General features: G+C 43.4%; 2 protein-coding genes across 3 annotated transcripts; one reads left to right on the top strand and one right to left on the bottom strand.

Annotated features, from left to right (window-relative positions):
- The first annotated feature begins 1,437 nt into the window (after positions 1 to 1,437).
- rpe (ribulose-5-phosphate-3-epimerase) lies at positions 1,438 to 4,936 on the top strand. 2 transcript variants are annotated; one of them, XM_058652151.1, is made up of 7 exons: positions 1,438 to 1,590; positions 1,756 to 1,893; positions 2,541 to 2,620; positions 2,745 to 2,884; positions 3,230 to 3,364; positions 4,143 to 4,229; positions 4,332 to 4,936. In XM_058652151.1, the coding sequence occupies exons 1-7, from the start codon at positions 1,493 to 1,495 to the stop codon at positions 4,452 to 4,454; spliced, it is 801 nt and encodes a 266-aa protein (XP_058508134.1). In that variant the 5' UTR covers positions 1,438 to 1,492; the 3' UTR covers positions 4,455 to 4,936. The 2 variants fall into 2 exon arrangements, with proteins under 2 accessions (XP_058508134.1, XP_058508142.1); XM_058652159.1 differs by lacking the exon at positions 1,438 to 1,590 and having other exon boundaries at positions 1,783 to 1,912.
- Positions 4,937 to 12,083: 7,147 nt separating this feature from the next.
- igsf3 (immunoglobulin superfamily, member 3) lies at positions 12,084 to 87,458 on the bottom strand. Its single transcript, XM_058616417.1, has 9 exons — positions 85,660 to 87,458; positions 68,550 to 68,930; positions 44,124 to 44,543; positions 40,915 to 41,301; positions 37,146 to 37,553; positions 34,228 to 34,653; positions 20,361 to 20,771; positions 16,538 to 16,984; positions 12,084 to 16,089 (listed from the first exon to the last, which is right to left on the bottom strand). Exons 1-9 carry the CDS (start codon positions 85,697 to 85,699, stop codon positions 15,839 to 15,841), a joined length of 3,171 nt encoding a protein of 1,056 aa, XP_058472400.1. The 5' UTR covers positions 85,700 to 87,458; the 3' UTR covers positions 12,084 to 15,838.
- Positions 87,459 to 106,773: the final 19,315 nt, after the last annotated feature.

Here is a 106,773-nt window from a genome sequence, read left to right as displayed (position 1 = left end):
AGTAATGCAAAACTCATAAATGCCAGATTGTGTTTGGTCAGTCAGGGTGCATGAGTAGGCCTCCTTGTGGGCCGAGCCTCCGCAGAGTGCTGCAGAGAGGCCTTTTAAATCCCTTTTCCTTTGCTCATTATAAATCACAACAACTAACACAGTTATAAGGAGAAGAAGGGAAAAAAAACTGTTATCCAATTTCAATGGACTGTCTCCAAGGTGAACAAAGATATCAGGGAGGAAGAATTACTGTAAAAATGTTTGGTGAATACACTGCAAATGTTCTCTCGCTTATGAGTAATGATGACAATAACCCGCTGGAATTAAAGTACCATAAATACAAATTGTGCAGACAGCCAGATACATCTGCAGCAGATTATAACTTACATATTTTCTATCCCATTCACAGCGAAGGATTAAAGCGCTTTTTGGAAATAACTATTTTATACAATTACGTAAACATTTCTTGTATGCTTGTTTCATTGTGAGTTTGTTTTCCCGTTGATTTTCAGGTAACAATTGGGACCTTAAGGTTGCTGCTCATGTTTTGTAACATCTCTCTCTTTTCTTTGGGAAAAGCTTCATGTCAAGTCAAACAGTAATAAGCCCACAGGGCAACCTGTTCTCTGTCCAAATCAAGCAAACTGCTTGAATCAATAAATCAAAGTTTTCTAAAACCCACATATCATCCCAGCCTGCGTCATCAAACACATCAGTGAACAGGGTTTCCTCTGAGGCCATTACCATAAAACATACAAGTTATTACATCAAAGAGTGGTAAAGATACAGTTGACGGAGAGACGTGACTCACAAGAATAAGCCGGTGAAGCATTAAAACATGAAATCAGTGGCCACATAAAGAGAGAAAATAGAGGCAGAAAACATCTGGGATACAAAAGTAAACTGTGCCCCACATTATTTCTCAATGTATCCAATATGCTGCTGATTAGAAAACTGTGTCCTACATGACCCAACACAATTCTCTATTTCACACAATGTCACAATGTCTTCTGTGATTTTAGAGAAAGGGGCATTTGCCTTTACTCTTTTCTAGTAGAGTTTGAGTAAATTTGCTGCAAACTAACACGCGTTAAATGTTATAATATGAGTCAACATTGCGTTTTTGTACCACACAGAGAGGAGCATACAGGCAAAAAGACATGACTGTTAGCGTCTCCTAAATCCACTTCCATCTACAATTCAAGGCCTGAGAAACACTGACGAACTGTGAATAAAAGTTCAATGTGAGCCATGCGCCATCTAGTGTTCAAACGTGAGCAATGTCTTATTTTGAAAGCGGAAGTAAGACTCCGGAACATGGAGCGACAGCTTTATTTTCCCCCTCATGACAGCTATGGTTTTACCGGAGAAAAAAAAAATTAAATTAATTAATTATTTCATTTAGTTGCCTTCGACATTAAACTCATTGCGTCTCACACACACACACTGTGTAACTACGGTTGTCGCTGTTGATATCGTTAAGCAAGAGACACGTTACAAAATGCAGCGATACAACTTAATTAGAAACGGCAGCATTTACGCAGTCAAGAATTTTAAATTATTTTCTTACACTTATGCTTTCAATGTCTGCAGCAACAGGTAACAACCTCTTAAATTTTAAGACGTATGGACTTACATTATTTTATATTGAAGGTTGCCAGCGGAACTCGTACTTTATGTTGTGGCTAACTTGACTTAGAGTTAACCTCCCCTTGCTTCTTCTTCTTCCTCCTCCTCCTGCTCCTGCTGCTCCTGCTGTTGCAGGAAGACTGTAAACAACATGTCTTATAGTGCGAAGATCGGTCCGTCCATCCTGAGCAGCGACCTGTCCTGTCTGGGCAGCGAGTGTGTGCGGATGATGGAGTGCGGGGCAGATTACCTGCACCTCGACGTGATGGACGGGTCAGTGAACTAGCAGCTGGTTAGTTAGAAGCTAAAACTAGCATGCTAACGGCTAGCTTGGAAGTTCAGTGTGTGGGAGCTAAAGTTGGCTACAACCGACAAGCTAAGTTAGCCCGTGAGAGGTAAACCGGGAAACCATGTGTGTGAGAATGGTTTCTTCTGGCTTAAGTGCAGCAAACGACATTAAAGGGATTGAAACCGTTCAGAAGTCGATTTGTGAATATATATATATATATATATATAAATGTGAATACACATATTGGGATAATTGTGACTGGAGAAAGGCAATAGTTCACGTGGGTCACTTGAATGTGCTGAGAGGTTCCTAAACAGTTCATGATTTATTATCATAGTATTCCTTTTGTATTCTTTTCTTAAACTTCTTTTCAACTATGCAACATTTTATGAAACATTTGGCAATGCAAGTTATAAAAAAAATTGTAATTTGTAACATTAGTGACATTGGTTTCCTCTGTAGTCGGATGCATATGGACAAATGTCTGTATTTCTGTGCTCCAAGTACAAACCAACTGCTTTCTTCTATCTCCAAGTGTTGACACTTTAGTTGTCCTCTACACAAATGCAAAGTTTTGCTCTGCATATGTTTCAGCTGCCAGTTTAATGTCTGGTTTCTTACCTTTTTAAAGACATTTTGTTCCCAATATCACATTTGGCCATCCCATGGTAGAGTGCCTGAGGAAGACAGTAGGCCAAGACCCTTTTTTTGGTGAGGAAAAAAACACACACCACACATGTAATACACTTCAGAAACCCAAGTTACCCCTCTGAATTGGATCATGAATGTCTCTGCTGTGTGGCTGAGTGCAGTATTGTGTCTGTCAATGTTGCAGACATGCACATGATGGTGTCACGGCCGGAGCAATGGGTGAAGCCCATGGCAGCAGCAGGAGCCAGCCAGTACACATTCCACCTCGAAACCACCACCAACCCTGGAAACCTCATCAAAGAGATCAGAGAGAGTGGCATGAAGGTTAGCCAGCGGACAGACCTCCAGCATTTCAGAGCAAAAATGTTGTTCAGTTTTACCTGATTTGAAACATTGTGAAAAAAATGGCAAGGTAGTTGGTAACAAATTTCCTGTGTGGTGACAGTTAATAGAGGTATTTTTCATTAATTTACATGTCTCTATCAGAATACTGTTATTAGTAAATACTCAAGGTCGTGATATCATTATTGGACACACACAAGAGAAATCCAGCCATTGATATGAACTAATAGTTACTTATAAAGAGAGTAACTGTACAATGGATCTATAAATATTTGTGACAAACCATATTTTGGGTAGGATATCATTTGAAAAACTGGTATTTTGTAGGTGGGTTTGGCTATAAAACCTGGAACAACGGTTGAAGAGCTGGCACCTTGGGCTAACCATATCGACATGGCTCTGGTCATGACCGTGGAACCTGGTTTTGGAGGTCAGAAGTTCATGGAGGACATGATGCCTAAGGTAAGGACGAGCTGCAAAGGTTATATAGGTGAAACAATACAGAACATCTGCACCTAGTTTATGCAACTTCTTCAAACACTGGACATAGCAAAACTACTCATTGCATCATCCATCCTTTTTTTTTTTTTTAAACCGCACCGCTTTATCCTCCATGAGAGTTGCAGGGGGGTGCTGGACATGGGGCGAAAGGCAGGGTACATCCTGGTCAATTTGCCAGTCCGTCACAGGGCCAACATACAGGGACAAACAACCATTCACTCTCACACATGCGGGCAGTTTAGTGCCCGCAAGATATATAAGACAGATATGTGCACGTTTTTGGACTCCGTAAAGAAGCCAGAATACCCAGAGAGAATGTTTGCACACATGGGGAGATCATGCAAACTCCATGTTGACATTTGAGAGCAGGCAAAGTTCAAACTGTTTCTGTTAAAGGAGCATGAGGAGTTTAGACACCTAATTTTTCTGCAGCCAATATAAGGGCAAAGAGCACATATCCATTCAAAGTAGGTGGGACAGTTCAAAGTGCAAAAACATTCAATAAATCAATTGGATGTATTATCATGTACTGTGTGTATTATGAAAGAACGGTTGTTACTGTGTGTTAATTACACACTTCTGTTTCAGCCTGTGTTGTGTAAAGTTCTGCTTTCGCAATGATGTGAGTGAGTCTCACTCACATCATTTGAGCTCTGTGTTTCTCTCTAGGCCTTTGTAGCATCAGGAAATTATGTTGTAAAAATTGTGTCGGACAGGTTTTTGTTTATCTTGCGACCAGGTGACCTGGCTGCGGAATCAGTTCCCTTCATTAGACATTGAAGTAGACGGAGGGGTTGGACCTGATTCCATTCACAAATGTGCCGAGGTAATGAAAACAAACACTAAAGCCTGTTGAAATCATCTCAAGCACATTGAATGACTTTTTTGAGGTCGTCTTATCTAATGTGTGTTGTCATACGCCCTACAGGCAGGAGCCAACATGATAGTGTCAGGCAGCGCCGTGATAGGCAGCGATGACCCTCGCTCCGTCATCGCTCTGCTACGCACCGTGGTGGCTGAAGCGATACAGAAACGCTCCCTGGACCGCTGAGGTATCCTCTGTGTGGAGATCCCTGTGGCCCTCGCACTCTACCTTCCTGTCTAATCAAATCACCGCATCAGCCAGTGGAACAGACTCAACACAGACATTTTCTGGGTGCCTCTACAAAACAGTAAAGTTTTAAAGTTGGCTTAACTAAGTTAAGACAAGATGAGTCTCTTCATTTCCAGACTGGAGCAGATGTCACTCACATCTGTAAACATTCCTCATTGTTTTGACTCGTAATGTATGTTGTATCATGTATAAATTACAGTAATGACATTGGCTTAGGAAAGCTGGGCTTCATGCAGGTAATCTGGGTTTACAGGTAATCCTTTGAACGTCATCTGAAGTTTCATATGTTATGAAACTAGTTTAGCTTTAGTTTTGTTGAAAAAAATTCACAAATGTCTTGCTGTACTAAAGAGCAGAAATAAAAATGTACGACTAAAATCCGCCAGGTTTGGTTTTGCAGATTAAAAAGACTCAAGTGATTTTGCAGTTTGACCTGTGACCAGTTGAAGGATATATGTTTGACAAGAAGGTATAAGACACACAAACACCCCTGCCCTTGTTTAACTCAAGTTAAAATTACTTCAAAGATAAATTAAAAATATCACCATATTCTGTCAGATATCACTGACCTAATGTTTTATTAGTGACATGTTCTCAGGCCTTACCCACACTTACGCAGAACTTCCCCATGACAAAATTTTCCTTTTTTTTTGTTTTCAATAAACACAGCATTGTTTTAAGAAATGTCTTTTTACGAAACCACAAAAGGAGTCTAAACGCTGTATTCTATATGCCACAGAGATACACTGAAATAAAGGAGAACACATAGCTTGCACGCCGTGTACAAATTCCCAACACAAGAAGATGACGATGGTGAGAGCGAATGCTAGAGCAACAGAGAGGCCGAGCTATGACATCATTTTCCCAAAGTTGCATATTGGTTGTATACATGAAAACTCAAGGGTGGCATTCGAGATTTCTTGGAACCTGTTTTCCAAAAATAGCATTGTAGGGCTCCCAAAACACCAGTTCTGTGTGGATATAAAGTCGATACAATGCAAAACCTTAGCGGATTCTCATAAACCCGTTATTGTGTGTACGGGCCCTCAGTCTCGGGGCTCTGACAGTAAATCACGGAGAAACGTTTTGAGTGTCCCACAACAACTTCTCAGTCATGAACCAGAACTCCCCGATGAAGTGGTTTTCTCTGCTTGTTAAGTTGAGGCTGTTTGACAGTGAATAAATGCCACCTCTTACCACTCATTTGGGACAGGAGCGGAGGGGAATACTAAAAGTGGCAGCAGACAGGAAGTCAGCCAAGAGACGACAACACTGACGGGTGGCCAGCATCCAACAAGCTGTTGAGAACTGTCTTTTGAGATTGTGCCGCGATGACACGATTGCATCGCGTCCTTTTTTTTATTGCAGCTTTATTCATGATGCAATAAACCTCTTATACCGCATACATTGGATTCAAAGATAGAAGCACTTGGCATAATCATGGTATGCAGACCATGTGTCTGAATGCACAGAAGTGCAACCCCTGCCACACTTTATTATGTGTCTTCTGTGAAGTGGTTGGAGAGTGTATGTTGGCACCGACTGACCATGAATGCACTTCACAGCTTGTGAGCCCAGCCGCTGGCATCATCTGCAGCATTCACTCCACGATGGATCGGCGTTGGTAAGACAACGTCACTACCAGGCCAGACATTTGACACAGCGATCCGAGGGTTCATGTTGTTGACTCACTGTCTCCACTGAAATCAGGAAGTTATGCTGTTCTAGACTTCCACTGTCCAGTTTTATTGAGCCTGTGTCACTGCAGCCTCACATTTCTTGGTGTTGGTTACAACATTGGAGGTAGATCTTGTACTTTCCACTTTGTTAAATAAATGTGCAGTCCATGTATTAATAACATAATTCCTTCAATGAATTACTAGTGTTTTATATGGAGAACATGCAATGCTCCTTTAAAATGTGACGCACGGTTTAAATGCAGTATAATGTGTGCCGTGTAATAACTAGTAAATGCATAAGGAGAGCAAAAGGTTAATTCAATCATTTATGAGCACGTCACCATCACAACACTGACGAATCATGAACTGAACCAAGCGTCTGATGACCTGCAACAGTTTCCTTTTCCATGCACTAGGTGGCGGATTTGGACAAAAGCCCCCCCCCCCCCCAAAGTAGGGATGTCGGAGTGAGAAATCATGTAAGGAAATTGTAAACATATATTATTAATCTGTAAGGATGAACACGCATTCTACACAGGTCTAGATTTGGGAAACAGTGTGGTTTAATCTATAATGCATTCTTCTTCCATGGGGTGAACAGCTCGACTACGGGCGCAGCAGAGAACTGCCTGAAGAAGAACAACTGAGGAGGAGCAGGTTTTGTTAAACTAATTAAAACTGAGCCAATCATGTTAGTATATGTGCGTAAGTATTCATTCTTATATTTCTTACTAATGCCAGCTTTATTGTATATGGAAAAGTCCATAAAGTTGCTTTGGTATTAGGCAAATGAATCAGGAGTGACACCACTGAGCATAAAGAGCTGGCTCTGCAAGTTAGAGAGCGCGCTACGTTTTTGAGCTACAGTACAGTAATGTTGCATTTACTTACGAGGACATGGATTCTTCTTCTTCTCCGAGGACTTACAGGAAGACCAAAGACACGTCTACAGTATCGCTCATGTCTTTGTCTGCTGAATCCACAATCCCTCGTGTCAATGAGAATCACCAATGACACACTTCAAACTGCAAAAGCAGCTCACTCTCAATAATGCAGCATGTCTTGCAGGCAATTCACAGACTGTTGAAATATTGATACTTAAAATCTGTATTAGTGTTAGTGCATCAGTGTGACATAACCGCAGATAATCATTTGTGCTCATCGGTTCATTGTACTATCATCATGTGGGTTCATACAGGGCATGTGAGTGTTACAGGAGTAGTTGCATGTGATCCGTGCATTTGTCTGTCACGGGGAAATCTCTCGTGACCAATGTCAGTCTTAATGGATGACGACAGGCGTTTTGTCTGACAGTGTCACTGCCGCTTCGCAGTGACACTGTCAGGAGACCAACAGTTGCTTCGCTCTACGGTTAATTCACCGTTTGATTTATTTAAAGCTGCAGTGTGTAAGATTTGAGGCCCCGGTATACCCTCCCACGCACATGCAGCGCGCGACAGATATCGTCGAAACATTTCCAAAACCTGGGCTGCACGCACAGCGTGTTGGTTTTGTAACCAGCCTTTTGTATGTACACCAACTTTACCCACACGCTGATGCATAAACAAATGAAGAAGGAGGAGAGAGTTTTTACATCCTTTCTGGATTGTGAAGGCCACCGTAGTTCCCTGACATACTTGGGAAAGGAAGGGTTGAGTGGAGATGTCCTCCGTGTGTCAAGACTCGGCAGTCTCACTGTTAGATGTCGTAAATTCCTACACAACTGGACCTTGAACATATAATGTATAATACAAAAGGAAATGCAAATTCAGCAGCAGCAGCAATCCATCCATCCATTTTCCACCACTTTATCCTCCACATGAGGGTCACAGGGCTGCTGGTGCCAATATCCCACCAGCAACCATGACAATGAAAGGCAGGTAGGCTTCTGCCCCCTCACACACACACACACACACACCTACCTCATATGCCGGCCTCTAACTTATACATCAAAGTCACTCACAAGAGAGTGTGATGCCATGACAACCACATCAAGCTATTGTCTACTGTGCTCAAAAACAAGAAGTAGAAGTAAAGGCTGGGGGGGGGCCAGTGACACAGAGTACAATAGTCAGAGATCCATCAGTGATTCACCTCGTCTCACTGATCACGTGTGTGAACAGCCCACATCTTTCACAGCATGGACGTTGTCATAGGGCATGTTCATTAGAAAACAGGGCACACACTCTCTCTCTCTCTCACACACACACACACACACACACACACACACACACACACACAGAGAGGAGAAATTGAAAGTCCAGAAAAGATTTTACACCAAAATTGAGTTAGACAGCCATCATGTTGAGTTTTAAAGCGCTGCCTTGAGGGAATGTCTCAGTGCTAGGCAGAGGTGTGTGCACACTTCAACAGAGAGCCACATCGTGTACAACCACCACACTGGTAAAGCGGATAGATCACCAAACAGCAGGTCCCTCCGGAGGGTGGCCCACTAGACAGGCCGCAAGTGATACTTCACCCACAGGAACACACACACACAGCCACCACAGGGAGCAACTACACCCGCTCTGAATAGGTGTAAAAAATCTACATCTGCAAACTTTACACCAGGGTCTCGCTGAGCGTTATGATACCCGTGCAGATAATATTCATGTTCATGGGAGATGAATCGCTGAACGAGGACCCACGCTGTCAAATATTCATTGGTCTCGTCCAAAGACACCGTTTGAAGTAGCTCTCCCAGAAGGATGTGCTTTTTTGTTTTCTCGTATTGTTTGTTTTGTTCCGTACAACTCGTCTTTCTTGTGTGTCTCTCTCGCTGCTCTGCTCGGCTGCCATTTTATTTCGTTCCATCTATTCCCTCGCTGCAGTTACTGTCTCTTTCATGATTCACCCTTCCCCATCCCTGGTGTCTCTGCTATCATTGTGTGGTAGAAGGATGTCTTTTTGCATCTCTCCTCATCCTCAGCACTAAAAAGCACGTCAGTGAACTCGCTGCTCCTGCTCAAACTCATTCATAATTACTTGGCATCCCACAGGAGGGCAACATGCGCAGCGCTGATTAGCTCACTGTGGTTACCACCTTTACTTATGCATAAAGGCCTCGTTTGATTGAGTCTCAATAGGGTTCTCAACAATTAAGAACAACTTGTTTAGAAGCGCTTTACAAAATATCTCTTTGCTCTGAGGGCTTGCACCAGAGTGCTAGATTGACACAGACAGACAGACAGATAGATAAATGATACATGTTGTATGTTAGTGCATGTTAATGTACTGTATTATGTTTCCATTAGCAGGGATATTTCTGTCTACTTCATCACTGCTCTGCGTACTTCAGTGTTGCATAGTTCTGTAAATTCAATTTTATGTTCTGTTTTTTTTAGGTGGACACTGTTGCTATGGATGAAAAATAGCCTCTTGGCCAAATGTAGCACATAAAAAAAAACAACAACGATTTAACAACATGCACCACCTGTTTAACTAAACCAACACATAATTAGATAAATCAGCATGTAGACATCCAGATATAATAGCTTACAGGCTGCTCCTGTTCTTACAACATGGCTGCAGACTCGGCTTGTTTGGAAAAGGCCTCCGGTGTCTTTCTTCCATTCACAGAGACTGTATCTTAAACTGCGAGCTCCATTCCCTGAGATCGTTCAGTTATCTTAAGATTTACCGTAGCAGGAACGTTGGGACCCAAATGGCATCGGCTGAAATTTACAGACGAATACATCTTCCAAGGTCAGTTCACCAATAAGGCGCAGTACATAAATGTCCATTTATATTCTCTATAAAACAAATACAACAACAAAAGCCTACAACAATTAATTAGCTCCTCATGTGATTCTCCAGGCTTCTCCGGGCGGCAAAGACGAGCGAGGATAAATCCATAGGTCTCAGGGGACGAATGCTATCGTAGTGGCAACGATAGCGTCGCTTCAGTGTGTCTTAGACAGAGTTACAATTATACACACAATTTTAGTGCCTATCCATTATGGATGAGATGAGAATTTTTTTATTTATTTTTTTTTTTCCAGTGCACGTGTTTGTAAATCTGTGCATGTTTTAATTCATAATGAATGTTGTGGGACCATTAGGGTTTTTGCATTTCAGTATGCTTCTTTCTGTTTTGTGCTGCATATGAATTATTTGTTTTTCTTTCACTGATAATCATCAGACAGAGCACGCCCCCCACCCCCCCAATAAACAGCTTTATCTAACACACTCTTTAATACAAGTATTGATTCTCATTTTTTTTTGTTTTATACTCCCCCCCCCCCCCCAGCAGAATTTATACAATCACACCGTCCTCCAGATTACTCACTGCTGCCGATACATCAAGAGCAATTTGTGGTGCAATTTTCCGCAGCACAGGAGGTACATCTGTTCTTCCACCGTTATTGCTCGCCCCTGTATTTCACCCTTCAGGAGGAAAAACCAGCACTTCTTTGAAAATGTGAATGCTATTTTTTTTTTTTTTTCTTTTTTTGCTGCTCTAACTGATTCACACTTACATCATCACTAAGTGCTCGGCACAGGTGAATGCAACACGCTGTGCACACCGCTCACACTACACCCAGAACATTTAGTATCACTTCCTTCCACCTCCAAGAACAGAACAACCTCCAGCTTATACATGCCGAGGATTGCGTTACATGATTTATTGATTCCACGCTGTGTACTTTGTGTTAAGTTTGCACATCTAAGAACCTTCTTGTAATGAACTATTTTCAGATTCTAATCCATGCAGAAGTGTGTATGGATCTCCATGGACACTCCTCTGTCCTATATGTGCGATGATGCGCCACAGTGGAGTAAGCGGAAGACTTAATTCTCTGCGATGCTTCCCATTTCTCAGTTAATTCATAATTTATTTGCCTGATTGCTGCTCTGGATCATACTACACTACGCAAGTAGACCTAATGTCTGCCCAGGTGGGCCCTCGAGTGAGTGCATCTTCAGCGGCGACTATGGATTTGTGAGTGTTATTTAATTGTATGCAAGACATTTCTTTCCTCCTAAGGTGTGCACTTGACAAAATGGAAATCAGAGTGAAAGTGGGACAGGGAGATGGTGCTCAAAGAGGATTTGATGGTTTTTTTTTTTTTTTGCATCCTGTGAAGTTGTGATGGAGCTTGCTGACAATAACACCACTAGTATTTGTTTCCCTCGCAGCATCAATAGATCTGCGAGTCCGGAGGCTGTTTTTCCAGTCGAGATGAATTATTTTGTCGAGACTTGACCAAAAGCTCATGCAGGGGAAACTGTGCGTGCGTCGCAGAATGCAGAAAAGGATCTTGAATCCCCACAAGCAAACACCTTAACTCTGTCTCTTCTTGCGGGCGAACGCCATTTACCAATGCGTGTCACCGTGATTTATGGAATGGGTGGCGGCATTTGTTCTTGGCTTCACTGAGTATGTGTTAATCAATGTGAGTTCATGTGGATTTGTGGGGAGAGGAGTTGGAGAGCAGTCTATGAACAACGTGGAGTTGACAGAGAGGGAGGGAAAGTAAGCTGGTCAGTCTGCGTTGGTTATGAGTTATGACTGATGCGATTTGCTGATGCTGGTAAAAAAAGAAAGAAAAGAAAGGGCCCACTTAACCTGCAGGAGATCCTTATAAGTATCGTTTATCTTCTGGATGTGCTGACCCAATCCTTCTCTCTCCTCCACTCAAGAGATGCACTTATACAACGAGAGAGAGACAGAACATGCAGAGTAAATAAACCATCGTGTTGTCGCAGAGGTTAAAATCCCCACAGCATCTCAACGAGACCCTCCTGACTGCAGGACATTATGATTAAAGGAAGGGGAGATGATTTGGAAGGGAGCTGAGAGAGCCCGAGTACATTATGTAACAAATCTGGACCAAGAAATTGTTTTTAACCTATTCCCAAATACAGAAAAAAAAAAACAGAAAGATGCACTGAATGTATTTTATTGCAGTAAACGGACAATAGCAAAGTGCCTTTGTAATGTTCACGATGGCAACTATTAGAATAACAAAAGGGGGGGAAAAAAATAAAATAAAAACAAGCCGTGGTCATATAAAAATACATCACTGAAAATAAAGCATCACTGGCTAAAATGAAGAAAAAAAAAAAAAATCACCACAAACTATTTTACACCTAAATCTGGAGCCAGCACACAGCCAAAACATGCAGCTACAACTTCCTGTCCGAACATCTGGAGGCGGCGCGACCCTTCACAGTTTCCTGGATAAGGTCCGCAAAGATGACATGAGTTGAATTTTGAATCAATTGGATCCCGGACCATGTGACCAATTCAGTAGCACCAAGGGACTCTCGAACCTGCAGCTCGATGATCATCCACTACTTTCAAAACAAACCGACCACGTCGTTCCCGTTTTTGATGGAATCAGCTTCATGACTGCATTTACTGACAAAGCAAATGCATAAGACACACATAATGTATGCAACCGTGACAGTCACAAGACCCTTCCACTCCAGTAACAGCTCCACCATGTCTTCCTGGTAAAACCGGGGCCCCTAAAATGCACGGAATGGTTTATGACAAGCTGAATTTTATTCAGTCAATGAGGCAACTTTTCAACCGTCATGGTCTTATTTTATACACTATTTACAAACAGGGAATTAGGATCAGATTCACAAATCACTGTACACAGCAATTCTATCATTTTATTTATTTATTTTTTTAGAAATCCACACACCCCTTTAAGGAATATAGTTGATAACGTCTTTGCTCAGAGAATTTCTTTTTTGCATCATGTGTCCTCCTAATTTCTAATTTTTTTTTTTTTTACCCTCATGTGACTAAGACTTTAAGTCAAACTGTTGCCTCATCAACTACGTCGGAGCTTAAAATATTCAGCGAGGACTACTTTCATCCCATACTTTATAGCTGACAATCCCATCGTGCAACAGATGGAATGAAAGCAACATCATTTTGGCAGGAAGTGGCACCATCAGGCAACATCCAGACATCCGGCGCTCTATACCTCACTGATGATGACTAAAGAAAGTGGCCAAAGTCTCTGCTGAACGTGATTCTTTTACATCAGTTTAAAAAAAATAAAAAAATAAAAATGTAACTGCAAACGCTTGGTTAATAATGAGCACACAGGGGGAGGGAGGGGATGGTGGGGGGGAGGGGGGGTGGTCTTCTTCTTTGACATTAATAAGCTGTAGCTGTATTCACCGTGCATGCATGACATTTCTGACTCACATGACTAAATAGCACCAGCTCGTCTCCATTTGCGACGGTTTACTTGAAATGGAACTGGTGAACGAATAAATTAAAAAATAAAAAATAAAATAGCAAAGCAAGTTGAAATATCAGAACTCTCAGTACCAGCTGTGCCCTTTTGGTTTTTAATGACATACGATCTATAAATCTATTTAATGAGGTGCCGCGTGAAAGCAAAGCATTAAAAGAACAAATATGACCAATATATCAAACACGATCTCCACAACACCCACTCTTGAGAGAGATTAATTGATAGGTTTTCGATGAGCACTATTGGCAGTCAAATATAGTAAATAATGGGGCTAGGCTTTGTGTTGGCTCAGGAATCAGTAAATGGGATGGGGGAGGCTGGGGGGGCGGGGGGGAGGCGGCGGAGGAGGTGTTTGGGCACTGCTCTGTCACACAAACATAATGCTCAAAGAGTTTAAAGTTTACAAAACATCAAAATTCCTCCTGCAATACTCATGCAATATACACAATATTGACACGATTGAGACAACATTATCAAGTTTTTCAAGAGTTTTCTTGTCCAGTCTGGCAGTGAAAGGGTTCGGCCCAGGGTCAGGTAGAGGATTTTTACTCTCTACTCCCGGCTGCTGCATTCCAAGGAAAGTGACAGATTTTCCACCCTTCTGCCTTTTTTCTGTCGGGTGGGGGGAACTGAAGAGACACAGCTGCAGCTGGAATCCACGATTAGAAGACGACAGTTCCACAGTTCAGTCGCAGCCGACTTTGATCAAACGTCCTACCTCGGTGTTACATCACATTTCACGAAATAAACGCGACTCAAGCAGAAGATCGGTAAGTGAAATGCACTGTTGTGACTTGTCTGTTGGACTACTGTACACGCAAAGCCACACTGACGTCCTTTATAGATATACAGTAGATATACAGTGTTCTGACACTGACCAAACTTGACAATCTGGTATGAAATGCTACACACTGCAATGCGCAGGACGAATCTAGCATTTCTACATCTACCACATTGCCAACACACAGAATATTGACATAATCTGCTTGGTGCAGTTGCCTGGCAACACAAGCAGCACAGTTTTTTTTTTAGTTTTCTTTTTAGAGAATTTCAAAACCAAAAAGGAAAAATCTTACAAAGCTATGCAAAGTAGTATAAAACAATAAATAGAAAAGTCTCTAAAATAAACACAAGAGTCGATTTGTTGACAGATTTAGAGTGTTTCACCACACGCGCACATTAGCAATCTGAAGTGTGGCTCTGGACAGATCAAGTGTTGTCTTTAAACTACGGCGCATCTTTTGGGCTTCCGAAATCTGCAGGGCGACAGAGTGGTCATACTCGAAGAGATGTGCAAGAATTCAATTTCAGGTGCTGACCCCCACTGTGCAATGTTTAAGGGACAATTCAACTGATTTTACATGGGTGTAAAACTGCCCATAAGGCTCATAAACCCACAGCAGGAGGTAAACAGACATACTTTCACAATCCGCTTCATCTCCACTCTGTACAAACTTCAATTACTGCCGACCGCGTGGAAATCAGGAGGAATTGGCACTGAAAAAAAAATAAAAATAATTATAAAAAAAAATCCCATGTGTTGAAGTATGTATATCCCCAGCAGGAGAGAGGTGTTTATTCATTCTCCATCATTTCTGACCCTCCACTCTATTTCTCTCGCTGTCTTTTTTTTGGGGAGAGGAAGAGGACAGGGAAGAAGAGCAGAGCGGTCTCTCACTAAGGCCAGAGAGTCTGGCAGTGTTTAAGTGGCACACCGGGACCTGCTTCTGTCTGCCAAGTCAAATTCATTGTGGAGGCAGGTGGGCCAACACTCACACACACACACACACATCCTCACTTAGGACACAGACTTGTGTGTCCTTGCCTTTGTCTCTATGCAGCCTGGAAACCAAGTCATCAGCTATGAAGTCAGTGGGCACAGAGCATCACTATGGCAACCAACATAGTGGGCCAGGCTGTGGCTGCTCTTGGATCAGTGCGGAGACTTTTTTTTTTGGCATCCGCTCAGTGCCAAAGTCCATTATAGAGTTTCCCTCTCTTAAATCATCTTCCCAGAACAGCCAATGATCTCATCGGTGCAATTTTTCTTCCCTTTCAAAAATATAGACACATATTCAGAGTAATAGAAATCAAAACGCAGATTTTGAGATTAGGTTTCACGGAAAACAATGAGAGAGAGAGAGAGAGAGAGAGAGAGTGTGTGAAGCTTGTGATACTCTCGTCCTTCAACTTTGCACTCACACATTTTAGTCCACACACACACACACACAGTTGTTAACATAAAAACAGGCAGCAATCAGGGTAGGAATTTTGAAACGGATCAACTGATTGACTAATTCAACACAGCAGTGAATGACAGTAAGGTCTGAAGGTGGAGTCCACACGTGCTCCCTGGCATTGTGTTAGCTGGATCTGCAATGTGTGTGAGGGAGGAAGGAAGGCAGGAGCATCCCCCCCCTTAGTCAACAGAGCCAGGATGCAGGCTGAGTGCAGGGGGGTCCAAACAGGTGGGAGAATAACTGAGGTGAGGCTCTTTAATCCACAGGAGAGGGGCCCCGTTTTTGCCCTCTTGGCTCTTGCTGTTGTTGCGGCTCTTGAAGCGAACCATCAGCAAGGCGATGACGAGGATTCCGAAAATGGGAAAGGGGTAAAAGAAGACAAAGTAGAAGAGGGAGTCGTTGGCGCACACCACAGACTTGACGGTCGACTCTGTTGAGAATGAACAAACAAATAGAGGTTTTTTTTTTTTTTTTTTTTCACACAGGTGCTTTTTGAAACTATGCATGGCACATTCCTGAGGAAAAATGCATTTAATGACTCTCGGAGCACGTTAAAAGGCTGTTTTTGCCGCACTTAGCGATCCTCATCGAGTTGTTGACACTGGAGAAAATGAATTCTTCAGATCCCAACACTGCCTTAGAAGCCATTAATTACGGTGGGTGGACAACTCTTCAAACTGTGGTTGAACCCAGTGCAAAATAAATGTTGTGACTGGAGAAACCGGCTCTTTTGAGGTGTGTGGGGGGGGGGGGCGATACAGACTATCTGAAAAGTTGACTTTTATTATTCTCTTGATAAATGTATTATAAGGAAAGCATATTACAGCAAAAAAATCTATATCCTCTTTACTGAAACTGCCAGAATAATAATACTTTACCTTGTTGCAGTACATTGACGATGGTGAACCCAGAGTCGTTGGTGGCCAGGCGGTACCATGCATTGCGGGGATTGAGCAGCCACTCCTCCACGTGGCAGTAGTATCGCCCCGCGTCGGTCGGCCGGGCTCCTTGAATGGTCAGGGTATACTGGTCCGATGCCATTCTCGCAAACTGCAGGCGGGAATTGGGCCCCGCCTCCTCTCTGGGGCTGCAGTTCCCATTTCCAAAGACGGAGTCATGGCCAATGGAGAACACGCAGTCCTTCTCCTCGTCTTCCTCCCCCAGCCGGTCCTCGGCGTCCTGGTCTTCAGAGTGCTCCACGTACCAGGACACAGAGAAGCGGGAGTCTCGGGACGACTGGGAGGGAATGGTGCAGCCCAGCCGGATTGAACCAGACTCCTCTACCGTCACATTCGACTCTATCTCCTCTACCTGCAGTCGAACCTCTAATGAAGGAGGAACAAGAAAAGAAAGATGGAAAGTATAAGAGCCTTGCGAAAGTCACACAAAAAACACAAAGTGACATTAGTATTCTGATTCTGATACCAACTGCTTTTATGGTAATATGTCAATAATTGATATCCATGAGGGTTGCAGAGGCAGCTGAAGCCTAACCCGGCTGACATAGGATGAAAAGGTACAACCTGGAGAGATCGCAGAGCCAACATACAGACACAATCAACCATTCACTCTCACACCTAAGGGCAATTAAGAGCAGGGGTGTCAAACATACGGCCCACCAGAGGGTCCAATCCAGCACGCAGGATAAATTCATGATTTTCAATACTATATTTTTCAGTTCCAGACACCTGTGACAAAATGTTTTGTGCCTTTTTAAATCCACTGTGATCTGTAAATGTGCAAATAGTAAATTAAGCATAATATTCTTGAAATTGCACTTAGGAGTTCTTGTTGTTTATGGGTTATTATGCTATTATTTTACTGCTCCGGCCCACTTCACGATCAAATGTGGCCCCTGAACTAAAATGAGTGTGACACCCTTGATTAAGAGTATTCAGTTTACCTAATCCCCAATCTGCATGTTTTTGTATCGTTTTTGGAGAACCCATGCACGCAAACTTCACACAGAAATGTCAAAGATAAACCAAGTCCATCTTTTCCTTCTTCTTTTGTGCCACTTGTGCCCACTGTTTGTTACTGTGGAGAGTTTTCCTGGCTTTACCACAACTTATTTATAGCAAAACATCTCAACACTGTGAACCTCGTTTGACATCGAGTCACACAAGGAATACGACGATGATGACATACATACATAACGTGACTAAAATCCTACAAAAAGACCGCCAAAAAAGAAATAATAAAAAAAATATTAGTCAAAATATCTGCCTTGATCGTCAAGCCACTCTCTATTGTGCAAGATGAAGGATTCACATGACTGATGTTGCACTTGGATCCATGCTGCACCCTGCCAGGGGAGTGAATATTTCATGGACACACGCCTGCTGCAGTTATAAGAAAAAGTGTTTACACATGTTGACAGCCTTATGAGGGCCAACATCTGAGCTTTAACTCGTCTGCTTAATGCAACATCTGTAACACGACCCAGTTTTCCACTGGAGATCAATAAAGTATTTATCAGCCAGACGCTGTTCAAATTTGAAGGTGTTAGTTTGGAAAGAGATTTTACAGTTTTCTTCTTGATTTAAGGGAAGATTTTGACTGATTTATTGAGCAGTGATGGTAGAGTTTTGGGGCTTTTACACCAAACTTATTCTGCAGACAGGTAACTGTTTTAGCTATGCTGCAAAGAAACCTAAAAAAAAAGGAAAGAGTCTAAAAGAGTTGGACAATAAATGCAGCAAAATGCACGTGGATATTGGAGAGTCTCGGAGATGGAGAGACTGCCTCATCTGTCATGAGGAAAATGACTGTCTGTGCCATGTGATCCCCAAACATGAGCACTTTAATAACCTGTGAATGAAACTCAACAGTCTAACCAGGCTAAGAACTCACGAACCAGGAAAAACAGACAACGACACAAAACTTTTACACAGTGCAAACAAAAAAATAAATACATCCCACCGGTGCTGCACGAAGCTGTAACTTCTCAGCAAGGTTAGGTCCTTCCCCAAAGGTAGTATGTCTGTCTGTCTGTCTGTCTGTAGAAGTGTGTGACAGTGCTTCAGGGGTGACCCAGTTCCATTGCAGTAAAAACAATGGCAGTGAAGACCTGGCTTACATGGGCTTGGAACGGTCTTCTTTAAAAGCAAAATGAGAAACAGAGAGGACAGCAGGCAGGAGCTGGCACACAGCTCCCCCTCATCTCTCCCCTCTACAGGCAGATTTCTGGATGACGTCCGAGGTGAGTGCATTTTCAAGCCCCTTAATGAATATCCATGATGTTTATAATGCAATTTCTATTTGTCTTATGGACAAGTTCAAACCTATATGGTTAAGAAAATACATTTAAAATACATTTAACCTCTCTAATTGCTTAAAGGAATACTTCACCAATTTGCATTTAGGTAGTATTTTTGAAAAAGTGTGCTTCCCAACCTCAGTTTCCCTCAGTTTGAAAAATGTCCACCAGTGACACTTGGTCCGAGGCTTGGAACTGCAACGCTAATTCTGCCCTCATTCGGACCTCATTCCCAGAATGTAAACAGTGGCCATCTTTGCTAACAGTTACTCTAATATTATATTTTTCAACTCAGGGGAAACTGAGGTTAGGAAGCACACTTTAAAAAAAAACAAAAAACTACCCCTATTGTAGTAATACAAAGCTAAATGCAAATCGGTGAAGTATTCCTTTAATACTAAGCTCCCACAGATAAACATGTGTTACAGGCCTTCTTTCTGTTGCTGCCCCTCAGCTGTGGAATAGTCTCTCAACCCACATTAGGTCTTACATTTCCCACTACAAGGTGTCTTGCCATTGATCATTTAAAATCCAATTTGAGGTTTTCTTTTTAATCCTGATGCACAGTACGCAGGCGCCAACGCGAGTGGCAGCCTCTTCCAGTAGCTCTGGCGGCTTTTGCCTTTTTGTTCTTTTTTTCCTCGGACTTTCTCTGACTTTCTTTTTTTTACTCTTATCTACATACGCATTGGTTTCTGAAAGCCGGAGTGAGAACCAGTAAGAAAGCAGTGAGAACCTTGTGTATACAAGGGATCAGCTGTTTCAACTACGGACAATAGTGCATGCCGGCGCAGCTCACGGTGGATATACAAGCTGCCAATTCCATCGTGGATGATGGGGAATGTTAATGCATGAAAAAACGAGACGAAGAAGCTGGCCTTAATGAAAAATGTGAAGCTGTACAGGGTTTCTATCTATCTATCTATCTATCTATCTATCTATCTATCTATCTATCTATGAATGTGACTTGACTAGGTTGACATTTGCGGGCTGTAGCTTCATTAACTGTGGGGACAGTGTCAGCTTCAGTGTACATATAAACTACAGGCATTCACTTTTGTCTTAGTTGCATGTGACAACAACATTTTGAATCCCTGTGTTCCAGTTGGAGAGATGCCATGTTCTCATTCTGAAATAATAATAAAAAAACAAAAACATGACACCTGGCAAAGGAACAGTGCTCTGGGAGACGACGGAAAAAGGTCACCTTCGGCTGCCGCGTGGAATAAAACCATTAAAAGACGGGGACTGTCGAGGATGAATGAAATGGATAATGATTTGAATGTCATAACTCGGGATGGAAATCGGTATCAGTCCGTATCGGTATCGGGACATCCCTAGTCATAACTGTGTGTATGGTCATTGTGTGAGATGGCTTTGAGGAGCACAGCCTGCTTATGTGAACGCAAACAAATAAATGAGCATGTTGACAGCTGGCTTACCTGGCTGCCTCACCACGACCTGTGTCAACCCCGAGGATTCCCGGGAGAGACGATACCAGGCTCCATCTGGGTCACTCAGCCACTCCTCCACCAGGCAGTAGTAGGTCCCAGAATCGCTGCTCTCAGCTCTGTTCAGCGTCAGCACGTAGGAACGCGGCGAGAGCCTCTCGGCCTGCACGCGGCGCCGCAGTCTCTCCTCGTCTGCGTACGCCCCGTACTCGAACGCCCCCGAGCGTTCGATTCTCAGCAGGAGCTCGTCGGCCTCTGAGCCTGTAGCACGCCTCACGTACCACAACACAGCATGCTGGGAGTCCTGGCTGCTCTGAGAGGTGATGGTGCAGTTGATCCTGACGCGACTGTCCTCTGGATACACCTGAGACTGATTGGTCTTCTGCACTCGCAGCTTACTTTCTGCAAGGGAACGAGAAGGAGAGTGAGATGAGCTGATGAGGTAAACACATGTTTCTTTCTGTCATCAACAGTGGAGACTGGGCGGTACAGCAGGTGACAAAAACAAAGGAATATGAGGTGAAGGAGGTGGAAATGTCAGGGGAATCAAAGTTGAGAGGGTTCTAGGGGTTTGCTGGTATAAAAAGGAGCAATGCAAGATAAGCTGGGGAGCAGACAAGGGTGAAGATGGAGGAATATGTTATTAGGAAAGATACAAGACAAAGGAAGGGCAGCGGGTCTGTCAGTCTGCCTGGAAGAGAGGGGAGCAGATAAAAAAAGACACGCATTTGTCAAGAACAGACAGGAGGAGAGGAGATAGGGACGAGAGGAGATGGTAGAAGGGTGTGACTGAGATGTCAGGAGGAGAATGAGGCTGCGCCGAGTGTCTGTGGTTACGGTGACAGTGGGAGTGGGTAGAATGAGCTGCAGGTACATCGGGTGCAACTATGACCAGAGCTCTGCTGTCATGTATTTGGGAGGAGGAGGATTATTACCACATAGCGCACACACAAACACACACAGAGATACACGAGAGAATCACAAAATCAAACCCTATAGCAATGTATTTTCAACGTAGTAAAACCTGCTGTAAATATGTACAGTATATGACAAATTGGATCAGCTACTGTCATGAGAAAATATTGTTATTATTATTAGTAGTATTAGGTGAAACAAACTGAGTTCAGTGTTCGTATTAATTTCCAAAGTGTCTTTTGGATTAATTGCAGGATCATCTCTATCACCAGCTCCAAACTCCTAAACCATGACAATTGGATTTGTAGCCCTCTCGAGTCGGCACACATGTGGCAATCCGAGAGTTTTAGTGTTTTTGGAGCAAAATTTGGGGAGACCAATTCCCTTAACTGATCTCAGCAGCAGATATGCAAGTGCACAATATGAACTATTTCCAGCTCTTTCCCCCACAATGAGAAAGTACCAGCAAATACAGGAGCTGTTCGGGGACCAATGTCTGCCAGCAATATCTAAATAGAAAATGTCACACTTGTTCAGGCCGGCAGACCATTTTTTATAGTTTTATATTATAGTAAAAACCCACATATTCAATTTATTGGGATTAGTAACACAAACTCAGAGTCAAATGGGGAAAAAAAAAAATCAGTTTGACTCTTGTTCAAATAATACCAAACACAAATACTGAACTAAAATAATGTATCACTGGTGCTGTAACTCACTGGTATCATAGCAACACAACAATAACAACACACAGTGTTAATTGTTTCACATTTACAGACACAAATCTGACCCCGACTCGATCTTCTACACGTCTCATTCAGTCTTAAACAATTCTCAGCATCTTTAACCAACCACCCCCCCCCACCACCACCACCACCCCCCACTCAAGCTTATCTCAGCTGTGACTGAACGAACGTGATCAACTGCCTGAGGTCACAGCCATCTGCCCAGAACATCGCGCCCTTGTTCACAGATTGGCGAGAATGCTCAAATTATCACTTCTTGCACATTCACGGAGTGCTTTTAGTACTAAGTGTACTTACAAGTATTAAGTCCTGAAAGTATGTACGTATCTGACTGAATTCCAAAGACTTTAGTCACCATCATACAGTAGCTTCTGGTAGGAACGCCGGCCCACAATTTCCTCAACCAGAATTACTGCCGAGCCCCACAGATTCCTGGCAATCTTTTTTTTTTTTTTTCAGAATTACCTCCGAACCTCCTGAAGTGGAACTATGCAGGATTGGATTGGCACAGGACAAAGCAATTCTGTGCCGCTCCCATTTGAAGTAGAAATCTGCAGCCAGGAGGAAAACCGGGGGCTGGAAGCCTGTTGCTTTACACGAGTGTTTCCAGAAATGTTTTCTCAAATCTAAAATAGGCCAATTATGCAAGCCTTATTAGGCCGCCTCACGAGCAAATGCAAGTTTATTTATTTATCAATAAATAGAGATGCAGGAATATTATCAGCAAAATATCAGTATTGGCTGGTATTGGCTTTAAAATGTATTATCGGGTATCGGCAAATATAACAACATCCCCCGATATTACTAATGACTAAGAGACTAAAACAGTCCTGCTACCTCCTCGACTCGTATCATGGCTTCATTTCATTGTCATTTATTGGCCCAATCACTCCCAATATATCTGCATATTGGATATCATCAAAAAAAAGTCAAATATCGTGCATCCCTCTTACTAAATATCCTTAAAATTGATTATCAGGTGAGCTGACCTATGATGGAACCTCTGGAGTCAGCGATGAGATCAGTTGGACGGAGGAGATTCTCGCGAGCAGCGCGCCAGGTACAGTAGTTAGTAAGACTTGAGATGGAGTATCAGGTCCAGATGCCTGGCACCTTGATATAGGGAGGGAACCTTGAAAGGTGCCTTTCAAGTTTGTGTCTTATCTTATCTTCTTAAGTTATGGCTGTTTATATTGAACGCCAGGTCTGGTGATAAGAAATATGTGAGCAATTAAACTTAAAGTTAGCTGAAGATTAGAATTTTCTCTCACTGATATGAGAATAATATAAACCAAAATTGAAAAGACAGAAATGCTGTCCTTCAACTTCACACACCAGCACGACACATCCTGGCACGTGTCCACTCCCACAGAGAGCAAGCTTCCTCAACAAGGGTAAATATCTACAAAGACAAATCCATAAGCGGAAGCGTGGCTTTCCACTGCTCTGCATTACTTCATATGTCACTCACACCTGGTTTCACTAAGTGCACGCTCTCCATTAGCCCTGTGACTGGGGATTTGTCCACCTCCGGGCCATATACGACCCACAGGACAGTTTAATCTGGCCCATGAGACACTTCATAAATACAGTAAAGCAACTTGTGAAATCTCATGACAGTGAATCATTTCTTCCGTGATAAAGGAGAACATAAAATAGTGGAATAAAATGTCCTTCAGGGTGGTTGCTTCACAGCGTAATCCTTTCAGGTCATGTCTGGATGAATGAAGCGCACACAACGCCATTATGTGCTGTAGGTGACGAGCGTCATGGTCACTGTCAAGATACAGAATGTTCCACACTCTCTAAGGAGGAACGGGGGAAAAAAAATGACTAAATGACAATCTCAAGCATCGTTACTGCTACAAACATGAAGTGCACTTGAATGAACTTCACTGTCATTGGAGAGTTCGGAGAGTTTGGGTGCAGGCAGGTTTCATGTTGATAAGGCAACTTGATGGCACGTGGCTTAACCCCTTAACACCGAGTGCGTCGCCGACGACACGTTTGCACAAGCACACTTTGCGTCACCGTAGTTACGCGACGGTTTGTGCTATCGGGAAAAATTCCAAATGGTTTCTGAAAGCTGAGATGTTGTCGGTCAAAGCCGACGTGCGGTTATTACGGTCATTTCACTCAGAAAGCCAGAGAATCAGCGTCTCAGAGACAAAGACGGATGAAATGTTATTGTAAACATGTTTCATACTGTTCCAATTTGAAATTTAGCACGCAAAATCTGTTGTTCTTGTACAACTGCAGTGTTTTTCTTCATTTTCAATTGTTCAAACACTATTTTAACATGCAGTATGTTGTAAACAACTGCCAGATATAGGAAGTTATTCTGGAAAAGCACTTAGTTACAGGACAAAAAAAAAAGTCCAGACGGACATTTTGAGTGTTAGGTGTCAAAGGTGTTAAAGCATATTTGACCAAACCTATGAATTATTTAATTGGGGCTGTTTTTAAGGCCCCTTATAACTAGGTAAGGGCAATCTTAAGACATTTTGGTCACAATACTATGCTTCCAAATTTGTGACAACAGTTTGGGCATGGCCCTTTTCTATTCCGACAAGACTGTGCTCCAGTGCACACATCAAGGACTATAAAGACATTATTTGACAAGTTTTTGGTTCGGAAGAACTTGAGTGTCCCGCACAGGGCCCTGACCTCAACCCCATTGAGCACCTTTGGGATGAACTGGAACAGAGATTGAGAGCCGGGCCTTCTTGTCTAACATCATTTCTTGACCTCATAAATGCTCTACACAAATCCCCATAGAAACACTTCAAAATCTGGTGGAAAGCCTTCCAAGGAGAGTGAAAGCTGTTCTAGTATATATACACATGTTAGAGTCCTCTTTATGTATTTTAATACGTTTAATACTTCCTTTCTTTCCTCTGGCTCGGTTCATTCCGTCTCCGTTTGTGTTATAATATCTGTAATGTGTACTTCTTCTTCTCTGTTTGTCAGTGTAACGTTACAGCGTCACTTTTAGTACATGTACACCTTTCAGGACCTTGCCGATCCAATCTTGCACAAATCAGTTTCTTCCCTTCACTTTCGACACGACTTAACACAATTTTAATTAAAAACGGAAGATCCTCAGTCTGCAAAAATCATTTTATGAGGCAGAATGGAAATATAATGATATGAGCTTTATGCAGACTTTCTCAGCTCTACTGGAGAAGTGTGTGTTTCCGCATGTGTACTGTATCGTCTGCTGTCGTTACAGTACACACAAACACACATAAAACTGCACACTACATCCACTAATTGGCTCATTGAACCCTTCTCTCACCCGTCTCCCATGTGTGCAGTTTGTCTGTTTAATGGCTACAGGAGATTGCAGGGTTGAGACAAAGCTGTCTTTATTCCTTTTATTTATCAGCAGCGGTAAGTACACAGAGGTTGCAAACAGCTCCGTTTTCATAAGGAAGAAAGATAGCAAAGTGCACCCCCAAGCCCCAAAAGCTGCTCCACGCAACGCTTGTTTATGAAGCAGAGGAGATGAAAACCATTTTGAGTCCGAGGGGAGGAGAAGTGTACTGCTAAAGATGCCACTGTGGCGTGCCAGTGCACACTAACCACAGGTTTTATTTTTTTTTTAAAAAAAGGAGAAAAAATTAGGATAACTTCAAAGATGTGTGGAAACTTCCTGGTTCTGAGGAGGAGACTACAGCTGGAGATTAAAAATTGAGAGAATTCTCCATCTCTGTTTTATGCTGCAGCTCCAGGTGAAGCCTTTTAATAGAAGACAGGATCTAAACATACGAGGTGAACTGTCTACTTCACTCCTCTTATTCCACCTCTCGCCGGCCGCGGCGGTTGTTTTGACCTCTCGTTACCTCTTTCCACCCCTTCTGCGCTACGATCGTGTCTCTCCTGATCAAACTCTGTCTAATCACCTGGTGTTCATGAATATTCAGCAGCCTCCACTGTGGATGAATGAATATTAATGAGGCATAAATGAAGTGTGAACAGTAGCTGTGCTGGTGGGGTCTCTGCTAACATTTCTGCTCAGGTTGTTTTTTTTTTATTTTAGATAAATGATCTGTATTTAAGGGTCACGGAGATGACAAATGTGATTCTTCCACTTAGCTGAAGGAAGGAGGAGTCGCCAAAAGACAGGGAGAGGAAAAGAGGGATGAATAATGTAGTAGAAAGAATGATTTAGGGAAGAATCAGATGGGGAAGACAGGAGTGCAGGGAGATGCCGTGATATTAGGACTGAGCTGCAGAGTTTTTGTACGATTGGTGTGTTTTGGAATGTCCACTAAAGTGTTAATGTTAATGTCCTGATGTTGAATTGCTGTGTTTATCAATAAGACGTTTCCAGTACGGCAGACAGGAAAAGCTCTGTGAGGCTTGTGCTCCACTGCTCTACAACCTTGTACGTTGTAAATAAAGTTTTGCCTTGACCAGACTGTGTAACTGGCTTCATTGTCAGTTATCTCCACCACAACAATAAAAGCAGAGAAGTGGACGCAACTTTTAGAGAGGATGAGAGTTAAGGGATGGAGCAGAACACTGAATAGATGTTCAGAAGAATCAAAGAGTGCAGGACTGAGGGTGTGTTTGCGGGGGGAGAGGGAGAGAGAGAGGGAGGGAGGGAACCTGGAAAAAGATGAGAAAGATGTAAAAGACAGCAAGTGAGAACATACTCTAGGGGGGGATTTGGCAAAGCAGCAGGCAGTCTCCCCAGTTCTATTCCAGAGGACTTTAGAGCCTTAATAGCTGCCTGCTCAGCCTTTAGCATTAGCATTAATGCAGGGCTAATCCACAGCCAGGACCCCAAGCATGTCAGGGCCGTGGGCTTTAGACCGACCCTGATCCCCTGCAGAGCAGCTCTCTCTGGCGTGCTGCTCCCTCACCAGCGTCCGCCACATTACACACACACACACACACACACAAAACATGTTACATACAACTCGCTCCCGTGGACGTCCGCCCCAGGGAGCAGAGTGAAGAGCAGGCTGCTAATCGGAATCAATGAGGGTTAGGGATTCCCAGACTGAAGAGTGGCTCCTCTGCCAAACTGGGAGCCTTAATTTCTATGTTAATGACTGCCATGTGTCTATGATCCCATTGTGTCAGAGGGATATTATCCCTCCTCTTTTTATAATATCATTAAGACCAGGCTAATTATGAGGATTTGCGCACACAGTAACAAGAGCTCTGAACCACAGGCTGCATATGGAATTGGATATGGAGTCGACTTTCAGATGCAAAACAAAGTCTTGAGATTCGCAATTTCACCCGTACCTTGATTAAAGTAACCAGGTACTTATTGGACAGCACTAGCTGTCAGTCACAGTGGTGTCCACTCATTCAAGTCCCTCGTCCACTCAGTAGACTCATTGTCTATTTCCCTCTAAATGGGAACAGAATTGACTAAATGGACATAATGTGCTATTGACAAAAAAAAAAAAAAAAAAAAAAAAAGCCTGAAAGTAGCAATGGAGGCCATTAACTCCTCAGGAATATACACTTTCCTTCCTTCCTGCCTGCTAGGAAAATGGATGCACAAGAGGGGAGAGAAGACATGAGGTCAGAGCGGGGTAACACTGGGAGATTAATAGACCAAAAGAAGGTGGAACAGAGGGGAGAGCACAAAGACATCAGACTGAGCTGTGTGCGTGTCTTGATGTCCGTGTGGTTTTTAAAGGGGTCTAACAATGGCATAAAACACATTATGCTCATTAAACCACCAAACTGTGGGTATTCAGTTAGTGCAGGCTGGAGAATGGCTAATGCATGCATGCATGTGTGTGTGTGTGTGTGTGTGTGTGTGTGTATTCAGGAGGCGGCACTGCTGAGCTTCTACCGCTCTCCTCCTCCTACTATTAGCCACTGATTTACATGGGGAGCAGCAGCACTGTAGCTAGCCCTGAGTTACGACTTCAATTACATCAGCAGCAGGACACACGTGACACGCGCGCGCACACACACACACACACACACTGTCAAAAGGTGCTTAAGAGAGATGAAGAGACACAACACATGAATCTCATTGTGTCTGCAGACTGGGCCGAAAAAGAGAACGGGTACGAGATTGGATTGGATTGAACCGGACAGAAAAATGTGCCGTGTTCTCACATGGGAGGGAGGGAGGGAGGGAGGGAGGGATGGAGGGGGAGAGAAGACATGTAGGCCCCGACCTTGACTGTCCTGTCTGAAACAGACGTGATTAATCAAAAACCTTTTATGAAATTATTTTCTGTTTCAGTGCACCTCTCACAGGCTCTTCATTTATCACCCATTATGACCCTGGGTATTCATGTGTGTGCAACACACAGATTGTGAGCACATTTCGGATTATTTGAATGTGCATATAAACCGCGTATAGGCGAGGCAGGTTGTGTGTGTGGCATGCACCAGCCACTTTAGAAGTAGACGGCTGGTTAACACAAACATCTAATCAGTCAATCACATGGCAGCAACTTCATGTCTTTAGGCATGAAGACATGGCCAAGATGACCTGCTTGAGTTCAAATGGTGCATCAAAACAAATGTGAGTTTGATGACTGTTGATACCAGACGGGACTACAGGGATTTTCACACACAAATACAATCCATTGAACTGCAGTTGTCTGGGTAAAAAAGCCTTGTTGATGCCGTAGGTCAGAGAATAATGGGCCGATTGGTTGGAGATGATAGGAAGACAACAGTAATTCCATCCCTGAACCCAAAACATGTCGAGCAGATGGGCGACAACAGCGGAAGACCTCACTGAACACTTTTAGGTACGCAAACAAAAGGGTGAGTGAACATGTTAGTGCTGTACAATTATCGAAACTTGTATTTCATTTACGATTATGGCCAGAGACAATTACAAAAACAAAGTTATCCAAACAAAATGATGATTAGAAAATGGGGGGATTTCATTCTGAAAATAATGCTCCGACTCTGACTTCTTGTCCCGCTCGTCATCCGGCCAAAATAGAACACACGCATTGAGCGGATTCCCCGGGTTAAACGCGCAACGTGAGTAAAGATGGCAGACGGAGGAGAGGAGCAGCAGCGGCGCTGAGTCAGCGAAAAAGGTCGAGCCGGCTCACTTGTGTGGGAACACTTTGGATTTCAAGAGACAGACGTCGACCAGAAACACATCATGTGGAATGTTTGCTGCTCTGTGAAAGTCTGCAACGACCGGCAACGCGACAAATCTCTTTAAAACCACTGGAAACTCAAACACTGAGCTAACTACGAGCGAGTGTGCAAACACCTAAGTGGTTAAGTACCAACAACGTCCTCCGCAGCACAGTTGACAATTAAAAAGACACTTTACAGCACGCTCTGAAAAGCACAAAACAATGACAGGGGGAAATACTGTGTCCTTGGGCCAAAAACCTTGAAGTTGAACTTGTTTTCTTTATTTTATTGGTAACTGATATTACATTTCTAGTATCTGGTATTTTATTTACAACGTATTTGTTTCGTAACTTAATGTGAATGTATTTTAATTTCAATGTAGTTTTTTATTTGTTTTCACGGGACTGGAAGTACACTACATCAGTGATTCTATTTATTTGTATTTATTATCTTATACAATATTTTCAACATGCAATAATTCATAGTTATTTTAAGGTAAATTCAACATTTCATGTTCAAAGCCACTTGTTTTACATGCGCTAAGTCCCATTTGCTTCAAGGTCAAGTCAATGAAATAATCCTGATTTCAATTTTGACCCAAATAATAATTATTTTTCCCATAATAGAGCAGTCCTAGTACATGTAATCCCAGTTCTGCCCAGTGTAACGCAAACCCAAACCCTTACTACTGCTGCTGAAACACTACTGTATAGACTCCAGACAGTAACACTGTATTGAAGCTGCTACACTGCACAAACAAGCACATTTGCCTTATCTGTATTATTTATGAGATATTGACAACTTGAAACACTATTTGAAGAAAAAATGTAAACACGACCAAGAGAATTATGAGGAGGAGGAGGAGGCGGAGGCGGGCGGCAGGGAATTATAAAATATTCAAAAATCAAAAGCGTGAGAAAGAAGCTGTGGGCGTGCATAGTGGGGAAACCTGTAGCTAAGTGCGAGCAAACGGGGAAGAAGACATTAAAAGAGACTTATGGAGGGGGAGTGAAACCAAAATGTTGAAAGACAGAGATGAAGCGGCAGGGCGGTGAGCCGAGCCTTAATGAAGACAGACAGCTCCCCATCTATGTCCTGATAAGCGGGAATCTCCAATCGCTGCAGCGATGCGAACGCTATCAATTACACTTGTGTGGGCAAGTGTTTCATTGGCATGAAACAAAAGCACACGTGGCATCTGGTACTGCCAGCTCATATTAAATTGAAAGATGCCCCGCGATTACAAATGGGGAGAGAGCGAGAGAGTGATGGAGCAGACGGGGCGCGACGAGATAAAGTAGGAGAGCGCGGAAAGGTACGGTGCAAGTCCCGACTCACAAGACGCACAACCACAAGAGAGCAAAACAAGGGATAAGGATACGGGTAAGCAAAACAAAACACAGGCATCTTATCCTGCATCGCCATGTTTGATCTCAAAGTAGCCGAGCAAGCGTAGGTGTGCGACGAGAGATGGGGAGAAAACTCTAAGTGGGGCACCCCACCCCCACCCCCGCCCCATCATCACCATCATCATTCTAGCTCACCCAATAACCAGGCAATCTTAATATCCTGCTCCTCTTGCCAGATACACGAGCACTAATGTGCACATGCACACACTGGAATGATGAGAAAAACGTATTGAACTCCCCTAACCATCATTAATCTAAACTCCGGTTCCATTAGGGAAGATTCAGCATAATTAGTTTTGGGTGTTTGCAGCGTGTATGTGTATGTGTATATGTGTGTGTGTGTGTGTGTGTGCACAGTTTTGAGTTATGAGTAGATGATATTAGACTGTGTTGTAGAGACTGAGGCTTCCCTGGCGATCTGCCATGCTGAACATGTGTTCGCCATTATTGCATTTCAGAAAGAGACAAAGAGAAAACTCAATCAGGTGAAATCTAATCTTACTGCCACTGTATGCTATGTGTTTGTTATATATATATTTTTTTTTGTGGAGATCCTCTATTCTTGCGTAGCAGCCCCAGAGTGTGCTGCATGTTTGTGTCTGGACATGAGAATGGTGACGTCTGTGCTCCTGTGGGTGCACTGGATCTCTGCAGGATCTGTATAACGGTCAGTTCTGGCCCAACTACTGCTCTGGGTTGCACTTACAATACAGTAAATATTCTGTGCGTGTGTGTGTGTGTGTGTGTGTGCAAATACAGTAGTGAACTCCTGTAGTATGACCCAGGAGACACAGGCAGTGTGCCTCTAATGCAATCTGGAACAGGAAGTAGGTCTGGGCCGGGGCTACAGGGCTACAGCCTCACTCATTTGATGAAAGATCATTTTGACCAGCTCACTGCTTCTGTTCCATGCAGCTTTTATCAGCTTTTCTCCTCTGATGATCAAAGGCGATGTTCAGATTACCACCCACATTATTCAGATCGGATCAAACGGTTCACAATCTTAACTTCAAGTGTCTGCCTCTAAATGTGACCGCCCTTAAAATATGTGCACAAAAACCACAAGATGAGATGAGATGAGAGTGCATGCGTAAAGGCAACAAGCTGTGACTGTTCTATGTGTCTGATATAGGACCACATACTGATGTGACACGGATCTGATTTTAACCCTTTAATGCCGAGTATCGCAGACGGCATGTCAAAGCCAACGTGTGGTTATTACGGTAATTTCACTCACGCTGTTGCAGGAAGCCGGCGTATCAGCATCTTTGTCACCAGAGAGGAAAGAGTTGGGAAAAGTGCCTTGTGCATAGTTTCCATTTATTGGCGTTCAGTGCTTTTCTAAATAAACCTTTTTGGTTTTCTTCATTGTAAATTGTTAATACACCATTTTAACATGCAGTAAATTCGAAATAACTGCCAGATATTGAAAGTTATTCTGGAAAAATAATCATTTCTCTATAAAACCTGATGTGAAGTCACATTAACCGCAAAAAAAGAGAGATACAAGTCTCTTCAGCCTGGTAATCTGAACTTAATCTCAGTTACAAGGATTCCAATGCTTGTTTCGCCCTCTACTTTTGAAGTTCTGCACACTTCACACACACACACACACAACATAAGATGGTGGCGTAATAAGACAAACAGCTGAGAGAAAGTGCTGTGTTGCCGGGTATCGGAGGTAAGACTACATTATGCATAGTAGCACATGCCTGCTCACCGAGGCACGTCACAAGAAACAGTTGCAGGGGGCATTCATGCAGAACCGCAAACCCACGTATGTGCTGCATGTACAGTTTGTGCACACAAAATGCTGCTGAGGCAGCTCCGCAAACATCGAGCAGCTGCCTCTGGAAGCACGATTTAGCGTCTCTCAATTATGTATCTGGTCAGCTTCTGTGTTTTTCTCACACCTCATTACACACACTCCCCTTTATCTCGCTTCTATGAGGGAGGAGGCAAAAAATGCCACGCTCTCATTTAGCCAGCTGTGGTTAACATTTAGGAAAACAGAGAGAAAAACAGCAGATGGAGAGGAGAGGCATGAGGCATGAGGCAGCGAGACACGTCCTGCAGCCCATGGCCAAGAGTAAAGGAATCGGGCACAGAACACAAAGGGCCAATTAAGTGTGAAGATACTGTAAGTCCTGCCCACTGCTCCTGCGCCCGCATTGTGTGTGTGTTCACTACTGGTGTGTAAAGGGTGGGTTAAATGCAGAGGTCATATTTACTACTACTAATTGGTGTGTGTGCAAAAATGATTAATTCTAATTTCAACAAATTAATCACCAGTCTAATTGAAGGTTAGAAAAAACATTAAACACATGCAGGAAGAGGAGGAGGAGGAGAAGGAGGAGATGAGTGCTGCATGACCTGGTCTGACCTGGCCTTTGGCAGCTAGTGAGATAAAAGAAATAACTTTCATTCAGCAGCTGATCACATTGTCACGATTACTGATGGAATTGCCATGGTAACTGATCACTTTGTCACCGGAGATGCGACTGGCACCGAGTATTTCCTCCCTTGCAAAGTGCCCGTGTGTGTGTGTGTGTGTGTGTGTGTGTGTGTGTTAATGCTCTGATTTAGGACAAACAAAGTCAACTGCAAGGAAGTGAACATTTAAGGTGATAAGTCACTTTCAAATAACTTCTGAGGGGCCCGGGGACACGTGTGTGGGTCCACGTGAATGGCTAGGGTCGCAGCGCAGTCACTTTAGCTTGTAAGGCACCGCCTCCACACTGTGCGGCTTCTGTGTGCAAGTGTGTGTGGGTTTTTTTTTGTTTTTTTTTCTTCCCAATAACAGAGGAGAATAAGAGACATGCATTCTACTTGCTGGATTTGAAAGTGTTATTGACCGCCACAGTCAATAGAGCCTCTTACTTTTCCTCACCCGAATATGGAAGGGGCTTTTGTGGGCAGACAAAAAAAAAATCACTTAAAAGTCTGCAACTATAATAAATATAATGTAACGCACAATGCTGTGTCACTGCAGTTTAGAACCTACTGTGCTCTCATTACACCCACATTTCTTGCTCATCTTTCTCCTTCAAGTACCACAATGCTTTGCTGGACCACTTTGAAAGTCGGACTCAACTACGGGGCATTTATCGCGTATCACACCGTCGGTGAGGCGCACCACGCTGGGGTATATTGAGCGAAATTGTGCCTGTGTGTGTGTGTGTCAGTTTCTTGTTTGTGTTCAGCCACTAATTGGGCTTTGCCTGAATAGTATTTTTTCTCTGTGTGTGTCGAGCACACAGGGCCAGTGAGGGCGGTGTCGACAGTTTAATTCATCCGCTGAGGAAAAAGGTTCAAGGACAGACCTCTCATTCCCTTTATCACACTTTCTCACTTCCTTCTGTCTCCGTCCTTCACTTTCCTCCTTTCGGTCTCTTTTACTCAGTACTCTCCTGGTGTCTCCTGCATATTTAGCAATCCTTTCACCGCTCTCCATTAGGAGGCTCCACCCTGCGCTGCACACACACACATGCACGAGCACCCATGTCTGCACACACACACTCCAATTAGTGGGTAAACCAGAGACTAAGAGCAATTAGAGCAGGCAGAAATCCTCTAAGCTCTGCTGAACTTACTCTGTGTGTGTGTGTGTGTGTGTGACTGTGTTTATCCCTGTTTGTGTGCTGGGCTGTGTCTGTTAGGTGTGTGTCTGCCTGGCAAGCAGCCATGCAACATTACCTGGCTGCAGGACACTGATGCCAAGCAGGTTGGAAGTGCGGTTGGCAACTCTGCTCCAGCTGTTGTCGTAGTTTCTCCTCCACAGGACGGCGCTGCACTGGTACTTGCCCGCCTCGCGGCGCCCCGCGCGGGTCACCGACAGGCGGAAGTTGGTGTTGGAGTGGGAGCGGTCCACTGTCGTGCGGGTTCCCAGACCCAGCAACTGGTCGCCCCATTGCAGCGTGCCCTCCCGGGTGAAAGTGACCAAGTCTTTGAACTCTCCCTGATCCTCGCCATCGGCGTCCGTGCCAGCGGGCATGAAGCGCCAGGTGACAGAAGTGGGGACGCGAGGGTTGTGCCGGGGCTTGACCAAACACAGGAGGTCGAATGAGTCTCCAAAGGACACAGATGGTGTTCTGGATGAGGCGGACACCATGAAGGAGGACTCTGGGTAGTAGGAGAAAGAGATGTGGATGTTAGGATGTTTGGATGACACGCACAATTACAAACCCCAGTAGAGTACTGCTGATTACATAATAATTGCACAGCACAGCTTGATTGTGTGAATGGATCTGCTCCAGAAGCTTAAAGCTCAGCAAATGACGTGGGGGCTCCGTAATAGTTTTCAGGATTGAACATTCCCGTTAAGCGCATCCACCAAAAGGTGCAAACACCCCTGCTGTTAGAAATACTGTGTGCCGACACACTGAGACACAGATCTTCACATAATACAGATTCATTGAGGAAAAGCAGTTCTGAATCTTCACCAGCATTTTCTTTTCGTAATTTTTGCCCTTGACATCCATTTAGCTTACTATACATATGCATGTGTGTGTGTGTGTGTATATAATGCCCTGGCGTGTGTGTCAGTGTGAGGATGTGTGCTTTTCTGTGAGAGTGTGCCTGAAAATGAATGGTGATGCAACAAAGACAACCCCGGGGAGAGATTTCCTCTAAGCGCCGATGTTCGATCTATGCCGAGCTCCTTGCCAAGTCTAAACTCTCCTCATTAAGCTAAAAACATTCACCCAAGTCCATATATTATTGCCAAGATACACCTACACTGAAAAGCAAGCGAGACGGGGGGATAGAGAGACTAGATAAAGAAAAATCCCCTTTATCTGTGGCCCTTTAATAGCATGGATCTGTGGCACCTATTTTGGGGAATTGTCAATAAATGTGAACCTATATGAAAAGCGCAGTCATAACATGGATTAAGAAAAAAGAGAGAGTGGGAGGTTGAAATGTGGATATAGTCTGATTTTAGCCAGATCAGGTCATTCATTTCATGGAGACTTTGCAGATTTCTCCATTATGTTCATGTCAACAGCCTCATCGCTTTCTCCCCGTCCCTCACTCTCCGTCTCCCTCTGACAGCCATCATCCCCGGTGTCCTTCAGGGTGTGTAATCAATGGCTTTCTGTCCAGACTTGGCTACTGCTGGGACTGCTGCCTTGGGCCATAATTCTCTAACAGACAATAATTCTCTCCTCACTCTATCTCTCATCTCCCTGCACCCAGCTTCCATCTATCCATTTGCCTCACTGTCTGCCCGCCTCAGCGAGAGTAAAGAGGATTTCATGCTGAGCCATTTCCTCATACGACGTCGTCTTTTTTTTGTTTTGTGTGAGTAAACACGAATGTGTTTGTTTCCTCTATCACACAGAGTGTGTGCGACGGAGAGAGAGAGAGAGAGAGAGAGAGAGAGAGAGAGAGAGAGAGAGAGAAAGTGCATCTATGCTGCACACTGGTGTGCGTATGGCCTTCTTGCTTTTCGACATTCTGACATTCTTAAGCCATTCAGCTGTACATAGGTATCTACAGTGCACTTTTGTTTTCGCCGTGGCAACGGAAACGCATGATTCCCAGAGGGAAATCCTTTTCGCACCACCTACAGTTCCTGTCAGATCCCAGAAGGGATCCATAAAGCAGGAAGTACATTTGTCATATACTGTATAACATCTTTCAGAGGGCAGGTCAGTCTCAGCTCAGAGGGAAATCGGAGCTCCGGTTCCTCTTTTTTTTTTATTTGTTTATTGGGTACAAATCTTTGTATAACTAGAATAACTAAACCATTGTGGGGAAAAAAGAAGAAGTGATTTATCTGCATACATCCAGGGAGTCTGTGTTTGGAAGCTAAAGTGAACAAAAAAATGAGGAAGAAGACACATCTGAGGTAAAAGAAAATAAAAAAAAACACACTGACCGTCACACAACAATGCACATTTCGAAAACCCTTGATCAACACGCGCACAGAGGAGAAAAGGAGGAGACATTGAGGAGTATAACTGAGGAAAGGCTTGCAGCTTTGGACTTCTTTTCCCTGATTTGCATAATATGTCCCTTGTTTCTCAAAGTAATGTTTCTGTTGTTGCCCAAACTTAACAAATGGCCACTTAAAAACTGACATCTCTTCACTGCTGCACTGCTGTGTATTGCTTTGAGGCGCTAATACGGTGTGTGTGTGTGTGTGTACGTCTATGCATATGTGTGTATATTAAGTCCAGCTCTCGCGGCCTGCCAGCTCCTCACTGCTATGCTCCAGTGGCTTCCTCAGCCTGCACCATGGATGTTAAGCTTAATTCAGCCCTGACAGAGGAGTCCAACAGACTGTGAAACACATTGCCACTGCATTTCCATTCTAATAATTCCGACTAATCCATATGGTTGTGTGTCTGTGTGACTATAAAGAGTGTCATGGAAGCACCTGACTGACAGAGTGTGTGTGTGTGTGTGTGTGTGTTAATATGAATATACTTCCCTGGGGGAGTTTATGAATAAACCATGTTTCGACTGCAATATCTGGAGTGCATGTTCTGCCTTAGCGATTCATCAATCATAAACAAATCACAAACCTTATGTCTGTCTTTCTCTTATTTGTCTTGAGACATACTTTGATATACACAGTAACGTGGTTAAATCAGGCTGACACAACTCACCGACTGTCTTGACGGTGATCGCCTTGGTGGCCGACTCCTCTCCGATCTTCTCCCAGTTGAGCTCCGGCTCAGTGCCGGTCTGAAACCATTCGGTAACCGCGCACCGGTACTGGCCCTCGTCGCCGGGTAAGGCGTTGTACAGCGACAGAGAGAATGTGTCCGCTTGCGCTTTCTCCACGCGGATCTCCCCGTAACTGGAGCGCTCTCTGTAGGTTGGGCTGTGCAAAACTGTGCCATCCCGATCCACAGAGGCCACCTCCTGGGCCGATCCAGTCTCCTGCTTGTCTGTCCACTGCCAGACAATGGAAAGGGGGCCTGTAGTGGACTGGACTAAGCAGGTCAACTGGATCACATCACCTTCTAGGACCTCCGAGGAGTTACTGGACAATGACACCGTGATGTTGCTCTCTGAGAAGGAGAAGAAAAGAGAGAGGGGGAGACAACCAGGTGAGCATCAGAATTATACTGTACATGATTATCTGACACAAGGGACGTCAGAGCTGAGCTTGGCATTTTTTAACTGATCAGAGATCAGCAATCAGCATCCTGATCATTTACAGGGTTTTTCATAAGCACGGTCTCTTGGCTTCTTTATTAATGATCCTTCGTGTAGCTCAGCCGTAGACTGTAGCAGAGCTTTATTTGGTGCAGACTCATAGTGACATTTAATTCATATTACCTGTGTTTGAGATAATTGGTCATATTTGAATACTACGCCTCATTTGATCCGCTCCAGTTCCCTCTGTTCTTGTTGCCCCTGAGTGCTGCAGCACACACACACACACGTGCTTAACACAGTGGGTGGACATCGCTGTAGCTTCCGTTTAAAGCGATAAAACTTGTCAGTGTTTGTACAAAATACAAATGTATCAAACCACCTGTTCAACAAGGAGCAATATTTGCACCATTCTGGGTGACAATTTAATTCATTGACACCTTCCGCCCTCTCCCTCCTTCTCCAGCAGTGGTGGCTCAGCCTCACAGCAGCAGACGGATGATAGAAGGGTCTGTTCTTCTTTCGCTCTAAACATCAGTCAGGAGTATTATTTATTTTACTGACAGTGACCATCTTTACAAAACAAAAATGATGTACTGTGCAGCTCTGCCATCAAGGCAAATACAAGTGCTAGATCAGGAACCGGTATCGACGGATACTCGATGGCAAAAAGATGGGATGCTTCTCCTGGAGGGAAAGAATCTCAACTGCTTCTCATGCTGAATCCCACAGACAACAAAAAGCACACGAAGCATTAAGAGAGTAGAGAGTACAACGAGCCAGAGCTAACAAAGCACATGGTTGAGCATGTTGCCCCGAGTGTAAGGTAATCCTGTGCAAGTGGTGTGAAGGTGTGTTTGCATGCTTGTACTGTATGTATGTAATTACGTGTGTGTGTGTGGGTGTGTGTGACGAAAGCACGGCCTCAGGCACATCCCAGCAAGAAGCACAGAGAAGGCTTTGGTGAATTGGAGCGTGTACGGTAAGATTTTCCTGACTTCCTGAACTCTGTGTCGCTTGTTGACCAAGTTCACACGGGCACAGGGAAGAAGACAGAGATCACAGGACTCCTCAGCGGCACTTCAGAGAAGGAAGAGGATAAAAGTTGTTACAGGATCACCCGCTCTGTTTTTCTGTTTCATCTTGACTCTCATCATCACTTCAGTGCGCTTCAAACACTGTGGCGCTGCAGTTGACCAAAAAAGCTCTCTCCGTCCTGTGGGACACTGTTGTCTCTTGGGTGGTGTGGCTCAAGATTTCCACTCTTCTCTTTTTTCCTCCCCTCAGGCCAAGCTCTGCTGCTTCCCTTTCAGTTTGCTGGCCCTCCTAATAAGCATGAGCTCTCTGTGAATATGAAATCAACTACTTAATTCTATCACTCTCTAAAATGAACAAAGGGAAAACCCCTTATTCTTCTTTCGTTGTTCCTTTCCATCTTTCATTTTAAACGGATTTATAATGGGCTTTTTCCATGATACAGTTCTAGCACAGTTCTAGCACACAACCCGGTACCTGGTAAAAACCTGCTCTGGCGAGGAGGTTCCAAGTGAGCTGAGCCGATACTTAAAATGATGCGAAACACTTGCTGGCCACTGATTAGTCAGAGAGTGTCGTCACTGGAAGAGTCATGAGCACTACAAGAATCAAACCCACCGTTTTTAGCAAGAACGTTACAGCGCGCATAGACGGCTGCTGTCCTCAAAGATACACCGTGGTGTATGTTTTGTTTGTGTCGCCGTGCTATAACGAGTACCCAAACCGAGTCAAGCAGAGTCAAGTAGTGCTAGAACTGTATAATGGAAAAATGCAAATAGTGTTTTTTTTTCCCCACAGCTGAGGAAGAACATAATGAAGTGACACTGAGAGATGAAGAGAGGATTGTTAGACAGTGGTCATCGATCCTAACATCCTGAACTCCCTTAAAAGTGTCAAGTTTCTGGAAGGGCTTTGCATTTCCACTTTGAGTTTTACACCACTCCTTCTCTTTCCCCCCCCCCTCCCCATGCTCTTGCCCATCTCTATATGACAGAGTCGCAGCGTAGCATTTAACCTTTCTCTCCCTTGCTCACCCCAAACGTAAACTCTTCCATCAACACTGATGTGTCAGAACTGTTCATCTCACGTTTGCCCTTTGCTGCAACCTTTACCTGCCTCTGACTCACCAACTCTAACCCCTGCCGCACCCACTTTTACCAAGTCTCACCCCATTCCCACAATTAGAGTGATGGAGCACATCTTGGAAATGTGTGTGCGTGGAATCTGTGAGAGAACGCAGACATGGGAGGGCAGTTTGTGCATGAAATAAATGCTGCCTGGCCACTACTGCTGTGTTTCATGGGAGTTCTCCAATAACCATGGCTATTATCCTGTGTAAACACTATAAACATCTTTTATAGGGCATTAAGGTCTTTTGTCAGAAAAACAAAACCCTCCCATAAAGAGGTTCCCATGAGACTGCTGCAGGTTTGGGGGCCGTTGCTTTGGGCTGATTTAGCAGGGGGTGCACAGCAGTCAGGAGAAGGTAAGGGTTTGAATGAAAATACTACGCTGTTGTGATCACGCTTAATTATACAGGTAGCAGCCGGCTCCCCGAGCTACTCCATTCCTAAGAGACAAATACAGGGACACACACACAGGAGTGGGAGGACAACCCAAACTGAAGGAGGAGTGACTGATGGGAGGGCTGTTTGCAGGGTTTACTGTAAATTTACATCAATCAGCTACAGGCCTGACACAACCACACCAACAACAGCCGTGCCTTTATCCAGCCGAAGAAGCCTGCCTCGGCAGAGGACATTAATTTTTCCTGGGGAACCACTTAGAGGGCCCTGGAGAGCAAAGCCCCATTCTCTGCTCCTATTCTTTTTTCCACGGTTTCATTTCATGGCTGTTAGCTCAGCCTCCTTGAGTCTGGACTCCTCTATTACCCAACTATAGTGGTCCCCTCCCTCTTCTCTGCTAAGCCAAGGAAATGGAAAGGACCATAATGCTACATTACCAATCCTTAGCAATCCACTCAAACAGAAAATACATCAGGAATGAGAGCGCCATTATCCTTTTCCCTCTTACTCACAGCTAACAATAGAGGCCGTGCAGCTATCTGTTATAGGCCACCTTGTACAGAGGGAGGTGGAGAGAAGCACAGCATGGCATCCTCCACTGTCATGATAAAGATAAAATACTTTCTCATGAAAAGCTCATCATTCTGACTGTAAATGACAACAAAGGACAGGACAAGTGAGCCAGTGGCCTCATGAACAGATGATTACTCACTGAGTGACTGGACTGTGATCTGGACGTTGCGAGACCTCTTGCTGCGGTCGATGAAGTCCCCCGTGGGCGTCTTCTCTCGCTCAGTCACCCGGCAAATGTATTTCCCCGAATCGTCAGGGCGCAGGTGCTGGAGCTTGAGGAGGTACACGTTGGTGCTCTCCTTGCGTACGGTCATGTGACCTGCTGCCTCGCGGGAAACATAATCGGGGCCCAGGACAGGCACGGCACTGGGGCCCACCACGGCCACCGGTGAGCTGCTGAAGACCCACGACACCGAGAAGAAACGCTCAGGGACATTCTGGGCCTCGATGGTGCAGCGAAGTTCCAGCGGCTCACCGGCCGTGAAGGACCGTCGCTCCGTGCTAACCTGGATGCTGAAGTCCCGATCTGAAAAAAAAGAAGGAACATTAGGGTTAAAGGGGTGTAAAGTGAGACAACACAAAAAAGGAAGTACTACATGCAACTACGCCACTAAATGCACTAAACCTTGATTTAAATAACAACAGGAAGAAAAGTGAGCACATTTTTATTATGTTCCCAAACAACCTGTTTCTGGTTTCTAAAAGATAATGTGCACTATAAATGACCGTTGCAATTTCTTAATATCCACAAACTGGTGTTTAAATGTGTATTTATGTAAACCTGCATGCTAACAGAGGGAGTGGAGAGTGGGTGGAGAAGGTGGGGGTGAGTGGGGATGGGTGGGGCAGTAATATAGTGTCAGTTAGTGTCGAGAGAGAAAGAACAGAAACTAGAGAAGGTTGAGGTCACACAGTGCACCGCTGTGGTAAAACGCTGATCTTTCAGAGAGCTCTCCTTGCTCTCAACCCTTGATTTCACCTCTGCAATAAAAAAAATAAATAAAAAAAGACATCTAATTAAAATTCTCTTTAGCGATCTGAAGGAGAGCCGGGCACTTTCTCTTCCTTCACTTGCAAGATCGAACAGACGGAGAAACGAACCGTGCTGGTGCTCGCTCCTCCGTTCATCCATGTTACTTTTTACCTGTACAATTGTCAGGCTGTTGGCTCTGCGTGCATGAATACGTGTATTTTTATGGCTTTGTTTTCGGTCTCATTTGTTTCCAGACGACGAGCACAGTGCGTATCTGAGACGACTGCTTTGCCTCTCAGTGAGGTGGTAGCCCTGAGCTGTAATTACAAAGACTTTAAGCAGACTTCCGGAGAAACGCAGTCATGGAAAAGTTCAAAGCCTGCCGTTGGTACAGAGCTCATTATGCTGAGGAACATCACAAAGGAGAGGGAGGGACGAGACTGTTTTGACATACACAAACACACACGAGTGCTCACGCACGTTAAATATTGACACAAAAACACACACAGAGTTGTGTTTACTTTGTGCGGAAACGATTATCATCTGTCAATAAACTGTGAAATTAACTGTGTCAATGAATCTGTTTTCACGTCAACGATAAATAAATAAAAATGATATCGTCGTAAGAAAAAAAAACATCAGCGACTGTATTAATAATGCAATCATTCTGCTGCCCCAGTTCACACATACATGCAGACGTTGCAGTGTGACATTTAAATGGCATTAATTGTGCAGGGAGCGGAGCAAACCTGAGCAGCTACAACCTGCAAAGTCTCAGCATGGAGCTCTGCCGGGTCCTGTGATTAACAGGAGGAGTTCAGGTGACCACAAACAATACTTGAGGTGAAAGTGGCTGGAAAAATTGAGGGACCATGAAACACATTGAAATATAAAAGCAGAAAATAAGAAGTGACGTGAGAGCGGAGGGTGAATAAAGGCGGGGGTGAGAGAAAAATCGAAAGAAACAGAGGGGAGGATAGTCGGACAGAGAGTAAAAGGTATATTACTAGGATTCTGTTCATTGCTCCCCTCTCTGAAGGCGGCTGTGGCTGTTTAGCTAGTGAGGGCTCTGTCCTGAGAGACACACTCCGTCTTTTACCATAAGAGTCTAATGGAGGAGATGCTCCCCTTCTCTAAATGCCTGTCTCTCCGCATCACATGTGCACTTGCACAGGTGTACACGTCAACTGCTGCCCGTGGTAGCGCCCGTCTGTTTTATTCCTTTTGTCACGCAACAACTACTCCATCTATTATAGATCAGAGAAAAGACAAAGAGGGTCGAAGGGTGCCGAGAGTGGAGCTCTCTGTGCCTCTTATCTCCTCCCAGAAGTAGCAGGAAGTCATTTGATGAACTTGCTTTACATGTGGGGGTTACCACTCTCCATCTCGTCCGCACAGCGCTATCTGGGGCACCATCAAGTTGTGTCGGTCCAGAGCTGCATCTGATGCTCGATGGAGAAATGCAAAATGATCCCACTTTGAAGTGATTTACTGACAGGAGACACTTGCCACTGGGTACTGCCACGGTAATTGCGCAAATCTCACGACAGTTTATCACCCATCTCTGTGGCTCCTTCTGGGAAGCACACAAAGAGATTCTTTATGCGCGTGGATACAGCACAATTGAGTGTGATAGGGTCAAGTCGGGTGGGAGGCTGCGAGGAAGTGAGTGAGGACTCGTAAAGTCGTCTTTGTTTCTGGTCCATTAAGTCGAGATGTCGACGTCTTATTAGATCATTATCGTATGAGCCATATTCCTCCATCGTCCACCTCAACACACTCTTTGTTTCTCCCACGTTCTTCCATTATGCAACCCTTGTTACTTACTGAACCACATGTCCACCCTCCCCCTTTCCTCTCCCTCCCTTTTACTTGTTAACTCTTTCCCATTAGACAGTGTTCTCCTACAGAGTTTGTTCTACGCCACCACAGCTTCTCCCACTCAAGAACAAACTAGATGGGAGTCATTTCTTTTTCGTTAGGAGGGATCGAAAAACCCATTCTTGCTTGATGATCTCTGGGCTACGTGTTGCCTAGAGATCATACATGTATGTAAAATGTTTACTATGTTAAACACCTACACTGTTAGGCGCAGGTTAAATTATTGTTGAATATGTTTACTGCCCGTCAAACGGACACAAATAGAATGAGGGGAGTCTGTGGAGGCTTTGATAAGCCCTTTTTAGTAATCTAATGAGCTTAGTGGGAGATACAGATCAGCAATCAGAGTAAGCTGACTCATGTGTATGTGAATGCTTGTCAAAAGGACAGGGACACAAAAGTACCTTTCCCCCTCTCCATCTCCTCTCTTTCATAGCATCTCTAGCACGGACACAGTGTTCTGGTTTGTAAAGTGAAGCCCAGGACGTACTCACCAGTGGGCTGAATGCGGAGCTGAGTCTTGTTGCTCTGCTTGCGGGTCATGGCGAACCAGCTCCCGTCTGTGTCCTGAATCCACTCGGCAGCCTGGCAGTAGAGCAGGCCCTGATCCACAGGCTGCAGCTTATGGATGGTGAGCCTGTAGGAAGTAGCGCTGGTTTTATCAAGCCGCAGATCGCCCGCCGCCATCCTCTGCCGATACGTTCCACCAGAGCGCAGGACAAAGTCCCTGGACAAGGTGACCAGCTCCTGCGGTGCGGCGGTTGCATCCTCCGGGGATCGGAGGTACCAACCCACGGACAGGTGAGTGTGCTGCAACGTGGCTCGAGACACCTCACAGGTGAGCTGCAGTGTGTCGCCTTCCACCTTGGACAGCGTAGCAGCGGGAGACGTTGCCGTCAACGAGTCGGCAATGACTGCAGGAATAAAGACAAGGAGAAGAAAGAGAATGAGCACAGGAGACTGTTGAGGAAGCGCGCGCAATAACCTCACCAACGTGCATATAAAGAAAGACTCAAATACCATTCATGTATTCTGTTGTTAAATGTGGAGAACGAGCTATAATGAGACAGACTAATTTGGTTTACACTGTTATGGAAGTGCAAATTAACAGGCATTCTGCTTTGAGTGGTTCTCAATTTGATTCACCCATCACTGCAAGGTAAAAAGGAGTTCATGCAACCCAGCCTCTGTTCTAAAGGCGTTGTCTATTTCCTCTGTCATGATGTATGGCGTCCACATGTGATATCTTTTCAAACATTTATTTGATCGCACATGCAACATATACAAATGACAAGTTCAATTCAGCCTGGGCCTTCTGTCTGCAAAACAACCGAGAACAGTGGACAGAACTCAAGGCAGATGGCTGCAAACGGGGACATGAGAGAGACACAGAGAGAGGGAGGAACAGTCAAGTGAAAGGATGCAAAAAAAGACGTCAAGATGTGATCATTTCAGAGAGCAGTCTGGAAACACTCCAAACGGTGACAGAAATAAACACCTATGGCTTAGAAAAAAGGACCTTCTGCTAGCTTAAGAGGTATTTTTGGATTTGTACCAGGGCACTGACGAGAGGAAAACAAGACAAACTAGACCTGAGTTTCCAAAATGCATTCATAACAAACAAAAAAGAAGAGCGGTTTCAGGTCATAGTAAAAAAAAAAAGTTGTGCCCGTATGACGATAGATGCGCTGCATGTGTGAATGGATGGATGGCAAAACTGTCAAGACTACAAAAGTGCTTCATAAATACATTTATCCATTTAACTGATATCTTATTTGTTTCCCCATCGCTGGTCATGTTCACATCCGCCATTTTGACATGTGTCAGGTGTTACTGACAATAACTCCTGTGAGATCACATGCATTCTGAAACCTTCATTTGATCATTAACACCTGCACTTTTCCTCCTGTGATGTGTCAAAATGTCTGACATGAAAAAGGCCCATTTATTCATCATTATAGATGACATTAAAACACTTAAAACACAGAAAGATTCCCCGATTTGCATTTAGCTTTGTATTACTAGAATAGGTTTAGCATTTTTGAAAAAGTGTGCTTCCCAACCTCAGTTTCCCGAGTCGAGTTGTTGATGTTGATGTGCCCACCAGTGACTCTTGGTCCGAGGCTTAAAACTGCAATACTAATTCTGCACTTTTTAGACCCACTCATAGGGGGACGGGACCTTGTTTCCAGAATGTAAACAGTGTCTGCCATCTTTGCTAAAAGCTACGCTAACGGGGTCAGCCCTATGTTCCCACATTTCTAAGAATGTTTTGAATATTAGGCCCTATGGCATCATTTTAACACATCCTTTGTGTAAATTTAGTCTTCAAAGTACATCACTTGCAGATTGCCTGTGTCTTGCACACAAAAATGCATAAGTAGTGAAACTTGTTACTTATTTAGATTGTTTGAATGTGTACTGTTCATTAATGAATTAAAGAAAGTTAAATGTGCACTGTGTCTAAATTGCATTAACTTATGGAGGTGAGTTTAAATTCAGTATGAGGGTTTGTCACTCCACAGAAACCCCATGTTGGAGTAGCGGTGTTGAGCTCAAGAGAGTTTGGAAGCCAGCTCACTCCTTCAAAACGCCAGCCATGGGAATGAGTGGCGAGCCCTTAACTAACAGGCAGGGGTAGAAATGAGGGAACATAGGGCCTAATTTTGAAAAAACTCTTAGAAATGAGGGAACATATGGCCTAATTTTGAAAAAACTCTTAGAAATGAGGGAACATAGGGCCTAATTTTGAAAAAACTCTTAGAAATGAGGGAACATATGGCCTAATTTTGAAAAAACTCTTAGAAATGAGGGAACATAGGGCCTAATTTTGAAATAACTCTTAGAAATGAGGGAACATAGGGCCTAATTTTGAAAAAACTCTTAGAAATGAGGGAACATAGGGCCTAATTTTGAAAAAGAAACTCTTAGAAATGAGAGAACATAGGGCCTTATTTTGAAAAAACTCTTAGACATGACAGAACATAGGGCCTAATTTTGAAAAAACTCTTAGAAATGAGGGAACATAGGGCCTAATTTTGAAAAAACTCTTAGAAATGAGGGAACATAGGGCCTAATTTTGAAAAAGAAACTCTTAGAAATGAGAGAACATAGGGCCTTATTTTGAAAAAACTCTTAGACATGACAGAACATAGGGCCTAATTTTGAAAAAGCTCTTAGAAATGAGGGAACATAGGGCATAATTTTGAAAAAACTCTTAGAAATGAGAGAACATAGGGCCTAATTTTGAAAAAACTCTTAGAAATGAGAGAACATAGGGCCTAATTTTGAAAAAAAAAAAAACTCTTAGAAATGAGAGAACATAGGGCCTTATTTTGAAAAAAAAAAAAAAAACCTCTTAGAAATGTGGGAACATAGGGCTTTGGGAACATAGGCACACTCCCACGCTAACAAGACCAAGTGTCAATGGTGATTGAGAAGCACAATCTTTTAAAAATACTACCCATATTCAAAGCTAAATGCAAATTGGTGAAGTATTCCTTTAAGCACATGCTGTGTACACATGTACATGCATCAGAAATCCACCTTCTTGTTAGGCTGGGATAAAACAAAACAAGTGTATAATTATGATTTCTGATGCTGTTTTAAATCACCATGTGACTGCGAGACAGAAAAAAAATAGTGTGTCCCTGTGAGTCTCACGTATCTGTGTTAAAAAAGAAAAAAGAAAAGCACTGTGGAGAAATAACAGAGAAACACACATCACTAATGAAACAAACGGGGTGGGGGGGGGAGTGGGGTGAGAGGAACAAAAGCAGAAAGATCAGAGAGAAAAAAGATGGAGGGGGTGGAGAAAAGATGCTTGACATCTGGTTACCAGAGTGTAACGAGACACTCAAAAAAAGAAATGATAAAACAGTAGTGGCAGGAAAATAAAGTGAGTAATCAGGTAGGTCAGCGACGATGACACTGAAATGAGATGCTGTTTCAGGAGATATATATAAACCCAGACGAGAATAAACACTTTCCTGGGATGGTTGAAGCAAATTTGAAAATACTGATGAAATCAGACAGAGTGTGTCATTTCTTAAATTCCCCTCACTGCTTGTGGAAGCAGGGGACACTAGCAGCACTGTAGAAACAATTCTTTTCAGATATACTATTTTTGTTTGGTCACGTGTTGAAATTAAATACACTGGAATACCCACAGGTTGAGGGGATTTGCTTGCCCTAATGGCTGTGACAGCTGGGTGGCAACTCTCCAAAATTAGCCACATTTACAGTGAGAGAACATGAAGCTCAATGAATGAATGAAAGAGTTCAAATGCATGAAACATGTGAACGGAGCGCTATTGTTCTCATGCGATTGTTCGTCTTTTGTGCCATTTGTATAGATAACCACGTTCTATTATTCTCACCTACTCATGTACAAAATTCAATAAAATCAGCCTTTGAAAAAAAACAAACCAGTTTTAAATGTCACAAGTTACACTCAATGTAATATCCACCTCACATATGAATCACATGCTCTGAGTGGAAATGCCAACATCTAAATCAAGATCCCGTTCATTAGTCAAGCCGCTGATGTCTGATTTTTTTTTTTTTTTTTTAAAGGAGCAGTCGTTGCCACGTCCTCCTCTACTCTCCAATCAACACTGAGCAGCAGCCTCTCACTGACACACTGTTACCACAACAACGCACCTACGCTACAACCTGCCGTCACCATAGCAACCCTCCCATGTGATGCACTGAATACACCCAGGAGCTACCATAACAACCGCACTACCCATTTTACACCGAAACCAAAATGAAAACTGACTGCCGTACGCTCTGTGGGCTTCACCTGGGGGGGAACGAGAGGGTGAAAACAACGAGCCCATTTCCTCCAGCTCTGGAAGAATCCCATGGCCCACTTCCTTTAGGGACATTTCGCCACAGAAAATCTTCTCGGCCAATCAGTTGACTACACAGGCATACATCTGGAAGACAGAACCAATCAGGTGGTGGCACGCAATCTTAGCATTTCCGAGGCTGTAAACACACCGAGATCGTCAAAATAACCTCGCTGACCTCAATCTGGGAGGGATTAACAGCAGCATGAGATGACTCGGGTACACGCACAAAAATGAGAGTGAGTCCGTGTGCGTTTGTGTGCATACATACATATACATTTATATATATATATTATTATTATAATATATATACTTATTTTAATCTTACATGCCGGTAGATCAAAACCATTCCATCATTTCTTTTTTTACATTAATCATTTTTATTGTCCCCAAACCCAATAATGGAGAAGCCAAAACCTGATGTAATAAAGTCCAAGGACACATTAATGAGCTATGACATGCCACTGCATGTTTCTTCACTGGGATGAACATGACGGGCATGCCAGTTAATTTAAAGTGAATCTCTTCCTCAGTGTCCTCACTCACCAGCACACCAAATGTGTATCAGCCCCATCTAATCATGTACTAATGCCGACAGTTCTGCCAAGGAAAGTGGGCTGAACTTGTTCGAAAATTGTAACATCGACACATTATTCCCCCACTGCCAAAAACGGCATGTTTGCACCGCAACTGTTGATTACCGTAAAAAAATAACACTATATATACCGTATACTGTAAAAATGACACTATCTGTAAATATTAGTGTTTTTTTTGTAGCACATCGTCTTTTGTATTCTGAGGTCCTCGTGTAAAGTTAAGTATGTAAAGTAAAACATGTCTTCCTTTGACTGGCACAGAGGCTGTCAATGCGTTATAAATCTTTAAAACTACTCTCCTCCTGCTTTACCTCATCTGCAATTTTTTTTTTTTTTCGCTTTCATCTCTCTACATTCCTGATCTCCCCCTCTACATTCGCAGCTCTCTGAAGTAAGTGACGGTTGTCATCCTTCAAGCTGGCCTTTTTAAGTCCAGTCACACACGGATAGTGTGCGGGACGCGAGTACACACACAAAAAAAAGTGAGGGGAGGAGAGATTTTTACAGAGCTGACACGAGAATTAAAAAAAGACGGTAACTCATGAATTCTGATCTGTCAACTGTATTTTTGCATGCACGCAACCAAAATTACCACATCTCTCTGCGGTGTTAGTGACGGCTATTGAAGCCGCAGGAGCAAAAAGGATTCCCTACACAAAAGGAAACCGATGGCACAGTTTGTTTAGTGCGCTCACGCGAGTGTTTGCCTGAACATAGCTTCAAAAAAGGTAGAAACAAACAGCACAGTTATGATCACTTCACACGTTTGGCTCTCTGCTGTGGTCATGTCATGGGAGAAGACGATTACATGAGGAGCTGGAGAGCACAGCAGTGCCCTGTGGATGTTACCGCCGCTACACATGTTCTCACTCGCTGCAATGAGCAACACCAACAACACAGGCATGAACCCACACAGATGCCGTTTCATTATGTTCCTTTGCATCTTGTTTGCACGTTTTGTGTTTATGTGCCTATTTAAATGCATGAAGACAGCGGGTTTTCTGGATTTTGTTCCGTTTTCCCGGAGAGAGCGTGCGGTGGTGTCTCAGCCTCAATTTGGCTCTTTTGTCAAACGATTGTCTCCGGATGGCGGTCAAAGCTTCCAGTAAAGAGGCCCGTCACAAAAGGTGCGTAAAAGTGGTGATATTCAACTTTTCTACCACATAGTAGTAAACACTGCAACTGAATGATACGGAAGTCAGCAGAAAGCAGCCAAAGGTATGTAGATACCAGAACAATGTTTTCTGAACATTTATAGAGACGTGTCTCTGAGCGACATCATTAGTGAGATGCATACAGTCAGGAAACATCTCAACATGGCTGCCAGCCACATGAAAGCTTCTCTTTTGTGCCAAAAAACTATGAGAGTCGCAAAAAAAAAAAATAATGAGCAGAAAATGTTCATTATCCCCAAAAGCGAAACCACCTTGGTTCAGAGAGCAGAATTAACGGTTAGCTCAGATGATCCAATCGGAGGTGTGGACTTTATGAAACCTGGTGGGTCTTACACTGAACCTGAAGTGATAAGCACCGGTTTTAATATAAAGCTATAATGTGAGTCTTTCAGGCTGAGTAATAATCAGTCTGTGTTTCAGTGTGGGAATCTTCCACAAGCTGATGGCACTGAATGGAAACGGTGTGTAGGAGTACTAAGTCTCATGATCGCATGTGCTCCTGCTTTCAATGCAGCCATTTCCAATAGGAGATTTTTCATTAGTTAACACAGCTGGTATATATATGTTAAATTGAAAAAAACACTAATACACCAGTGATCGCAACTTGTGCAGCAGGCAAGCAGCATGACAATGGTCGTCTTTTATGCGTACGTTGGGCTTTCAAGTTTAAACTTAGCTGTCAGTTGATGTTTTTGGACAAACAGAGCTGCGGAGTTAACTCTGTGAAAAGCCTCATTTGAGCTCGCTGCTAATAGCCGTTGTTTCCTCTCGCTGGTGTGTGTAGCTGCCAGAGATGACATGTTTTTCCAAAGGTAGTGTGTGGTTAAACACATAAATAATGCAACGCGAGGGTGTGTATTGCATTCAAATTCACCTTTCGCAAATAATCCGCCACAAAAGCGTCACTACAGTGATGGTGTTACGCTGTTCCAAGGAAGGCCTTCGTCCAACGTATTGTGCTGTATACAGCTAAAGCCCCATTCAACCCTGGCATTACCTGGAGTAGGACTGTTGCACAGTATGTGGATCATACTTGGCTTAATCTGTGCTGAATTTAAATACACACCAAAATTATGTTTTTACCCAGTCTGACTGTCATGTTTGTGGATGCTGGTAGAGAGAGGAGGAAAAACGAGGGAGAAGGAGCTAAGACAATCAACGCTCTACTCACGCTGCCATAACATTCAATAACATGGGAGAAACATATTAATTATTGTGAAATAGCAATGGCCTTAAACCACCTCCAAATGTGTTTTTTCCCAAATCGGATCTGGGAATGCATTCAGGACGCATTGGGTGCACTCAGACACATACTTGTGTATGTCCACATGTGATCAGATCAACTCGACTAGAGGATCCAAGACCAGAGTAAGCTGAACCGGCCCACTCTAAAAGCACAAAAGTCTAGTCCTTATTCTATCCTATGGTGTTTGACATTCACAACACTACTGCGTGGCAATGCAGATGCTCAGCCACAGCTGAAGTGGTTACAGCTTTCCAGCGTGTAATAGCCTTAAGTGTGTGCGTTTGTGTGTGTGAGTGTTTGTGTGTGTGTGTGTGCAAAGCAAATGGCCATTTGGCAAAGCTAGTAGGGTAATTATTGTTAATTACTCTGTGAAACTGAGAGCACTGCTGAGAGGAAAACAGATTGAGTGGGCGATCCTTAGCTTCACTTCATGCGAGTCCAGCCTCAGCACCTTGCAGACGTCACTTCCTGACCCAGGACGCCTGCAACGCGCGCAGGCGGGCTGAATCAGGAAGTGATTAAAAAGGAACACCGGCGGAAACGGTGCCTACACCTGTCCTTCTCATGCCCACCGTCCATTATCGGGCATATTCACTGCTTCACGCTTTTGTGTGAGAAATGTCGGTGAGTCATGAATGAAGAGGTTCAACTGAAACAGCGTGAACAAAGTAAAGTGGGAGGAAGAGGACAGAGGGTGAGGATGAAGACAAAGGACATGGAAGATGATGAATAGCAAAAAGGTATGCGGCTCTTCCGCTTGATGCACCCCACAACCTCTCACAGGATTCGCAGGAAGTGGAAAATATACTTCAAATTGATTATGATCATAGCCCTGTTGTCTATATTTAGATAGTGCGCTTGTCAGTCATCCTTCATTACGCCATGTACTAATGCTAACAACACAACAAGCGAGCAATTACAAAAGAAACCTGAGCAGCCAGCATAGCAAACTCTGATAATCTGAGATTGAAACACGTTAGTCTCAGGGTAACAGTCACGCTGTAGAGCCACAAAACAGACAAGGCCTCTGTTACAGAGAAGAAAGGGGTGAGGAGGGAAAAACACAACAACACGAGAGTTGAAGGCTGCAGTGTGGGATCTAGGGCCACAGCAGGAGGTATCACAATAACACACGCACATGATCAGATTAGCCCCGCATCTAATTAGTGTAACATTCAGAGCACCACTCTTTCATACGTGTAATACTGTAAATATTTATAGGCTTTGTACAACCGGTTAAAAAGATGTTGTGCACCGTGTGGATCCCAAGACACAATTGTGTTTTTTATTTACTTCTCATGTCAACACTTTGTATGATGATCTCCTTTGAATCTCTGATGGTGTGTCACTACACTACTGCTGCTGCTGCTGCTGCTGCTGCGTCAATAAAAAGGTTTAAATGTTTTGTTTTTGTTTAAATCCACAACGCACAATACCATGGGCTTTTATGCTTCCACTTACTCAAGTGTTGCCTGTACATTGAAGGAAGCTGTGGCCAATGTAGGTAAATCACTATAAACTAGGTGTCGTGATGATTCGAGCTGCCATGCACAGGGCCCTGGCATGTGGAAAGAAGCCCACGCTTGCCTTTCGAGGAAGGGGGTCATTTGTAAAATTCTAAAACTAATTTTAGTGAATTCTTACAAACAATTGAAAACATCGGTATTAGAGTTCTCAAGTGGAGATCGGTGATGGACTTGGTCATTTTTTTCCCCCCAACCGGTGCGCATGCCGTTGACACACGGCTGCCGGCTGTGCCCCCTCTCCATCAGGCAGGCATCCAGATTTACTCTTCACCACACATGAAAAGCGATGGTTCACAACACACAACATATTATTTACAACCTGCAAGACATGTGTTTTATGAGCGGAAAAAAGGGAACCCCGAGGCCCGTCCCGACCCGACTAATTTTTTTCGGCCCGAACCCATGGGTCTGGTCGGATTTGTCGGAACTCTAATTAGTATATCACACACAAAAAGTGCCTTTATATCACACTTATTTATTGCTATCACAGTAAACGGCTCTTTGGTTGGAGAGCTGTCAAATATTTGCTATTGAAGCAGAAAAAGGTGTTGGTCAAAGCTGTTAATGACTTTCACATTGCTGAATACATTTTGGCATAATGATCATATTATGCAAAAAAAATAAATATGGCTTTGGCTCGTCTTTTAAAGCCGCTAGTCGTTTCAAAAAAGTGTCTTTTGACCTTTTCCTCAAATGTTATTTTCCTCTCTGTAGATTAGTATTCGAGTGTGGACAGTTTGGATTCAGCCCATGCTTCACGTCAGCCACTCTCGCCTTTCTCTTGATATTTCAGGGACGATAAACTTGAGTTTTCTCCAATTACTGCAATTTGTAAACAGACGAATGAATAGTAGAGTCGAGTCATAATGATTGATTGATTTTGAGATTTGTGACATTCAGGTGAAAATTAAAATAAACGTGCCAGCAATTTTCCTTTTAAATGAGACACAAAGACAAGAATGTCTCATCATAGAGGCTTTCACGTGATTCTATCATAGCACACCATCTCCCATCTTCTAAAAATGTGATGGGAGAAGAGCTGGAATTGAAACGAACAGGGGGTAAAAGAAAAGGGGAGAGAGGATATGAGATCTCAGAGACGTTGTTATGAGATTTTCGGTGAGGAGCTGTGAGATCTCCAGCGACTGGAACATCTCTCTCAGTGTGTGTGTGAATGGAACTACGCGTCTTGTGCTATAACACCAGGGTCACAGTGACTAAAAGGGAAGAAGCCTCTTCATTTAATAAAGGGGAAGCAATCTGAAGCAATTTTTCCTGTCTCCTTACACCGACACTCCTCTCTAGGCTCTGTCCCATTTTTCTCCTCACAGTTTTATCCTCACTCCTCGAGCTTTATTCCATCTACGCAGCCCCCCCCCCCCCACACACACACACACACACACACACACACCCCTCTTGCCACCATATTATCTGGTGAGTTTCCTTTTCGTCAGACAAGTTGCTTGTCAGCACCCAATTATCACTTATTCTGTTTTTCTCAGCCTCCTCTGGCACGTCCTCTTCACGGCACATGAAGGCACATTTCTACCGAGTTCTCTCTAACCCGCTTACAGTCTACATGTCAGTCAGGCAATGACCACATTGATAGTTGAAATGTTTTTTTTTTCTTATCCTAAGGGGTCATAAAAACTAAAGAGGGGAGTACCATCTGCTCCATGTATGTGTGTGTGAGACGGAGAGACAGAAACAGAGGCCCCTGTGGCTAATACAGCTCATTATACCTTACGGTAGAAGAACAGGCCTGTCTCGATCTGGCACAATTTCCCTTTCTCTCATAGGCCAACCACAAAAACACACACACTCTCCGTCCTATGAGCACAGCTGCTCTCTAACACACACACACATACACACACACAAGCCCCTTTTATGCAGCCTGTTCAAGGTGGGAATGTTGTGCCTTCATACCGCCCTACTGTTCTGTAGACGAGGCAAGAACAAGGAACAGGGACACTGTTGTTCTGCCTTTATGCCGGCAGCAGAAGTAGTCAGGCAGCTTCGATTGATGTGTCTATGAAGAGGAAGAAACGCTGTTGTGTTAAATGTCATGCCTCTGATTCGGGGCCATTGATATGCCTCTTGAAAATCACACACTGTGGCAAAATGATGTACCAGTTTGTTGTGTGTAAAGCCGTGACTCAGCCATACTGGGTCAGTGAATTACCGGCAGTCCTCGGGGGGGTGTGCTGCTTAATAAAATCATCCTTTTAGAATATCATACAGAAAGTTAATAACAGAATTTCCTGGCACAGCATGTTTTTTAACCAACATGGCTGACGTTGCAAAAAGTTAAAAGTTGTAAGGCCAATAATCCTATCATGGTATTTCACCATTATTACACTATGTTCTTCCCCCATTCCATTCAGATGTGTATGTCTACTTTTATATTTTCCGAACAATACATGCTGAACTTCTTACGTCTGAACCTATTGTATAATGTACGTATATAATGTAATATAGATTACAGTGCCTTCTGTTTCTTTGGCGTTTTATGGGAGTTGGCATATTTAATGTTGCATTACTGCCTATTTAGAAAATCCAATTCTTCTATGTATACTCTTTCACGATCAAATGTGTCCACTTGGGTCATACATCAAAGCAACTGATGTGATTTATTGGTTAGAGACAGTGATATAAATCTGAACTGATCAAAGAATATGCTGATAAGAAAATCATGAATCAAGGGAAACAACGGCAACACTGCACAACAATTCTATGCAGCATTTTATCTCATTTCCAGCTCATCGTTTTGATTTTTATGACCAGCAGCAATTTGTTTTGTTTCAGTTTCAAACGCTCTTAATAGCCTCGTTTCCCCCACAGCAGCAGACAGCTGTTGTGATAAACCTACTATTTAGTAGGTCGATGCTATATATTTAGCAGCAACTAGCAGGTGGAACACACAGCATCTACACACTGAAATAGACACAAGAAGGACAGCGAAGATTGAAATTGCATTCGCCGTTTGGCAAAAGAAACTTGGCTCCAATTGCATGCTCATCATCAGCTCGATGTGTAATTTGGCAACACTTTGGAGAGTAATATGTCAATGTTGTATTAACATCTCTGAGCTGTCCCCGTGTAGGCAAAGAATAGATATCAGATCAATTCCGGCTGGTTAATGAGAGTAAACATTAACGAAGTGAACACTGTTTACCTTATTATTTTATCACGTGGCCAAAGAGTTAATGGCACTGTACCAGTTCTTCCATTTGGCTGCAAGACATTAGAAAACTGAATAAATCTTTATTGATAATGCATAGAAATAAGGTTAATAGCAGTGTAATTTATAGGCATTGGCTCAATATCTCTTTTTCTTTTAACAATACCAACATCAGTCATTTTAAACTACGAAGCATTTACCATTTCAAGCAATGTCAAAGACAACGATGTAACAGCATTTCTGAACAGCCCACTATGTGACTCAGCTAACGCGCCGTTGCTGATTTTTTTACTGTATTGTATCAGCTCGTCCTAAAGAACCCTATAATCACCAATCACAAGTTAATCACAACTTTCCCTAGTTTGCTTTATTGAAAATATGCGTGTTTGTCCTTGTTCTCTGCCCGTGACAGCACGAGCACAGAGGGAGGGGGGAAACAAAGGGAGAAAGTGGGAGAGGAAAAGAAAAAGAAGATGGGCATTAGTGGGCTTGTTATTGTAGCAGGAGAATGGGGACGTTGAGTTGAAAGGCTGAACGCTGCGATAAGAGCGGGATCCGTGATGAGGAGACGCTCTCGCATACGAGAGACGCTGTTTACATGAAGGCAGAAGTGGAGGATTTAACAGGAACTAAGAAGCACGCAAACACACACACACACACACACAATATGACACTACCTTTCACTGAGGCCCAGCTAGGATATTAGCCTGAGTGAGAGGAGTTGGGAAGATGGAGAGTAAGCGGGCGATTAAAAGGCAAGGAGTGAGAGGAGTCTGAAGAGAGGTGGGAGTATGAAAGACAAATCTCCCTAAGAGTGTTTGAGAAGAGCTATGTGCAAAGCTATCGTCGACTGAAATCCTTTAGAGCATCGGAGATTTACTCATCAGGCCTAAACACGTGAAATATGTCTCTCTACCCCAGCATTTAGCATCACATGTCGCTTTCTGTCCCCCCACATTTCTCTTTTCATCTTCACCAGGTTCAGACCCAGTTCCTCCATTGTCTTCTTTAGTCACACACACACACACACTGTCTGTGTGTTCAGCCCATGTATCCAGATAACAGCAAACACTCAGGAGGAGAGAAATACACACAGATAACATCTCTGTGTGTATCCGTTTGTCTTGTCCTTTACTGCTGTCCTGGAGATTGTTAGCACATGTGCGGGGTTTTGCTCCGTCTGCCACCATCAGCAAAAACACACACCCCAGAGTCATTGCCACTTCTACACACACACAAAGACACAGATGTCACATAATAACTGGTCTACCTAGAGGCGCACATGAATGCACACAAACACATCGTGTGCACGCACCCTCTCCCACTCCTGCACTATAAACAGCATTTCTCAAGAATATTACGATTCCCGTTTCACTGGAGGTGCAAGTATTAAAACTAATGCGCTCCATCCTTCCCCACCCTAATCTGCACCTCTTTCTGTCCCCGCGCGTGTTACAGGAGCACCCACCATCTCCATTCAACCGACACTCCAGCCCCAGATGGTGAAGCACTGTGACCAATTAAAGACTTCCCCGAGGATAGAATCAGTTACAGCCCCAGCCATCTGACCATGCGAGTGTGTGTGTGTGTGTGTGTGAGAGCTTGTAAACCTTTCAAACCATTCAGTGTTTTTATCAGTCTACAGAGCCCTGATTTCTGGCCAGTCTCGCATGCCATCTAAAAAAGGTACACTGGCATATCAGTCGAAGAATACAGTCGTATCTAAAGCCTTTCCGAATGGCGCATAAACACACGATGTCAAGATTTAAATCGTCGCCCCCACTCGAGCACGAGCAGAAGAGCATGAGGAGACTGGCCAGGTGTGCAGAGTATAAGGAGGGCTGTGTTGTGTTGGGTGTATGAGAAATTGTCTTTCAGGGGCAGAGGGGGAGGGAAGAGAGTGTCGTAAAGGGAGGTGGGCAGCGCGCAGTCACCAGGCATCCGTCCAGCAGGGCAGCAGATGAGGGAGCAACTGTCTGCCTTTGCTGCCAACACTGAGGGGGTTCAGGCATATGCCAACCCCACCCTGTTCATACAGGCATACACATGCAAACCCAACGCTCTGTCCATGGCCCACAATGGCCGGCTTGGCATGAGGGCACAGGTGTCAGCACATGTGTCACGTTGTTTATCCCTCAGTTAACTGACAGGAGGAAACGGGTTGTGCTTTTTTTTTTAATATTCCATGTGTGTGTGTGTGTGTGTGAAGTAGGCTGTGAGGTCAAATGTTGATTCAAACCTAGACATTTTGACCTTGTAATGAGATTTTTGGCTGGTTCTCACAACTTTAAAGGGCTTTTGGGGGGTTGGTTAGGGGTAGAATTAGGTTTAGGTTAAAGGCCTTTGCATACTTAAATATTTTTCATGTGTCCAATCAACGCAGCATTCACATCAGCCACGGCAAAATTGTGACTGTTGTTTTTTACAGATCGTGTTCGATGTTTCCCGGGCTTCCTTTTCCAGCAAATTCACAGCTAATCAGAATGAGTGTCGTCGTCCTCATCATTTATTAATTTCTTCACATCACGCTTCATGTGCATGGAAGGGCGCTTTCTGAATTATCCACACTTTCGTCCCGCATGTTCGCAACGTGTCTGGTTTCCAAAGACCTTTATGGCCAGGGGACACATGATGTCTAGGAGTGTCCTCAGAACTGTAGAGAATCGAGCGTGCACGTGTGTGTCTCAAAAATCCTCGCTCAAACTGTAAGATGCCTCTGAGTGTGCGTGTACAGCAAACACAGATTTCACACAGTGGCGTGTCCCTGAGACGGCGCCTGAGGGTCATCAGCTTGCTCACAGTGGTGCTGCTTTACCTGAAAAGTGTAGCCTCTCAGGTGTAGCATTTCACTCTTCACTTCTGCTACAGCGACAACAGCCAGCGGCTGGCTCTACAGCCTACACTGAAATGTCATTACATAAGAGGTTTCGGCTTATTCTCAGTTTCTTGTTGCGAGCGGTTAGGCTGCGATTAGCATGCTGATGAGGTGGCTGTGATGCTTTTCCATGGCAGTGACAACATCTTCAAGAGTAACTATAGGCTGTATATGAAAATGGAAGTCATCGCTGCGTCTATGAAGTAAAAGCCAGTGCAGAAGTGCATGAAATCTGTTGTCTCTTGAATGTCCATCAGGGGGCTATAAATAAATGACCCCACATGTCACTTGATTTCTCATATCAGCTCAGTTTAGTTTATTGTTTATTTATTTGAGCATGCATACGCTTCATTAGTGTAACTCTAGACCGTTTGTGATCTAGAAAATTCAAAAACTATGGACTGGCGATCTGTCCAGGGTGTGACCCGGCCTTCCGCCCTATGTCACCTGAGATTGGCACAGCACCCCCCCCCCCACTCATGTGGAGGATAAAGCGGTAGAAGAAGGATGCATGGATACCGGAAAGCAGAAAAATAGAGCTTTGTATCCATATACTTGTCATTAAGTTAGCCCTCTGGACTTCCGCGGAACGACTGTCCAAGCACAGACAAGATTTCACCAGTGTGTCACACGTTTGTGACGTCAGCTCGTTCATTAACGAAAGTAAAAGTTCTCTTGGAATAAAGGAGCAGAAGCACTCACTCACTCACTCACTCACTCATTGAACATTTGACAATTCTACAGCCATAAAATCAATAACAATCCAGGCAGCCTCATTATCTTGATGGTCATAAGAGGGTTAACAGGGACAACGCACAATTTCTACAATTGTTCCAGAATTAGTTCATCGCCAATTTACATCTGCAGTCCCTGTGCAGGCAAACAAACAACAATTAGGACAGAATAAGAACACAATACACAAGAATATAAGAAAAATAGACAGGTAGACAAAGAACAAACAATATGAAATGACAATACATAAGATTGCCTATCACATTATCAATAATCTGGCCTATTCAAAACAGTGGATATAAATAGGCAGTTAACCTACATAGCAGCCAAAATTAGACCCGAGTGTCGTCTGCAATATATTAATAGTAGTCTGGCCTGAAACACATTGGTGCATTTACATGTATATGAGATATATATATATATATATACATACATATACATATGCATATATATATATAGTTTATAAGTATATTGTCTCAATCACTAGTTTTAGGTCTTATACTGTAGACAAAACAAATAAGTATATGTTTGTATGTATTAGGATCAACACTATGTGAGTGACAGATGTATAAATCAGATATGGCTGCAGCTGCAGGTGGACGTGCAGTGAACAAGTCTTCAGTCAAGCCCACCAACATTTTACCAAATATAGTTATTTCTGATTTCATAAACCCAACATGGTGTTGACCAAGGCTCTAAACTAAAAAAAAAAAAAAAGCTGCTAATAGATCATTTTCTGAGCGTAGTATGACATAATCATGACGTGCAGCTCCTTGATTGGCAGCAGATTGGTATTCAACATCATACCTGCTGTCTCATGCGACGCCTGCCGCTGCTGCTTTGTGACAATCAGAGTCTGACAGAGCTTAATCAAGTGCAACGCGGCCTGCTGTGTTGCACAAACATCTCCATCAGTGCTACTACAAGAGAAAAACCCTCTCTCCGTGAGCCGTTACCGTTTCGTAAGAGCAGTGGTCTACACCTCCCCATACACATGTGAAAATATCACTAAAAGGAATTTATGTCTTAGAATCAAAACAGCGATTGAATAATCTGCCTGAGGACACGAGAGTCAAACATCTCAGCATGTTCTTGTACATATAAATGGATTCTGATTCCTGTGTGAGTATCTGTGTCCAAGCCAGGAGCCTGGACCACACTTCCAAGTCCTATAATACTGTAGGTTCCACTTTTAACTGACACATTTTACCGACATGGACACAAACTAGCAAATTAGCACATCCATATTCACACGGAATTCATATTCTGTGCTCTGTTTATCTCCCCGAGAAGAGACAGCAGGCCCGTGAGGTTTAGCGTTAAGCCAAGCTAATCAAATCAGCAAGAGGAACACTAGCACATCTTTAGCCCATTATATAAACATTAGCAAACATATAAACAGAACACACACACACACACACACACACGTGGTTACTAAATCTTTTCTCATTAGCCTTAGTCCATAGCGTGGGCGACAGGCGCAATACAGAGCATGTCTGACATCATTTATATTTTCAGAAGGGCAACAGCACTACATTTGCAAAGCATGCTATGCTTGAAAGTGTGTCTTTGGGCTACGAGAGCATTTAGATTCATGCTTAATGGCAAAAGTGAGTTGACTGGCCCAACAGCATCAACGGCTGTGGTTGGAGCACAATGCAGCCTCTTCCAAATGTCTACTGATTCCTAGTCAATGCCCTGGGAGCTGGGTTGGGCTCAGTCTAGGGTCCCACTGTGTTGCCGTGGACAGGGCTTTGAATCTAATACACTGGTTTAACCAAAGGACATTTGGATCGCACCTGTGTTTCGAACTCTTACCAGTCTGAAATGTTGACATGACTCAATTCTTTTAAAAAAAAAGGTGTTTCAGTAGAAGGGTTCAGCCATTTTCCATGCTGAGTCACTGTCACACTGACATGTTTTACTGGGACAGCCATCACTCACGTTACCAGTAACTCCTATAATGACATGACACCACGTCTGCTGTGTCTGTGTCTGACACAGGTTTTTTTTGTTTTGTTTTAAATGCATTTATTCATGTGCGTTAAATTTGACAGGTACATTAGGATTAGGTCTGAACCTTTGGACCTCTGAAAACATGAAGCCTCATCACTGTCCATAGTCTTGTCCACCATAGTGGACGAGGTGTATAACCAAACCTACCAAAAGATGTCTACTAGCATTTCCAAGTCACTGTGAATAACATTAGAAACACCTCAGAGTATCAGAGCATTAACTGGAAAGCAGATTTTATGTAGACTCTTGTAACAAGCTAACACATTTGAGGATAAAGCATAACAAAGTTGCTCCTCCGAAATGCCCTCCCTTTAATTAGATTACAGTTTCATATTTGATTCACTGCCCTAACTTTGAGATCAACAAAGATTTGCAAAGCCTGAGGATTATCGAACTTGAAATAGACTTGTTTTTTCCCCCCCCACCTATATCCTCTCACTGCCCTAACTACACTATTGTTCCATGTCCACTTAATAGAAAAAGAGCCAAATCAATATTTTGATGAAAACTTTTGTGTTAAATAAGAATCTAAAAATCCTTCCACAGAGCCGTACATCTAGTAAAGCTTGTACTACAGGACTACAGTGCACCAGGCTGTCTGTTGCTCTGTTCAACAACACTGTTTTATTCACAGCACATCAATGTTCTACTACATTCAGCAGTTGTATTGTCTACCACAGTGATCCACTGGGCTGTTAAGGCCCTCTTCAGTGATGTTCAGTAGAAAGCATATGTTCCAGTGGGAGCACTACAGCAAGGTACCTCTCAGACTCAATTATGGGTGCGACATCTGTCCTGACTGACAGTTCACTACAGCGTGTGACTGTGTTTGTTTCCTGTGTGTGCGTGCGTGTGTGTGCGTGTGTATGCATGTGCCTGTGTACGGTGAGCCCAACTGGCAGTAATGTTATTGAGCAGGAAGCTCTGTCCGCGAAAGTGGATGAGATGTGCAAGAAAATGGCAAGCCAGACATAGCGATAAAATCTCTCTCCATCTGGAGTCCTGCCTGGTCCACAGCTTAAAGCTAGGATGTGTGCGCACACACGCACACACACACACACACACACACACACACACACACACACACACACAAACTCAGCAGAGAAGGAATGTAATTGTAAATGAAAGTGAGAGGTGATGGCGGAGCTAGAGAGAGAGAGAGAGAGAGAGAAGGCTAGAAGTGTCACTGCAAGAAGAGACGAGGGAGATGAAAAGCCCCAGTCACATACGGGCGTATGTCCCTCATCAATTCCTAAAGACACAGAGATGTAACTTCCCTTGTCCATTCATCAACACTCTCTGTCCTCTACTCGCCGTTTCCTCCAGTAAATCTTATCCTATCTTTCTTTGTCCACACTGTTCAGCAATTTGTCTCCGATAAAAGAGATTCCAATCTACCCATTGTCCCAACCTCCCCCCCCCCCCCCCCCCACCCTCCATCTTAATTCCATCCCTACTTCCCTCTGCACTCTTATGCTATGTGCTTCAATCACCGACATGCCTCTCTCCTGTGATGAAACTCAACGAAGAGCTGTATTGACAAAACCATATACCTGCATGACCAGCCCCAAATGAGAGCCAGGGTGGGGAGCGGGCTTAATCAAATCTGGGGGTTGTGGATTGATGAAGGGAGGAGATGGAGCACCGCAGAATAAGGAAGAGAGGGAGGGGTCTCGGTGTCACCCAGCGTAAAAGACAGAATGTGAGATGACATCTCCCCGCTTCCTCTATATCTCATTAGAGAAGTAGAGGAGTGCAACTTGGTTGAATCCCCTGAGGAAGAAAATCAAGTGAGACGCAAACCAGAAACACAACAAACTCACAACACTGAGCTCGGCACAGGCATGATTCAGGCCACTTTTTTTTACACCGCGTGTATGTTTAACAGTGTGCAGCCTTGGGAAGCAGCTGAGGGGGAAAAAAAAATCACCACTGTTCTTTGCCCTCTTGACAAACACAGAAGCACACAAACAAAAAAGATGACCTTGGGTAGGGTCGGGCTTTACAGAGTGCTTACTGTAGAATCGGAGTAAAAAATGTGGGGCATAAATATACTAGAAATAAAAAGTGGGAACGAACCAGTGCAGTACTTCAGAAAATAACACGGCCAGCGGTTTTCTTCTTCCTTAATTGAAATTCCTGGGTCTCATCTCCAGCCATTTTCCCTCCTTCTCCCTCTTTCCCAGCGTCGTCGATTTGTGCTGGATAATTGTGTTTGGAACGTGTATGGCGGTAAGTGACTGCATTAACCTTAGGAGTCGCGTCGGGCACAGACTACTTAAACTGCAACCCTATAGCGGCAGTCGTATTGTGGGGTAAAGCCCTGTGGAGGTGTAACCAATCACATTGGAGTCGAGAGGAAACGCTCATCATTTGTTGGCCACACGCTATTCAGCATCACCCAACTACCTATTTCCGATTCTGCTGCTTCTGGCCCTATTCCTCTCTTTTCCAATATCCTCACAGCGGCACCTTTCAGTGCCATCCATCTCTTTCTTCTCATCAGAAATCACTGCCTGCTAAACTTGAAGTTTTTCTAATCACACCTGGGAAGACGGATGTTTTAACCCTTTTCTCTTGACCAGTGGTGGTGAATAACAGACAAATGGGAGAATGCTTTTGTTTTAAAAGTGTATCAGGGCTTTGGGCCTCCAGCTCAGTTACTACCGAAATTCAGATGGACAGCAACTTGCCAAATCCGGAGGCTAGAGTCTGTATTTGTGCCAGCACAGTGACTCCTATGGTGCCGTCTATGACAGTGATGCTATATGGCAGCTTCATAAGTAATGGCAATCTGATACTCGCCACTGCGAGGGCTTGCTGTTCTGCTAGCTGTTGGACTCGCTCACACACAGGCTGGTGCGTAGGATAAGGACAACCATGATGGCCATGTCAGGCTGTTGTCCTTTTCTTCTACAATCTGATGTGTAGGAGGAACACACACACGCATGCTCAAACAAGCACACAGAAGCACACTCGCGCACACACTCGCGTGTAACAAACTAAGCTTCGTCAGTCTGCAGGATCAGAGGGTGGAAGGTGTGCACAGAAACAAACTGCTGCCGATGACCGCTGACATCAAAGAGCTTCACGGTCTGATGAAAAGACACAACGGTGAAGAGCGTGAGGGAAAAAAGGCTTTAGACAAATAACACAACAAAATTTGTGTCCTGGTGCCTAAGCTCTGGTGCCTAAGCCCAGTGCCACACTGACGCACTTGAGAGGCCTGAAGTGGAGCTGTGTTAGCGCCCAAGCGTTTTGTGACGTGCAATTACTCTGAAGCAATTTATAGAAGTGGTGGAAGGTGGTATTTTAAATATGTGGAACAAATGTCTGAACATTCTCAGACTGGTCCTTACCAAGCAGCAGGGCCTCCTACCTTTCTATGACAAATATTAGGAGGGAACCTAGTACAAACCTAAGCTTTCTTTGTACTACATTTACTACATTTACATTCCTGAACCTCTGTGTCACTTTACAAATAATAAAGCTGTGTATTGGGAAGCATGTGGTGATTTGATGAATATCCCAATCCAGAGAGTAAAATGGTCAAACGCCTGCTCCCAACTAAAGGTCTGGAGCTAAAATACAACACAAAACCACTGTCAAGATTATTTGCTTATTAATGAAGCGCTTCAAATTATGATACAGAATAGTGATGGGAAGTACGGCTCTTTTCAAAGATTCAGCTCTTTTGGCTCGGCTCCGTTAGAAGAGCTGGCTCCCAAGCGGCTCTTCACTGACTCTTACTCTGAGCCTTTTATTTTAGCTTAATTTTGCAAATATCAATGGTTTGTGTTTTTATAAATCAGTGTTTTCATAAAAGCCTTATTTTTATGCATTTTGTTCATTACAAAAAAATAGAGTTACTGAACAACTGAACACAGAACCTGCACCTAACCTAACCAACCTAACCCATTGCAGTCCCAAATATCTTTGGAAATGCAGCTTCTGTTTCGTTCATTTTCTAAAATGTTCTCTCTGTCGCTCCGTGTGTACCTGGCCTGTACCACTACACTGGCTGCCCCCTTCCTTCTTTTACACAATAGTATGATCCTAGTCTGTCCTTGCATGTCATTGGCCACATGGTGTGTCCATCAAAATAAAGTCCCGCCCCTGCCTGCATGGACTCACATCACTAATACAGAACCACTCATTTTAGTCTGGAGATATCTTCTTGATGCCCTACTGATTAAGTGGACATAATGCAGTATTTGTGCTATCACGGCGTATTATTCTTTACACATATATTTAATATTTAATATTTAATATACTAAATATTAAAACACATCAGTTAGTACTGGCACATTTCCATTCAATCGATCTTGTATCAGAGTATATAAAAGGACAGACTGTGAGTCTGCTCACCTCCCTTAAAAAAGCATCTCACACAAGGACGACTAAGAATAATTTTCCCAGGCAATCAAGTGCATTCACAGCCGAGGTGTCTAATTCTGCGTGACAGACGATACAAGGCGTGAAAACTCTGTGTCACTGTATCAGTGTGAGTGGGGTACAGGTGCGCTGGCTGCTGAAACTCCTCCAGCAGCAGCGGGTATTGTGTTTCATGTCGAAACCCTCACCTGCTCTTTGTACTGTAAGGTGACATCCATGTGAGTCAGCCTTAATGCAGCTCAGGGTAAAAATGATTGTGTGGCCTTCTACCCCCCACAATTAACCCAACTACCCCACAGCACAGACACACACCCTCACATCCGCTCTGTCTAGTCTTCTAGGTCACAACCTTCCTCCCTGAATTCCTTCTATATTACTCTCTCCTGCTTGTGGAAAATATCCTCAGGGACAGCATCCACAAAGGACTTTAATACAATAGAGTGAGAGCAAATTTGAAAAAAAAAAGAAGATGATGAACGGACACATACAGATTACAGAGTAAAACACAGTAGGGAAAGAAAAACAGAGAGAGAGACAGAGACAGAGTGGACGATCCGAGGAAACTTGCAGCTGCTGGGGATCACAGTGGGACCCCCAGAAATACAGCAGAGATGAGGGCAGACTCACTGTCTAACGCTGACCTCCAAAACAGGGTTAAGAGCTTTCAGGCAAAGAAAGAGAGATTGACAAAGTCCCTCATCACTTCTTCTTCTTCTTCTTGCATACTCTGTGAGAGTGGGATCTAGACACTCAGGACTATAAATACCGTGTGCTATCAGCAGTGCAGTTTTACTGCACCCTGCTCCTGAGCCCTGTCCCACATAAAGATTATACTGCTCAAACTACAAAATATGAACGCTCAAGTCCATGTAATAACACTTATTTAATGGAAAAAAAACAACAACAACAAGCCTATCGATCTGTTAAGTGCACACACAGTGCTGTTTCTGCGAGTATTGATCACAGCAGCCTGACCTGAACTTTGGTAAATCAGGGTTCGCGGCGCCGCGCGACAAGTGACTTAGGACCTAAATGTGTGCAACTCAAGCAGAGACACAGTTGGTTTGCACTTTGACCCCCGAGTGAAGGGTCAGCCACACACAGTTAAAGGTAGGAAGTTATGAGGAGAATGGAATCCCACACTGTGGCAGCTGTGCCACTGTGTGTGTGTGTGCGTGATGTGTGGACATATCGGATTGATCTGTTCGTAGCGTTCACACATTACGCCTACACTCCGAGTGTGTTACTGACACAGCTCAGGTCAAGGGAAAGGTGTATGAAGGGAGTGTGCGAGTGTGAATGAGAGGGTAAGACAGAGAGGGAGGGCGAAACATTCAGGCACCTTATGTGCATGAACAACTCAAGACAAGTCCTAGATTCATGCTCAGTCCAGTGTTGATACCCTGCTTGTAAATGATGCTTGGTGTTAGTTCATGCAGGACACGTTAGTCATACAACCCAGCTGACAAAATCAGTCATGCTTTAACCACGGCAGCTCATTGTGACCATTGTAATCCCTGTTTTGGCTTCGTATGCTGCTTGGCCAATCCAGTGAACATCTGAAGAGTGGAGTCATCAACGCCAAGGCTAACTGGATTTCCTTCGTTGCAATGGTTTAATTATGCCAAAAGTGTTCCTGGCTGAGTTGATTTAATGCTTATGTAGATGGTGCATATGCAGATAGAAATCTATGTTGGAAAAAATTACCCCAAGCACTTTATTTATAGAGTTTCAATTTATGAAACCCCAACCTTCTATTAGGGCTCTTAATTACATCTGCGTTGTAAGACACAAAGCAATCAACTTACCTTGCCAAATCTACATTCTGACAAAGTAAAAAGTGATATCACAACGATCATATTTGCTATTTTGCATTCCCATCATCACCTGCATTAAAGTTGTGATGTAGTGCTTACGAGTGTAAGTGGACCAGAGACGCAAACAGCGCAAGGATCTTCTGCTTTAGACGTCGCTCCAAAGCACCACGAGTCATCAAAACCTCCACAGGGTAACTTTAAAGAATGGCCAGCAGGTTCTCCATTATAGCAGGACTGCATTCATTTAAGCGCTCAAACAATAAATAAGCATAAAAAAGAAACATACCCACAGGATGTATTTAGGTGTGTGGAGAAGTAATTAGCCGGTATTTCCTATCCAGTGGATTAATTGATTGCGGATTGATCAGTAATGACACACTGCTGACTCTATCTGTGCGGCAAACTGTGCCTACTGTTGTATTTGTGTTGGGAACTATAACTGTGGTTCATCTGCACACACACAGGCGGTTTATCTGTGCTCTCAGTTTCTATGTGCTCAGAGACTCACCTGTTAGGTTTGTGCGTGCGCTGTAGGATCCGAGGTACCGGCCGTCCGTGTTGGGTGTGTAACACTCAAACAGACCCTGGTCCAGGGCCTGCACTTTGGTGATGTGGAGCACGGCCGAGTCACCGCTGAGCCTCTCCACGAAGATCTCTTTGCTATTCACCCTCTGGGCGTACACGGCGTAGGCATAGTTCTGCTGAGCTGTGCTCACAATGCGGATCTCTCGGTCCTGTGCTGACGGCAGGTACATGGACCACTCAAAGTCCTGCTCTACACCCTCTTTGTAGCCGGTCACGTTGCACCAGATGGTCACATGGGAGCCCTCAGTCCGTATCAGCGGGCCACTCTGCACCGTTACGACTCTCTGGGCCACGGCGACACCAGCTACAGAAAGAGAACGAGAAAGAAACAGAAGGTGGCTTTACAAAACTGCAGTTTAAACAGAAAACCGGTGGCAGATTTTTATACACCCAACATCTCCTGGGAGAACAGAAACAGCATGACATGCACCTTCTGAGGATGAGCTGTGCAGCACAAAACAAACTAACTTACTGTCCAAAAATGTACAGTAAGGATGTAGACCATAGGAGTATGCTGAATATTGCAATGATGATGATGACATGACTACTAAGGTAAACAGTGTTTATGTCTTCCTGCTTATTGTTAACAACGGCTCAGACCACGAATAACCAACGCAGGCACTGAATAGAATAGAATACTCTAAACAAAAACAACCCATATGACCAGAATTGTTCAACTCAATCAATCGAGAGGCTGTTGCAATATGACAGTGTGGAAGAAGTGTGTTAGGCCAGCACACTGGGAGAACATTATAAAACAAAAAAAAAAACAAAAAAGAAGTGAAGTAAGTACATTGTGCATATTTATAGTGCATTAACGATACATTTTACACCCCAATTTACAGCCATCGTCCTATCATGCTAACTGTTATTACAGGTTTAACCTTCACCAAAAGGACTGAGATCACTGTGGCTGTTGTACAGCGCGGCGTGAGGCCGCCGTCTGTGAGCTCTGACAGAGGTCAGCATGAGCTAGTAAGACACAGGCCATGTACAGTATGAACGTGGTAATTGGGTCAATGAAAGCGATAATAAACACAATGCGTCATTAGCTTTTACCGCTCATCGTGATTCCTGAACAAGGACGTGCGTGAATAATAGCGCGCTGAATTTGCGCGGACGAAATGCCAAAATGGCGTGTTTAATTACATACAGTTGGGTCAAAATTGATTCGAGGAAAGGGGAGCATTTGTCCAGAATTACAAATTCAGTTTATATTAGTAGTAGTAGTAGTTTCACAAATATGTTTTTTTATCAAATGTTGTCCTTGTTTAATCGTTTAAAAAACAACAGAACACCACATGAAACTTGTGCGGACCGATTTGTACCGTTCTGTATGTTGCTTTGTATTTAGGTCAGCCGACATACAGTATATCAAATAATTTTGCATCAGCCTCTTGCATTCTCTCACTCTCACCCACACACACGCACACACACACACACACCACAGAACATTCACCATTCAGCTAACAGCTACAAACATCCCTCTCATCGCAGCCGGAGACAACAGAGCACTTACACATAACCCCCCACAACCCCCACCCCCACCCCCACCAAATCCAGACAGAGTGACAAGTACGCTGTTTCCTGCACAAGCATCTGGGGATTGCAGCTGGGTTTGTGTGCGCATGCACGTGTGTATGTGAGTGTGAGGAGAGGAGAAGAGAAAAAAAAAAAGTCTGTAAGAGGCAGTGTCTCTGGGCACAATGCCTGGCATTAATAATTCACCACAACAGCTTTTTAACTTCAACATCCTCTTTCCTCTCATAGTAAGTTTCTCACACAGGCTTCCACGACACCCTCCACCCTTATTCACTCTTATCAAGTCGTATATGTCTGTGAACTGTATCTATGTGTGCAGAAATATGAACCTGCTGTGTGTCAGTGTCTGGATGAAAAAGTGCTCACTCAGTCACTAAGACAGCAGAAAACAAGAGGTCCACATTCACAGTCCTTTTGAAGCACATTTCACTAATGAGCTGATCAAATCTGAACACATCTCTGATTTAGAGTCACTCACTTGAATGGGATTTGAACTCCGTCAAAAGGGGCATAAGAGAATTAAAACTGATTAAAGTCATTGTTCGTCGTGATGTGATTTCATAAAGACCCACACGCGACTTATCAAGATGTAAATTACAGAGAGTTTCACATGGAATGTCTCTGTTGTAAATATAAAACTAAAACATATGTGCAGGGATATTGGAGAAGGCTAAAGAACAATAGAGCTGCAACTAACGATTATTTTCATAATCGATTAATCTGTCGATTATTTTCTTGATTAATCGATTAATCAATTGGTGCGAAAATATCAGAAAACGTCAAACCTGGAAATGATGATGTTCTCAAGTGTCTTGTTTTGTCCACAAACCAAAATTATTAACTTTTAATGATTTTTGTTATCCAGAACAAAGAAATTAAGAACATATTCACATTTAAGAAGCTTAAACAATCGCAAATCTTGTTTTAATCTTCAAACCGATTAATCGATCATCAAAATAGTTGCCGATTAATTTAGTAACAGATTAATAATCGATGAATTGTTTCAGCTCTAAAGAACACATTAATAGGTGGTGTCATTTGTTGTCATTTTCCACTTGCACCTCCCTAATTTGTCATGCTGTTCTCCTTCATCGTGCGACATATGTCACGGTGCTACTTTTAAACAAATATAACAAGACACGGTCAATGACGTTCTGACTGTTTATGCTTGGTTTTATTAATTGTTTTTTTACAACTGTAATTGGGAATAGAACCAACTAAAAAAAATGCCTACACTATTTTTAAAGAGTGAAAAAAAAAAAAAAGATGAAAAGCTTCCCAAGATAGATGGTGGCAGTTAAGAAGTCGACTTGGGGGTGGCGGACATAAACAACACTGCACTACAAACATTTATAATCAGGTTTCGTGATGCATGAACTACAATACCCAGCTGTCAGTGCTGCAAAATCCTTACATCCATATTGTGTCACTATGCATTTATCTATTATATATATATTATATATTATGTATACATATACACACATACATATATACACATACATATACATATACACATATATATATATATATATATATATACATTATTCTAAGTCTCACAGACTTCCATTTAACTATAATGAGCTTCATGATACTGTATCCTGCTCGAAAACTCTCTTCCCCTCTGCACCACACGAATATTTCACCACGATGTCATTTCAAATTGGTTTAAATCACGTCTGCACCAAGCATCAAACATTATGGACTTAAAAAACTGAAAATGCATAAAGTGTAATCTGGCAGAGCGTGCAGAAGGATCCGAGAAGCAACCATCTATTCTGACTCAGTACCCAGTTTCCTGCTATACTTTGCTGTGATGTCAGTGCGCTCATCTGGCGGCGCCCAGTCTTCTTCCCTGCTTCTCATATTGCAGCTCCTCATCTAGAACCACTGGAAAGATATTACTCACACATCCCCAAGAAAAAAAAACAAAAAAAAAAAGACGCAGCATTCGTGTTGGTGCACTCAGAGCTTTCCCTGTAGCTCAGCTGTCTCTCGTCATCCTTCTGAAACGAGTTGCCTCCTCACATCGGATTGCTCTCATTGCTTCCCCGCCATGTTTCACTTGTCATCACTCCTCCTTCCCATCGCCCTGACCCTCCAGTAACTCTCACTCTCCGCCTCTCTCTTTCTGTATATTCCCGTCTGTTCTCTGGGCCTCGCGGTTCTCTGCGTCTTTTCAGGCAGGATTTAAACAGCTCTGTGAAACTTCAAAGTGCCCATCGCTCTGCAGGCTGTTTAGAAAGGCTGACAATGACAAACCCTGCAGACACTCAACTGATCGCTTCTTTTCCCACCACCCTTCCACAGTAATCCTAGGCCCGCAATCCCCCCCCCCACCCCACTCTGCCCCCCATTTCTTCACCAAGTGCCCATAACTGCTCAATAAGGTGTAAGATTGTCTATTATTAATGTTCATCTCCATCTGTGAATACTGTGGATGATTTGCTAGCCCTTCTCCTCTTCCTCCTCACTCTCTCTCTCTCTCTCTCCAGCATCACTCTCCTGTGTCTTATCTCTCATCTCTGCTGCCAGTTGCTTCCCACACAGCTTGTTAACTGGACACAGGAACAACATGGGCCAGATGGTCAGATGGTGGCGGATGACCACGGACAAGCTTTTTAGCCCGACCTTCCAGTCCCAACAGCTGGAGCATGGAGAGAAGACGACCAAAACACACACACACACACACACAATACATGCTAGCACACATACATGCACACACGTGCACACATATAAAGAGAAAAAGCCCCAAAGAGGATTATGCTAAGTGGAAGGGGGGTTAAACACTAATCCAATCATTTATGGCCAGTGTCTTATTCTCAGTGGAAACAGCAGCAAGGCTACTTGAATTCACGCCCATTATTCATCATCACTCTTCTATGACACATTGTAATTACACACCTAGAAAGGTGTATAATATAAAACGCTGCGGGGAGTAAGCGATAAAGAGGGCGTCTCTGTAGAGCAGTGTACAGATATGCTGATGTTGGGATCTGTGGCGTCCACCATCGCTTTCCATTGTGATTTCATTATTAATTACATTCATACACTTACATTAACACATACACAACTTGTTCTTGCCGTACGTGTGAAATTGGGTCCAATATCAAGAAAATTTGGATTTATGTCAACAACACAATTAGAATGACTGAACTCTTAATTAGGGTTGAGTAGCGAAATTCAATACTTTTGTGGTATCAACTTCCTTTGTGTCACCATAATATGGGAGCAGAAATAGAATAAATATGAGAACAGAAAGTTGCTTCATGTTCGTCTGCTAAATGTCAACTGCTAAAGCAAAATAATTATACCCTAATATGTTAATTCATATGTTATTTTCTTGTTGGATTCTTTGCAACAGACTTAATTAAATTGGTATCAAAAGAGTATTGTTCAGAAATCAGCATAATAAAAAGGGGGTTCTATCAATTTTGCTGAGGCTTTTTGGCTGTCCACAGTACTTGGATTTATACCAAATATGCTCGTACTGATAACTTCCCCCCACCTTGAAACTTTTCTGCAAAAAACTTTGCAGGGAAAGTTGAAGAGCAGGGGGAAAAAGTGAAGCAACTATAGCCAGTGAGAGATGAATTAATTATGAACCAACTTGGACCCAGTCAATGCCCCCCCCCCCCCCCTCCCCATGTCCCCAAAGAAAGTTCAGACTCATCATACGGATCTGAAAACTTTCAGACAGCAAGGTAGCAGCGAGTCGAGGAAAGGACTGCACGGTGAGCGAAGAGGGAGGAAAAAGAGGAATAGGATGGAAGAGGCTAAAAAGGAAATGACAGCTGCCTTCAGGGTGCTGAACACCACGGAAATGCACAGAACTAAGTGAATATATGTGCTGCGCTCATATGTACAGATTACAAAGAAAATTTAAATGCTAGACACAGAAACACGGAACACAAGATTAGGATCCTGTCTACACATCCCAAAGCTAGTTAGCCATTCCACCAAATCACTCGGCATCTTTCTCGCCTCTCGGCCCCAAAACACATTTGACCCCGTTAACATCATTACCAGAGAGAGCAAGTGTGTGAGAGAGACGGAGGGATTCCGAGATGAGAGATGAAATCATGAAGGCTATATGGTGCGATTCAAGCGGCGACGAAATAAAACCTGAATTTCAATATCTTGTGACTGCCAAGGTCATAATTGTTTTCTATTAACGGTATGCGCTTCGTTTAAATTTCACATTGGTCAATTAGTGCCCCGCGCCGATGGAATAACATTCAACAAGAAAACGCATCACATTTCACTTTGATTGAAAGCAAATATGTGGCTTCTTGCTACTTTTCTCACTGGATATGGATGTCATCCTAAAAAAAACGTGTGTCATTGTACAAATCAGTGCAACTGTAGTAAAGAGAGCGAGTGTCAGAGAGGGAGACGGCGTCAGGAGAGGCCAGAAAGCAGCTCCAACAGCTGACGCACACTACCAACAACTGCCCATTACACCCACGCAGGTCTAATCAGAGGAGCATTCATGGAGTGAGTCGAAAGATGAAGCTGACATGCCGCATGCGGGCAACGCTTGGGGTGGTGCACATACACTGTAAAGGACTGCAAAATGAGTACAGTCACACAGAGGGACAGGTTTTCATCAGCCAGCAATGCTGAGAACGAATCCCCCATCAATTTTTGAAGTGCCACCCGCAAGCACAAAATTTGCCAGAAGGCAGCGCAAACATAAACAAACCGTCACATGTATAGTGCATGAACATACTGTACACTTATTCCCCCTCGCCTGGATTCCAAAGGGTTTAAATGCAAATACATTGTTGAGCCCTTCTTTTTTTGAGCCAGCGCTGAAACTGTCTGACATGTAAAGTAACGGAGCTTATTTTTGCCAGGTAAACACAATCATAGAGGCAGTAGCAGGTTAGTTTATCCCTTAGCAGACTGGAAATGGGGGAACTACTATTAGCCAGGTTCTGCCCGTCAGTAAATCCACCCATAAGCACCGTGGAATGCTCTATGATTAAATCTAGTTTGCATATTCTCCACTAAAATGAAATCAAAAACCAACATCGTTTGATTGTTTTTACAGACGGTTATGTTTTGGACCTTTCTTCATGGCCACAGCAACGATTCAAGAAGTTACTATTTTCAGAAGAAGGAAAAAAAAATTAGATGTAACAACTTCCATCTGCTTCTGGTTTGAGATCTTCTAAGCTACCTGGCTGCTCACTTTCGCTTTATAATCAGACTCAGATGATAAGAAAGGGATTTTACAATGCACAACATGAATTTTTTTTGGCTTTCAAGTCTCGGCAGTCATGTCCTCAGCCAACCTGCAATCTCAATTTTTGTGACTTAATCTCAATTCTGAGGACTCCTGCTTTGTGCTACACCTGGGTCATGTTGTGCTCTGCTTTCGACATGGTTACTAGTTCTAATTTATGGGCCCCCGGGCTACAACAGTCATGACCCCACCTGTGCTGTTGCTCATAACAGCTGGTGAGTCCAGGATGTAAGCAATGGGGGGGGGGGCTTCCAGGGCAAATTCATTCTTCTTTGCCACTGTATTACTGTACACAGGAGGACTCTGTGGACTCTGTGCTATAAACGTAACTTAAATGTGGAGGCAATGTAGCCGTGTTGGAATGTGATTGGTCTGCGTGGGCTGATTCATATATTCTCCTTTCCATTTCTGGTGCCTGTAGTATTTGTCAATAAAGTCAACAACACAGAGCAGATAATAATCTTCCATTCTCTGCTGAGCAGCTGCCTCCTCGTCCTCCCTCCTACACCCTTGGCTACTTTGCCTTCCTGATACACCACCATGTAAAACAGCCCTAAAATTGCATTGTTTCCTCCTGAGTGATGATCTCAAACTGATAACCGGCACTACAGCAATTTCTTCTCATCCTTTTAAGAAACACTTTCATCAAACATTTTTTCAAAATTCACAGCACTGATGCCTGATGAATTGCCCCCCCATCCCCTCTTCATTTTAACATTTTTGAAATGCTGAAAGCTCCGTCCCTCAACACGGAGGTAAACATGATTACTTTAAAGCTTTGTCAAAGAATTATTACATCACTCTACTTCTGTGCAGCTTTGCAGCAGTGAGCGACAACAGATGCTTTGTAATTACAGCTACAGCAACACATATATGATATAATATAACGCATAAATATAATATGGGCAGAAACATCATTCTTGCCATTGGTCAGTGTCAGAACTCACTGAAAATTAGGCTTGTTTATCTACTGTTATTTGTTTGAATCCTGTTCACACCAAGATACCATCGATAACGAAATTCATCTGGGGATAAAAGAAAGAAATGTGGTGTAGGAGTTTAGAAGAGCTTGAAAAAGAAGGTTGCATTACCCCCGCTGTCTGCCATCTCGTCAAAGCCCCACCCTCAAAAACACAAACAAGGACACTGGCTACAAGCACAGAGGAGGAGAGAAAACTCAGATTGTCTCGCATTAGTCCGATTTCAGTCGGACTAAGACGAGACATATAAACTGCAGTAATGCTGCCGGAAATCATACGTATTTGTATCACAATTAACATGTACAGCAGGTACGAAACAAACAGAACCACAGCAATAAATTGAAATGAAATGTCTCCTCTGCATGTATACTCTGACTCGGCAAGTTGTCCGATTGCCTGTCTTAGTCAGACTATGGCCTTAGCTCGATTAAACTGTGCATCTAAACGTACTGACAACATCCAAGTCTGATTCACTTGTGAGAAAACACTAAATCTTATCATAATGAACCAGACAGATGGTGACAAGTAGCCAATCAATATTTTTGGTTCATATTGTCCAAAGTTAATACCTGGTTGTGTTTATTTCAATATTGTGAGAACTAACAAACAGCAGATATTTTCCACCAGACACCTTTATTGATTGATGGCTATGAGGAAAGGAAGATGATTTCAAGAAATAAGCTTTAAAAAAACAGAAACCAAGTAAGGGCAATGGCTTTAATTCAGAGCTGCAAGTACAATTTGAACAATCTATTAACGGACAATAGCTGCATTCCTGTATCTTTTCAAATGGAAATCACAATTAGAAACAATGCAATCGGCTAACTGCAAAGGCTCAAATTGAATTGTATTACCTCTTTCAATGATCCTATGTTCTATGGCAGCTAATCAATACATACACTTACATGTTTAAATTCCCATCTTTTCATTAGAATTTGGTTGTGTTTGTTAAAGTATTGTATATTAATGCTCAGGTATGTTTTAAATCCATTATACGGTGAATTTTAAACTAAAGCTTGACTTGGAAAAAAATGATATCACCAATCAAATCCCAATTGTAATTTAGGTATTTTACCTACATTTTCAGCCCCACTGTATATAAGACACAGTTATCCACTCGGTCATGTTCTTTAAGAATCCAGCTGCCAATTTGAATTGTATTTCAGCTTCATACATCACTGAAATAAAGAAGAATCCTTTTCAAACAACTCTATGCTTTTCACATAATCTGCATAACATAAAACCCTGGAATCTATCTAAATAATTTGTGAGGACTATATGGAAGATGGCTGTTTGCATAGAGCCAAGAACTGTATGCTAGGCTTGCCAAAAACACACAAAGTGACAGATGGTTACAGTTGGTGTGTGTGTGTGTGTGTGTGTGTGTGTGTGTGTGTGTGTGTGTGTGTGTGTGTCACGTGTGTGTGTGTGATGCATGTCTGGGTCCCGTTTAAGTGTTTTGGGTGTCACTTAAATTTGACAATTAATTTTTAATCAAAGTCATGGCCTATATACCATCGATTGTTTGTGCCCGTTGTGGGGGAGACAAAGAGTTTAAAATAACAGTCAAAAGACAAGTCATCCAACTGGTTCTTTCACATCAGCCTATGCACACACACGTTTGCACTTCATTCATAGTGAGGACCCTCATATTACATTACATGTCATTTAGCAGACGCTTTTATCTAAAGCGACTTACAATGACAATGACAATAGACATAACACATCTCCTAACCCCTTACCCTAACCTTAACTATCACAACTTAGTGCTTTAAAAATAACCCTAACCTAACTCCATGTCCAACCATAACCCTAAAACCAAGTCTTAACCTCCTTTAAAGATGTGAGGACCAGCCAAAATGTCCCTTTTTTGGACCACACAAAGACACAAATACAAGAACACACACACACACACCACCAGTGCATTAAGCATATGCATCCACTCCCTTTGGCAGACCCATTAACTGTATATGGACACACCTGCTCCCCCGCTAACCTCATCAACCCCTTCCCCCCAAGCCTATGCCACCTAACCCCCACTCCTCCCCCAAACAGACACATCCCCCACTCACTGTGTGAGTGACAAAGGACTGGTCCCACGTCTGATCCAGACAAAACTTTCACCCAAGCAAGGCAAACAAAAACAAAAAGGCTCGGCCTTATCTTGTCATGAGCTACAGAACAGTAGACTTGAGTTAGTTATTGTTCAGAGAACGTGAACACTCCGCTATCTCCAGTCATTATCCATCTCGTGCTTGTGTACAACCGAGCCCGACAGCTGTATCGGTTTTATGTACAGTACTTCGATTCTGTGTGATTGACAGCTTGCTATCATTTTCCACGTTTGCACATTTCGCCAGCAGATTGGAAAGGAAACTAATTTACTATTAATTAGTCGACTTCAAATAGAGATTTTTTTTTTCCATTCCATTGTCAGTCATTTTGCCTTTCAGGCAGTGACAACACACGCATTCACACAAACACACGCACATCTCTTTTCTTGTAGGAAAACATAAAAGGCAAAGTGTGTGAATGTTCTAAATTGTGGGGGTGGGGGGGAGGGGGGGCGACATTTATTACTACACTCATGTGTATTTTTGAACATTATCACCACCACAGTAGATCATCAGCAGTGTGCAGGTGGGGATCAGTCGCCATAGTTACAGCACCTGGTGTGTTTCCCACATCTCTTCGGGTGGAGGGATGAACAGAGAGCAGAGGGAGTGTGGCTGCACTGAAGGACAACAGTTCTGAGCACTGTGGGCTCTTTCTCTCTCTCTCTCTCTCTCTCTCTCTCTCTCTCTCTTACGCTCTTTGTGGATCTCTCTCTCTCCCTCTCTTTCAATAGCTATGTCCCAAAAAACATACCAATTATTTCATCAATTCTTACGCTGGCGCACAAAGAATTCTGGGATATGGTCGGCTGGCAAAAATCCACCCAACGTATCCTTGATGGCCAGGCAAACGTCGGCCCGCATTTGAAGGAGTGCATGAATCAAATTGAAATGGGACAGCCTACGTCGCTGCGCTGCGATGCATTTTAACAACATCTGGTCGACGAGGATCCGGCCCGTGGATTTGGACAGAGCTTGTGTGTGTGTGTGTGTGTAGGAGTTAAGTGGAGTCATCTTACTCATTATAATCATCATCATCACTCCCAACACAAACCCACAGAGGTGGAGGGAATAGACAAAAAAGCCTGCGGGGGAAGGGGCCTGTGTTTTGTCTTTTAATTGTTCGAGGAAGGTGCTCATAAAAACTCTGATGTAAATGCTGCCGTTAAATGCAGATCTCTCCTCTGATAGTGTCATGGAGGAGACGATATCTGCTCAGAATCACTTGAGGGCAATTTCTTAATAGTGTTCTTTGAAAAGGAGGTGGGTTGGACATAGTATTGTTTAGAAAAGAGTGGGGGAGGAAGGTCAGGGGCTATTCACTGGAGGAGGACGAGGAGGAGGTAGCTGGAGTACCCTTAAGTGTGTCAGTGATATGAGGCAGAGATCCACGCAAATCAGCCCGACTAAACACTCACAGTACATTTACATGACGTGAGGAAGAAAAACTGATTTACTGTGCTAGTCTGACTTAAACCTTGACTTTACATATACACGTGGGACTGAAATTGAAAACAAATATCTCAGGGTTGAACTATCACACCCAGATAACGCAGTTAGGAGTCAAATCACAAAAGCATGTATATCCTCAGTAAGACCCAAAATGGCCTAAGGGCTTTGCGCATCATCCATAGTTCCCCACCCCTGGGCTTTAACTCACAGAAGAAGACAACAAGCCAGAAAAACAGCATACATTCCAGACTGGTGCATTTTTTTCTTTTTGAATGATGGACTATTTTCATTTTTCTAAGTTCATAGATGGTAGTAAGGTGGTGGTGCTGGAGGATTGTTCGGAGGCCTGTGGTGTCAGAAGTGACGTACTGAGGGCCATAATAACCAAGGACCTAGCTGAATAATACAGCCATCGATGCCTACAAAATATAGCCTTTACCGTGACATTTTTTGACCCTAAACCCCTGCTCTTTTCCGCGACATTGAGTCGTTTCTTGTAGGTGATATACTTAGAAGCAGTCTCTTCTTCCACTTTTCTGAGATTTCAAAATCCTCTATTTTAGTGAAAACTTCAGGACTTCTAGTTGCCGGCGCCGGCATTTCATTGGCAGCCGGCCCTCAGTACGTCACTTCCGGCACCACAGCCCACCGAAAAATCCTTAACTGCTCTAGCCATCATCTTAAGTTGTTTTCGACTGTGACACAGGTAAACCATTAACCGCCTAAAAGCAACAAGCTAAAAGGGCTCATATCGCCACCTAGTGTAGCGGAGCCAGACACACTACGTTCAATAAATCAATTCCTCACTAGCTGTACACAGTAGTCCAATTAAAAGGTGTATAGCTTCAAGTGTGCATGAAAACATATGGGCTTCAAATCAGTTATTAAGTTGTTGTGTTGTTTTCATAAGACAAGTTTCAGGTGAGTAGCGATGAGCCAGCACAGCCACATGCAATCCTGGCAAAGAGCTGCGACGTGGGACAGTCCTGACAGTTAACCAGAGGTGCTGCCGAGAGAGTCAAAATCAAAACACAAAGCAGACACTGCCTCTGCTCAGTCTCCAGCTACAGCCACTTTACTGATTCACTGTGGCAGGCAGGAAGTCTCCCTGAAGAACTTTGTTACACTTCACACAGACACTCATCTCCACATGAGAACCAGAGAGAGGAACAGCTCAGATCTGGGTCACGGGGGAGGATCATCACTTACAAAAACACAGGAACTGCACGAGGAGAAGTAGCCGTGATTATTCACGACCAACTTTTAATGTACTGCTCAGATAGCAATAGCTTATAGTTTACTTGCTTCGACCTCAAATGATTCACTGATCTCTTCGGGGAACTCGACTGGGGGTTAAACCATTTTATTCCCAAACACACCTTTAGGGACAGACGGAGGGGGAACAGGATAACAAAAAACAGTCGGGGTTGCAGTAAAACTGCTGTGTCAGTCGGGTGTGAGTTTCGGTGGCTGACTGTGATGTCTGTATTACAGGGCAATTACTCGCACTGTTGGTAGTACACACTAGTTACCAGCATTCGTCTTGCCCTCGAGCAAAACACACCCATGCCAGCACAGCGACACCATCCCTGGTTTAGCCCTATTGATCCACAACTAATAAGAAGCTGCAGTCTTCACCGACAGCAGAACGCTGACCTACAAATGTCCTGTGTCGCTCTGGATCCCAGCTTTAATGAATATTTACTGGAAACTCACCACACGGTTGGTGATAAATGGGCAAAATGGCTGTCTTCCTCCTGTATTTCTGTCAGTTGAGTCAACAATGGTATTGGGAAAAACTGTGTTTGAGGACACACAAGCACGCACACGCCAAACTTTTCTGTAGCACACACACAATACTGGACCACATATACAAACTGCGAGACAGTGACTTATCGGATTTCCGCGTCGCTGTCTAGACTCTGCTCTCCGCCTCATGTCAGCTGAGGCTTACAAACATATGGAGAGCATTCCCACTGTCGTACCAGCTGACTCGAGCACGGAGAAGACGCATGGCCTGACCACACACACACACACACAACTAACTGAATACCCCTGCCATTTTGAGGTTCCAGCTGTCATTCTTGCTCGGGACAGAGAGGAGAGGCTGGGATGGGCACTGGGGAGTGGCACTGCAAACTCTGAATGCCGACAAAATGCATCAGCACTGACCGAGACATTCCCATGACTATTAGAGGTCATTGAGACAACAGAAATAATGATGACCGAGTATAAGTATCTCCTTCCTAGATTCCTTTTCATTTCACCATTAATTATAATATGGATTTAAAAGTATGCAATGCCAAAATGGAAACTGTGATGATTTGAATCCCAAGTCCTCTCAAGCTTTAGTGACAGTCAGAGCACCACATGGACAATCAAATCTAAGAGGCAGGCTATACTAAGTGCTGCCATTCCGACTTTAAGCAAATGTTGGGTTTGGGGGGTGAGGTTGCTCAGCAGTTATGTCTAAAATGGAAATGAGCTCTTAAGTCACTTTATGCTGTTTGATTGGGGCAATTATGTAGGGCTTGCTTTAAAATCTATCTGCTGATAAAGTCTGACAGCATTACCACAGCTCTCTTTCGTTTCTTTCTCTCGGCATTCTCTTTCCAATCAACGGTAATGTAATAAGCCAGAATAACAGGTTATTGTTTCACTTTCTCTCGCGACGTGAAATAACTGATCAAAAAAAAAAAATAACTGAAGAAATGGAATAAATGAAACGGAATTATAAAAGAAAATCTCTCTCAAACACAAAGAGGCAAGAAAGCAGCTAACTGCATAGGGAGGGCGAAAAGATGGTGGATGAAGAACCGTCTGTGGTGTTTTATCTATTTCTTTATAAAGTCTGAATTGTGTATTCCATTTGTTTTTCCCTCGACTTCTTCTGAAGTTCCACCACTTTGGTGTCCTAGCTGAACACAGCCGATTGATTTGAAATAAAGAAACTAATAATAACTAAACTGAATAATGCAGACAGGAATCATGCTTACGGTCTGCTCATCTATTTTTATTTCCCACAGACATACATGAAAACCAAAGCTAGACTAATATAAAAATCCTGCAACAGCAGAGTTTAGTCAGTTACTGACACTCATATGCAGCATTAATGGGTTAATGGGTAAATCACTGTAGTTTTAAGTCTAAATCCCGCTAAAATTCAACGTTGCAGCCAATTTTTTCCAATCACTACCACAAAACCTCTCATGTGCATTTGTGCAAATTCCTCCATCATATGTTCACATATTGTATCGACAGGGTGAAGAGAGCACCTGTCTTTCCATGTTGGCAGAGCCAATCGACACATATTAAAACATCAAGCTGTGACAGGCGCATGAGTAAGTGCGAGTGGCAGAAATTAGCATCTTGACAGACATAAGCTTTTTACGATTTTCTTCTGTATGATGTGGCGCCGCTCTGAGACCGGCTGATACAGGACCGGTGGCAGCTCATCGAAAAACCTGGCCGACTGGTGGTTTCTCTCGTGTCGGCAGAGTAAATGGAACCCACTCAGACATTTCACGGTTAAACCCGCCAGCCTCGCACGTATTACACTTTCAATTTAGTTATATAAACTGGGATGTCTGGGGGTACTTGATGCTGCCTCTCGCCAGTTTCAAACACACGCTTGCACCACGCCAAATACATGACATCGTCCTTACTCTTAATAGGAGCGAAGGATGGCAGCCTGTTTGTGAGTCTAATGAATATTTGTTCCCGCAGGCAACTCTTTATATCATAAACCCCGATGCCACGAATAATCATGAGAACTCACACCAGGTTCTCGGCACCATAAATCACATCTGATTTAAGATTTGCCTAAGTGGCACCCGTGGCTTTAACGATGACAGATACAGTCGCCACCTGACAAAGCTTCCATCCTCCTCTTTATCATCATTTTCTGGAAGACGCAAATTCAAGTGCTGCAAGCTGACACACACAAACACACACACACACTGTAAAATAAGACATACCATGGATTATGTTGCAAATGTGACGTGAAATACAATAGCATACGCACACGTTATGTTCATGCATATACATTTTCAGGAGGATGCAACATACAGCATCTTATACCACAGGAAAGTTAAGTTGATGTCAACAATAATGGTGGCAAGGCATTGGGAAATATCACAAGTCCTCGCAGGTGATTCATGCAAATGATCCACACAGTCACGCACATGAAACAAAAGATAGTCTTTCCTAACTCTACTCTGTTCTTCACCACCTCAAACCGCTTCCAATGTAACCATGATTCATGATTATTATGTAATATGGAAAAAAAACCTCTGTTTTCCAGCCTGCACTGTAGATACAATCTGTATTGTGCCCGTGCGCATTCGCCTCTACACCACAATGAACAATCATTCTCAGCTTCTCACTGGAAATCATTTGCAGCCCCCGTACAAGAGAAAGTGATTTCTTAAGCAGCGAAAGTTGGACGTGAAGCAAGGTGCAGGCCGGTAATCCTCTTGGCAAAGTGGGGACCCCCAGTGGGCTGACTTCCACTCCCACCTCCCAGTCCCCAGTAGCATCAACAGCCTGGCCTCCCAATACAGGACCAGGAAAGCCATCTGGTGTTTGTTTGGGACAGTTCACACACGGGCAGAATGTACCTGACGTATGTGTGTGTGTGTGTGTGTGTGTAAGCAGTCATCCCTCTAATTCCTATTCATCACTGATTGTCAATGGGCGTGTGTGTGTGTCTGTGTGTGTGTGTTTGAACACAGCTGTTTCACCTGCAGGGATGACTTATCCGTAAACCTGCACATCAAAGCTGCACACGGTGTCTTCACCCACACTGGATGACTTGATACCCTGGGGTGCTGCTGGTGTGGGACTCAAGTGTGTCTGTAATGCGTGTTCAGGTTTAGGACCTTTTCTGTTCAAAACAACGACATCGTTCAGTCCAGTAGCCCCTCGTGGGGACCAGATTTGGGTCATAATGACGCAGAATCTCATGTGTGATGCTGTGGTAAGATCAGATGGTCAGAGGTAAGATGGGAGGTTTGGTTAGGATGAGGTTGGAGTTACGGTTTTGGCGAGGGTCAATCTAGCTCAGGTCTGTGTGTGTGTGTGTGTGTGCGTGTGTGTGCTCATTTCACTGACTTTTTCAGGACCAGCCGTCCTCATGGTGACCAAAACCTGGTCCCAGTGAGGAATAATTTAATTTCTGATGCAAAATGAGTTAGGTTAATGATGGCACAGTTAAGATTAAGTATAAGGTTTTAGTAAGACTGTCCACATGAATAGAAATCAATGCAGTGTGTGTGTGCGTGTGTTTATATGTGTACTTTATACTAAGCTTGTACGTGTGTGGGTTAATTACGAACAATACCATGCCATGCCAAAAGGCAGCTCGTCAATGCAGGAGGTCAGACTGTATAGGATTAATCTGTGACTAAAGTCCAAATATCACATTAACCTAGTTCAACACACACACACACACGCATCTGTTCCCATGCATCTGTTACTATTGCAGCGATTATCGATGTAGTCTACATCCACCTGACTCATGATGACTGCTGTTTGCTCTGTTGAAATCCACACACACACACACACACACACGCACACACACACACGTACTGTGGCTGACACACAGCTGACGCACATGCACCTCTTCAATGTGACAGGCAGTGAGTGAACAACACAACCACACAGATTCAGACTGACAGCTTTCTTCGGGAGACTTACCAAGCAGCGCGCAGGCGAGCAGGAGCGCACCGGTTGCCATTGTGTATACGTGTGTGTGTGTGTGTGTTTATGTTGCCCCGCAGATTCACTTCCAGCAGCTATTCCCCCTTCAGAGAAGCAGAACGGCTGGTGTCTGGCCGAGGTTTGATAATGTGGTAAACCGCTGCTCCTGACTCAGAAAGAAAGGAAGAGGAATCCCAGGGTTCTCACAGTCACATCCGCAGCCGGTGAGTCCCGGCGGTTTGCCAGTGTCCGGCTCACCTCTCCCGTGTCCTCCTCCTCCTCCTCCTCCTGGTGGTGCAAAAAAAAAAAACCCAAACACCACAGTCTTGGCGCTTTCGCCCTCACCTATCTGCTTTTATCGCTGACGACGTGTGCGTATACCAGGCGCCTGGGCGACCCAACCCACTCCCACTCCCCGTTTACGCATCCGAGACTGCGGAGGCGATTCCCACTCGGTTTAAGACTTAAGTCCAGAGAGAGCGACGCGTAATCGTTCAGGAGACGCAACAAGACGTGATCGGAGAAGTCCTGGCGCTGTGGAGTCACACTGGGAACAGGTCATTGATAATTATCCTTCCCCCTCCTTCACTGACGGCAACGCAAATCGGAGTCCAAGTAGCGGCAGTGGCGGCGGCGGCAGCGACAGGAGTCTCCGCGGCGTCCTCCACGGCAAATCCCGTAGACTGTGATCATCAGTCGTCTTCCACTATCGCTGTGTAGGAAAGAGCCTTGTGGGCGGGCACTTTAGATGGAGCAGACAAGGCTTTGTGCGCGGACACAATAAATCCCAATTAATCAAAGGACACTTATTTTAACTCTAAAACACTGCTTTTCCTTCCCAGTCTCCTATCAACACTTCACTTGAGCAAATGAATGCTCCACAAACACCTGAAGTTATTTCACTCACGAGTTCAAACACCAAAGCTTAATGAGAATCTGTTTTGGACAAAAAATACTAATTTGATTTGGTCCCACAAAGAAACGAGTCCCGCTAAATCCAACGCCACTTCCTTGTTCCTGCCTGGCATTTCACTTGTTTTGTCCCAGCGGTTTGAAAAGTTATCGGCGTGCTGCCTGCCTGCCTGCCCCCACCCACCCGGCAAATGCCACGCCCCGGCCGTGGGGGACACCAACCACCATCCTCCAGAGGACAAATCTGCATTTCTGAATCTAAATCCTCATCTAGGCCAGCCGGGACAGCTGGGGGGGGGTGTTTCAATATAGGTTATTAAACATGTGTTTTTGTTCACCATAAAATATGTGTAAATGAAAGGTGCTCAATAGGTTACCTCATAAAGGTCTGTGGCTAAAAGTGTAATATCTATTTTACTTTAATTGTCTATTAATCATAAGATTTTTAGCTAGGAAAGTGGTATCTCTTCAAGGACTTCACGTTTGATTGCATCCTTCATCTGGTTTATGTTCCCTGGTGGTCTAGTGGATAGGATTCAGTGCTCCCACCGCCGCTGTCCGAGTTCAATTCCCGGTCAGGGATCTAAACTTTGGGGCAGCCCATGGCCAAGTGGAAAGGGAACTTGACTTGTAAGCAGAGGGTTAAAAATGGCTGGGGTAAGCCTGAGCAAGGTACCCAACCCCCATTGCTCCCTGGGCGCTGCTCAGTGGCTGCATGCTGTTCCTCACTCTAGGAAGGTTTCTAGTAGAGAATGGGTTAAATGCACAGAAGGAATTTCCCCTGTGGGACTGATAAAAGATGAATTTATTTATTTATATTGCTGCATATTTTTTTAAAGGTTTGTATGTGCCTTTATTACTTACTGTAAATGAAAGTGAACGTATTGTGTTCATTTAGTTTAAACGATTAATACATGTGATACAGTATAAAATGTTAAACAGTTAAAGGAGTTCAATTTTAAGCACACCTAAACTACTTAAGGGGAAAGGAATGTGGTATTGTGGACCTTTGATGTTATTAGATAAAGGTCACCGTGGAGCTTTGATACCTTTGATAGCTATGATCGTTAGAAGCTGCGCTATGAAAAGGTTTTTTTGACCATTATGTTAAAGTATAACCTTCATCTCCAACTTGGAACATCAAAGGAATATTTTCGTGTGTTGTCCCTCCGAGAGAGGCTTGGATATATGTGACCGGAAACATAATCTGGTTGTGTGGCAAGTGGAAATAAATTTGCAAAACTTTTACATGTCTCGTCCGTGCCTTGGTGATCGAGGAATAGAAACAGCACATAAGAGTCACTGAAACCTGCCTACAGCTAATAACTTTAAGTGGCCTGGAAATGAAGTGTAAGTTCTAGAGGGGAGTGTCGATCAACATAGCGACCATTAAAGGGGCTCATTTTTATTGTGATTAATCTGAAGTAGACTGAAACACGAGTGGATTGTGTGGCAGTGGAGGGTAAGACCACTGAATGTAAGTCGTCCCATTAATAGGGAATAATACTCGTTGGTGTTGCAGATGAGAGAGATCGAGGATGAACGGCATTTTCAGCATTTCTGTATATCCACTGCCAGTCACTCTTGTTTTCTGGCAGCAGGGATACACCAGCAATCTCTTCATCATTTTCCTCACTGATTGGACTATTAACTCTATATTGCCCCCACTATTTCCGGTGGTATTGCTCCGTTTCGTCCATCATCGTAGGCTCACCTGCTTGGCGCACAATGAAACTCTCCGTCCGTCTCCATCTCCGTCTTCTGCGTAAAGTATAAATGGGCCATAAGCTCCACACAACTCTCTGTATTTTCTCAGTATAGCAGTGTTAAGATCTCATGCCGCCCAATGACGTTTTGGCACTGCACACAGGAAGTGACTCATTTTATGCCAAGACAGATGGAGGCAACAAGAACATTAAGCGAGTCAAAAAAATGGCTGCAATGGATTATGACTGAAAATAGAAAAATGCAGCCATAAAAACATTCAGAAGTGAAATCTACCACTCAAAAACTATACACTGCTGCTGTATACAGACAAACGCTCCCTCACGTCTGATAGTATTGCTTGACAGAGCCTGTTTTCAGCTGAAGGATGCAGCACACTGTCATCGCATTTACATGCATGTTAAAAGTCCAACTTAATTCGGTTTTCTTAATGTCACGTAAACACATAGTCCGACTAAAATGAAGCTAGTCTTAGTCGGACATACCAGGATAACGTGATTCATAGTCTGATTACTCCAGCATGTATGCGCTTAGTCGGACTGGAGTCGGACTTGGTGTTCTGCGCGTGCACCAACATTTCCTCCCGGTCTTTGACCCAGAAGCTCTCCTGAATCAAAAGGTGGTGGCGTCTTCCTGTACGAAACATACAGGATGACAGCACGATTCCATCTCATCGTCCATCTCGCCGCTAGCTTAAAGCGAGATACAGCTATATTTTTTCTCCTCCGCATGTAAACACCGACTGTTAAATTGTTTCTGTTCACAAAGCAGAGGCAGAATAAATAACATTAATAACAACGATCACCAAAGGTTACACACTGCCACTTAAACAAGGCTTCAAATATAGTATACCAGTTTTCGAAGCTCCGCGTTTTGCAGTTGTAAAAGTAAGTTGAGGCTGAATAAAGACAACATTTTATTGCACAGCTTATAAAGTGCAGTCGAGAAACTTCCCCTCTTTGTAAATGTCATTCTTTTCATTAATGCTGTTTACTTATCTCACACTGATCACAAAAGTCTCATTGTCATTCATAGTTTAGCACTCGCTGAAATTTGACATCAATCCCACCTCCTGTTTTTCCCCCTACTCCACACCCTACCATGCGTGCGCACTTCTGGCAGCCAACATAATGAGGTGCCACTCTGTTTGGGAACTGTCAGTAATGTCAGCACACTTTACATTTCACCTTTCAGACTTTACAAGTTGAACGTTTCATCCTCCCGCTTTGATTTAGATAAGCATCGCTTTGACAGAGGCACAGGTTTATCGATTCGGCTACATTATTAGGAGGTTCTCGAAATAGACACGGGTGAATGGGGCGTTAGCTGGGGAACAGAAAATCGCACACGCTATTATAATGCAGCTTTGGTGAGAGACTTTGGAAGGAACTCTTCTTTAGGGAAAGGACTGAAATATAGACTTGGAAATGTGCCAACTCCCAAAAGCTGAAGCTCACTCCTATATGTAATAAGTGCATGAATAAATGGCCGGGCCCTTGCATAGGTATACAAAACATAACTGCAATAGCATTATTTATTAATGTATTTTTTAATCAACAGGGAATTTTAATTTCTGAAAACTGTCTTATTGCAACATGAATACTGTTTTGTTTGGTTTTGTTATTTTTTCCTTGGGACCAGTAGAAATGATTCCCCTTCCCTGGCTGTGTTCATAAATTTCAGTGCAGATAAAACTTCTTTTCCAGAGGCACCAAAAGAGATGTTTACCGAATGCTATTAGTTTGCTGTGTGCATATACCTTACACTGTATACAGTACCTTGCATCAGAATTATGGATAAACAAACACTTTAATGAGGTAAAATTAAACATTTTCCCTTTTTATTAAGAGCGTGCATGTAAAAGGAATACAAACACAGGCTTGGCTGCCAGGAAAAGGTACGCTCAAATGGGATTAGACGTTGATAAATTACGTGGCTTATTGGCTCAGCTTCTCCATATATATAAGTCCAACACTGCTGAATTAATATACAGCGTAACAGAGCTGGCTAGGTAGGCCATCTGTATTACACCTGGTCTACATATCGCTGCACCTAAAATTAGCTCAGTTCTCCTCTGGCTGCTTATTACATGGCCGAGTTATAGCACAGTTATCACAGGCAGGCAGCTCGAAGGCAGCTCTAACAGTTCCTGAGTGCAGCAGCATCATGTTAGGACGGAAGATGAGCTCCTCCTTGACTCATCAGGCCGATTTTGGCGACAATCCACAAGAATGTTTGCTTCGAGAAAAAGCAATGTTTTTCTAAAGGAATGTTTGCGAGTACAGTGGATGCCGGGGATCATAATAGGTCTCCATGGAAACTGAGGAGTCTGCATTGTACGCACCTCGTAACAGGGTCCGGCTCCCGTCTCCCAGATAAGTCTCGATTGCCTCAGCCTCCTTAAAGAGTGTCCTTCATAACCTTTGAGCACTGCATGGGACTCAAAGAGGACCGTTTGTTCAAATAATAAATAATGTGAATAATTTAATATCCCTACAGCGTTATATGTTGAGATGGTGTCAGCCAAAAGGGGCTCAGTGCACAGAGTTTTATTCAGTTATTTCATCATACAAACATTTTCATGTTGTGACCCCAAAAGTATGTGAATGATTTATTACACATATTTATTATACATAACTTCAGCACGTCAGCATTATGCACAGGAATGTGTGGACGCAATTAACACTTCCACATGGATGCATACATTCACACAAAGGTGCAAGTGCCACTTCAAATCACAGATGCTGTGTAGCTCATTCAGCATGCCCTGGATTTGTTTATATAAGTCTTGAGTTCAGACGGTTGGCGCTCATTGATGCTATGAGCCTTGTTATAAAAAATGCTGTCTGAAATTCTAAATAACTAAACAAAAGCTCTCTGTTTTGATGGATCCAAAAGGCAAGTCAGAGAAACTTTTGAAAATACTTCTGGCTGATTTTACTCCAAGAGAAAGGAGTGAGACGTAACAGAGGCAAAGCAAAGCATAAAGGGACGGGGGAATAATCCAGATGGGTTAACATGAAGGGAAGAGAACCAAAAAAAAGAAAGAAGTGGAACCTGTCTTTGTTCTGTTGCAATATGTGGATCATGTGGGACAAGCACACGTTTATGAAGTAAACCGCGTTCGGCAAACCAACAAATTTGGAAAGATTAAACAATAAAAACGAACAATACTCCAGGCAATACATGTGTTGAATGCTCTGATTCCACAGTGCATTGCTGATGGGCCACAGGAGAATGGGGAATATAGATGGAGAGAGACAGGCACCAAGTTTACACAGTACTGTAGAGTTTATAATGCAGTTTATGACAGTGTGCAGGGCAGACGGCAAAAACACTGCACCGGAGTAGATTCAAATGTACAAATAGTAAATGTGAGATTAGTTATAAAGCCAGTTTGTGCTCAGAAAAAAAAAAACACACAATAAAACTAAATAAAACTCAAGCTCAGTTATCCAAACTTACGGAATTAAGCCAACAACTGTATTCGTATCAGGGCTTAACTTTACAAGGCTGCCAGGAGCATAAGTCACTACATTTTCCTAGCAGATAAATTATTAATCACAGCAGCTCTTAATGTAGAGTATTAATATGAAATCACTGTCAAGCCACCATTTTTTTTCTGTCTCATATCTGTCTGTGTCTCCTTCTCCATCCGTGAGCTCTGATGGCCTTTTTCACCCCCTTACTTAATCATTTTCTATGCAACATATAACTCAGTCTTTTTCCCTGTCTGCTCTAAAAAAAAAAATAGATGAAAGCACTTGTGCTTGTATCTTAATGAATGGTAATTATTCTACATCGCACATGTTTGCACTGTAATTTGCCACATTGATCATCATGCATTGGGAAAGATGATCATTTGCATCAGACATCAGTTCCCATGCACAGACGCCGGAACAAAGGCTTTAAGTAAAAAAACGGGTTAGAATTGAGTGAAAGCGTCGACTCCTTTCCTTCTACAATCACAGGTGGTTTATTATATGTTCATTAAAATACCCTTAAATTTCCTTGTTAGGATGCTGATATCCGCTTGCACCACCACATGTCACTTTTCATTATCTCGCCCTGACAGGTGTTTTCAAGAAATCCCCTGATGTATTTCATTGTAAATGATCACTCTCGCCGAATGGTGGCAATTACAGGCTTTTAAATTAAGTGAACAGATAGATGAACATCTCAGTCAGGGCAAACTTACTACAGGTATCATTACGCCGCATTACGCCAGGTGTGCAGAAACACACATTGCCAGCAGCAGACAGCCACGACTGCACGGAACATAACCGTCAGGTACAGTTTATGGAAGCTCTTGGGTGCAGCGTGGGTCAAAATTCTAACGTGTCATGACAAAGTACAGCTGTGCCCTTACAATACATCCTTGAGAAGACATTTCACACACTCTCATTGGCTTCCATTTATTTGGTCAGCCTAAACAAAGGCTTTTCCCTTCCCAGGAATTAGGTTCTGCCTTATTAAGACCAGGTTTTGGGCCCCTTGAAGACTACAGGTCCAGCAGCAGACAGGCGGGACTGCACTGAGCATCAAACGTGACAGGTACAGTTATGGCAGCTCTTGGTAGCAGCGTGGGTAAAAACCCTTGTTCATCAGGACATAGCCTGGGCCGTCTAGCACGCAGGACACAGAGGAGGAGAGCCACAGCAGTCTAGCATCTGGTCTGTCTGCATTATATAGCACTTTTCTAGTGTTGATGGCCACTCGAAGCTGCTTTACACTACAGTTTTGCTCAGAGCTACCGTCGCCGAGCCACTGTTGCCCCCCCATCTGAACTCTGACCCTTCCCTACTCCAGCATCGCAACCTCTCCTTGTCTGTTTCCACACAGACAGTTCCTCTATGACTAAAATGCACACGGCATTGTGTCTTACCGTAAGCACTTAATTTGTGATTAGTCACTGCGGACAGTACTTACATTGCTGTTTTATGTTTTTGCACTTGGTTAGATGTCTCATGTCCTGTCTTTGTCCTATGTGGTGCTCCCTGCGCCCTTTAATTGCCCCCGGGGGACAAATAAAGTGTTTGAATTGTGAATTGAATTGAACTGAATTAGATAGGTCAGTGATAATGCCAGAAAAGGTAAATACAAGCACACACACACATGTGCGCGCGCACACACACACACACACACACGCACACGCATTTCATCATCAGCCCTCGCAGGTACAGGCTTGTCCTTTACGCTGTTAGGTAACAACAGCAGAGCAGATGGTATCTTTCAACTCCAGGCTGTGAAACAACATTTGCTTTTCATGGTCACACTTAAGCTTTTGGTCTGTGCATGTAAACCGGAGACGTCTCATGGATGAAAGCGGAAGTGTGTGGGCAGAAAAAGGCTTTCTGAGGTACAGTTAATGCACCGCCAGATTACTGAGTCACTGAATTCAAACATCACAATCTACGACGTGAGTAATATCTTGTAGTTGCCAGCGAGAGTAGTTATTCCCCTAATTGACCAGGCATCTGTCTAAAATGTCCTTAAACTCAGTTCACGGGCCATAACCTGTGTACATAACAACAACAAATGTCAGGCCATGAACCTGTGAGCTTATGTCTGCAACACAACACTTATCTGACAGTGAAATCCGAGACGGGAAACCCGAGAGGGCCACAGTCTCCAGGACACAATTATTAAATCCTGTTAAAGGTCAAACTAAAGTACTGATGGCACCAACAATAAGTCACACAGTAAATTTGGTGGTCAGTGAGTGGATCAGATGATAGCTTATAAGCTTCGAGGAGCCATTGCAACATTAACGGCAATGCCATTCTCTCTAGCTCGTTTTCGTGTTCCTCCTGTAATGAGAGTTTAGTGGCTCCAGTATAGTAAAGAAATAATCCATCTATCCTCTGCTTATGCGTGTTTAAGATGGAGTGTAACAAGTAAAATTGACAATACAATATCCTTTTTATTTTGGTCGCAATCAAAGCAATCAGTACTTTAATACCTAATCAAACCAGATGGGAGAAGAGAGTTACAGATTAAGATTTCTGAGCTGGTTGTGTGTGTTTTTTGGCAGACATAAAGCCCAGAGCTTCTAATGATTGGGTTCATTCGATCTCATCGCTGCTGCCTGCCAAGCAGAACAAACATGAGCTGCCTACCTCAGGCTGAGTCATGCACTTCACTCTCCTAAACAAATACGCTTACATATTCCTCTGTGCGGACATATACACAGAGACACATGTGCACACAGTTTAGGGCACACATACTTTACACTTTCTCAACCATGCCTTTTTGAGCCTGCTGCCATCAGTCACTTACACATGTGCACGTCATGTCCTAAAATTCAGCAGAAGTACAGTCCTCCCCCCCTCAGGTAGCAAAATATCAACATGTAACCACCATGTGTGGATCTGCAGACAGCCACACACGCACGCACACGTGTTGACTGTGCAAAAATCTGATGTTGCTCAAGCGACTTTGCCACACCTCACTTCGTCCAAACCCTTCATGCTGTGAGCAGTGCACTTGTGCAACAGAGAACCTCACTCACTCACTGACTCATTCATTTACTGCTTTATCATAAGGGTCACGGAAGTCACTGGTGCCAATCCCAGATGACAAAGGGTGAAAGGCAGGGTACACCCTGGACAAGTCACCATCCACTCTCACCTATGATCAATTTAGAGCAGTGTTTCTCAAACTTTTTCAGACCAAGGACCACATAAAAAAACACTCATAGACCACCTAACTCAAAAAATCCCCAAAAGGGTTGCGGTTTGATATTGAAAACAACACACATATGTCACAGGCAGAGAAAGACTGACATTAAATCACTGACATTTTAAAATTTAAAACATGATATGTTACTTGCCTGTCACCTCACGGACCACCAGTGGTCCACGGACCACACTTTGAGAATTGAGAATTGCTGATGATTTAGAGTGTCCAGTTTACCTAATCTCCATGTTTATTTGTTCCAACCAGGTCGTGGACTCTTCTTGCTGCAAAGTGCTAACCACTACACCAACCATGAGCCCCCCCCCCCCCCCCCAACAGAGAATCTTATAAATCATAATGTACACGCATTACACATGCATTGTGATCCTTATTCTCTTATTACTCACTCTTATTATCAGAAATAATTTGAATGGGTCCAACTTTCAGGGGGGGCTCAACCTCTGCAATTGCAAGATGTTTAAAAAGAATTATAATAAAATACTAATTACACTTCATGAGGTTGCTTTACTGTAATGATGGTAAGGTTTTTATGAGGAGAGAAGATATAATCATTTTTAAATCAGTGGGCAATTTAGAATCAACAGCATTAAATGACATAATATTAGTTCAGCCATGTTAAACATTCCCAGGAAGTCAAATGAATATAGACAGTAAATCCAACTGTTCTTACATTATTTGATTTAGTCTATTAAGGGTAAGATTTAAAGGCTCAGTGCGTAACATTTAGTGCTTATTGTAGTTTTGTGTGTTTATTGAGTGTACTAGACAAAACAACATTTGTACATGTGTATAATCCCTTTAAAATGAAAATAGTTTGGTGTTAGCAGCCTGAGAATAAGCCTTATATACAGTATGTACTTTTTTGGCAAACAAAAGCCACTGTAGTTCTCTGAAGCACTTGGGAAAAGAAGGAATGAGTGGAGGAATCTCCCATTTGTTACATCTGCAGTCTCACCACTAGATGTCCCTAATTCTTTCACACTGGACACAATCGTGGATTAAGACAGTGAAATCCATTTTCCCTCTGCAGTTTTTGTCAGAAGGAAACAGTCTTTAACCCTCGACAACAATCTGTGGGTGCACTTATCCGTCCAAGTTGCTGCAGGCATGCTGTTAGCAATACGCATGAAGCAGCAGCATTACAGCTGAGTTCTCTGAATCACAGGCTTCCTCCAGCTCCCTGAGGACTTCATATCTCTGCATTGCTTGGTCCACATTCTTCAAATGACTGTGAATCTGTATTTGAGGGCGAGAGCGAGAAATTACTTTTCCTCGTTGTAAGCCAGGCAGGGCTGTTAGCAAAATGGTTTTAATTGATTTTGAAGTGGTGTAGCTGTTGGGATCGCCTCCTCTACTAAAACATGCTTGACACACAGAAATCCAAACAGCTTATTAACACATCAAAGTGGCAACCAGACTTTACCATTTGTGTAAACCAGATTTTGATGACACACACATATATATATTTGGATGTGGCAGATCTCCTTGCTGCCTCTTCCTGGTTCCCATGGTTCCCAAACACCTACACCGAGTAAGACAGGTCCTCAAGAGGCAGCTGAATGGTTGGAACAAGATATAAACCATCAATAGCTATTCTCTGCTGGTAATAAAACACCCTGCTGGCATAATTGCCCGGCCAAAGCAAGAGATAGAGCCCTAGGTTCAGCACACTGAGGTTGTACTCTAAGCAGAAGCAAGTAGGCAGGAGACTAGCAAGTGTCAAAGCCACTATCCAGGATGAAACAACTAACATCCAAGAATATGTCAGGATAATTGACCTGCTAAGTGAATGCCTCAGGCAGCTGAAATCCAACAGAGAGGAGGAGCCAGAGATGCAAACATGAAAGGACAAGCTCCTACACGGCATGTTCCACTGTCAAACTGAAGAAGTGGCTGATATTGGAAAAACATACTGTACCAATGGCTGAAGAAAGCTGGACTGAGGCGCTGATCATGGCTGCACAGGAGCAGGCCCTCAGCACTAGATCACTAGAGGCTGGGGTCTAGCACCCCTGGTAGGACCCAAGGTGTAGACTGTGTAAAGATGCCCATGAAATGTCTCAGTGTCTAGGGATCTGAATCTGTTCCAAGTATGGACCGGAGGTCCCAGGATCAAGATGGAAGACGCCTGCAAAGGTGGTTGAGAACGACAGAGCTAAGATCCTGTGAGACTTCCAGATCCAGACAGACAAACGGGTGGTGGCTAATCAACCGGACATGGTGGTTGTCGATAAGCAGCAGAAGAGGTTAGTAGTGATAGATGTGGCGACAGCAACATCAATAAGAAGGAACACGAGAAGCTTGGGAAATACCAAGGGCTGAGAGAGGAGCTAGAGAAGATGTGGGGAGTAAAGGCAACTGTGGTCCCAGTGGTGACAGGAACACTAAGAGTTGTAACCCCCCAAACTGGGCGAGTTACTAATGGCGTTTTTCCACTATATAGTACCGCCACGCCTTGGCTTAAAGCTACACGGTTTGGTTGGTTTTCCAGTACAACAAAGTACCTCCTTAACGTGGGCGGGGTCATCACAGCACTGTTTGTGATACGGTTCGCAGGCTTTTAGCTGTGCTGTCGCTAAAAACACCAGACTCCTCTGTTAAATGACGAGATTTTAGACATTTCCTTGTTAAATATTGGAGATGAACCCACATTTTCAAGATTGTTATGTCTTTGACTGATCTACAGTTCAGCATTGTTCAGATTGATTCTTGTGTGACCAATCAGTGCATGGCAGTCTGACGACGTCACGCATGGTATCGGCTCAGCTCGCTTGGAGCCTCGCCTGAGCAGATACTAAAAAAAGTACCAGGTACTATTGCTAATGGAAAAGCAAAATAACCGCGCCGTGCCGTGCCGAGGAGTTGAGTCGAGCTAGTGGAAACACGCCAGAAGATACTGCGCAGAACCCTCCGGCTAATTTACGAACTTCCCTTCAGCTGTGGGTCATCTTATTGCATGTGTTCAGGATATGCATGAGTCATTTAAAGGGATTGAAATGTTGTTTTTCAACGCAGAAAGGCAAAAAAGCAAACAAAGCACCCTCCACCCAACCCAATCAAACAATGAACAAATGAGTTTTCTCTGTACGTGTTTATTTCAGTAATATGTACAGGTTCGGTCATGTTTTCTCCGCAGCTCTGATATCACACAGTCTCCAGCACAGTGTGAGGTCAGCTCTGGTATAAAGAAGCTACACACCAACAAAAATACCAATTATTTCACACTGCATCATGACGCCTTATGGACCTGCTGTGGCATAGTGATGCTGAGGATGAAAGACTCGTAAGTTCTTTCCCAGTTAAACCTGTATCTAAGCCCCCAGCAGTTTGCCTACTACTGGTTCTACAGTCGGAATGACCCGATGCCACCGATAAAGTGTTGTCATTGCATAACTCATACAGTGCTAAATTGATTACACTCTATTTGGTTCATTGAAAGGACAACACCTGCTGTTAAGTGACTGTAAATCTGCAGCTAATATAAGCTTCAATCTAGACTTTGACTCAGAAGAGCGAGGCACTCGCTAGGTTTGCCAGAGGGTAGCCTTTCATGTAAGCTGTGTTGGCAGCGGATCTGGCAATTTCCACAATATAGAGATTAATAAATGCTAAGTATAAACATTTGTCAGTAAAGCATACAAACGCAGCCTGGCTGGTGAGTTTTAACCCTTTAAATACCTGAAGCGCTTGTATGGGATCACCAAATAAAAAAAAAGGAAAAGAAATAATACAAAAGATGACATTTATTTCTGCTTTGACAAGTGTTTTCTTCAAAATAAAAGATCTTTCAGACTCTGATAATCAATGAAATGTTTTTTTTATTCAGTCTTTCTGTGGAGCCCGGTACCAAATGGCCGGGTGGTTGAGGACCTCTGATCTAATGGATACAATATCAAAGGAAAAACAGCCCAGAGAGTCCACTCACACAAGACAACTGACAACTGATCACACCCCCAATCAGTGACGCTTGCAAAAAAGCCACATGATTTCACAGCTCTGATTGCAGCGTTGCTGGAGGTGCAAAACAATTCAACCATTCCTTTAACAGTTTTCTGTCCTATTTGAATCAGTGTGGATTTTGACTGCGTGTCAAAAGCAAGGTAAAGAGAAAAAAATTTGGTTTTTTTATAGTTTCCACAATAATGTGAATAGAATAGAATAGAATAGAATATATTTTTATTGTCTAGTTGTAGAGGGAATATAGGTCTTTGGTCTCACCACTATATACATGTATGTACATTCACATGATTAAGAACAGTGTTGTGCCACCATTGCGTTCATATCCACAATATCCAGCTTACATTTAAATTGATTGTAGTTGGTTTATCACAGTAATTGCATTGGAGACAAAATAATCTTTATCAGTACAGCTCAATTTCTTAAGTAGCAACATATTGCACCTATGGCAATTATGTATAGCATCAAATCATAAAGTATCATGGGATCTCTATGACAGTATGACTAGCTGTGCTCTGGATTAGAAAAAAAAGACACAGCCACATGGATATGGACCAGACCATCCCTCTGCTTTAAAGGCCTACTATGCCATGGCTCACTGTATGGAGCTGTGATGGTTTGTGACAGGTCTGCCTGCCTCACTTCAAGTCACTTCAAGCAGAAAGACAGAAAGTGAAGAGCCGCAGAGAGAGAGAGAAAAAAAGAGAAAGCGAGACGGTCAGAAACAGAAACTTTTCAGCCGCCTGTCTCTCCATATCCTTGCATCGGATATGAGTGAAGGATGGAACTGATCTACTCACAAAAAAATGCACTAATAGGGCTCCTACAGTTGTAAGTGTTTCATTTACATTACAAAGAACGGAAATCAGATAATACTGTTATTACTTTCAAGTGGTCGGTTACCATGGTAGCCACATTATTATGCATGATTTGATAGGGGACGGTGGCCATATTCTCTCTTATAGATGAGCTGAGGATGTACACGTTCAATATCAAGAGGAGTACAGTTTATATTTTAATTAGGGAAAAACGAGGAAAGATCTTTAATTGGGGTTAGGTTAAGGATAGGCATTAACTGTTATGGTTATAGGTTAGCTTATCCAAATGAATGAAAGTCAGTTCAGTGTCCTTAGAAGAATACCTGTGCAAACCCGTGTGTGTGTGTGTGTGTGTGTGTGTGTGTGTCATACAAACACAAGCGTTGTAAACGTGCCAGCTCTCCATTTGAACTGTACAGTGTTTGTCAGCTAATTAGCAACATGAATTAGTGCAACAGCCGTTGGAGGAGCTCCTCACACGCAGAGAAAGTCTGATGGGAGCTGATGGGCGCAGCAGAGCGTCATTGCTGGTGACTGAAGAGGAGGGGGCATCTAAACCACTGCTATAATGAAGACGTGGCATCGCTATACAGTAGCAGACGCAAGTCGCAGGCAAAGCAGCCGTCAAAATTGGCATTATAGAGCGAATAAATTGCTCGCGCAGTGCCGAAGAACTGTCAGACATACACATGTCAGTACAAACACTGGTGCCAGTGAAAAGACAATTATCTGCCTCCAGTAGGACTGGTGGTATCCTGGTGGCACCTCGCAGCTGGCCATATGTGCAGAACTAAACCAAAGGAAACCAGCAAGTGCTAGGTTGGCTTTGTTAGTTTGTTTGTTTGTTTGTTTGTCTAACTCATCTTTGTCTGTGTGGTTTGTTTGGGAATAAAGGTTCATAAGGGCTGCAACAAAGGCCGATGTTCAAGCTGTACAACAATGATGGATACGGTCCTGCCAGTGCAACATTTGCCATACAAACATAGATAAAATAATAATAATGAAAAACTGAACCGAAGGTTAATGTTTTTAGGGATCACGGTTCAAGTTACATTCTGCTTGTGCTAATGGCGACAAAATCAGAAACATCCTGTCTTTAAAGGATGCTGTTCATGCCTTTCTTACCTCCAGACGACTGCTGCAACTCATTACTATCAGGGTGGCACTGACAGGAACTAGGAAAAGAGATCACTCGTGTGCTGAGCTCTTTATACTCGCTCCCTGTAAAATTGAGAATAGAATTTAAAATCCTCCTCCTCACACATAAAGCACTCGGTGATCAGGCCATGTCATATCTCAAAGAGGTGATTATTCCTCACTGCACAAATAGACGACTCCGCTCCGCTCTGAAAATGCAGACTTGCTTGTAGAATGGCAGGCAGAGCGTTCAGCTGCCGAGCTCCTCTCCTGTGGAACCAGCTCCCACTTTGGGTCCAGGAGGCAGACACTCTCCCTGTACATTTAAAGATCAACGTAAAGCTTTCCTCTTTAATAAAGCTTATAGTCAGAGCTGGTTCAAGGGAACTCTGGACCATCGCTTAGTTATGCTGCCATAGAGGCCATGACTGCTGGGGGAACAGCAGCGAGCACTCTCTCACTCTCTTATCTCTCACCTCCTCCTCTCTCTGTGGGTGTGTGTTCTTATTTTAGAGGTATCCCTGATTCCAGAGGTTCAGTACTACAACTATAACTATGACTGCACTATTATATAGCTACTAATTACTGCTAACGTTAATATTATCCTCATCCATCCTTCGTCTACGGCTTTCTGAGGGTCACATGAGGAGCTGGAACCAATCCCAGACGGCGTTGGGGCGAGAGGCATGTCACACTCTGGATGTCACATGATGAAGAGGATAGCGACGATGATAACTGTTATTAATGTTATTGATTTTTTTTAAAAAATGCTCCTAGTCTCTATTTATCCTTTATCTTCTTTTCTCTCCTTTTCACCTCCCTTCATCACCGACCCCTCCCCCTCTCTCCTCTCTCCTGCCGGATTTCTCCCTTTCAAAAGGGAGTATTCTCTCTCCACTGTTGCCAAGTGCCTTCTCATTGTGTTCCTCTGTGATAATTGTAAGGTCTTGACCTTTCCATGTAAAGTGCCTTGAGTTATTGTATGTTATTAACTGGCGCTATACAAAAAAAAAGAAAATGCAGCTGAATTGAATTTGGTGTGAACATTGGACAGAATGTGAACATAAGAATGGGCAATTAATCACAAATGGGACTACAGTTGGTCTAAATAACAAAATGGAGATATCGGCAAAGCTGAGATAAAGATAAAAAATAATCAGTGGCTTTGGTGATAATGAGATAAAAGCGGAACGGTGCAATGCAAAGACACAACACAATACAATCAAATGCTGGACAGAACACTTAGTAACATCCATCTCGGTTTAAGTCCCATTTTATACAGTGACTAAAGTGCTGTGTGTCGTTAAAGCCGGACTCACCGTGACATTTCTCCCTTCTCTATCTTTCAGGAAAACATTCTAGAGAAACACTGATGGGCAACGGGCTGTGAGCAAAGCCTCGAGTGCCAGTAGCTGATGTATTGGCTGATTAGAAGCTTGCATGGCCTCTATTGATGGAGCTCGCTGATATCCGCAGAGCTATATGTGTTGTCCTGCTCTGAGATAACCAGTAAATTAATGTTTTGGGAGCAGCTGATATTTCCTGGTGCTCTTCATCCCTCAGCTAAGAGGCCTCTTCTCCGCAGCAGCTCTGTCACTATCGAAATCAGATAACGTCAAATTGTACGGACAGTTCTGAGCGAGCTCAACTGTTGTTTTGCCCATTTTCTCTCTCAGGTACGATCACAACAGCAACTGCAGCCAGGAGCCATTGTAGCAAATTCTAAAGACCTGCTCTCTTGCTGACATCTCAGTCTTCATGCTACTACTTCTGTTTCCTTGGTGATGCTTGATTCATTACCCTTGACAGCTCGATATCTGCAAGCCAAACAAATGCGTGGTGACTCCCACCATATTAGTTGTATATATATATATATATATATATATACATATATGTATATATATATATATATATATACTATCAGTTACTCAGAGTGGGCACATGCTGCTATACTGTTCTTTGACATAAATTCTTGATGATTAAAAAAAAAAAAGGATGATTCTGACATGAGTGATGACAGTTGGACAAGAAGACGCTCCCACTGTGTGTTTGTTATCATTTTAAACAGCTCTGGAAACGACGTTACACTCAATATCAAAATGAAAGATCTGTGTCTGTTGTTTGTCCCACGTGGAGGAAAGGAGATGAAAGAATGACAGGCATGGGCTAAATCCACTCGGATTCATCACTCTTATTTATATATTTACCACCAATTTGAAACAGAAACAAAATGCAAGGTTGCTTTCTGGTTTGACGCTACTGCAATTAAATCTAGACTTGTCACCGTCCTCTCCACTGGTTGTCTGTCAGGGGAGACACAGAGAACAACTGCATGCACGACGATTTCACGTGCGGAACACACACATGAAAATACGGAATACTGCTCTTATTTGCTAAGTTAGTTAATATCATAACAGGAGGACGATAGATGAAGCCGCTCTGGTGTGTTAATCCATGCAGTTCCAATATGTGAGAGTATAGATGTATATGTGTGTGTGTGTGTGTGTGTGAGAGAGAGCGAACAGAGGCTCCGAGTTTGTCGAGAGCTCCCTTGACAGGAAGCTGAACTGGCTATTACTTCATATTGCACCATTTAAGCTGTTTTTTAATTTGGACTCTCCAGTTCCTTCTACCAGCCAGCATTGTCCCTGGGGATAACAATCAAGCTTCAACAAGAAGAACAAGCAGACAGGTTCTGAACAGTTTAGAGACTTGTGTACAGTGTGTGAGTCTATAGCCATATTTTATATTTATGTGTTGAAGTGTGGTTGGACAGACTGAAGTAAATCTCTCAATGTTTGCGTGAGGACACACCACAGCTCCCACTCATTTGTCTCTTCCAAAATGCTGCTACATGCCAGGTGACAAAGTGCACTCTGCGGTGTCATCGTCACCGCTACGCTGACATCCGCCGGTGTGTCACACTGACAATAGCCTCCTCCTGTGTTTCTCCTTCTACTTTTGTGGGGTATTGTTTTTCACGTACAGTCGCTCAGTCACCTACTCTGAAAAAGTCAAAGAGGACAAAGACTGCAGTGACAGGCTAGTGTGAGGCACTCTGACTCATCATATGACTACATGTGACCTTTCAAATGTCTCTGTCCTTGTGGACAACAATAGCTCCCTCTAGTGCTGTCAAGTGATAAGACAGATGTGCACAGAAGGAGAGAGGGAAGAGGTTGGGGGGGTGGCAGAGAGGAAACCATGCAGTCGGTGGTTTAGGCAAGAAACACGACGGCATTGGCTGTCAGGGTCTGTGTTCTCTTCTCATGTGAGAACAGGGACTATCAAAGGCAAGATGAAGCCAGGAGGGAGTTTATATCCTAGGAGTTCAGGGTATAAACAAAGTCGGTGAGCAGAGGTGAGAGGAGGCAAAAAAAAAAAAAAAGTGCTTCAGAGGAGACTTTCAGATTTCATGAGAGGTATTACATAATTTGTGCAGATGGTACTCTGAGCGTCTCTCTCCCCTCATACCATCCCTGCTCCTGCCAGTACAAATTATCCTCTTGTTAAGAGGGTGTCACAGGGCAAAGCTTTGATGTTGCACTTTTTGCATTCCCTTTTTTTGTATTTTTAAATGTGTGTGTGCGTGTGCGTGTGTTTAGTAATGTCTCTTTGTGTGTGTGTGTGTGTTTTCACCGCTAAATGCAGGACCAAAGACACAGTACAAGAAAGACAAGGATGCACCGTCTCAATAATGTATAACATAAAACATTTGCACCCCTCAGAACAAACATTAATGTCAGCTTTTTTTAGCATATATAATGTTTCTGATGTTCACTTGCTCACTGTTAATCTCGTTACAAGCGGTTATTACCATTCAATATACAGCACTACAGGTTTATAACATGACTGTAGGCCTCATGGTGGCAGTAGAGGGAAAGTTAGCAGATTTTTCAGTTGTGCCACTCTCTCTATTGAGTGTTGAGATGTTTCATTTGATAAGTTGGCTGGAATGTCAGGAGCTCTACCGAGGCAGAAGTGAAAATAAAAGTATTATTGGAGCCATGGTATAAAAACAGACAGACAGACAGGATGCACAATGCCAGGGCCTTGGCACTGGGATAGCTCAATTTAATTCCCTGATTGAATAATGCTTTTAATTGTACCAGTGACTGACAAGTTGGCATGTCGTAAACCTCAAATACTTTAATAGCCATAAAGCACCTGAAGCTTTAACGGCTGAACCGCTCCCGGAATTACTGATTTACAATCTCTCTGCAACAAACCTCATCGCAGTGTTTGTGTGCGTGCACTTAAAACAATGTTCATCCTTCTGGAGTTCAAGGAGCTGTGGTAGCGAGAGTTATATTAATGGTTGTGCACTTTTCTTTACAATTGAAAAGTGCACACTTTGAGTCCACATGAATCACAGGGCAACAGAGCGATGTCAAACCTGATGTGGAATGAGATCATAGTATCACAGATAACCAGCACCAAGCACCCGGCCACATACTGGCAAACCGAGAATCACACTGAGAATCTGTCTTCAAACATGAGAGTTTTTCAACTTTTCTCAATACACTGTAAGCGTATCACTGTTAAATGAGCAACCCCATGATATGACTGTATCAATGTGAATCAGTGTTCAAACTTTATTCAAGAAAAGAGCGTGGCAATGGAGTTGTTGACGGCCGCCTTTGTGCATAACTGCATTGTCCTCACTGCTGCACAGACACATGCATCGATTTGCCTCCCCTATGTGATGATTCTTTGTTTGCTCTGTCAGGCATTGCCATGGAAACACATGGGAGTGGAGCTACAGTAAAGTTAAAAGAAGGTGGTATGATTCAAAACCATACAGCACCTGCAACATCATTTTTTGGGGGGCCTGAGAGAACGACAGTCTCCATGAATTTTTATTTTCCCACACGTTTCAGAAAAGCATATCACATATGGGAGGTCTCTGGTGTCGAGACCTGTTTGCTCAAAAGTAAAAGCAAGAATTCGAAATTCTATTCTTGCCTCTTACACAGATGGGGCATTAAACATTAATAGGGGTGATGGAGGGACAAAAGGACAGAGAGTGAAAAGAGAGGGGGGGTTGGAGATATTGTTTTACTACTTTGATTACTCTCCGGTAATTGTTGCTCTTGTTGAGCTGCATTGATATGTACAATCAAAATACATGCAGACATAAGCAAGTACAGGGCGGTCTGTGAGTATCAGGGACAGGCACAGTGAGTGGAGATTAGGACTGGTGCCTCACAGCAACAAGGTTTGGCCTTTTTGTGTGTTGTTTACACATCATCTCCGTTTGTCTGTGGGTGAAGTTACCTGGAGATGACTTATAAGTGTGAGTGTGAGTGGTTGTGTATCTGTACATGCAGTGCTTGTGTCCAGCACTGCATGTGACCCTCAAAGGATTTGCATATGGATGTTTTTTCTACAGAAGCTATTGAGCCGCAGAGCAGTCTGGTCCTCAAGAAGAAAGAGACAACTGGGTCAAGGCTGCCTTGGCAAATCAAGAGCATTCTTGTGTGGTTGAACCAAGAAGCACTGCATTGTTCTAAATCAACAACTATGTTGTACAAACATTGCACCTGTATCCCCTTTGAAATCCCATTTTACGGTTGTTATTTACCAATCTAATGTAGTTCTAATGTAACACAGCCTCCGTGTCTTATCTCTGAAGCTCAAACTGAGCATCCATCACTTGTAAATGCAACATGTTCCTCATCTTAAACAATATTATGCCACTTTTAGTAAGACAAGTGTGTAATGACAGGGGGAAAAAAACGCAGTCTGGTCGCAGATCGACTTCCTGTGCATGACAGTAACCACCAACATGTCAGTCTCTCTGTCTGCAACACGTTCCCATTTCTGCAGTATTACAGACCACACTGTCTTCCCACAGTCACAG

This window comes from Solea solea, chromosome 2 (genome assembly GCF_958295425.1).
Source record: "Solea solea chromosome 2, fSolSol10.1, whole genome shotgun sequence".
Lineage (NCBI taxonomy): Eukaryota > Metazoa > Chordata > Actinopteri > Pleuronectiformes > Soleidae > Solea > Solea solea.
Note: the sequence above shows the minus strand (reverse complement) of the source record. Positions and strands in the feature narration are given on the sequence as shown.

Coding starts and splice junctions, on each gene's coding strand:
- rpe (XM_058652151.1), top strand. CDS start 1,493: ATGCAGCGATACAACTTAATTAGAAACGGCAGCATTTACGCAGTCAAG. Junction 2,621..2,744: donor AGGCCAAGACCCTTTTTTTG/GTGAGGAAAAAA, acceptor TCAATGTTGCAG/ACATGCACATGATGGTGTCA. Junction 4,230..4,331: donor CCATTCACAAATGTGCCGAG/GTAATGAAAACA, acceptor TACGCCCTACAG/GCAGGAGCCAACATGATAGT.
- igsf3 (XM_058616417.1), bottom strand. CDS start 85,699: ATGGCAACCGGTGCGCTCCTGCTCGCCTGCGCGCTGCTTG. Junction 37,554..40,914: donor GATCACAGTCCAGTCACTCA/GTGAGTAATCAT, acceptor TCTCCTTCTCAG/AGAGCAACATCACGGTGTCA. Junction 16,090..16,537: donor CGTCAATGTACTGCAACAAG/GTAAAGTATTAT, acceptor CATTCTCAACAG/AGTCGACCGTCAAGTCTGTG.